The sequence below is a fragment of the Bos indicus x Bos taurus genome, chromosome 14, assembly GCF_003369695.1.
Source record: "Bos indicus x Bos taurus breed Angus x Brahman F1 hybrid chromosome 14, Bos_hybrid_MaternalHap_v2.0, whole genome shotgun sequence".
Lineage (NCBI taxonomy): Eukaryota > Metazoa > Chordata > Mammalia > Artiodactyla > Bovidae > Bos > Bos indicus x Bos taurus.
The window spans coordinates 31,228,850-31,353,279 of NC_040089.1; the positions used below are offsets into that span (position 1 = coordinate 31,228,850).

Consider the following 124,430-nt stretch of genomic DNA (forward strand, 5'->3'; position numbering starts at 1 on the left):
TTGATTCCAGCTTGTGCTTCATCCAGCCCAGTGTTTCTCATGATGTACTCTGCGTATAAGTTAAATAAACAGGCTGACAGTGTACAGCCTTGACGTACTCCTTTCCCAATTTTGAACCAGTCTGTTGCTCTGTTGAACTCCATCGGGTTCAAACTGTTTCTTCTTGACTTGCATACAGGTTTTTCACATACGTAAACTTATTCCACCCTCAGTACAACGAACCCAGTGCAGTAGATATTATGATGATCTCCATTTTACAGATAAAGAAACTGAATCCAGAGATGTGAAATAACTTACTCAGAGCTACGTGGCTGGTGATGGCAGAACTATGGTCAGAACTAGACTGTGTGGATCCAGGAGCTGTACTTTTATTTATTTATTTATTTTGGAGTTGTACTTTAAATTCTAAGCATCCTGAAAACGTTGATGGAAGATAAAGAGTTTTCCATGATTACTCCCCATCTCAGTGCAAAGTACTATATACAGTCTATTGAGAGGATCTGTTTTTACAAAATTAATCATATCAGTGACTTCCGATAGTGCACAAAACTGCAACACACTGATGGTGGATGATTGAGAGTTTCCATTCAAGTGGAAGCCCACCCTTCTCAGGATACCCTGCAGAACAGACAAATGACTGACAAAGGACTGTATGAGCATGCTAGTGGTAGTGTGTATGTTAAATAAGCGTAAGTGTATAAGTGTTAATCGCTCTGCTGTGTCCAACTCTTTGCCACCCGGTGGACTGTATCCAGGTAGGCTCCTCTCTCCATGAAACTCTTCAGGCAAGAATACTGAAGTGGGTTGACGTTCCTACCTCCAGGGGATCTTCCCTGGCCCAAGGATGGAAACCAGGTTTCCTGCATTGTAGGCAGATTCTTTACCATCTGAGCCACTGGGGAAGCTGATATGTTAAATAATAAAGCTTAATTTCTTCTGTTTAGGTAAAACAAATACAGATAGTCCCTGACTCACAATGGTTCATCTTAAGATTTTTCAACTTCGAGATGGAGTGAAAGCAAACTCAGTAGAAACCAAACTCTGACTTGTGAATTTTCATCTTTTCCTAGTTTAGGGATATGCTGTATGATCCTCTTGGTGATGGTGTACAGCAGTAGCCAGTGACAGCTTCTGAACAGTCATGCAGTCAGAAGGGTGAATAGTCCATGCCAATCTGGACCCAGATAAGTATTTGCTTTTCACTTTCAGTACAGTGTTCAATGAATTATGAGATATCCATGAGGCTTTGTGTTGGAGAATTTTACCCAACTGTAACCTAATGTGAATATTCTGAGCAGGTTTAAGTTAGGCTTGGCTATGATGTCTAATAGGTAGGGTGTACTATATGTTTTCAACTTACCAGAGGTTTACTGGGGACGTAATCCCATCATAAGCTGAGGAAGATCTGTTAGACACTGGGATATTTTCTTTCTCAACTGTGGTAGATTGTCTTGAATACTCCTAGGATGTATACCCTGTGCTTTGGATGTTTTTGGTCTTAAAGAATTTGATAAAATTAAAAAAAAAACAAAACATCGAGCCGATGACTTCCCTTGTGGTCTAGTGGTTAAAACTCTGCATGTACTTCCCCAGTGTAGGGGGCCTCGGTTAGATCCCTGACCAGGGAACTAGATCCCACATGCCACAGCTAAGACCCAGAGCAGCCAAATAAATAAATAAATAAATATTTTTAAATAATCCAGGAAAAATAGAGGTCTGGTAAAACAGGTGCAGAGGAGTGCAATAGGATAATCAAAATAACCCCTTAAATATAGTTTGAGAAGTATAAGTAGGCTAAACAAACATTTAGAGTTCTGATTTTAGTCTACATAATACTAAATGTGGTGGCTCAGATGAGAAAGAATCTGCCCACAATGCAGGGAGGCCAGGGTTCAATCCCTGGGTCGGGAAGGTTCCCTGGAGAAGGGAATAGCAACCCACTCCAGTATTCTTGCCTGGAGAATCCCATGGACAGAGAAGCCTGGCAGCCACAGTCCATAGGGTCACACAGAGTCGGACATGACTAAGTGACTAACACTTTACTTCAATTTTAAATATAAGAATAATTCCAAATTGCATTATAAGAGTGTGAATTGCAAAGCTGAGAGAAAGCTCTTATATATTACAGGCTTGCCCAATCATTTCCAAGAAGATTCCATGACTCATAATGGCATCTCATCTAAAATAGAATGTGGAGAATTTGGAAAGAAGTTGTATGAGAGTTGTAAAACATCAGAAAGAGTACAAAAAGTTAAAATGCTGTTTATTCTACAAAACCTAGGGAATTCAAGGGTCTTTTGGTATCTGAAGAGTTATAGTCCCTTAAGCTTTATTAAGCCTTTGACACAGATTCCTTGGGGAACTAGGTGAGGAAATGACAGCAATGCTCCTCCTTAAGTGAAGTTGCTCTGTCGTGTCTGACTCTTTGAGACCCCATGGACTGTAGCCCACCAGGTTCCACCATCAATCGGATTTTCCAGGCAAGAATACTGGAGTGGGTTGCCATTTCCTTCTCCAGCCAAAGGCTGTTAAGCCTTTGCCATCTGAAATGGGTTCAATCATTAATCATACATAATTGACAGTAAGTAACTGAGTCACCAAATGAATGGTGTTTAAGAAAAGCCATTATTCCATACTGATAAGTAACTAAAATAATTATTATCTTCAAAGTACACCTAGTAGGTTGGAGCTCAAAGGCCTAATACGATTCTCTGAGGAACATAGGAACTGCTGACTGACTTAACATAAATAAGTTATGGTCAACTATTAACAGACACGGTTTACTGTACATAACAGACTATCCAAACCAGAGACATAAAAAAACCAAGATAAAAAACAAGAAAGAAAAAGCAAGCAATTTACATTTTGTTCTTGATACTCACAACTAGATGGGAAGGCAATGACATTTCCTTAATAGGGGAAGATAATAGTCTTACTTCAGATAATGAATGGTCTTAGCAGGATTTAAAGCAATTTCTAGCAACTTTTTAATCAAAAAGCTGATGCTAGCAGTTTAGGGAGTTTGATCTGACACTTCCCCTTAGTTTTTCTCTTGAGTCTAATATAGAAAGTACGAAAGTTCTGTGATCTGGAAGCTTTATATTTATCCCTCATATAGTTTTAAAATAGAGTTTTCTTTTTATTACCAATACAAAACATGCCTGAACATCTGGTATTTCAGTTTTGAGTTTGAACATGGCTAATCTGGCCCAAGAAAGACTTTGAGCTTTGAGCCACTCCCACCTGCAACATACAAAATGAGCATGCTCTGAACCATTTTCCAGATCAAAATTGTCTGACTCTTTGCCACCCCATGGACTGAATTCTCCAGACCAGAATACTGGAGTGGATAACCTTTCCCTTCTTCAGGGGATCTTCCCAACCCAGGGATCAAACCCAGGTCTCCCACATTGTGGGTGGATTCTTTACCAGCTGAGCCACAAGGGCTCAAGGAAACAGGGTAATTCCGCTTTGTGCTAAGGCAGGGTAAACCAATCTGTTTCAGTTCCAGTGAGTATTGGAGTTTTTCTAAATATACTTGCATTGCTGCTGCTAAGTCGCTTCAGTTGTGTCTGACTCTGTGCGACCCCATAGATGGCAGCCCACCAGACTCCTCTGTCCCTGGGATTCTCTAGGCAAGAATACCGGAGTGGGTTGCCATTGCCTTCTCCATACTTGCATTGCTTTGTGTTTTATTAAATTACTTTACTCAGAAAATTCAGTAAGTTGGTCACTTTAATTCTCATGTCCTTACCTATTTTTACAGCAGGTTTTTCTTGTTAGTTATTTTCTGAACCAATTCATGGCTAGGACTATGCCTTAAATTACTTTCTCAAAAAAGAAATGGTTTTTCTCTTTACTTAAGTTGTGAGAGACTGTGATTGGCTTGGGGCTTCCCAGGTGGCTTTAGTGGCAAAGAACCTGCCTGCCAATATAGAAGACAAAAGAAACGTGGGTTTGATCCCTGAGTCAGGAAGATCCCCTGGAGGAGGGCATGGCAACCCACTCCAGTATTCTTGCCTGGAGAATCCTATGGACAGAGTAGTGAGCAAGCTACGGTCCATGGGGTCACACAGGGTCAAACACGATGGAAGGGACTTAGAACGCCAAGCACAGAGATGGTTGGTATATCAACGGATAAACATAGCTGGAAACTATAGCAACAACTCACAATGTCTGACCCACTTAAGTAGATGAGTATGTAGTAGAAGGAAGGAAAAAAAGTATAAAAAATTTATATAAAAACTATACAAATAACATGCATCTAGAACATCTTTCCTTTTCTAATCATGTAGTTGGTAGTAGTATTTTTACATCTCTAGTCTTGGCGAGTTTCCTGCTATAAAACAAATATTCTAATGAATACTGGCCCTCACTTCCATTTCCAGCTGACTTATGAATAGAGTCATTCAGGTCCTGTGACTGCCTATTTTATCAAATTTTTTTTCCCTAAGGGAAGTGATAGGGACAGGGAGGCCTGGCATGCTGCGATTCATGGAGTCACAAAGAGTCGGACACGACTGAGTGACTGAACTGAACTGACTGAACTGAAGGGAAGTGATAATATTATATTGTTATGCTCCTCAACTTTTCCATGGTTACAATAAAAGAATTATAAATAACACAGGATTTTATTATGATATAAAAAGTCATGATAGTTCCATATCAGACACCATATTAGAGAAAAGGCTTTCCATTTTGAAAAAAGGATGAAAACCAGGCACTCATCTTATCAGAATATATTATTTAAAAAGAAATACTGTATTCCCTGGTTGGGCTTCCCTGATAGCTCAGTTCATAAAGAATCCTCTTGCAATGTGGGAGACCTGGGTTCGATCCCTGGGTTGGAAAGATCCCCTGAGGAAGGGAAAGGCTACCCACTCCAGTATTCTGGCCTGGAAAAGTCAAAAAGAGTCAGACACAACTGAGTGACAAAGCCTTCCTTCCTATTCCCTGGTTAGGTAGGTTTTCTTTTAATGTTTGGGTCAGTAGTTTACAGTATTGCCAGTCCAATTTTCTAAAATTCTGAACGTAACTATGTCTCAATATTTCTCTTTTTCTTTAATGTGAGACCCTTAATTTATTTTTATTTATTTATTGGAGTATAATTGCTTTACAATGTTGTTAGTTTCTGCTGTACAAGGAAGTGAATTAGCTATATGCATACATATATCCCCTTCCTCTTGTGATTTTTTTTTCCTGTTACTTTTTGGACTTCTACAAAAATCTCAAAGCTCTAAAAATTAACCATTCTTTATAGTGGTGGTGGTTTAGTCATTAAGACATGTCCGACTCTTGAAACCCCATGGACTGTAGCCTGCCAGGCTCCTCTATCCATGGGATTCTCCAGACAAAAATACTGGAGTGGTTGCCATTTCTTTCTCCAGGTGATCTTCCTGACCCAGAAATCGAACCCAGGTCTCCTGCATTGCAGGCAGATTCTTTACCAACTGAGCTACATGGGAAGCATCATTCTTTATAGTAGTGCAAATGAAACACGAAAATTGGCATTTTTATATCTGTGTTAAAGCTATAATAATGTGAAGACAATCATCAGTCAGTTGATAATATGCTCCAGCCATTCTACTAGGTTCATTTGATCCTGATAGCAATTTCATGAGATAAGCGCTATTACTATGTGTTTTGGGTTTCCCAGGTGACTTAGTGATAAAGAATCTGCCCACCAACGCAGGAGTCGAAGTTCCATCCCTGGGTTGGGAGGATCCCCTGGAGAAGGAAATGGCAATCCACTCCAGTATTCTTGCCTGGAGAATCCCATGGACTGAGGAGCCTGGAGGGCTACAGTCCATGGAGTTGCAGAGTTGGACACAATTAAGCATACACACACACACTATGTGTTTTACTAAGGAGAAAAAAATACTATTATCATCCTTGAGTTTTAGATGAAATCATTGTTCAGAGAGGTGAATTTGAAGTAGAGAGTAGCAGAGCCACAGCTTAAATCTGAGTCTGATTCCAAAGCTTGGGCTCATAATTTCTACATTATAAATATAACAAATGAACAAAATATTTGCCCTATCTCATGAAATGAATCATATTTGCAAACAAAATATTAGAACCCAGAGTCTAACAAAAAAACTCTATTTTAAAAAAAGTCCTTACGTGAAATGTACACGAAACCTTTTATAAAGGCATAAACATCAGCTAGATATTGCTGAAAATTCAATAGCTTTTACAGTGTTAACTTGGAAATTGGAAATGTAAAGGAAAATGGAGATATGATCTATATCTGTAGGTGAATATGATTAACCAAAGTGATCAGCCTTAAAGTGTGTGCTTTTAATTAAGTGAAAAAGTCCTTTAATAGTTCTTGAATATATTTATGACCTCTAGTGTTCTGAGAAATCAAGGTATTAAATTGCAGCTCTCAGATTGTAAATGCAAAATATCTGAAGTCTTCCTAGCTTATCAGCTGAACATTGACCACCAACCTTCCTGTCTTGAAATGTTTGTGCAAGATGGGCATGTGTGTGTGTGTGTGTGTGTTATGTTCTTCACAGTAGGAGGGCAAATTTCTCTTGAAAAGGTAATGGTTCCCAGATGTTTGTTTTTCAAACAAAAGAAAAAAAAGTTGAAAAATAGTAATAGCCAGGTATTTGTCTATCATCTCACTTGGAGTTCATTGTCACAAAACTTCCTTTTGTCTGAGAAATTTTTCAGTCCAGTGAATATAGCTTTCATTAAGAGATCACACTGATCACTTGTTGATTTTGTTACTAGAGGAACTTCTTTAGCTTCTCTGTGCTTTATTGTATGGATTGTTTTGTGTGGACCACAGAAAATATACAAAGGACCACTGGCGATATGTTGATTTGTATGTATTGGATTTTAATATCTACTGTACTTTATGCCCATTTTCCCAATATATACATATATATAGAGAGAGAGATCCAAAAATAGCTGTGGAAAGGAAATTTCTCTGTACACAGGACCTGCCACTTTGTGAAAGCGCTCTCCCATCTTACAAAGGCCAAAATTCTGCTGATGAAAAAGTAGAAAATTGTGCAAATAATGTTAAATGAAGCACAGCTGTTCCCCTAAAATTATCTGGATTCTTCTACATTACACCACTACACATGCCCACCAGACCATTCCCGGGTGGCTCTGGGGGAGCCTCCGGGGGTCGGGCTGTCCTGCCTCTTCCGCGCACCAGGGTTAGAATCCCCGGCCGGGCCGGGCACGATGGCCCACACCGCTCCTGGGCCCCAGGGCAGCGGTCACTACAAGCGGAGCAGCGGAAAATCCTGGGGAGTCTAGGCGGTTACCGCGGGGTCCCCCGAACTTGGCGCCCCGGGCGAGGCGGGGGGCTCTCGCGAGGGTCCTCGGGGAAGCGGGCGGAGCGCGGGTCTCCGCGGCTGGGGGTATCGCCCAGCCCGCGCCTCCGGCCCGGGGCGGGTCGCCCCTCAGCCCGGAGCGGGGGCCTTCCCCGCGCGCTGCCGGTCGCCCGGCTTCGCCCTGCGGGAGGAGCCGGCCGCCGTGACGCGTCTGGGAGGAAACGCCAGCGCCCGGTGGCCTCCCCGGGAAGGAGGAAGCACGAGAGCGCTCGGCTCCGCGACCGCCACGCGGGGAGGCAGCACCGCGGAGCCGGGTAGGTGCGGGGCGGCGGGGACCTTGGGCCGCGGGGCGGGCGAGCGGCCGGGCCGCAGTCGGGCCCTCGGGCGGGTGGGACCGGGCGGGGCGAGGGTACCCGGGCCTCCTCGGCTGCCTCTTTCTGGAGCAAACGTGACTTTCCCGGGTCCCGTGGCGGCGCCCCCGTCCTTCAGCCCGGAAACCTCCGCGTTGGTCGGGTGGGAAAAGCCGTTCCCTCGCCCAGCCCTGGACTCTGAGAGTTTGTGGTCTTTGTTTCCTCGAGGTGAATTCGGTTTCTGCTTTGCGATTTCTAAACGCCCGAGGGGTGTCCCCGGGGACAGATGTTGTTAATCTGAGTGCAGCTTCGGAGCCGGGAACCAGGAGGGTGGGAGACCCCCTACCTGAGGTCGAAAGTGGGTGCAGGTTACCTGCGAGGGCACCGAAATCCTTAACCTGTTGTCAGCGAACCTGCCGTCTGAAACCTTAATGCGTGGCTGTCCTTTAAGCTCTCTGTGATTTGAAACCTTTTCTGTCCCTTTTAGCGTTCATTTGGCTTTGTTGATTCCCAGTTGAGCATTGGTATGTGCCATCTAGAAATGCTTTGGGATTTTTAGATTTTGTCATTTTTAGTGGTGGTTACTGGGAAAGACAGAAAAGAGAATTCATCTGTTGAAACTTAAACTCTTAGGTTATTTAATTTAGTAGTGACTTCTGAACCACGACTAGAGTTTCAGTTCTGCACAAGGCTGTACAGGGTACACTTGAGATGCAGAACACGACAGTTTCTAAGTCTTTATCAGGGTCAAAAATAAAAAAGTAGACCGTTGTGTATTTTGATTCTCTACTTTGTCAGTAGGTTGATCATTCACCCAGCCAATCTGGGAAGTGCTTTTTTATTTATCAAACACTTAGGTAGCTCTGACATGTGTTAGGCTCGTTCTAAGTGTTTTATAAATATTAACTCAAATTATTAACTCAAAATGTTAAATTATAGCAGGTCTAGCAGTGTCCAGGCTGTGCATACTTCAGTTCCCTGAATGTCATTGCAAGAGCTTTTAGAAACAGAGGAAGTTTCAGGCATATTTTAGGACTGGGTGTGCCTTCTAGCCCGCTTGGCTTCCAGTCCAGTAAATCAAGCCATCACCCATCTACTCCCCTGGGGGAAGGGAGTCTGTAGTGAAGGGAGTGAGAACTCTTCTTACAGATTTCTGGCCAGATCGCTAGCATCTTCAATATCATGGTCCTTCTCAGTGGACAGAGTGCCCATCCTTAACTAACTCTGAGGAGACCAGAACTTCCCCTTTCTTCAGCTGCCACTGCACTGAGCTTAATTTTATTTCCTTCCTAATATATTTGACAATTGGTATGACTGTAGCTTGGGTTTCCCTGGTGGCTCACATGGCAAAGAACCCGCCTGCAATGAAGGAGACCCAGGTTTGCTTCCTGGGTCAGGAGGATCCCCTGGAGAAGGGAATGGAAACCCACTCCAGTATTATTGTCTGGAGGATTCCATGGACAGAGGAGCCTGGCAGGCTATAGTCCATGGGGTGGCAAAGAATCAGGCACAATTGAACGACTAACATATACACACAGACGTGACTGTAGCTTAGATTTGAGGGTCAGACTGAACTTGAAATATACTATAAAATAGAACATTTTTGTTTGAACACATCCACATAACAAACAATACTTTGTAATTTTACTACCATTTGCTGTAAACTGTAAAACTCAGGTAACGCTGAGTTGATGGGTCAACCTTCTAGGTAACCATTTTGTGATTTGCAGATATATTGAGAGAATATTTTCCAGAGTTAAGCACCCTCTTCAAATGGGTGCCTTAGCCTGATGGCCAGATGGAAACACAGGATGATGACTAAAATAAGTATGGTTCTTGTCATTACGGTGATTATGAATCTAATGTCAAAATCCGCACATCATACTAGCTTTCTCTGTTTCATATATTTAAATTTCCAGGGAGATGATGAAATGACACTCTGAGCCTTATTTAATAAGATTATGAAGTGTCTCCTGGAAGCAAGAAGTCTCACTTTCTTCTGATATAATTTTATGGCACATAGACATTCATGACTTCAGTTCAGCCAAATGGCAACCAGCACTTCCATGGGTTACAGAGTGCTTCCGTGTATACTTATTTGCTCTTCAGAGAGACCTCATGAGGTGGGTAGCCAGTTTTCATTCCAACTTTTACAGATGAGGAAACTGAGGCATAGAAATGTGAAAGTGCTTTAGCCTGGATAGCACAGCTGGTAAGAGGCAGAGCTTGAATAGAGAGCAGGTGTATAGACAGTGCCTGGCACGTGCCAGCCCGTAATAAACATTTGTGGAATGAATGACTCCCAATGACTTCAGACTTCTTGCTGTATTTCAAAACATTATATGTTGAGTTGTCACACCATAGTTGAGTTGTGACTAAGGGATTGCCAGGCCTAATCTAACACCTCTCTTTTTCAAACAGTATCTGCTACCACGTAATTTCTACAAAAGGGATGAGCTGGAAAGTCCTTTGAACTTCTTGGAACTGATCATCTCTGGTGTTTGAAAAAGCAAATAAGCTGGTTATTCCCCTTTTCCAAGCATCCTACTTTTCCCCTCTCTGATTTATAGTTGCCATTGAACACATGGCTCTCATGGTTGTGTTGACTTTTCTTGTCTCTTCCTGATCATTCGAGATCATTTTTAAGGACTGCCAATCACTGTAGGTTTTCATTCTAAGTGAACTCAATTAAGCCACCTGGGTTTATGAGCAAGTTCAAACACAGAGATCATAGGTATTATAATTATTTTGAAGTGTTTGACATCACTGCTGTGTTTTTTGAAGTGTTACAATTACTGTAGTATTTCAAAAAACAAACAAAAATCCTCAACTTTTCTCCTTCAAGTGTAACTCTGTGTATCCTAAAGTATGTTTCTTCTACATGGATAACCTTCAATGAGAGAGGAAAATATGGCAATTACCTGGTGGGAGGAACTGGGAAGGGCTATGGAGGAAAATGAGAGATGAGGTGGGCTTTCCCATGAGGAATTTTAGGTGTTAAGAAACCCTTAATGAAGCCAGACTGAGTCATCTGCCTGTCAACGTTCTTTTGTATGGGGGTGGAATAAAATACTTTTGAAACCTGCCTCGTTTCAAAAACTACTTTACCTTTTCCAATCCTCAGGGATTTTTTTTTTCCTTCCCTTTTTGAAAAATTCCTGTAATTACAGGCTAAAACTGCTGATTCATGAAACTCAAATTATGTAACATGTTATTCCTGACAGAAACAGCCCCCGCATTATGTTAAAGGACTCAGTGTCTCTGTTTTCCTTTACCTATTGCATTCTTTATGGTGGAGTCTTTGTTCTCATTTCACTTTTGAAAAAATTTAATGGAGAAAGATAGTACTGATTCCACATCTGGTAGTTCATGTCAAAGAAATTTTAACTCTATACTAACTCTGAGTTATCATTGCTGAAGAAGACAACATGGAAATCCAATGTTGGAGGCTGTTTCAGAGCCTCAAGAAGTAAAATGTTATTGCCTGTCTAAAGTTGAGCCAGAGAGTTTTCAAAGAGAACTAGGCAGGGTAAAATCTTCTTGCTCTTGACCAATTTCTCAGGGCCTTTCCTGTGTCTGACAGGTCCCGAAAACCTGCTTTAGTTCACCTCCTTGTAACCACAGTTTCTTCTATTGTTCAACACTGAAATCTGTTTTCCTTGGATGGGCAATGAGGGTGAGTGAAAGAAGGGTGATTATGTAAGGCAAATTATGTAGGCTTCCCTGATAGCTCAGTTGGTAAAGATCCACCTGCCACGCAGGAGACCCCGGTTGGATTTTTGGGTCCGAGGATCTGTTGGTGAGGGGATAGGCTACCCACTCCAGTATTGTTGGGCTTCCCTTGTGGCTTAGCTGGTAAAGAATCCACCTGCAATGGGGGGAGACCTGGGTTCAATCCCTGGGTTGGTAAGATCCCCTGGAGAAGGGAAAGGCTACCCACTCCAGTATTCTGGCCTAGAGAATTCCATGGACTGTATAGTCCATGGGGTTGCAAAGAGTCAGACAAGACTGAGTGACTTTAAGAAGAAAAAAAGAGAGGAATAATATGTAAGATGGAAAGTGGGCTTCCCTGGTGGCTCAGATGGTAAAGAATCTGCCTGCAATTTGGGAGACCTGGGTTCCATCCCTGGGTCAGGAAGATCCTCTGGAGGAAATGACAACCCACTCCAGTATTCTTGCCTGAGAAATCCCATGGACAGAGGAGCCTGGTAGGCTACAGTCCATGGGGTTGACACAACAGAGCGACTAACACATCTAATATATTCAGATGCAAAATCGAACTCACTGGTGGACTAGCCAATCTACTGGCTGCTGGATGAAAAGTCCTCAGTCCAGTGGGGCTTCACTAAGGACTTGGCTGACTGCTTCCTTGAATTGAAAAATGAGAAGGAACTTTATTATTCTAGTTATTTACCTCCTTGTTTTTTTAGAATAAAAATAGGTCGAAGTTAAAATAATCTGATTTCCAACTCAGCATCCACAAATGCAGATAAATGTGCATAGGGACCAGTATATAGACTATATAATCTAATACACGTATATATTACACGTGTGTGTGTGAGTCGCTCAGTTGTGTATGGTCAGCTAAAAAGAAATCATCTTCTTAATTTCTTAGTTTCCCAAGAAAACACTGTCGTCTTTTTTCTCATTTTTATTTTAGTTTGTCTCATATTTTCTAAATATTCTTTTTAATTAAAAAGTATGCCCTTAAATTTAAACAGTTGAGAAGTGTGTGAAGTAAAAAAATAAGTCCTCTTCACTCTAATCTTAACGACAAAGGTAACCACTGCTGGGTTTTTATTTTCTTCTAGCCTTGACCCCATGCTTATATAAGTATGTATATCTGTAAATATATAGAGAGTTTTTTTTTAAATGGGACTCACTCCATACAGTTTGTCCTTTTATCTCTTATTTAACACCTTATCATGGACATCTGTAGGTCTGCATCATTGGTTTTGACAGCTGCATAATATTCCACTTTGTAATTAATTTATCCATTTTCTATTTCTCTTTTCTATATGTGCACTCTTTTGTATCTTTTAAAAAATATTAAATCACCAAAGTAATACATTTTTAATAAAAATTAAAAGAAGAAAAAGAGAAAATAAGAATCATCAGTAAACCTACCACTCAATCACTGTTAGCATTTTAGAGTATATTTTGTAAACTTTCATATGTATGTGCATATCCATATTTCCAATGCCATTAAAAATTTCCCTTACACAGGGTTGTTTTGTCGCTTAGAGAATCGTGTTTGTTTAGTCAGCCAACATCAGAGATTCCAGGCACTTTGGAGCCAGTTATTTTACTGTATTTCCTGGCCACCTGCCATTCCCCAAACCTGAATAACACTACTGGAAATTTATACTAGTGCTCATAAAGGGGATGAGGTGAGGGTGTCGGATGGACCGAAATACCCATCCAAATCAGCATAAAGCATGTATCCTGTTGATGGAGGTGAGTCAACATTTGTGTTCTGTGCACGTCTAAAATACAAGATATTTAAGAAGAGAAATGATAGGATATTCATATATCATCAATTACGATCATAAAAGGAAAAGCAGAAATAATGGACCTAAACCAAGGGAAAAGTGTTGAATTCAGTTGAAGATTAGAACAGTTGAACTTCAGATGTTTTGAAATAGTTTCCTAATGATAAGTACAGTGTATGGAGTAATTGGCTTAACAGAGCTCCCTCCTATAGTAGGAATAGGTGACCTTGAAGTTTCTTGTGATCTTCATCTTATAGGCTGTCTCAGAGTTAGTAACAGTTGATTTAGAATAATTTCATGCATACAACTGTCTAGTTACTAACTCCACCAGCTTTTCCAGACACTGTCTGTCTGGGCTAATCTCTCCACCCTCTTTTTCTCCTACACAAGCTGTGACCCATACTTTCCTCCTGCATCCTTCTGTGGCTCCCCCCACTTTCTGAGAGTTCAGTCCCTCTTTTAACCTTGTTCTCTTAATTCTCTTCTTCCTGCTTTTGCTTTAAGGATATTTCTCTCTGTCCTTTCTCCATTCCTCCCTCTTTATTTTGGTCTTGAGCAAAAAAGATACTAATCATGGCAATACTGTTAAGAGCAAGCCTTTAATAAGGAAAAGGAAAGCTTTTAGTTTGGGAGGAAAGGTAGATATTATAAAGAACTAGTGTTTGAGAATACCCGGTAATTCCTTCCAAAATTTCCACAGAAGTCTCCACCCACCTCTTCATCTCTAAATAAGCTGTTTTTTCCTTAAGCATTGGCATGTATGATAAAATTTAAAACTATTTATAATTTTTTTTGATTCATGTCATAGCAGTAGCATTATTTTGTGCTATTTTTTTTTTTTTTTTCTCATTGAAGATGTTAACCATGTTATAGATTGAGTAGAGAGTGTTTTGGTCTTAAAAGCTCACTTCTGGATAAGAGCACTGTTCCTTTTAGAAAATATTGGATTGGCCAAAAAGTTCATTCGGGTTAAGTTTCGACATCTGGTTTAAAAGTAACTTCTTTGTCTTTAAGTAGAAGATGAAGAAGGTTCACTTCAGTTCAGTCGTGTCCAATTCTGGTTTAAAAGCAACCTCTTTGTCTTTAAGCAGAAGATGAAGAAGGTTCAGTTCAGTTCAGTTCAGTTCAGTCATGTCCAACTCTTTGCGACCCCATGGACTGCAGCATGCCAGGCTTCTCTGTCCATCACCAACTCTTAGACCGAAGGTTAGCAGTCTTTGAGATGTGCTGTGTCAGGATTCCAAACCCTTTTCTTGCAGCCTTTCATCAGCAGAGAAATGCATTGGTGAGAAGCACATGTAGATCAGCCTTCCATTCTTGGGAGTTAGAGAAGTGGTGCTGGATGCAGGAATATCCCTGGAAGCTCTCTCAAAAGATGCATGTAGGTGATTTAGCCCAGGTAGCTGACTTCCAAGGCTGCCGTCCATGGGGTCATTGAGGGTCGGACATGACTGAGCGACTTCACTTTCACTTTTCACTTTCATGCATTGGAGAAGGAAATGGCAACCCACTCTAGTGTTCTTGCCTGGAGAATCCCAGGGACGGGGGAGCCTGGTGGGCTGCCGTCTATGAGGTCGCACAGAGTCGAACACGACTGAAGTGATTTAGCAGCAGCAGCAGCTGACTTCATAGCAACTTCAGCTCACCTATAATGGGACCTGAGCCAAATATTATAAGGAGCTCAGGACCAAGGCAATAGCTATTTAGGCTGCACTGAGAATTAAGGCCTATTTTTTCATAAGCAGGAATGAAAAAGGTTTTAAAAAGATATTTTTATCCAGCTTCCAGACAGCCTGGTGGTAAAATTGATGATGGCTTAAACATGAAAGTACTGTTTTATTTGCTTATTTGAACCTGGACTACTGTTAATAAACAGTCAGAAGTTAAGACTTTACTGTAAATTAAAAAAAATATGAAAAACATATTTATTCATAGTTTACATTTTAGTCCATTTCAACATCAGTACTTTTAGTTTTCTTTCTAATTCATCTGCTTTTACCCCCTACTCTCTCTTCTCATGAATTTTTGGTTTAATTTACTTCTTGTTTGTTGGGAAATGATCTTTTTAATTCATGAAAGATAAGATGCTCCAGTGTTTGGCTGTGAAGGATTTTTCAGAGATTTATGAAACTATGTCCCCTTCCTTGATTTTTGTGTCTGCCATGTGCTGTGCTGTGCTGTGCTTAGTCACTCAGTTGTGTCCGACTCTTTGCAACCCCATGGACTGTAGCCCGCCAGGCTCCTCCATCCATGGGAATTCTCCAAGAAAAGAAGTATTCAGTATCCAGTAGTATCCAGTAGAATGTGTTGTCATGCCCTCCTCCAGGGGATCTTCCCAACCCAAAGATCGAACCCAGGTCTCCTACATTGCAGGCAGATTCTTTACCTTCTGAGCCACAAGGGAACCCCCATGTCTGACATAGATTTCCTTTATTTCTAATTCCTACTAACATTAACATTTATTTCTGTTCCTCCTTTTAAAAATCCACTCAAGTGTGACCAGAAGCCCCTGTCCCATTGAATGTATTTGTTGCTTTAATCAGTCTTTAAAACAAAGAGGTAGGTGACTTATCCAGCAAAATCAAATTCACTCAGGCATAGCAGAGGAATTATAATTCAGGAGACCTGGGTTTGATCCCTGGGTTGGGAAGATCCCCTGGAAAAGAGAATGTCTACCTACTCCAGTATTCTTACCTGGGAAATCCCATGGACAGAGGAGCCTGGCCGGCTATAGTCCACGGGGTTGCAAAGAGTCAGACCCGACTGAGCTACTGACACACTTTATAGTTCAGGACGAGCAAACTATAGTGAACTGTAGGTGAGTCCAAAGAACAAAGGAAAGGAGAGGTCTTTTCTACAGAAAAGGAAGAGGAGTTGGGAGGGACTGTTTTTGAATAGAAGTCCTTTGGAGGAGAGAGAAATCAGGGTTATGGAAGCCCCTTATTGGTTTAGTTGTTGACTTCTCATTGGCTGGGCTGGTGCTGAGCAAGGAGAAAACTTCCTTCCTCCTGCAGGGGTATATGAAGTAAGCACCCTGTTGAGGTCTGCAAGCAGCCACCACCAAGCAGGGTAATGTGTGAAAGCCCCTGCTTCAGGGCTTCCTGACTGTAGTTTATCTTATTTTTAAATTTTATTATTTTTTTAAAATAATTTTTTCCCTATTAAAATTTTTAAATTGAAATATAATAGACTTAAAATTTTATATTAGATTCAGGTATATAACCTAATGATTCTGTATTTTTATACTATATAAAATGGTCACCATGGTAAGTCTAGTTACCATCTGTCACCATACAAAGTCATTATAGTATTATTGGCTGTATCCCCTATTCTGTATGTTACATTATTGTGACTTATTTTATAGCTGGAAGTCTGTCCCTTTAACTGTTCCTCACCTATGTCACTCATCCCCTCACCCTCCTCCCCTTTGGCAACCACCAGTTTGTCTCTGTCTGTTTTTGTTTTGTTATGTTTGTTCATTTGTTTTGTTTTTTTAGATTCTACTTATAAAAGTGAAATCATATGGTATTATCTTCCTGTCTGACTTCTTTCACTTAAGCCTAATACCCTCTGTGGCCATCCATGTTGTTGCAAATGGCAGTGTTTCATTTTTTGTGACTGAGTAATATTCATGGGAAATAGATGGGGAAACAGGGGAAACAGTGTCAGATTTTATTTTTTTGGGCTCCAAAATCACTGCAGATGGTGACTGCAGCCATGAAATTAAAAGACGCTTACTCCTTGGAAGAAAAGTTATGACCAACCTAGATTCCATATTCAAAAGCAGAGACATTATTTTGCCAACAAAGGTTTGTCTAGTCAAGGCTATGGTTTTTCCAGTGGTCATGTATGGATGTGAGAGTTGGACTGTGAAGAAGGCTGAGCGCCGAAGAATTGATGCTTTTGAACTGTGGTGTTGGAGAAGACTCTTGAGAGTCCCTTGGACTGCAAGGAGATCCAACCAGTCCATTCTAAAGGAGATCAACCCTGGGATTTCTTTGAAAGGAATGATGCTAAAGCTGAAACTCCAGTACTTTGGCCACCTCATGCGAAGAGTTGACTCATTGGAAAAGACTCTGATGCTGGGAGGGATTGGGGGCAGGAGGAGAAGGGGACGACAGAGGATGAGATGGCTGGATGGCATCACTGACTCGATGGACGTGAGTCTGAGTGAACTCGGGGAGTTGGTGATGGACAGGGAGGCCTGGCGTGCTGCAATTCATGGGGTCACAAAGAGTCGGACACGACTGAGCGACTGAACTGAACTGAATATTCCATTATGTATTGCCACATCTTCTTTATCCATTTATTTATCAATGGAGCCTTAGATTGCTTTCATATCTTGGCTATTGCCAATAATGCTGTGATGAACATGGGGCTGTTTCTGTTTTCTTTGGGAAAATACACAGGAGTAGAATCGTTGGATTATATGCTAGCTCTGTTAGTGTAAATTTTTGAGGAACCTCCCTACTGTTCTCCATGGTGGCTGTACCAATTTATATTCCTATCAACAGTGCATGAGGTTCCTTTTTCTTTACATTCTTAACCAACGTTTGTTATTTGTTGTTTTTTTTGATGACAGCCATTCTAATAGGCATGAGTGATATGTCATTGCCATTTTGATTTGTGTTTCCCTGATGATTAGTGAAGTTGAATATCTTTCATGTGTCTATTGGCCATCTCTATGTTGTCTTTAGAGAAAGTGTCTGTTTAGGTCCTCTGCCTATTTTAAAATTGGGTTATATGTTTTGTTTTGCTTTTTTCTGATATCGAGTTGTGTGAGTTCTTTGTATATTTTGGATATTAACCCCTTATCAGATATATCATTTATAAATATTCCCTCCTATTCAGGAGGCAGGCTTTTCATTTTGTTGATAATTTCCTGCCTTGTGCAAAAACTCTTTAGTTTGATGTTTACTTTTGCTTCTGACCATTTTAAATGAGGTTTCCGTTTTTCATTTTCACACTTTCATTGGAACATTTTAGGATTTAAAAATTTGCCTTTGAGATGCAGAATGATATGTATATAAATTGCTTTGTCTTTCTGTGTAGAAAAATAATGTATTTTTGCTTCATCTAAGTGTAAAGAAGGATACATAAGAAATTAAGTGTTTATCTATTTTGGAGATTGGGTGATGAGAACTAGGTGGGTAGGGAAAGGGGAGGGGTGGGAAGCAAACTTTCACTGAGTCTCTTTTATATTTTCTTGAGGTGTTTTAACCAGGTGAATATATAACCCACTTTAAAAAATAATTTAAAAAATTATGTCTGTGAGTTCCCTGACTTCAAATATATATATGTATATTTCTGTTGTCCCTTTTCCATACGTCTTTAGTAAAAATTTTTTAAGAATGCTTGTATAGATGAGTCTCAAAGGATTAGTAGTATTTTGCAGACATCTGGTCCTGTCTTTGTTCCCTTTCAGGAGCACTCTCAAGTTCTGTGACTAAATTCATTATGAAGCCTTCCTGTAGGAAATTCTAATACTGCAAATATGGCCAAATCTTGAGTTACTGTTGGCTTCTTCGAAGAACCATTTAACTGAAATTGTCTGCAGCATCCTACAAACTGGATATTCAGTTTTTCCTAATAAAACTGTTATATAATGCCAATATAATTAGTGCACAGTTAGTTGATTCCAGACCGCCCCTGTTTTGATATCTTGTATCTGATCATCATGGTTATATTTCCCCTACTTAAAATTATATGAATTTGGTCTTTTAGAAAATAAAGATTTATTTTTAGTATTCAGATAATTCTGCTCTTTTCAGTGTATGCTAAACCCAAGAGTTTCGTTCATCATGATTTTTGTAGTTTTTGTCATTTGTCATATGTATTTTATCCTTTGGAGAACAAAGAGAGACTAGTATTTATTTTGTACCTACCATGTGCTGGGTGCTTTAGAGATAGTATTGCATTAAATACTCAAAATAACTCTGTAGGGTAGGTGGAGGTTTCATTTTACAGATGAGCAAATTAGGATCTGGGCTTCCCTGGTGCCTCAGCAGTAAAGAATTCGCCTCCCAATGCAGGAGACCTGGGTTCGATTCCTGGGTCAGGATGATCCACTGGAGAAGGCAGTGGCAACCCACTCCAGTATTCTTGCCTGGGAAATCCCATGGACAGATGAGCCTAGTGGGCTACAGTCCATGGGATCACAAAGAGTCAGACATGACTACAACTTAGCAACTAAACAACAGCAAATTAGGGTTTAGTGAGGCCTCGAAGGTGGCCTTGTGTGGCCATCACGGGGCAGCGCTGATCTGAAGCTGGTCTGGTCTACTTAACTTTACCAGGGGGTCCCCTTTGCCTTTGAGAAGGGGGTAAAGGCTAATTCCTTTCAAAGACCCTCGTCAGAGAGAACGGGCAGAATTGATTTATAGGTCACTCTGATTACCATCTACTGATGAGGCTGTGGTTAAATGAGTTTTGAAAACTGGCCTTTCATTTTTACTGTAGGGTTCTGAGATGGTATTCATTTTTCATTTAGAAACTGCTGCCAGACCTCAGGAAAGAAGCTGACTGAAAATGTTTTAAATATATTACTTCCCTAATAGAAAGGAGCTAAAATCCTAAATTTAATTCCTGAATATGTTAAATTCTGAACCTACAGAATTTGAATGTCTTATTTGTTATCTGTAGAGCTGTCAAGTTCCTACTGTTAGCAGCCAATATCCAATGAACTTTACCAACTCTAACAAATCCTGTTGCCATATTCTAAAATCCCATATTGGCGATAGCCAGCCACATTTATATTAATCCTTAGAAAGAGAGCCATCCGCAGATACCATCTACCATTTTGCTGATTCTTGTTGGGTATTAGCTAATGCAAAAATATTGTGTCTTGCCAGAAAATATTCTTTAAAGGATGCTGCTGTTGCTGCTTTCAGTCGTGTCTGACTCTATGCGACCCCATAGACGGCAGCCCACCAGGCTCCCCCGTCCCTGGGATTCTCCAGGCAAGAATACTGGAGTGGGTTGCCATTTCCTTCTCCAATGCATGAAAGTGAAAAGTGAAAGTGAAGTTGCTCAGTCGTGTCTGACTCTTAGCGACCCCATGGACTGCAGCCCACCAGGCTCCTCCGTCCATGGGATTTTCCAGGCAGGAGTACTGGAGTGGGGTGCCATTGCCTTCTCCGTCTTTAAAGGATGAGCTCCTGTTAAACAAGTAGGAATGAAAGAACATTTTATGATTCTATTATCTAATAAAATATACTTATGTTTTGAACAAATGGTGAGAAAGACACTGAGGAAATTCACACGACTAGAAAAGTTTAAAATGTCACAGAGGTGAATGGAGAAGACAGAATAAACCCATAGCATATTCTCTTGCATTTAATATTTTTTTAAAGAGAAAAGCAGCTTTATTGAGACTTAATTGATATGCCATCGAATTAATCACTTTAAAGTGTACAATTCGGTGCTTTAGTCACAGAACTGTGCAGGCATCATCTCTATCTAATTCCGGAACGTTTTCATTATCCCCGCCAAGACCCTGGACTCATTAGCAGTCTCTCATCCTCATTCCCTGCCAAACTCCCCCCTCTCCCCGCCGCTGCCGCCGTGCCCTCCGTGCTCCGCCTCTGACAATGATCAGTTTACTTTTGGTAGGTATGTGCTTAGTGGCTAAGTCGTATCCGACTCTTTGCGACCCCATGGACGGTGGCCCTCCAGGCTCCTCTGTCCCTGGGGATTCTCCAGGCAAGAATACTGGAGTGGGTTGCCTTGCCTTCCTCCAGGGGAACTTCTCGACCCAGGGATCGAACTCCGGTCTCCCTCACTGCAGGCGGATTCTTTGCCATCTGAGCCACCAGAGAAGCCCTTTTGGTAGGTGTGTTTGCCTATTCTGGATATTTTGTAAAAAGTGAAATCTTACAGGAATTTTTAAGACTTGGTGCTTTCACTTACATGGCTTGGGTTCAGTCCCTGGTTTAGGGAACTAGGGAGTGCTTGGAAAGTTGCTTGGACCGGCCAGAAAAAAAGTGGAATCTTAGAATATGTGGTCTTTTGTGACTGGTTTGTTTTACTTAGCATAATGTTTTTGAGGTCCATCCACATTGTAGCATATAATACTTCATTTATTTTTAGTGCTGAAAAATGTTCCAGTTTTTCAGTTTATCATATTTTGCTTATTCATTTATATATTAGTGGATAGTTGGATTGTTTCCACTTTTTGATGATTATTAATAAGGCTGCTGTGCATATTCATGTGCAGGCTTTTGTATGAATATGTATTTTCATTTTTGGGTGTATACCTTGCAGCAGAATTGCTGGGTCATGTATAACTCAGTTTAACTTTTTGAGGAATTGCCAAACTGTTTTCCAGTGTCTGCACTGTTTCCCAGTCCCACCAGCAAGGTTTGAGGGTTCAAATTTCTCCACATCCTCACCAACATTAATTATCTGTCCTTTTTGGACTTTGGTCATTTTAGTAGGTTTGAAGTGGTATGTCACTGAGGTTTTGGTTTTCATTTTCTTAATGGCTAATGATATTGAGCATCATTTATGTGCTTGTTGACCATTTGTAACCTTGGGAGAAATGTCTGTTCAGTTCCTTTGTCCATTTTTTAATAGGGTTATTTGTCTTTTTTGCTGAATTGTAAGAGTTCTCTATATATTTTGGATGCAAAGATTATATGATTTACAAATATTTCTCCTATTTTTGTGGATTTTCTTTTACTTTCCTAATGGTTTTCCCTTGAAGCACTAAAGTTTTTAATTTTGATGAAGTTCAGTTAATTTTCTCTTCTGTCACTTGTGCTTTGATGCCAGGTTATTCATCTAAGAAATTATTGCCTAGCCCAAAGTCACGGAGATTTACTACTGTGTTTTCTTCTAAGAACTGTTTCAGTTCTTACTTTTAGGTTTTTGATCTGTTTCAAGTTACCTTTTGGTTATGATGTGAGGCAGGGAGTTCAACTTTATTCATTTGTATGTGGATATTCAGTTGTCCTATGTTGGCATTCATTCGAAAATCAAATGACCATAAAGATTTATTTCTGTACTTTCAATTTTATTCTACCCATCTTTTTAAAACTTATTTTTTGAGGTATAGTTGATTTACAATGTTATATTAGTTTCAGGTGTACAATTCAATACTTTTCTAGACTATACTCCATTTAAAGTTATTATAAAATATTAGCTATATTACCTGGGCTGTACGTTACATCCTATATCTTATTTGTTTTATGCCTAGTAGTTTGTACCTCTTAATTCCTTAATCCTATCTTTCCTCTTCTTCCACTGTTCTCTCACTGGTAACTGGTAGTTTGTTCTCTGCGTCTATGAGACTGTTTCTTTTTTAATTGTACCCATTAGTTTTACTTCTTATTTTTTTTTTTTGAGAGAGAATGCTTACAAGTATTTTATTTGAATAAAACCATTATAATGGCCATTAAAATGATGGGAACTATGGTGCTCATTATGAAAGGAAGTTACAGCATCACTGTATTTACAGAAGAGGAGGCAGCAAAGGTGTACATCTGTAGGTGAAATAACATTGTAAACTCAACCCATATTAAATACAATAAAAGTAAATAGAGTCAAAACACACCTTTATTTACATGTGACTGAGAAGGAAGGGAACATTACGGAGTTAAACTTTTGCATAACGTGTAATGTTTATGTTAGCAAAGCCTTTGAGTTTGTGGAAAATGACTGTGTGCCTTAATCTCACCCACCACTAGATTAAGACACTAAAACTGAGACCGATTCCTTCCTGATTTTACAGCTTTATTTTTGATATCACTTTAAAAAGACACCACTATGATTGTGAAGATGACTCATACCTATAGAATAATTACCAAGCACCACATTCACATAACAACAAAAACCAAACGAGATATACTATGATTGTTTTACCTTTCAATTACTACTGTGTACAGTACGTCATAAGTAGGCAGAGTGGTGCATTTAGGAACTGATTGTACTCCCTGTGTAAAATTTTAGGAATGAGCACATCTGAGTGTAGGGATACTTCCTTATCTTACAAATTAAAAGCAAGCATTTTCTACATAAAATTTTTATTTCTGTGTGAAATAAAGACAACTCCTGAAGGTCTAACAAGGAAAAAAAGATACAACATTCAAAGCACTATTAAGTCATGAAACAAAGATGAATCTGAGGTAGAAGTCAAGCGATATAACCCACAACCTTTTTAGGGGAGTATTTATTCCCAGCAACCATCATGTCTCTCCAGTAAGATCTAATTTTTAAAAAGTTCCAAGTTCCAAAAAATTTTTTAAAAGTCCCAAGTTCCAAAAAAAACAGTTTCTACAATCAGATGTACAGCTATGACCAACAGAAAATACAACATAAACTTTTGTCATGTTAGCAGAGTAAATAATTTTACTAAAAGTTGCTGACACTTCTATCAGTAGTAGCCATAGGGAGGCCTTTGGTTGTAACCGTATTGACAGGGGTAGTAAGGTTCTTGTCTGTGCTGTGGGCAATTGTTATTGATATCCCAAGATCGTCCATGCCGTTGGTTGGATCGATTGTCACTTGGCCATCCCTGTCTGCTGTCCCTACCTCTAAACTGTCTATTATCTTACAACCGATTGCCTCTATTTCTCAGGTTGCCACCAGCTCTGATATTTCATTCCTCAACAATCAGAGGAGACTCAGGAGGGTGTTTCCGGTATTCTTGGTATTCTTTGTCATCTTCTGTGAATCTGTTGGCAAACATCTCTTCAAAATTTGGAACAGCTTCAGAAGTGTCAGTCATTCTGAAATTCCCAGGGATTTGAGGCGGCTGTTGTGTTTAATGTTTAGATTGTGTGGATCTCTGGTCCAGGGTGCTGGCACAGGACCTCTGTGTACACTCCTTCAGCTCTCCCAGGTAGCAGTTAGTTTTACTTTTTAGCTGCCACATATACGTGGAAAGCTCTTTCTGTCTTAATGCCAGTGCCACACTGTGTTAACTAGCTTAGTGTGGCTTTGTAGTAAGTTTTACAAACAGGAAGTATGAGTCCTCCAACTTTGTTCTTCCTTTTCAAGATCACTGTCTTATTTTGGGTCAGTTGCATTTCCGTATGAATTTTAGGATCAGCTTGTCAGTTTATGAAAAAAATGGCAAGGAATTTTGACAGGGATTGGATTCACTCTGTAGATCAATTTGGAGAGTATTGCCATCTTAACAGTATTTAGTCTTCGGATCCATGAACCTGGATTGTTTTTCCGTATCTTAAAGTCTTCTGTAATTTTTTTAAAATTTATTTTTATTTTTGGCTGCGCTGGGTCTTCTTTGCTCCGTTTGGGCTTTCTCTAGGTGGTGAATGGGAGCTACTCATTGCAGTGTGTGGGCTTCTCATCGTGGTGGCTTCTCCTGTTGGGGAGCACAGGCTCTTGGGGGCACGGGCTTTAGTAACTGCAACTCGCAGGCTCAGTGGGTGTGGCTCGTGGGCTCTAGGGCACAGGCTCAGTAGTTGTGGCACATTAACTTCGTTGCTCCATGGCTTGTGAAATCTTCCTGGACCAGTGATCGAACCTGTGTCCCCTGCATTGGCAGTTGGACTCTTATTCACCAGGGAAGTCCTATAATTTCTTTTAACAATTTTCTATAGTTTTCAGTGTACAAATCTTGCACTTCATTAAAATTTATTCCTAAGTATTTTATTATTTTTGATGCTGTTGTTAATGGAATTATTTTTTTAATTCATTTAATGTTTACTTATGCTACTGTACTTGATTTTTTGAGTATAATTTATATAACAATATATTAATACAATGATTTTTGAATATTGAACTTGTATTCTAAATTCTTTAAAAAAATTTTTATCTTTAAAAACTCTTAATTGGAGGATAATTGCTTTACACTATTGTGTTAATTTTGGCTGTTAAACAATGTGGATCAGCCATATATATACATATATGGCTCCCCTCCATCTTGAGCCTCCCTCTCACTCTTCCATCCCACCTCTCTAGGTCATCACAGAACACTGAGCGAAGCTTCCCACTAGCTATCTATTTTACACATACTAGTATTCACACTTGCTGAACTTATTTATTAGTTTGAATAGTTTTTTTGGAGAATTGATTAGGATTTTTTATACAGTCAGTCCTCAATATCTGGGAGTCTTGCATCCCCAGATACAGACGGTGGACTGTATTCATGTACTGTTTTATATAAGGGCTTCTGGGTCCAATTGGGTATCTGCAGGGCCTCCTGGAACCAATCCCCTATGGGTACTAAGAGACAACTGTATATAAGATCTTATCTCTGCTCATAGAGATAGTTTTGCTTCTTCCTTGTCAATCTTTTAATCAAAAATTTATAATTTTTTTCTTTTTATAATTTTTTTTCTTGCTTGGTTGCTCTGGCTAGAACCTTCAGTGTTAAAGAGAAGCCTTGTCTCATTCCTAGTCTCAGGGGAAGAGCATTCAGTCTTTCACCATTACATGTAATGTTAGCTGTGGTTTATTTGTAGACACCTCTTATTAGCTTGAGGAAATTCTATTCTATTCGAAGTTTATTATGTTTTTATAATTAAAGAGTGTTAAATTTTGTCAAATGACTTTTCTGCATCCATTGAGATGATTGTGTGGTTTTTGTCCTTTAGTCTGTTAATACAGTATATTACATTGATTGGTTTTCAGATGATAAACCAACTTTGAATTCCTGGAATAAATCATATTTTGTCATGCTATATAATCCTTTTCATATGTTCCTGGATTTGGTTTGCTGGCATTTTGTTGAGGATTTTTGCTCTTAAATTGATCTATAACTTTTTCTTTTTTTTGTGATATCTTCATTTGGGTTTGGTATCAAAATAATACTGGCCTCGTTGATGAGTTCCTTTCTTTTCTTTTCTATGGGTGGTGGGAGATTTTGTGAAGGATTGGTATTAATTCTTCTTCAAATATTTGGTAGAAGTCACCAGTGAAGCCATCTGGACTTGGGCTTTTCTTTGTGGCACTTTTTATTTTAAATTACTAGTTCAGTTTCCTTACTTGTTATGTATATATTCAGATAAGTACTATTTCTTCTTGACTTAGCTTCATAGCTTTTTTCTTCCAATGAATATGTTCATCTGGTTATCTACCAGATAATTTGTTGTATACAACTGTTAATAATATTCTTTTAAAATTCTTATTTCTGTGAAGTTGGAAGTAATGTTCCATATTTCATTCCTTATTTCAGTTCAGTTCAGATGCTCAGCAGTGTCTGATTCTTTGTGACCGAATGAACTGTAGCATGCCAGGCCTCCCTGTCCATCGCCAACTCCTGGAATTTACTCAAACTCATGTCCATTGAGTCAGTGATGCCATCCAGCCATCTCGTCCTCTGTCATCCTCTTCTCCTCCTGCCTTCAATCTTTCCCAGCATCAGGATCTTTTCAAATGAGTTAATTCTTCACATCAGGTGGCCAAAGTATTGGAGTAGTCTTCTTTCTTTTATTCTTGATCAGTCTAGGTAAAGTTTTTCCAATTTTGTTAAAATTATTTTGAAGAACTAACTTTTCATTCCATTGATTTTCTCTGTTGTTTTTCATTGATTTCTGCTCTAGTCATTATTACTTTCTTCCTTCTGGGGTGGTGGGGAACAGCAGTTCAGGAGAAAGCATAGATCAAAGAGCAGACAACAACTACAGAAGAATCAAACAAGAATGTGACAGTGGGAAATGTATAGGAGTAGAAGGAGGAAGAGGAGGAAGTAGTACTGAAGTCTTTATCGGTCCTTGGCAGAGAGGCCAGTACCCAGAAATGCACTCCTAGGCTTTCTAAATCTATATATGCCTCTGGGATGGAAATTCCTGAGAGTTAAGTGTATTGTTGGAACACAGCCTCTTCTGAAGTGTAGTTATTGCAGTAATTGAATTACCTCTTTCCACTTAGTTCCTGTAGCACGCTCTGTTTTGGCAACACTGAATGTCCAAACAAGTAGATGTGATTCTTTTATTAAAATCTTTTTAGCTGACTTAGAGAATAGATAATAGATATGAAAATGCTTGCCATAGTTAAGGGCATAAAGTAGGCACTTGATAAATGTTGGCTGATATTAACTTGTCCATAACATTCTATAGTATTTAATAGCCTACACTAGGGAATTTGCAGTGCCTAGGTTATAGTGTTTGATCTGCCAGTAATTTAAAATGATCCTTAGCGAATGACTTTATTTTCCTTGACTTTAAATTACTCAAAGTTCTATCTACCTCTAAAATTTTACAGTTCTATTCATGTAGAAAAAAAGCTTTAACTATAGATTCTTCTTTTAATAGAGGTAGAAGTTGTTATTTTTGTTCTCAACTTTTACAATTTTGACTAGGGTACATTGCGTGAATAAGACTCTTTATAGCATTATCTAAAGCCAACCACTGATTTGTTTGAAAACAAAGGGTTTCTTTGCAGTGTCATTTAGCCTGGCGTTGCCATGAATCCAAGAATTATTCTACGCTAATCAGAGAACAGTAATGCAGTTGTATTTAAATTTAGAGTTCCACCGTCATTCACAGAGACGAATGGAGGTGAACAAGTACTTCTAACTTAATTTGCAAAAGTTATAAATGTATTGGTGGAATTCTCTGCACGAATCATAGTAAAAAGCAGATTGGAAGCTTGGCCGAGATCGTAAGAGGCTGTTGGAGAAACTGTTGTTGCCTTTTGTTGTATTTGTTTTCTGAATCTGTGTGATTTTTTTAATAAAAAAAATTCATAGTCATGTAGATTTTAGAAGCATTCTTAGCATTTTGAAATGTTGATATATGGTGTGACAGAGAATGAGACTGTGTGGTTGGTTACCTTAGCTTTTAAAGGAAGCCAATGCCTGACTTTTAAATGCTGTGCAGAATCAAAATCAAATCAAAACTCCCTTGTTGTCCTTTACACTCACTGCATGTGATACTGACACTTGTGTATTCTGGTTCCCACATGGGTGCTAGTTTTTCCCACACCAGCCAAGCCTGAGACACGAGCTGGATGTCCTACAGTTTAACTCAGTGCTGACACTGTCTTCTTGGAGCTTCCACGGGTTAAGGGTTTAGTTCTGTATACCTGCACTCCCACCCTTCAACTGCTAGTTGCAAATCCAGGTTGTTACCTGGGCTTCTGACCAGAGGCTATAAATCATTTCTCCACCACTCCTTTGGGTTCAATTAATTTGCTAAGTGGCTCTCAGTACACAGGAAAACAGCTTACTTACTAGATTACCTCCAGGTGCACCAATTTGGAAGCTCTCCCAACCTCTCCTGGGATTTTTTTGGAGGCTTCATTGAGTAGGCGTAGTTGATTAAATCATTGACCATTGGTGATCAACTCAACCACCAGCCCCTTTCCCCTCCCAGGAGGTAAGGGGAACTAAAATCTCCCATGTTTCTAATTTATCAGATTGATTGTCTTTGCAACCACTTCCCAGCCTTAAATTACCTAGGGGCTTTCTAAGAGTCATTGCATTAATATAAAGTCAGATGTGACTGAAAGAGACTTATTATATGAATAACAAAAGATACCTATTTCACCTTTATCTCTCTTATCACTTAGGAAATTCCAAGGGTTTTAGGAGCTCTGTACCAGAAACAGACAGAGAGTGTGTGTGTGTGTGTGTGTGTGTGTGTGTGTGTGTGTGTGTGTGTGTGTATACATGAAAGTGAAAGTTAATCACTACATTTGAAATTGAAGTGATGTGTTCATCACTCAGTCGTGTCCAACTCTTTGTGACCCCATGGACTGTAGCCTGACAGGCTCCTCTGTCCATGGAATTTTCCAGGCAAGAATACTGGAGTGGGTTGCCATTTCCTTCCCCAGGGGATCTTCCCGACCCAGGATTTAATGTGGGTCTCCCGCATTACAGGCAGATTCTTTACCATCTGAGCCACCAGGGAAGCCCTGTTTATCCCACAGCGTAATTAAATAAGAGCTGAAGCCCTTATTTATGTGGCTTATTAAATAAGCCCTTATTTATGGGCTTATGTGAAGCCCATTTAAATATATCAATTTTTATATTTATATTTATTTGTATATCTTATAAATATGTAAATGTATATTTATATATCTTAATAGAAATCACAATCTCATAGTACTGTGCCTTGCTTAAAAATTATTAAAGTTATGAGAACTAAAACAGTTTTTTTTCTACCTATATTAAAAAAAAATACACTTTAAATATCCATTTGAGCTTTCATGGGAAAACTGGGAGGCAATCATCCAAGTGTAACTGTGGGTTTTTCTTTTTTTTTAATTTTAAATTCTTGCTATTAAAGTTCATTTACCATAATTCTATGTACACAGAATTATGTTTAAACTTAAGTTCAGTTTTAAAAGGAGGGAAAAGTGGCAAACAAGTTGCGAAACAGTAACTTAGGTAATGGATGTTGGTAATGAGTCATTACGGTTTGTTGTGTAAGTATGTACAGAAATGAGAGGCTCTATCAGGCATGCACCATGCATGCTAAGTCACTTCAGTTGTGTCCAGGATCTTTGTGATCCTATGGACTATAGCTTGCCAGGCTTCTCTGTCATGGAATTTTCCAGGCAAGAACACTGGAGTGGGTTGCCATGCCCTTTTCCAGGGGATCTTCCTGATGCCTGGATCGAACCCATGTCTCTTTAGTCTCCTGCATTGGCAGGCAGGTTCTTTACCAGTAACTCCATCTGGGAAGCCCCTATCAGGCATACAGCTCTCCTGAAATAACAGATTCCCCAAATCCTTAATGAAAAGGACAGTGTACATGTTCCATGGAAGTCACTTCTCATGCACTTTCTAATCATTAAAACAAAGCCTGGGTCACTTGGAAAAGGTTTTGGGTAAGTGGTTGTGTTGAAAACTAGGTATTTGTAGGGTAATTCTACTCTGCTCTACCCTGGTCACCATTTGTCCTTAAACCTTTCTGGGACCCACCTGATCTAGCCCTGTCTATGTGGGTAGGATTGACTTTCAGACTCATTTTTCTTGGTTAAAAAAAAGATGCAGGAATAATAAGCAAGGAGCACTTTCTCATTTCCTCTGAGGTAGTTAGGTACAGACTTAACATTTTCAACTTAGAAAGCAATTTTATTTTATTGTCTGTCATTAAAGTTTACCACTCAGGTTTCAATTTTTATGTTTCTCGTATAATTAAAGCAGAATGAGTCTTTGGACTGTGGTATTTAATAGAACCTTTAATTGAATCTTTAAACTTTAGTGTAATTATATGTAAAAATAGAATGTTTATTTAAAATGGGTATGTTATAAAATGGAATGAGTGTCATTGACAGGCATTGTTGTGTACAGAAGTAGCAGGTTGCCTCTGGTGACTCATCTGTTTTCAACTTCTGTGACAGATTATGCTAATAGTGGCTAAGAATGGGGGTCTCCAGACCATAGTTCAGATAGTGGTTCATCGGTCACTTAGTGTAGAAACTGACTGAGCCTTTGTAGTTGACTGGTCACCTCATATCTTTAAAAACAGGCTAAAAAATGGAGGAAAAAATTTGCCCTCATTCTATCCTGCATACCAGGAAAGGCTAATCTTCTCAAAGCTCTTTTTAAAAATTGCATGCGTACATTTCCTAACCTACAATAGCTCTTTATGAGTTCAAGTCCAAACTCCTCACCCTGTCCTGCCTACCTAGACTGATTTTGGGCAGCACTTCTACAGAATGAGTCTGTGCAGTTAGATCAGTTTACTTCATGGGCAGAGGAGGCAGGAAATCTGGATTAGTTGTTCTCCTTTGGAGCAGATTTTGACTTTTCAAATCTAGGCTTTAGAATCAGTGTATAGAGTTTAAAGGTGTGTGTTGGTAAACTAAACAGAATCTTTGTATTCACTAAATATTTATTGAATCCTGGTCTGTGAAGTCAAGTGGGCCTTAAGAAGCATTACTACAAACAAAGCTAGTAGAGGTGATGGAATTCCAGCTGAGCTATTTCAAATCCAAAAAGATGATGCTATTAAAGTGCTGCACTCAATATGCCAGCTAATTTGGAAAACTTAGAAATGGACACAGGACTGGAAAAGATCAGTTTTCATTCCAATCACAAAGAAAGGCAATGCCAAAGAATGTTCAAACTATCATACAGTTGTACTCATTTCACATGCTGGTAAGGTAATGCTCAAAATCCTTCAAGCTAGGCTTCAACAGTAGTGAACCAAGAACTTCTAGATGTACAAAATGGATTTAGAAAAGGCAGAGGAACCAGAGATCAAATTGCAGACATCCGCTGGATCATAGAAAAAGCAAAGGAATTACAGAGAACTATCTACTTCTGTTTCGTTGACTATGCTAAAGCCTTTGTGTGGATCACAACAAACTGTGGAAAATTCTTAAAGACATGGGACTACCAGACCACCTTACCTGCCTCCTGTGAAACCTGTGTGCAGGTCAAGAAGCAACAGTTAGAACCAGACATGGAACAATGGACTGGATCAAAATTGGAAAAGGAGTATGTCAAGGCTGTATATTGTCACCTTGCTTATTTAACTTATATGCAAGTACATCATGTGAAATGCTGGGCTGGATGAGTCCCAAGGTGAAATCAAGATTGCAGGAAGAAATATCAGTGACCTTAGATAGGCAGATGATACCACTCTATACCCTCAAGATGGCAGAGTGGAAGGACATGTGCTCATCTTCTCTTGCAAGAACTCCAAAATCACAACTAGCTGCTGAACAACCATCGACTGGAGACTGTTTGATCCCACCAAAAAAGATACCTCACGTCCGAGGGCAAAGGAGAAGCCCCAACAAGGTGGTTCAGTTCATCACTCTGGACTGTTTGCTACCTCATGGACTGCAGCACCCCAGACTTCCCTGTCCATCACCAACTCCTGGAGTTTGCTCAAGCTCATGTCCATTGAGTCGGTGATGCCATCCAACCATCTCATCCTCTGTTGTCCCCTTCTCCTCCTGCCTTAACTCTTTCCCAGAATTAGGGTCTTTTCTAATGAGTCTGTTTTTCGAATTGGGTGGCCAAAGTATTGGAGCTTCAGCTTCAGCATCAGTCCTTCCAATGAATATTCAGGACTGATTTCCTTTAGGATGGACTGGTTGGATCTCCTTGCTGTCCAAGGGACTGTCAAGAGTATTCTCCAACACCACAATTCAAAAGCATCAATTTATGCTGGATCTTAGTTCCCTGACTAGGGATCAAGCCTTTGCCCTTTATAGTGGCAGCTTGGAGCCTCAACCACTGGACTACCAGGGAAGGTCCCTTATTATTTCCTTAAAAAAAAAAAAAAAGAATTTTATTTTTCTTTCATGCATATAATATTTTCTGTCTCTGTGAAGTTGTTTTTTTTTTTTTTTTTTGTAAATAAAAACCTTTGTCTATTCCTAGTATTCTATTTCCTATTTTTAATGTATTCTAGTTTTTTTTTTTTTAATTTTGGTCCTTTGTGTTAGAGATTTCCTTTAAGTGCTTGATAATTATTTAAGAGTAAGACATTACTTTTTCAACAAAGGTCCATCTAGTCAAGGCTGTGGTTTTTCCAGTAGTCATGTATGGATGTGAGAGTTGGACTATAAAGAAAGCTGAGCACTGAAGAATTGATGCTTTTGAACTGTTGTATTAGAGAAGACTCTCAAGAGTCCCTTGGACTGCAAGGAGATCCAACCAGTCCATCCTAAAGGAGATCAGTCCTGGGTGTTCATTGGAAGGACTGATGTTGAAGCTGAAACTCCAATACTTTGGCCACCTGATGCGAAGAGCTGATTCATTTGAAAAGACCCTGATGCTGGGAAAGATTGAGGGCAGGAGGAGAAGGGGACGACAGAGGATGAGATGGTTGGATGGCATCACTGACTCAATGGACATGGGTTTGGGTAGACTCTGGGAGTTGGTGATGGACAGGGAGGCCTGGTGTGCTGCGGTTCATGGGGTCGCAAAGAGTTGGACACGACTGAGAGACTGAACTGAACTAAACTGAATTGAAGACACTAAAATAGGGGCTTCTATGGTGGCTCAGACAGTAAAGAATCTGCCTGTCAATTCAGGAGACCTGGGTTTGATCCCTGGGTCAGGAATACATCCTGGAGAAGGAAATACCAACTCACTCCAGTATACTTGCCTGGAGAATCCCATGGATGGAGGAGCCTGGCAGGCTACAGTTCACGGGGTCACAAAGAGTCAGATACTACTGAGCAACTAACACTTTCAAGACACTAATAGAATGTATTAAAAATGGAATAAAAGTTCTGTGATCTGGATGGAACTTGTTAAAGATGGAGACCGTCACAGATTTCATCAGCAGCCTCTCTTTTCTCAGGACCATACAGTTTTCCCAGGTAAGAAGCCTCTCATCTCCTTCCTGTTGTTGCCCTAAAGCCTGAGCCTCTTCTCAGGTTCTGCGGGCTATGTCAGTGGGCTCCTGCCTGGCACCCCTCTCAGGCCCTCTCAGGTTTCCCCTTCTGCCACTCTTACCTCCTTCCTACTCCTCCATAGGTTTTCTGTCTTCAAGTAGGATGTTTTGTGTCTTCCTATTTTGAGGTGATTTCTGAGAAGACGAGGTGAAACATCTTTACACCAACATTTTAAAACCAGAAATTCCTACTTGAACTTCTTAATTCACAAGTCTCTCCATATACATCATTTAGAAAATGGAGGGAATATGCTGTTGTTTCTCCCACATGGGGATTTTGAGACCTAATCAACGTTAGTGCTTTTATGAAGATGAAATCTTCTCAAAAGTATTAACTAGCATGCTGTTTCCAGAGAGCATAGAAGGAATGCTATATATATTTTTGGATTACCTTATGTGGTTTACTATTTCAAAAAAAAATAAGAAAATTTAAATTTTGGTAGGCCAGTCTTTGTTGGTCTCTCATGGTCAATTCAGATATCCGGTGTATGACATCAGGAGATGATTCGTAATATGAAGCATGCTGAACCTTTGTGAAAGTTGTTAGTTCTCATGATTTTAAAGTGTGAAGTTTACTTTTAAAATAGACTTTTATTCCCTAACCTCATTTTAATGTTTTTATTCTTTTTGAGCATATGACCATGGTTTTTCCTCTCAGTAAGTTCAGTAAGATTTCTTACAGAGTAATGCTTACAAATAAAAGACTGTTTTTAAGTAATTTAAGCAGCCATACAGTTTTTTAATTAAAGGGCACAGAATGCCTGTTTTTGAAAGTCCAGGTCTTGACTAGTAAGAGAATGGGGGTGGGGGGTGGGAGACTCAGATCCAGTATGGTGCCATGCTATGGAATAATGGTCTTAAGTTCTTTGACATGTGTGCTCTTTTAGGATAAAGCTAAAAAGCCTCTTGTCTTTCAAACTTTTAGCTACTTAGCAGTTCAGTTTTTTAAAAAGCTGTTATCAAAAATTAATGCGGTGTGTTTTCAGTTCAGTTCAGTCGCTCAGTCATGTCCAACTCTTTGTGACCCCATGAATCGCAGCATGCCAGGCCTCCCTGTCCATCACCAGCTCCCAGAGTTCACTCAAACACATGTCCATTGAGTCGGTGATGCCATCCAGCCATCTCATCCTCTGTCATCCCCTTCTCCTCCTGCTCCCAATCCTTCCCAGCATCAGAGTCTTTTCCAGTGAGTCAACTCTTTGCATGAGGTGGCCAAAGTACTGGAGTTTCAGCTTCAGCATCAGTCCTTCCAATCAACACCCAGGACTGATCTCCTTTAGGATGGACTGGTTGGATCCCCTTGCAGTCCAAGGGACTCTCAAGAGTCTTCTCCAACACCACAGTTCAAAAGCATCAATTCTTCAGTGCTCAGCCTTCTTCACAGTCCAACTCTCATATCCATACATGACCACTGGAAAAACCATAGCCTTGACTAGATGGACCTTTGTTGGCAAAGTAATGTCTCTACTTTTCAATATGCTATCTAGGTTGGTCATAACTTTCCTTCCAAGGAGTAAGCGTCTTTTAATTTCATGGCTGCAATCACCATCTGCAGTGATTTTGGATCCCAGAAAAATAAAGTCTGACACTGTTTCCACTGTTTCCCCATCTATTTGCCATGAAGTGATGGGACCAGATCCCATGATCTTCATTTTCTGAATGTTGAGCTTTAAGCCAACTTTTTCACTCTCCTCTTTCACTTTCATCAAGAGGCTCTTTAGTTTCTCTTCACTTTCTGCCATAAGGGTGGTGTCATCTGCATATCTGAGGTTACTGATATTTCTCCAGGCAATCTTGATTCCAGCTTGTGCTTCTTCCAGCCCAGCGTTTCTCCTGATGTACTCTGCATATAAGTTAAATAAGCAGGGTGACAACATACAGCCTTGACGTACTCCTTTTCCTATTTGGAACTTGTCTGTTGTTTCATGTCCAGTTCTAACTGTTGCTTCCTGACCTGCATATAGGTTTCTCAAGAGGCAGGTCAGGAGGTCTGGTATTCCCATCTCTTTCAGAATTTTCCACAGTTTATGCGGTGTGTTTTGCTGTAGCCCGCCTGGCTCCTCTGTCTATATTATGCTGCAATGCGGTGTGTTTTACAGCATAATATAGACAGAGGAGCCAGGCGGGCTACAGTCCATGGGGCTGCAAAACAGTCAGACATGACTTTAGCAACCAAACAACAACAAAAAATGGTAGATAGAACACAAGCATAAGTGTTGAACTTGAGCCCCAGCACTGCCAATTGCTACGTGAATCTGAACAAGTCAGTATTTCATTTCCTGGATCTGTAAAATGGAGTTCATAAGGTTTCCTCATAGGGATTCCATGAGAGAATGCATGTGAAGTCCTTAGTACAATGGTAGCTGGTTCTGTTGAGGTATGTGAAGAATCTGGCAAGCACCCTTTCCTCCTACTGTCCTCCTACTTACTCAGGATGTTCTGCAGATTCAAAACTACCACTAGGAAGTTATATAATATAGATCCTTTCTTCTACTAATTCATAGAAGATTTAATTTGGAGATAGTTTTGGTAAATTAAAAAAAACACTGCCACTAAAGTAATGTTTATGCCCAGAGCTTTCTAAAGAGTCAATCCTGTCTGTGCTGAATTAGCAACCTATAAAAACAATAGTGAGTTGCTGGAGGAACTCCAAATTTTTGGAATAATTTATTTCCGAGGCTACTCAGGATTTGGGGGATTACCAAGGAGAATTTATCAATATGTCAAGCCTCGATAGATTCTTCCTTTTTCTGTTAATGTACTGTAAGTATGCTGGGCTCATCCTGCCTGTGGGGCATGCTTTGTTCAGACTGTTGTTGGAATCGCCAGCATCGCTATCCCTCTGGGCCTGACGTAATGCCTACTCAGGCTTGCGACCCATAGGACCAGTCCAGCCCTGCCCTGACTTGCATTTTCCTGTAACACCACTGATTTTAAGATCAATAAACTCTCTACTCTGACAAGTAAAAGGAGCACACTCATCAATTTTAATTGTGAAAACTGCCTACATACTATGGTCATTAATTTGTCTGGGTTACTTTTACAGAGATGATAGACTCATCAATTTGAAACCTGTCATGTCAGAGTTGGCCATTAGGGATTTCTGACTTTGCTATTAATTATTTCCAGTGAAACTCTCAGTAGATATCCCTATTGTATGAATGCTTATATGAGAGAGTGGTGAAGAAAATATGAAGTAAGGGATCTGTTTTGTATTGTTCAGAAAGTTATTCTGAATAATACACTTTATGAAATTAGTTACCTTTGGTCACCATATAACTGAATGGGCAAACTTTTATTTGTTTCATGATAGAAGAGTTACTATTTCGGTTGTTTCTTTTATTTGGAAGACTTATTCTAAATTTTGAAGGCAGATAATACACAACTTTATAGACAATTTCTTCTTATACTATCAATCTCCTTGTATGCTTTTTATTTAAAAAATAAAAGATTTAATGTTCCAGGAATATAGTGGACTTAGATTTGAATTATTTAAAATATTTTTGTAAACTGTTCCTTCCTTTAACATACTTTTAAACATATTAAGAAGAAATCTGTAGCATGTATACATAGTATAGAGAATAACAACAAAACAAATATTCATGTATCTATCACCCAGTTCAAGAAACAGAATATTAGCCATCCATTAGTTTCCCCATTGGAGAAGGCAATGGCACCCCACTCCAGCACTCCTGCCTGGAAAATGCCATGGATGGAGGAGCCTGAAAGGCTGCAGTCCATGGGGTCGCTGAGGGTCAGACACGACTGAGCGACTTCACTTTCACTTTTCACTTTCATGCATTGGAGAAGGAAATGGCAACCCACTCCAGTGTTCTTGCCTGGAGAATCCCAGGGACGGAGGAGCCTGGTGGGCTGCCGTCTATGGGGTCGCACAGAGTCGGACACGACTGAAGTGACTTAGCAGCAGCAGCAGCAGTTTCCCCATTGCCCTTCCCCAATTCAGTTTACCTCCCTCTGTCCCTCGAATAACCATGACAAAACTTTGTATTTGTATTGTCCCTTGACTTTTTGTAAAACTAATTCTTGTTTATCCCTAAACAATAAATTGTTGAACTTTTTCATTTTTGAAACTTTAACAAATGGAATAATTTCTCCTGATACTTACTTTTAATATAATCAAAGTAACACTGGTGACATTCACCCATGTTGATGTATACGGATATTCATTAATTTTCAATTCTGTATAATATTCCACAATTCAGTTACCTGGTCTTCCCTTGATGGACTTTTGAGTCATGGCTAGATTTTGGCTAGTACAAACATTAACTTTTTAAAGAATTTGTTTGATATGGATTTTTTTTTTTTAATGACTTTATTGAATTTGTTACAATATTGCTTCTGGTTGATGTTTTGGTTTTATTTATTTTTTTGGCTGTGGGATCTTCGCTTCCCAAGCAGGGATCAAATCTGCCCTCCCTGCATTGGAAGGCAAAGTCTTAACCACTGGACCACCAGGGAAGTCCTAAACATTGACTTCTTAGACGTGTCCCATGAGCCAAAGCTGAATTGCTAGGCAAATTGCTTAATCTTTGAATTTCATGAAAAATGCATTTGCTTTTCTTTGAACTTGAGAATTTGAGATTGAGATCATTTATTTCAAATCAAATAAATTTGTATAATTTATTTCAAAATTATACAAATTGATAATTTTATATCAATTTTAGCAGTTTTTCTAGGAAAATTGTTTCCTTTTGAAATTAGAGATAATTGATTTATTCAAAAAGGTCAGGCAGTGAGAAATTCTTGATTATTTAGATATGTTTATATTATAGATGTAAGGACTTCCGTCCAACATGGTGCTAGTGGTAAGGAACTGCCTGCCAATGCAGGAGATGTAAGAGACATGGGTTCAATCCCTGAGTCAGGAGAATCCCCTTGAAGGAGGGTATGGCAACCTATTCCAGTGTTCTGGCCTGGAGAATTCTATGGACAGGGGAGCCTGAAGTGACTTAGCACATACATAGTTGTAAAGATATAGATATATAAATAAAATAAGATAGATCAATTTCAGAAATCAGAATATAATAATAATAATGACTAACTTGAATATATACAAAACAGAATGACTGTCCTGGTGTGTGCCACATGAATAACTGAATATCTGCCACTGCCTGGAAGTAGTTTTTTGTGTGTGTGTGCGTAAATGTCTGAATATGGAAAGTGAAAAAATTGCCTTCAGACTTCTTGATTTGGGGATAAAAGAGGAATTTTCTGTTTATTCAGCCTGTTTTGATTCCCAGTGCATCTTCTACTGTCTGGAAGTAAGATGGGCTATATAAGAGGCTGAATTAATTTTTCACTGTGATGCTGAAAATGATACAAATTCAGGAAAAGATGAGTCAATAATAGCTATCATAATTGTCAACTTCACCATTAGTGTTTATCGCCAGTGCTTTCCTCTGTATATATTTGAGAATGTTTTACAAGTGAAATTTTATGCTTTTCTGATATAATGCCCTCTCTTCTGAAAAGTCCTTGTTTTACAACAGTGTAAAATTCACTTTCTTTCTAGATTTCTTTCCTTCCTCCCCGCCTCCTTACTTAAGACGTTGTGTTTGCCCTTGCCTGGGCCAGCCACCTGTTTGTGTAAGTAGCAGAGATGCAGGAAGGAGCAAGATCCAATCCTGCCCGCACAGAAGTAGGTAGAGCTCATTGGAAGAGAAGAATAGCAGGTAGTTCACAGACATCTTTTTTTTTTTTTAATAAGAGTTGGTTCATATTTAGTCTTAAGAAAGGATGAGGAAAAGCCTCCACTATTAAGATATTTTTAAAAACTTGTTCTTTAATTAAAAATAAATATTCAATAAATTTACTTGTTTACTTACTCTTTTTTTTAGGTCATTTTTATACCTATATTTTCAGAGCCTGAAAGAAAAAGAAAAATCATTATGTATTTCGTAAAATACCATCCTGTATTCTTGTTTGGATTGCATTAAAAAGGAGAACTGCTTTTCTTCAATAATTTTTTTTTTTTAATTCCATGAGTCATGACTTCTGGAAACTTCTTATTTAGAAGACATTTAGTGGTCATTGATCATTTTTTGTGGGTGTGATTATTTTTATGAAATCATAAGTATTACATGCCATGTGGAACTATGTGAAAAACACATAGGATGGTTTCCTGAATCCATGTTGTACTCAAACACTTAACACAAAAACGGGCTGTGCTTGGGGGGGAGAGGGCAGAACAATTCAGGCAGAGAAAGTGTGCAGCATGCAGTCTATAGAGAAACACAACTAGCTTTTTCCAGAAAGAGAGGAGGATGTTGCTGGAGGGCTGGGGGAAGAAAGCCCCGGTGCTCCCACGGGGATGCTGAGGAAGATAAAGTCTGGTGGCCACTCTGTTTTAGGTAAGACTGGGGGCAGTGCCATCTAACCATCTCATCCTCTGTCTCCCGCTTCTTCTCCTGCCCTCAATTTTTCACAGCATCAGAGTCTTTTCCAAAGAGTAAGCTGTTTGCGTCAGGTGGCTGTAGTAGTGGAGCTTCGGCTTCAGCATCAGTCCTTCCAATGAATATTCAGGGTTGATTTTCTCTAGGATTGACTGGTCTGATAGGTAGTGGATGCTGGTTGAATGTAACAGCATCCACTTAGGTAGGGCCCTAAGTCCTAACCTAAGTCCAGGTTCAAGGGCAGCTTCTCTAAGGAAGTCTGATTCAGATTCCCAAAGGGTTAGTGGGAGGAGTTAGCCAAGTTTTGTGCACTGAATTGTGCCCTCCTTTTTGCAATTCGTATGCTGAAGACCTAACTCCCAGTACCTCATGATGTTACTTTATTTGAAGAGAGGCTATTTAAAGACGTAATTAAGGCTACATGAGACCATTAGGGTGGGCCTTAAGCCACTATGGCTGGTGTCTCTAAAAGAAGAAATTAGGACACAGACACCCAGGAGGAGGACCACATGGAGACACAGGGAGAAGATATCTGTCTACAAGCCAAGGAGAGTGGCCTCGGAAGCCACTAACCCTGCAGACACCTTGATCTTGCACGTCAAGCCTCCAGAATTGTGAGAAAATAAATTCCTGTTGTTTAAGCCACCCCATCTGTGGCGCTTTGTTATTGCGACCCTAGTTGACTAATAGGCAAAAAGCAGGTTTGCGAGGCTTCAGGTGGAGTGAATGTAGGGCGACCTGGGGAGAACTGTGGTTGGTCATTTCAGTATTTAACAGGACTCACTCCATCTGCTTCCCTGATGGCTCAGATAGTAAAGCGTCTGCCTGCAATGCGGGAGACCTGGTTCAATCCCTGGATCGGGAAGATCTCCTGGAGAAGGAAATGGCAACCCACTCCAGTACTCTTGCCTGGAAAATCCCACGGACAGAGGAGCCTGGTAGGTTACAGTCCATGGGATGGCAAAGAGTCAGACATGACTGAGCAACTTCACATCGTCATGGTTACTCAATCTGTTTGGAGCCCAAGAAACAGGAGAAGAATAGCATGTCACCCACATTCACAAAACCAAACAGCTTTTCAAGTTACACAAAGATAAATGAAGAGTTCTGAAATCGAGTTTTTAAAAAGATAATACTATGGGACAAACTGAGAGAGTAGCATTGACATATACACACGACCATTTGTGAAATAGATAGCTAGTAGGAAGCTGCTGTATAGCACAGGGAGCTCAGCTTGGTGCTCTGTGCTGATGACCTACAGGGGTGGAGGGGAGGGAAGTCCCAGAGGGAGGGGATATATGTATACTTCAGCTTATTCATGTTGTTGTACAGCAGAAACCAATACAACATTGTAAAGCAATTATCCTCCTGTTTAAAAAAAAAGATAATACTAATTTTGATATGTAAAATTCCATGTTTATTGATGTCCCCCTCTCCCCTGACCTTACCGTGTGTAGACCTGCTTCTTGGTATGTTACATGCTCACAGGGTCCTTTTGCCAAAAGCATCTTTCTCAGCCTTTTCCTGCCCCTGAGAATCCAATATATAGTTCAAAATAGCCAAAATCTTACATACATGATACCTCTGACTATTCAGGCCCCTAGTTTGTCCTCTTTTCCTGATGATGTAAACCAATGGTTTTTCACAGGAAAGTCTCAGAACCACTTACACTCTTAAAAATTATTGAGGATCCCAAGGAGTATTTATGTATTATGTTACTATGTTATATACATATATAACATATATATATTATGTTAGTATTTATGTATTATATATTATATATCTATTAGGTATATCTACTATATAAGTTAAAACTGAGAAATTAAAAATACTTTAAAAATATACTCCCGTTACATATTAAATAAAACGTTTTTAATGAAAAATAAGTCCCCCCCACCTAAAAAATTAGATTAGCATAATTTTACATATTTCAGATCTTTTTAGTGTCTGACTTGATAGGAGACAGCTGGATACTTACACCTGCTTCCTCGTTCAAACCATTACAGTATATTGTTTTGATTGAAGTGTATGTAAAAATCAGGCCTCATAAAGCTGTGTAGTGAGAAAAAGCAGGGATATTTTAGCAGCCTTATCTGAAAAATACGGAGATTCTTCTTTGATGCCATACCAAGACTTGGCAAGTGGTAGTTTCTTAAAGATTAGATATAGTGTGCGTACTGAATCCATATCAATAAACTTTTGTACTCAGTTACATTAAGGTCCAATGGTCAAAAAAAAGGGGGGGTTGGCACGTTCCCTGGCGGTCCAGTGGTTAAGACTTCATCTTCTAATGCAGAGGGTGCCGGTTTGATCCCTGGTTGGGGAGCTAAGATCCCACATGCCTTAGGGCCAAAAACCCAAAACGTAAGACCAGAAGCAATATTGTAACAAATTCAACAAAAACTTTAAAATACTAAAACCACCTTTAAAAAGTCCAGTGGTCATTGTATTATTTTCCTATGGCTGCTATAACAAATTAATACGAACTAGGTGTCTTAAAACAACAGAAATTTACTCTCTTACAGTTTTCAGGCTAGAAGTCTGAAATCAAGGTATGAGCAGGGCTACACTCCCTGCAAAGGCTTGAGTGGTTCCTTACATCCAGTGGCTGTCTACCTCTGTCTTCACGGGGCCTTCTCCCCCATATGTCTCAGTGTTGTCTCTTCCATCTCTTTTAAGGACACAGGTCCTTGGATTCAGGGTCCACGTGGATGGTCCAGATGATCTATCTCATGATCCTTTTGGGGGCCACCATTCCACCCATGGCAGTCCTCTTTCATTTTGAATAGACCCTTGATGCTTGCCTGGTTTTGTAACTTCATGCATTAGTCATTTGGAAAAATACTGGCTCATTGATCTATGCGGATCTTCCAAATGTTGACACATTTTGTTTTCAGTTCAGTTCAGTCGCTCAGTCGTGTCCGACTCTTTGCAACTTCATGAATTGCAGCACACCAGGCCTCCCTGTCCATCACCATCTCCCAGAGTTCACTCAAACTCACGTCCATGAGTCAGTGATGCCATCCAGCCATCTCATCCTCTGTCATCCCCTTCTCCTCCTGACCCCAATCCCTCCCAGCATCAGAGTCTTTTCCAATGAGTCAACATTTTGTTTTAACAACATGTTAAAAAAAATCATGTTTGTTAATATCACCAACCAAATGAATCAGAAAACTCTTTCAGAGGAGAAAAGCAGTCAGGCTCATGGTAGCAGAAACAAATTTTCCAAAACTCTAAGTTTCACTTGAGGGCTTGAACTTTATCATTGCCAACAAATACATTGAGTTGTTTTCCTTGATGTGACAGGCTTACTTTGTTCATTTCCAAGAAAATGTCTGCCAAGTACCCAAGTTTGGCAAATATTGTCGTTTGTCAGTTGTCCTTATGAGTAAATATGGTGTTTTATGTAAAAGCAGCTAGTTCAGCTTTTTGAACTCCAACAACCACTTGGATCGGCTTTCCCTCCACACCATCTTTATTGAACAGCAGATTGCCTTATGCATACTTCCTATTTTTGTCAGAGAAAGGTACTCAAAAGTTGAGATTCAATAAAATTAATAATTTTTACTGCTCGGTCAGGGACATCCTTAAATGAGCTTGGCTTTTTTTCTGTCTTTAAACTGCAAGTGAGTGACAGTGGAGAATGCAATGCATACTAGTACAGCAGTGTGACTGCCTTAACTCAGGCCAGGGCACCAACCATTCTCGCCGTTATATTACTTTTACACCATCCGTGCAAATGGCAGCACAGTGAAAAAGGCACATACTAACACCTTAGTGTTAGTATGAAAATAGTTTGAGCTCACAGACCCCCTGAAAAAGTCTTAGTACCTTCCACGGGTCCACAGACTATACTTGGAAAACTGGTGTATACCATTCAGTTACAACTAAATCATCATGGACTGGCTAAAATTTTAATGTATGGGTATTTCTTATATTATTAATAGAACTGGTTCCTTAGAAATGAAATATATGCATGTACCTAAAAAAAAAAATTGTAAAAGAAGCTTATAATGAAAAAGTCTCTCACCTCAGCATTCCTCTGAAGCAAATACTGTTTTAGGGAAAACCTTTTTATTATAGAAAATTTCAAACATATACAAAACTAGTCTGAGTTGTATAGTTAGCTCCCATAAACATGTTGCCCAGTTACAACCATTGTCTGCTGCTGCTGCTGCTAAGTCGCTTCAGTCGTGTCCAACTCTGTGCGACCCCAGAGACGCCAGCCCACCAGGCTTCCCCGTCCCTGGGATTCTCCAGGCAAGAACACTGGAGTGGGTTGCCATTTCCTTCTCCAATGCATGAAAGTGAAAAGTGAAAGTGAAGTCGCTCAGTCGTATCTGACTCTTAGCGACCCCATGGATTGCAGCCTACCAGGCTCCTCCATCCATGGGATTCTCCAGGCAAGAGTACTGGAGTGGGGTGCCATTGCCTTCTCCTACTTATGACTAAATCTTATTTCGGCTAATCACTATCCCATTCCCCCCGTATATGTAATTTTGAAGCAAATCTGAGATATCAGGTCATTTCACCATAAATATTTCAGTGTTATCTCTAAAATATACACTCTTTTAAAAAACGTAACACAGTTACATCATCATACCTAAAAGGGAAAAGTACAGTGAATTCTTAATCAGATATTTGAATTTCCCCAGTTGCCTCATAATTTTTTCAGTTTGTTTAGTCCAATCCAGACAAGCATATGTTAGAATAATATGCATTCATTAGAATTGGTAGTTGTTGCACCTTTTTGTCTTTTATCTTTGTTTTTTGCCTTTCTTTTTTCTTTCACAAGTTGTATAATGAAGAAAGAAGATCCTTTGTCCTGTAGAATTTCCCGCTAAATTTTATTAATTGCATTCCTGAAATATCATTCACATCTGATCCTTTGTTGCCTATAAATTGGAAGTTAGAGCTAATAATTTGTGAGATTTGGGTTCAGGTTTTTTGGCAAGAACACTTCATAAGTGCTGGTCTGTTTTTCCATCAGAAAGCTTGAAAGGTCTGGCTGGTTTTTCTTTTATGAGGTGAGTAGCTGTCAACGCCCATTGCCTTGATGCATTAACTCGTTGCTGTGGTTGTAGCCTCCAAGTCGTGTCTGCCTCTTTTGAGACCCGATGGACTATAGCCTGCCAGGTTCCTCTGTCCGTGGGATTTTCCAGGCAAGAATGTGGAGTGGGTTCCATTTCCTTCTCCAGGGGATCCTCCCCACCCATGAATCAAACCCGCATCTTTTTTCTGCATTGGCAGGTGGATCTTTATCACTGAGCCACCTGGGAAGTCCCACGGTAACTCATTAGGGGTTGCAAAATGGTATTTTAATTCTGTTCTTCATTAGCTGAAATTCTATAAATAGAATCATCCCCTCATCAGCTCTTTGGTTAACTTAGGGTATAGTTTGTATTGGAAAGGCATAACAAAGGCTTGATTTTTATTCTTTATTTACCAGTTAAAAAAATGATTTAGTTCCTTAACATCATTCAAAAGTAATCCTTAAGGTTTATTTTGTATTTTTTAGTATCTTTGTAAACTTCCAGACTTAACATTCAGTGTGTTTCAGTTCATCATGGTCGTTATTATTGCTTAGGCTCTATTTTCCATCTTTGGTGAACTCTTTCAGTGACCTCTTGGGGCTTTGATGTAACTCTAGTAATCACTGACATCATACCAGGTAATAAGGAAGACCAGGCTGTCTGTACATAAACTGTAGCCCGCCAGGCTCCTCTGTCCTTGGAATTCTCATCTGTACACTTCCTGGTCAGCCAGTTCTGCAAGGAGCCTTAACTCATTTTATGTGTGTGTGTGTTAGTCGCTCAGTCGTGTCTGACTCCTTGTGATCCCATAGAATGTAGAATTCTCCAGGCAAGTATTCTGGAGTGGGTAGCCATTCCCTTCTCCAGGGGATCTTCCCTACCCAGGGGTTGAACCCAGGTCTCCTGAATTGCAGGTAGATTCTTTACCATCTGAACCACCAGGGAAGCCCTAACTCATTGTAATGGTAAATATTTAGAGGCCACTATCCAGATGCAGGTGGTGCTCATTTCACTGAAATGGTCATTGATTTTAGACCTTTTCTGCCAGAGTTGAGTAATGCATATATATGTGTATTTTACAGATAAAATACAAAACAGAATGTTACTTCCAACTGAAATTCAGTACTTTAGATTTGTTTTTTATTTTAAATCACCTAGACCTCTTTTCTCCCACATCAGAATTCTTAATTCTTAAAGACACAAAGGTAGTTACTTATTTTATTTACCCCACCAACAATATGATTGCTCGAATTTAAGATTTTAAGGTTTTTTTTTTTTTTCAGTTCCTTTTGTCCTTAGGGTTTACCCTCCTAGAAATATACTTTGTTTTGAAGTCACTTGAAATAATTCCTCTCATCAGCTTAGCTAGGTCTCTTGAGAAGTTCTCATCTTGAGAAGGAACCATATTTTATCTTCTCTGCTTTTAGTTGCTGTTTTATTTCCCTGAATATCTCTATATAATGAATGTATATCTTTCTTGATTTTTGTCAACTTTGTACATACAGTTACATATAATAAATAAAACTTGAACTCCTCCCCTCACTGTAGTAAGGTCACCATTTTAAAATACTCCATTTATCACTCTATAACTTTTATATTTAAAAACATTTGTTTCTTCTTCTATCAACAATAGGTGGTGGGATTGAAAGGTTTTGAAATTTTATACACTTAATGTACTATACATAGGACCCAGTGGAGAGCAATGTGCATATTAGGTAATCAATACTTACTAAATTGAGTATTTATTATACTCTTTGCCAAATAAAATGTTAGTCTTCAATTAATGCAGATATTAGCTAAATTAGTTTTATAACTCATGATGTCAGATTAACGTATTAGAATCAGGAATAGTCATCTTTGTCTCCTTTCCTTTTCCCTCATTCTCTGTAAATGACTTGGATGTAGCATCACTTTTTTAATATTTGGGTTATTCTGTTTTTAAAATATACGTTATTGTGATGCAAATTTGGTATGAATAGAGAAAAATTACAAAGGAAGAGAACTTGAAAGTGTTTTAATTAGGTAAAAGGTTAATCTACAATAAAATCTTAGAAAGTAAATTCATATGAATGAAGTTGTTAATGCTGAACTCTGGGACCCAAACTGGAAAAAAACAAAAAACTTTTCCTTATTTATAACATAATCTATTGAATCATGAAAATAAGGTAGAAAATGATTTCCCCCCCCTTAGCATACAAAAGAATGCATAAAAATGACCTTGTGATCTCTGTGTCCATTAATGGAATTTGAATTAGGCAGCATTTTAAAGGAAACATGGGTAATTAATCATGGATTAAAACTTACTGACCATATCATATAAATCATTTCAGACAAATTTAAACCCAAAGGCCTACTCCAAATTCCAGTGTCAAATAAAATTATAGAGTACATTATTAATAAGATGACTTTCTGCATGCAAGATTAATAGAAAAGACTTTTGAGAGTTGAGAAAATGATTTAATTGGATGTCGAATTCAAAGATTTTATTTCCTAAGATGAACAACTTCTAATTGTTATTTTGGTCCACTGGTATATGAGATGAATGTAATTACATCATAGATTACTAAATCTCTTTTATAGAGTTAGATTCCTTCACTATAACATTAATGTTTATGTAAACCAACATGCATTTAAGCAAAAAGATACATAAGCACTGTTTTACACAAGAATTTTATTGGAATTTGAGATACAGAAAATCACACTTTAAAATTATATTGTCAGAAGTCTTTATCAAATTATCAGGCTCCTTTATATTTCAGTGTCTACAGTCCCATTGTGTACTTATACTTTTATTGTGTTCCTTTATTATATACAGTTCATCCAGTTACATTTTTAATCGTGTGTTACATTGTGTTCTTGCCTCATATTTGTTTCTCAGTCAAAATGCTTTCAGTCTTCCCTGATTGCTCAGATGGTAAAGAATCCACCTGCAATGCAGGAGACCCAGGTTCGATCCCTGGGTTGGGAAGATCCCCTGGAGAACAGTATGGCTACCTGCTCCACTCTAGTACTCTTGCCTGGAGGATTCAATGGATAGAGGAGCCTGGCAGGCTACAGTCCGTGGAGTCACAAAGAGTTGGACACAAATGAGCAGCTAACACTTTCACTTTCAAGAGACTTTCAGTAGAGTGAAATCAAGTGTAGTTCTATAAGTTATCAACCATCTCAAAATTTTAAATACAAAGTGTGAAAAAAAGTGAAAGTTTCATATTAACCTGCTCTGAAATATTAGGAAATGCTTTACTGGACACTCATTGACCTTTCCAAGCCATTTTATTATGCACAGTAAAACTCCTATTGTAGAGAGGTGACAGGGCATAGTAGTTAAGTGTATGGACTCTGGGGGAGTCCAGTGGTTAAGACTCCATGCTCCCAATACAAGGGACACGGGTTGGATCTGTTAGGGAACTAAGATCCCACATGCAGTGTGGTGTGACCCAATAAATAAGTAAATAAAAGCATGGACTCTGGAACCAAAGTACCTGGGCTCTGGGACTTCCCTAGTGCACTCCCAATGCAGTGGGTGTGGGTTCGATCCCTGGTCAGGGAACTAGATCCCACATGCCACATTTAAGAGTTCATATGCTGCAACTAAAGATCTCATGTGCTGCAAGTAAAAAAAGAAAAAAAGATCCTGCATACCACAACTAAGATCCAGTACAGCCAAATAAATAAACATTTTTAAAAAACAAAGTACCTGGGTTCTAATCCCAAGCATACTAGTTACTGGGTAAGTGACATTTGGCCATGTTGCTTGACTTTGTGTTTTTTTCACCTGTAAAATGGGGTGATAATTTTATACAGCTGCTCAGTATATATAAAGTGCTTAGAGAGTGCAGCACATATGTGCTATAGAACTGGTATTAATGGAAATTATTATTATGACTTGTACTGTTAGCATTAGAAATTATTAAGGATACAAATAATTCTAGTTATTTTATATTAGTGTTCAGAAATACTTTTATAACCATTTCATCAGGAAATTGTAATATTACCCCGTGTAATTTTCAAAGTGTTTTAGACATTCTGGAGCCAAATATATTCCCAGGAAAACACATCTCTAGTCTTGTAATGAAAGCTGAGAGGATTCATATGCAGAAATTCATTTTCTATTCATCTTTTTCCTTTTATAACCTTGAGGTGTCTTTTCTGTGTAAGAGTGTCCTAAGGATCCTGGGAATAACAGGGTGAATTACTTATGGATCTTGTTGAGAACTCCTGGATAATAGAGGATATATAGATATAAAGACATACTCTGAGGTAGAAAACAAGAGGTGCAGATAAAATGCTCATAGGAGCTTACAGAAAAGAGAGCATTCCCACTAAAAGATTAAAAAAAAATCTTGAAGGAGCTTGTATTTGAATAATGCCTTGAAAAATCAGTTGGACTTACATATAGAGAGAAATGAAGTCTGTGTTGCATATAAAGGAAAAGGCTTGTTTTGCTTAGAGCACGGAGTGCATGAAGGGGAAGTAAAGGTCATATGATAGTCAAAATATAGAGGATCTAGGAGGCTAAACTGATAAGATCTCATTCAGTCATCATTAAGGTTTTTTTTTAAATTAAAGTGAAATCCATATAACATAAAGGTAACCATTCTAAAGTGTACAATTCAGAGATACTTTATTTACAATGTTTTGCAACCACTACTTCTGTCTAGTTGCAAACATTATCACCACCCTGGAATTAAATCCCATATGCATTAATGAGTTATTGACCAGTCCCTCAGCCCCTAGCAATTACCAGCCTGCTCTCTTTTCCTTTGGACCTGTCTATTCTGAATATTGTATATAAGTGGATTCATTCAGGCTGTAAGTTCTTGTGTCTAACTTCTTTCCCTTAGCATGATGTTTTTGCATTCACCCACCTTATAGCATGCATTGGTGCTTCATTCCTTTTTATGACTGACTAGTACTCCAGTGTTCTTGCCTGGAGAATCCCATGGACGGAGAAGCCTGGTAGGCTGCAGTCCATGGGGTCGCACAGAGTCGGACACGACTGAAGCGACTTAGCAGCGGCAGCAGCAGTATTCCATTGAGTATATGTACCACAGTTTGTCTATGTGGATGGACATTTGGTTGTTTCCATCTTTTGGTTGTTGTGAATAATGCTATTAACATACATGTATAAATATTTGGGTAACTGTTTTCAGTTCTTTGGGATATATATCTAGGTGTGAAACTGCTGGGTCACATGGTAATTCTATATTTAACTTTCTTAAGAACTGCCAAATTGTTTTCCCCAGCAGCTGTACCATTTTACTTTCCTACCAACAATGTATGAGGGCTCCAGTTTATCCACATCCTCACTAACAGTTTCTACTAAGTTGATTATTGGTTATTGTTTTTTATTTTTACCCTAAAGTAAGTAGTGAAGTAGTATCTCTTTGTAGTTCTGATTTGAATTTTTCTAATGAATAGTGATTGGGCTCCAAAATCACTGCAGATGGTGATTTGCAGCCATGAAATTAAAAGATACTTACTCCTTGGAAGGAAAGTTATGACCAACCTAGATAGCATATTCAAAAGCAGAGACATTACTTTGCCAACAAAGGTCCGTCTCGTCAAGACTATGGTTTTTCCTGTGGTCATGTATGGATGTGAGAGTTGGACTGTGAAGAAGGCTGAGCGCCTAAGAATTGATGCTTTTGAACTGTGGTGTTGGAGAAGACTCTTGAGAGTCCCTTGGACTGCAATGAGATCCAACCAGTCCATCCTAAAGGAGATCAGTCCTGGGTGTTGATTGGAAGGACTGATGTTGAAGCTGAAACTCCAATGCTTTGGCCACCTCATGCGAAGAGTTGACTCATTGGAAAAGACCCTGGTGCAGGGAGGGATTGGGGGCCGGAGGAGAAGGGGATGACAGAGGATGAGATGGCTGGATGGCATCACCGACTCGATGGACATGAGTTTGGGTAAACTCTGGGAGATGGTGATGGACAGGGAGGCCTAGTGTGCTGCGATTCATGGAGTCGCAAAGAGTCGGACACGACTGAGCAACTGAACTGAACTGTGATGTTGAATATCTTTTTATGTCCTTTTTGGCCATTTATATATCTTCTTAGGAGAAATGTCTATTCAGGCTGTTTGCTGACTTTTTAATTGTGTTATTTATCTTTTTGTTGAGCTGTACAACTTATTTATCCTGGATACTAGACTCTTATCAGATATATGATTTGCAGTTGTATTTTCTCACTCTATAGATTGTCATTTTAATTTCCTGATAATGACCTTTGATTCACAAAAAGTTTTAACTCTTTTTGGCATCATATCTAAGAATTGAAGTCTAATTTACCTATTTTTTCTTTTATTGGTCATGTTTATGGTGTCATATCTAAGAATCCATTGTCAAATCCATTGTCAAATCCAGTGTTGTGAAAATTCACCCCTGTGTTTCCATCTAAGAGTTTTAATAGTTTTTAGTCTTTTAAGTCACTGATCCATCTTCAGTTAATTTTTGCATGTCATGTGAGGGAGGAGTCCAGTTTGATTCTTTTACATGTGAATAGCCAGTTGGCCAAGCATCATATGAAGAGACTATCCTTTTCCCATTGAATCATCTTGGCACTCTTGATGAAAATTAGTGGGCCATGGATGTACAGGTTTATTTATTAACTCCATTCTATTCCAGTGGTCTGTAGCGCTGTCTTTATGCTGAGATCATGCTGTTTTGATCATTATAGCTTTGTGACAAAATTTGAAACCAGTAAGTGTGAGACCTTGTTCAGTATTGCTTTGGCTATATGGCCCCTCTGCAATTCTACGTGAATTTGAGGATCAGTTTTTTCATTTTTGCAAAACAACAAAATTATCAAAGACTCTGAGAACTTAAATGGGAAAGGGAGGGAAGATTTAGGGAGAAGTCCAAGAAGAATCCAAGGTTTTGAATTAGTGTGACTGGGTATGAGGAGGTACTATGAATAAAACATGATTGAAGGGAAAACCATTAATTGATTCATTTATGAGGGGAGATATTTAGCAGGTAGTTAGAAATTTGGAACTGCAGTTGAGAAAGAGGTAATGATTCAGATAGGCTTCCCAGGTGGCACAGTGGTAAAGAACCTACCTGCCAGTGCAAGAGATGGGGGTTCAATCCCTGGATTGGGAAGATCCCCAAGAGGAGGAAATGGCAACCGGTACCACTGTTCTTGCCTGGAGGATTCCATGGACAGAGGAGCCAGGCAGGCTACAATCCATGGGTCTCAAAGAGTTGGACATGACTGAGTGCACACACACACACACACAGAGTTACTCTCCAGTACCAAAGCAAGACCTTTCTGAATACTCTCCTAATTGAATTGAATTGGGAGGTTTTCTAGTTGGCCTGGTGTGAACAGCCACTATTCCTGGCCCTCTGTGAGTGCTTAGTATTGTTCCTTCTGATGCCTCAGTGGCTTGTTCTTTCCTCAACCCTGAGTAAGTTTCCTTCCGTGCATGCACTGACCAGCTCTGCTGAATTCTCAAGGAGGACCCTTTGCAGACCTCTGGGATTCTCTGTTGTTTGTCAATCTCCCGACTTTGTCCTGTGAATTCCAGCCATCTTGTTCTCCCTGAACTCACAGCTCCATCTCCTCAGCTCAGGGAATCTGCTGGACTCACCTGTGATTCCTCTTTCCTTTCCATCACCTGTAATTTCTCTGAAGGTTATAAACTGAGGTAAACTCTGTTCACTTCCCATCCCTGAGGGATCACTCTCCTTCACTGCCTAACATGCAATATCTTAAGAACTGCTGTTTTATATATGTTGTCTGTTTCCTTGTTGTTGGTTTACATGGGAGGGCAAATATGGCCCTTGTTACTCCATCTTATTCTCTGGATTCAATGGTTTCCCCAAGGCTCTGCTTTTTTTTTTTTTGGCTGCACTTGGGTCTTTGTTGCTTTGCACGGTTTTCTCTAGTTGCGGTTAACGGGGGGCTACACTGTTGTGCTGTGCTGGCTCCTCATTGCTGTGGCTTCTCTTGTTGTGGAGCACAGGCTCTAGATGTGCGGGCTCAGTAGTTGCAGTTCCCTGAGCTCCAGAGCACGGGCTCAATAGTTGTGGCACATGGACTTTGCCTCTCGGCAGCATGTGGGATCTTCCTGGATCAGGGATCGAACCGTGTGCCCTGCCTTGGCAGGCGGGATCACGAGGTAAGTCCCAAGGCTCTGCTCTTAAGAGTCACACTCTGAGGAGAGGAAAAGTTCCAAGAGTCTATAATAAATAGCCTCTGGTACAACCACTCTGTAAAATGAAGTGTGACTGTTGTTTAGTCTGCCTGTTTAATACTTCTTAAATCTCTAGAATATTAGAAAGGTTTGCTGTAACTGGTGATTTATAGATTGTTTAGGCCAGACTTTAGAGCTCTGCGGCCTCCCTTAAACATGCCAGTGACATTTTCAAAACACAAGGAGCCATTGATAGATTGCAAATCAGTTTTCACTCTTTTACTTGGTATGGTTCTGCAAACCTGGTTCTGCTTCTACTTGTTTCGTTTGGGTAAGGTTGCAGTGAAGGAAATTTTACTTTCTAAAGATCTTAATAGTACCTAGGGCCCCCTAACACAGGCAGTTTACTGTGAATCGAGGGTTTATTTCTGGAATACTAAAACCTTTTCTAGTCCAACACCAAGAGGTGCTGTGTGATTCTTGTTTATCTTATTCTTGAAAGTTTATTTGAAATTAGAAAGGGAAACTCCTACAGCTTTATTTGCATGAAAAAGAAAAGGCCAGTATTTTAATTATAGCAAGGGAGAGAGAGAACTTACAAAAAACTGAAAATAATCATAATCTGATGAATATATTTTTAAGGACTCACTATAGGGGCTTCCCGGGTAGCTCAGACTGTAAAGCGTCTGCCTATAATGCAGGAGACCTGGGTTCTATCCCTGGGTTGGGAAGATCCCCTGGAGAAGGAAATGGCAACCCACTCCAGTATTCTTGCCTGGAAAATCCCATGGACTGAGGAGCCTGGTAGGCTGCAGTCCATGGGGTCACAAAGAGTTGGACACAACTGAAGCAACTTAGCACACACACATAGGTACATCACTTGTTTGGCCATGGGGTGACAAACAATGGGTAGGCTACTTTTTATTTTTATGTAGCTCCATGAATCTCAAAGATTTGGTCTTCAAAACAAACAAATCTTATTTAATGATAATTTATTTTCCTGTGTCTTTGATCAGTCACATATAACTGCCCATCAAAGCTTTGGTTGTTGTTGTTTAGTTGCTAAGTTGTGTTCAATTCTTAGACTGTGGACTGTAGACCACTAGGCTCCTCTGTCCATGGTTTAACTTGAAGTAATTGTGTAACTTCAGCATTGTATAATTTCAGACAAATACAGAGAATCTTTATGTGATAGGTAACCTGAATAGCCTAATTGTAGATGAATATATAGTTTCTTTTAGGCTTTTTGAGGTATTGAAAATAGCTTTTTCTTTCTGGATTGGCTGGAGCTTGGGGATATTCAGTAAATAGCTTATGGTTTAGTTTTGAAGATAAATATGATAAATAACAGAGAAAACAAAACAAGTAGTTGTTGCTGAGTGCCAAGTGGAGCAGTACAGATTCTAAGCATTGCAGCCATTTTATTACATAGAGAGGTTCCTGAGCTGAGCTATTGTAGTCCTGACAGGTAACTAGGACTGAGGAGAGGTATTCTAAGCAGGGAATAGTGGCTATAAGTGTGCCATGGCAGAAGTGTTGGCTGTTCATTGTGGGTACCATACAGTGAGAAGACAGTCTATCAGACAAATGTGTAGATACACAGAGAGCAGTTGGAGATTGTAGGTGGAAAAAGTAAGTGAGGGTCAGATACAAGATTCTGAGTTCTTTGCATTTGTACTCTGTACAGAGATGACATTGAAAATGAGAGGGGTCATTGAAGAGACCTTGAAATGGAGAAAATCAAGGACCTAGTGACTAGTTGTGCGGATTGAGAAGGAAGAAGCGTCTAAACTTTTGAGCTAGGACCAGAGTGTTACTATTATAACAAATAGAAAAGTCAGAGAGGAGCGCTTCAGTGAAATGATGCCAGAGATCTCTGAGGCTTTTCCTAAAAATTCCCAATTTCTCTGTGTGTCTCCTAACTGGACAGCACCTTTCCCATGGCCCTTCTCCCTTATCATTGAACCTGGCAGGATAAAGTGGAGTGAGGAAGCGTATTTAAGAGATCATGAGGTTTCCAGGCCTAATCACTTCACTTTACAGATAAGGAAATTGAGGACTTCAGATATTGTGACTTCCCTTGAGGCCACACAGCTAGGCTGGCCTCTTGGCACCATTTTCAGAAAATCTTCTAGCAAAGGTTTGTGTATATCATTCCTGTTTGTGACAAAGTGAGTTGTGTGTTTCCCCACCATAATTCAATTAGTTACTGACTTGATTCCCTAAATCGTTTTTTCACCTTCCTAAATCAATTAATAATTAAAATAATTCCTTTCCAGAGATCTGATTTTTTTTTTTTTCCTCTTTATCCATACACACCACGGCAAACTTCGAAGTAGTACACAATGGGCATTAATGCCAAACTCGGGTCTGCTCTGTTTAAAGGTTGTTTGAGGGGAGCTGTTTGAAGGGAAAGGGAATGATTAACATTAATTTAAATCTGGAATGATGGTTGGATGGCATCACCGACTCAATGGACGTGAGTTTGAGCAAACTCAGGGAGATGATGAAGGACAGGGAAGCCTGGCGTGCTGCAGTCCATTGGTCGCAAAGAGTTGGAGACGAGTGACTCAGCAACAAATCTGGAGTGAGGATACTTTCTGGGAGTCTTTTCCACAATTTTTAAAACAAGGAGGCTGTGTGATGAAGATAGGTAAAGGAATTGCTTCCTTTCTTTGCCCCTCGAAACCGTTCCCTATGACTTTTCACTCTTGGAACCCAGAATTCGTGTGACTGTCCGAAGAGAATGAGATTAGCCAATGCCCTGAATAAGTGAACTCTTGTTACGTTACGTTGTCTCACCCAGTCCAACACCTTAGCTGGAACCTGGGCAGAGTGCCCTCTCTTCCCTTTCCCAAGCCTCTTTCCTCATCCTACCCCTCAAGGCTGTCTCTCTCCTTTCACCCTTTCCCTCTGCTAGCGTCCCGCCCTTCCTTCCTCGGGGTCGGACAACCCCAGGCCCTCCGGGGCTGCTACCCGCCTACAGCTCCTCTCGGAAGCTCCGCCCCAGGAGGCTGAGAGGGTGGAGCTGAGTGAGCAAAAGCCCGGCCCCGCTGCGGGTTGGGCGGGGCTGGCGACCGAGACGGCGCCGTTGATAGGTGGGGGCGTGGCTTGCCACGGTGGGGCGGGGAACGCGGAGGGAGCCGGTGGGGGCGGGAGGCGCGGTGTGGAAGCCTGTGGAGTGTGGCGCAGCTGTGGCCGCGCTTCCCGCTCGCCACGCGCTGGGCGTCTGTCTCCGAAGGTAAGCGTGGGCAGGTGGCCCGGCGCCGCGCCGACCCTGTGGAGGCATCCTTGGCGGGCGCGCCAGAGGCAGGTGTGGTTTGGCCGGACGGGTCCCGGTACCACTTCCGCGCGGAGCAGGAGTGCAGGGCGCGGGCAGGCGGCCGGGTGGCGTGAGCCCCGGAAGGGAGGAAGGGAGGGAGACAGGGTCGGGTTCTAGCTTCGGAGCGCGGGTTAACCGCACTAGCTCCGAGCCACGAAACTCTTCCCTCCACCCACCACACAAATCTCGAGAGACCTCAGGTACTGCAGAGACTTTATACTTTGTAATGTACATGTCTAGCTCGTGGTTCAGAAACTGTAGGAGAAACTCGGCAGTGAGCTTACCGGGAGCCTTTATTTTGACTTCGTGTTACAAAGTTTGCAGGAAGAGTGCGGCTGGTAATGGGACTGTTATTTCAGCAAGGACACGGAGGCTTGCACAGGCAGTGGATTGTGGAGATTAAGCGGGCAGGCTTTTGAAGCTGGAATGTTGGGGTTTGAATCTACTTATTAATTATGAAAACCCCGGCAGTTTGCTTAACTTTTCTATGACTTTGTTTTTGCATGCGTATAGTGAGAATAATAATAGATCCAGCATTATAGGATTTTTTTCTGAGGATTAAGTGAGTTACTACTTAGTAGTGTCTGGCTCATGTTAGTCGCTCAGTCGTGTCTGACTCTTTTGAGGCCCCATGGTCTGTCCATGGAATTCTCCAGGCAAGAATTCTGGAATAGATTGCCATTCTCTTCTCCAGGGTATCTTCCCGACCTAGGGATTGAACGTGGGTCTCCTGCATTGCAGGCATAGTCCACAGTAACTTGAGCCGTTTTATTATGCAATCAGATGGGCATTCATCTTCAAAGAAAAACCTTCCTGCAGAACCATTGCTTGGAGGTTGCTTTGGAACAGTTTTCAAAGACTGAATCCCACTGGAAAAGTTCTCATTACTATTCTGTCGTGCTAGAGATGTGATCCTCTCCCTTCTTCCAAATCAAAACCACTTTCAAATGATACCAAAACCTCAGCATCTTGAGGGTTGTTCTCAAAGAGGCATGAAGAAAGGCAGCACTTTTTCAGTGAGTGTAGCCTTATTTTAAGGAGAAGGCAATGGCACCCCACTCCAGTACTCTTGCCTGGAAAATCCCGTGGATGGAGGAGCCTGGTAGGCTGCAGTCCATGGGGTCGCTAACAGTCGGACACAACTGAGCGACTTCACTTTCACTTTTCACTTTCATGCCTTGGAGAAGGAAATGGCAACCCACTCCAGTGTTCTTGCCTGGAGAATCCCAGGGACGGGGGAGCCTGGTGGGCTGCCATCTATGGGGTCACACAGAGTCGGACACAACTGAAGCGACTTAGCAGCAACTTAGCTTAGCCTCATTTTAAGCACTAAACTCTGGTGCTCAAAAAGAAGTTCATCTCACTTTATACAGAACTTATAAGTCCTACTCCTTTGGGTGGGTACTTATTTATAATATAATTGCAAAATGAAGTAAACCAGAGTACATAAACTAACCATCATCATAAGAATCCTAACTTGCCAGGTTGAAACTCAGTATTGAAAGGAATCTGAAAAATCAGATGGGCTGCCCATCATAGATGAGAATCATACCCAAAGATCCAAAACCAGCAAGTGACAGGGCTTAGACTAGAATTCAGCTCTGCTGAGAAGCAGATTATAAAATCAAAGGATGATATTACTTCTGGTGTTGATGATAGTACTATTTTTATTTTTGACAGTTTTATGGTGCTGTGAATGATTTTTCTCAGCATCATCCTGCTTCATAGCTTAATTGCATGATTCATAATCATTCTTTAGCACCTTTGATTTAAATCACAAGTCTCAGAGTTGCCACATCAATGATTGCTTTGAGAACAAGATGATTGTCTTCAGCTTTGTACAAACATGTTCTAACAGCGCTTTAGTTTTGTTATTTTATACAGCCCTTTTCTCTCATGTAAGGAATGTAAACAGCTAGTGTAAACACATTGACCTTCTAGGCAGTTTATTATCATTGTGTTATTGGTGAAGTTTCCTTGGTTGGGTAAGATAGTTACCAAATGCTAGCGCAAGGAAATCAGACTTGAGTACCAGTCATGAAAGAGATACGTTGCAATTGCTACTAACTTCAAAAGCGTCCTGAAGTGAAATTATTTGGAGATACTGGTCTGTTGCTTGCTGACTGTCCCCTGGCTCCTTGTCGAGTCCACTCCCTCACCTGTAGGTATTTGTTCAGATGTTGCTGTATCAGTCAGACCCTCCTGTTTAAAATCCCATTCAGCCCTACTCTTCCTGTAATATGTATTTGCCTGTCTACTTGTCTGTTATCTGTTGTCTGCCACGAGACGGTAAGTTCCATGAGGACAGGGGTGCTTGCCAGTTGTGTCCACTGCTATTCCCGAAGTGCCTGGCACCAGGGAGGGTCACATGCCGGCATTTCCAGCTAGGACCTGTAATTACTTAAGCCAGTTCACCATTCATTTTGCCATGATCCACCCTCCCCCATTTCTAGTTATTTGTCCTGTTGTGTTAGCCGCTCAGTCGTGTCCAGCTCTTTGTGACCTCTTGGACTGTAGTCCACCAGGCTCCTCTGTCCATGGAATTCTCCAGGCAAGAATACTGGAGTGGGTTGCCATTTCCTTCTTCAGGGGATCTTCCTGACCCAGGGGTCAAACCTGGGTCTCCACATTGCAGGCAGATTCTTTACCGCCTGAGCCACCAGGGAAGCGAAACCTGGAGGCAGTGTTGATTCCTCCTTCTCCCTGGCACTCCATGTGCAGATAATAGCTACTGACTGAGTTCTCTTGTCAGTTTTTCGCAGTCCTGCCATTCCTATTGCTGCCATGTTCCCATGTCTTCATGTCCTCCTGGATTCCATTTCGCCCTCTACACTCAGCTCTACTAGCTCCCTTCTCGTTTGCCTTCACATCCTCACTTGCAGGATGAAATCCAGAGTGAGAAGGCTGGCGCTGAGTTCTCTGTAATGAGATCTCAAATCCACTTTTCAAGCCTGTGTCTCCCACATAGAAGAAAAGTGATTTCCAGCCTATACTTGTAAATGTGAAAGTAAAATAAGGCTTTGATGGTGATTCCCTATAAAATTCCAGGGGTTGCCTCACAACAGTTTCTCTTTCTTTTTTTATTAATAAGTAGGTCTTTTCCTCCGGGTGGGCAGGAATTCTGACAAATAGGACTATATGACTGTTACCTGTTTGTCCCGAGGACTTGTGCTGCTGTTTCTAAGTGCCCAGCCTTAAAAACCTCTCACATGTTACTGCTACTGCAGATACCTATATAGGTTTAGTTGGAAAATGTGTTTCCTGTCTCTGAAGTCTAGAGACTTTTATGACTTTTAAAGAACTTGCCACACTCTGATTGTAGTTCTCTGGGCATTTGTCTTTTCTTTTTTGGTACATACAAGGTCCTGGAGGACGGGAGGCATGTACACACAAATTCTAGTTACTTTTTTGAGGAAAGCAAGCTATGTACCCACTTAGCTCTTTTTAAAATAAAATAAAGTTCACCTTAATAGGTCTTTAAATCATGAAATATTGAGCCTCAGCGATCATTTCTACAAGGTGGACACTCCAGGAAGAAGGCAAAGGAAGCTCAGTTCTAGAAAAATTTTTAATGCAAGTTACTGAGGTCTGGATTTTTGGAAGGGAGAGCAATAGACCCAACACCCATGTAGGCTGCCAGGCCCAAGTTTAAAAACAAATACACAGACTCACTCAGAAAACCATTAGAACAAGATAGAGTCATGGAGCCATCTGCAGCTTTGGATTTTCTTGTGAAGAGTTATTCCTAAGCTGTATTTTGTATTTGCATCTCTTGACATGAATAATACTGTCTCCCTTTGTTTTCTGAGCTGGAAGACTGAACATTCTTTCTGACCTGCAGAGAGCAGTTTACCTTCTTTTCCTTCATTGTTTCATAAAATGTTTGTGCTTCTTTTGTTGTTTATTTTCTGGATATATACAGAGGATAAATGCCAGAAGCTTTTAAATTCTTCAGAGAAAGGTGATAGATACAAGATTCTTGAATTTGTCTATTGTTGAAGCTTCCGGTTTTATTAAGTCTTCTGTCAGCATTTGGTTTCATATATTTTGCTTCATTTCATTATAAACATGCCCTTGCACATATTCTAGCTGAGTGATTGCTTTTATTTTACTTGTGATTTTTTTATTTCCTAATAGATTAAATCTTATTTACGGAAGTTGTGTAGACATTTCTGCAGTTTAATTTTCTTTCCTTCTCTTTTGCCTCCCAAACCTCAACTGGAGTTTTTCCATTCTAGGGCACTCATGAGCCTAATTTATTTTCTTACAAATATCTTCTAAATTTATTTTACCATTGCTGGGATGAATCTGTAGTTTCTATTGACAGGAAAGAGTTGGTAGGGAAAAAAAATACACATACGTTAAGTCCTAATTTTTGTGGATTTTTAAAATAATTATTTTTGGACTATAGTTGATTTACAGTGTTTTGTTAGTTTCAGGTGTACAGCAAAGTGAGTCAGTTTCACATATACATATATCTACTCTTTTTTAGATTCTTTTCTCGTATTGGTCCTTACAGAATAATGAGTAGAGTTCCTGTGCTATACAGTAGGTCCTTACTAGTTATCTATTTTATATATAGTAGTGTGTATATGTCATTCCCAATCCCAGTTTATCCCCCTTCCCTTCTATAGGTTTGATTTCTACATCTGTGACTCTTTCTGTTTTGTAAAGAAATTCATTTCTACCATTCTTACAGATTTACATACAGGTGATATCATATGATATTTGTCTTTCTGTGTCTCACTACACTCAGTATGGCAGTCTCTAGGTCTATCCATATTGCTGCAAATGGCATTACTTCAGTCTTCCTTATGGCTGAGTAATACTCCATTGTGTATTTGTACCACATCTTTATTCACTCCTCTCTTGGAATTTAGGTTGCTTTCATGTCTTAGCTATTGTAAATAATGTTGCAGTGAACATTGGAGTGCATTTATCTTTTTGAATTATGGTTTTCTCCGGATATATGCCCAGGAGTGGGATTGCTGGATCATATAGTCCTATATTTAGTTTTTTAAGAAACGTCCATACTGTTCTCCATAATGTACCAATTTACATTCCCACTAACAATGTAGAAGGGTTCCCTTTTCTTCACACCTTCTCCAGCGTTTATTTTTTGTCGATTTTTTGATGATGGCCATTCTGACGAGTGTGAGGTGATACCTCACTGTAGCTTTGATTTGCATTTCTCTAATAATTATTGATATTGAGGATCTTTTCATGTGTTTATTAGTCATCTGTGTGTCTTCTTTGGAGAGATGTCTGTTTAGATCTGCTGCCCATTTTTTTGATTAGGTTAAGACCTAATTTTTGAAATGTTAAAACTTTAAGGTAAAAATCTGCATCTTTACTAACAACAGCTAATGTGAGGTCAGGATTTAAAGCAAACATACTACAATTTAAATTTAAAGTGTACTATAATTTAAATTTGTAATTGACTGTAAATTTTGTCTTTGGGAAATTTCTTCTAATGTGCTAACCAGTGAAATTTTACTGTCAGAAAAGAACCTTGAAAGCAAATATTTGCTTTGGAGTAAAGTATCCTTTATCACACCGTATAATCATCTGTGTTTACACTGAGTCTTCTTTGTTTATAAAACGCCTTAGTTAAAGGTGTTATCAGATAGAATCATTCATGCAAATATTTGAAAGTTGTAGCATAGACTAATTATATATCTGTGGCACTTGGTAAGCACTGTGTAACTATTTGTTAAATTAAGTAAGTCTATATGTTTTAAGGAAAATTTTATTAAGATACTGTAGTATATTAGTATGTATGGTAATAGAATTGATCTAATGAAAGGGGAGAAATGGGTGATTCTGGAGACTGATGAAGGAATAATGAGGCAGTGGCTGCTTTGAAGATCTTACTTACCTTCTTTAGCAAATTAGAATTCCCAAGTGTTTCTTTCCACCCATTTGTTGAAAGAATAAACAAGCTAATGTATATTGGGGTTTACTGAGTGCATGGTGGTAAAGAAGTCTCAAAATTTGCACTATAGTTGGGTCTCAATAAACAAGTCACATGCTATCTTAGATGTAAATGCTAAAATGGAAAGCCCAGGATGATGACAGAAGATTCATTTGGGGAAGGAGCACTTTAGTTAGGGTGATCGTGAAGGCTTGTAGGAGAAAGTGACCTTTGAACAAAGGCCTCAATGTGAAGGGCTGAAGAGAAAGCCTTCCATCTAGGCAGAGGGGACCCAGCCAGGGACCAGAGACCGGAGTTGGGAACATGCTCAGTGAGTGTGAGCCTTGGAGAGAGGCTGTTCTGATTGGAGTCTAGTGATTGCAGGGTTAAGAGCCCTGGTGCAAGGCAGCTGGAGAGGTAGGAAGTGGTTAGGTCACATGGGTGCTTGTAGGCTGTTGACAGTAATTCAGAGTTTGGATTTTATTCTAAGGGCAGGGGGAAGCAATAGAAAGAGTTTAAGGAAAGGAGTGAAATTATCAGATTTACAGTGACTTTAAAAAATCGCTCTGGCTACTGTGGGAAGAATGGATTGAAATGAGATTAGAAGAGATACAAAGCTGAAGGTGCTCCCAGGACACACTGCGATGTGATGGTTATCGTTGTCTTTGTGGGGGTTTTTTTGGTTGGTTTTTGTTTTTCTGTGTGGTTTTTTTTTTTTTTTGGAGTTTTGATGCTTCCTTAATCTGAATTCTGCCAACCTCCGCAGTCAGAAGCAGCTTTATCCTAGCCTTCCTAGGGCCTGCGGTGTTTTATTACCACTGCTGGTTCCGTGCCACTTGCCCCTGCACTTTTCTCTTGCCTCATATAGGCACCCATCTACCTATTTCCCTGCCAATGATCATACTCCCCCAGAGAATCATCTCTGGAAGTGTTCTGGGTGGGAATGTGCTCCCCTCAACAGTGCAAAAGCGTGGGAAGCTGAGAATAGGGCAGGTGTTCTGGTGATGGGGACCCCAAGATAGTGGCTTTGGGAGGCTGATGAGGGTAGAGCAGAGCATTGCTGCTGCAGTTCACATCCTTGCCCTGTCAGTTCTGGAACCAGTGAAGGGACATGTTAGTTGGCATGAGGTTAAGGCCTTCCTCTTTCTCCTAGCAGTTTTGATTTTAATAGTGGAGAACAAAGGATTGTCAGCAGTCACTTCTGCTTCCTCACTCAGTCCCTTCCTTAAGTATCTAATAAAATGCAACCAGTTTTCAGAAAACCAACAAATTCATGTAACTTTTGTCCAGATTCTGGAACACTCCTATCAAATTGCTGGGTGCAGACTATTCTATATTGTGTCGCCACATTGGATATTGTGCACAAACTTTATTTCTGATTCTTGTATCACTGTTCTTTATCCAGAATCAGGATAAAAGGTGTCTCAAATAAGAGTTGCAGTAAGGAAAACTAGGACTGTTTTGTGATTACAGAATGAGAGCGAAATCAAAGAGGAGGGTGGGGTGAGAATTAGAATAAAGTAGGAAAACAGGAAAAGTTGTAACTGATTCATCATGTGTTAGGCTGGGGAGGTTACTATGTATCTTTCATTGGCAGATCCTGTTAGATTTTTCAGTTCTTCTGCAATGAACTTAGTTTATAGATGTGACAAAGAGGTGCTTTGTTTCTGTTGAAACATTTCCAATATATTTGGAGCTGGTAGTCTGTGAGGGGGAAGTAAACAGATTTAGATTATATACTCTTATGTAAACTTTCAATGAAGTAACCAGTTGGCTTGGGGTAAGAATGTCCTAGGAAGCTGCTTTTAATATAGTTTAAAAGCAGACCTACCCACTTGACTTATAGCCTTCTCAGGAGTAATTCCTGCCCTCATCCCCCAATTATTTTTCTTGAATTCTCTAGGTAAATCCCCCTTCCCCAGAGCAATTCTCATACCAGTCCCCAAGCCATGCCCAGGGTCTGCATGAATTTTCTCTTTTCTCTTCCTTCACCGTCTCTGTCAGTTCCCTCCTTTGGATCCTTGTTTCCAAACACACAGTGTCCACTCATGTTCCTGCTGATGAAGAAAACCTGTAGGTCCTCCAGGCCTGCTCCTTCTGCTCGGAACAGGATCATTATTAAATTCCCGTTGTGCTTTGGTATGAATCACTGACCCCTCTCTGTCGTGTTGAGTTGAGTGGATGCTGATAGTTACGAATGCACCTACCTTGTAATTTTGGGTAGGCCCCATTAGTCAATACTGAACAGTCTCTGTGATTGTGGAAGAAATGAGTTAAGAAGGGCTCTGCTTTTATTGTAGAGGGAAAAGCAGAAGAATCTTCTGACTTTCTTATGAACTGTGTTTTTTTTTTTTTCCTGCTGTCTGAAACAAAGATGGACACAATCCAGGCCAATAATTGCATACAGTGGACAAAAAGGTGAACATGGTGATGAAGGGGGAGAATAAGTCTTAATTAGTATCTGCCTATTTTAATCAATATTTATCCAACATTTTTAATATAACTTGAATTTGGAGATTTCTATCATGAAATTTCATCTTTTTTCATATTTCTGCTTTTCGTAGGCCCACATTTTTTTAAAGTTTTTATTTATTTTTTTAACACCAAAAACATTTGGTATTGGGAGTATAGCCGATTAACGATGTTGTGATAGTTTCAGGTGGACAGGGAAGGGACTAAGCCATACATATACAGGTATCCATTCTCCCCCAAACTCCCCTCCCATCCAGGCTGGCACATAACATTGAGCAGAGTTCCATGTGCTATACAGTAGATCTTTGTTGGTTGTGCATTTTAACTGTAGCAGTGTGTATATGACCATCCCAAACTCCCTAACTATCCCTTCCCCCTGCAACCGTAAGTTCATTTTCTAAGTCTCACAGGCCCAATATTTTAAAAAATTGAATTTATTAATGCTCAAAAAAAAATCCTATGATAAGATCTATTTTGGTATTTTCTTTATTTCATAATTTAGCTCTTGATTGTCCTAGTGATGGGACCACCACCACTCACAGCCGGCTCTGTTCCAGGCTTTTGATTAGATGTTGAGGGTGATGGTCTCAGCAGCACTCCCTGTCGCTTCCTGGTGGCAGAGTTGAAAGCTGCTTTTCCTGTGTGCGGCTCTCTTTCTGTAACTCCATGGTTAATGGGCACTTGGTGCTCCATTGCTTTGCCTCCAAAGGTGATTTAGAAGGGATGTGTGCAGCAGAAGTGTAGGAAATTGAGAGGCGGCGTGTGCACACTGGGCTCTTGGTGAGAGCCGTGTTCACATCCCAGTGCTGCCACCCAGAGGTCTGTGAGGATGTGGACCTGGTAGCCTCAGTTTCTTCATCTGTAAAATAGGAATAATGACCCTTGACTTCTTGGGTTGCTGTGAGAAGTAAGCTATGTGTTGGATGTGAACACTTGAAACAGTGCCTGGTGTTAGCACTCAATAAATGTTACTTTCTCAACCTTAACAGTATTGACATTATGGACCAGGTAATTTTTTTTTTTCCTGGCCATGCTGCCCAGCATGTGAGATCTTAGTTCCCTGACTAGGGATTGAACCTGCATCCCCTGCTTTGGAAGTGCAGAGTCTTAACCACTGGATTGCCAGGGACGTCCCTTTTATTTATTATTGTTACTTATTTGTTAATTTTGTTGGGGAGGGGTACCAGGTAACTTTCTGTTGTAGGAGCAATGCAGGATGCATGGCATCATCCTTGACCTGTAGCCACTAGCAGCCCCCCAAACTATGACAACCAAACATGTCTCCATTCGTTGACAGATATCCCCTGTTGAGAACAACCATACATACAACATTTACTAGCTGTGACAGTATCTTGGCAAAGCATTCTCACCCCTAAGGTCCTCTGAAAGTTCTTTTCTTATCTGACCCACTTTGTTTTGTTATATTGAACATGTCTGAGTTCATTCATGGTGTCAGGGCTTCCCAGGTGGCTCCGTGGTACAAGAATCCGCCTGCCAATGCAGGACACATAGGAGATGTGGGTTTGATCTCTGGGTTGGGAAGTTCCCCTGGAGAAGGGAATGGCTACCCACTCCAGTATTCTTGCCTGGAAAATCCCATGGACAGAGGAGCCTGGCAGACTGCAGTCCATAGGATCCCAGAGTGGAAATGGACTGAGCGACTTCACACACACATCTGAACTCAGTCTCCTTAGAACCATGTGACCTCCCTTAGGCAAGCCAGCTGCCCCTGGGAACCAGTCTGCAGGATGATCTTGTGACTCTCCAGCAGAACGAAGGCAGACTGTTTTTCTGTTCCTCTTTGAGAGGCCCTCCATACCTCTGAACCTGCCCCAGAGTTCCAACTTTGATTCTCATGTGAACACATGGCTCTTTGTTCTTTTCTTTCTTAGTGTGGGATTCCTTTTTTTAATTAAACTTTTAATAGTAGAATAGTTTTTTTTTTAACTTACAAAATTGTAACAAAGATAGTAGTACAGAAGTACCCATGTACCCAACATCCATTTTTCCCTATTAATGTTATTATTATCTGGCAGCACCATGCAGAGGATCTTAGCTCCCAGATCAGGGATGGAACCCACGCCTCTGGCAGTGGAAGCACAGAGTTTTAACCCCTGGACTGCCAGGGACGTGCCTAGAGTGAGATTCTTATATCAGTCCTCTTCTCACTCCATTTTATTGAGCTGCCTGGCCATTAGATTTTTAATTGCTTCAGAATTTTAATTGCTTCAGTTTTACAGAATAAATACACCTTAAGTATACAGTCATAGCAAAATTGCTTTTTCAAAATTTTGCTTCTGACCATTTAAAAACGCGTCCATGAACCTTCTTCATTGCTTCCCAGAGGGCTCTTTAGAGCATACATGTGTTGTTGAGGTAGAGTGATCTAAAGGATAATGGTCCTAAAGTCAGACCACTACTGGCTCTAATCCTGACTCCACCGCCTCAGGAGGTTACTTCATCTTTTTATGCTTCGGTTTCTCCTTGGTTTCCTCTCAGTGGAGCTGCTGTGAGGAGCAATCAGGTTAACACATGTAAAGCACAGTCTGGGTTATCATCTTGCTTAGACACTAAATATTAAATATTGTTAGGTTGCAGGTTCGACTCAGCTTAAGGAGAGCCAGTGTGGTATAGCAAATGAATACATATGGATTTGGGGAGTCACAGATTTGAGTTGGAATCACCTGTTTGCTGGATACTAGTGTGGACAAATGATTTGATCTTTGTACGATTTCTTCACAGCAATAATTTCATTATTCTAACTCCCTTTTTCAGAGAAAATTGAGGCAGACAAGTGTGATATCTTTCAAACATCTGTTCCCATACCTGCCTGGCTTTATAATTTGCAAAATAAATTTGCAGTCTTTAGTTGCAGCATGGGAACTCTTAGTTGCGACACATGGGACCTGGTTCCCTTACCAGGAATCAAACCTGGGCCCCTCTATTGGGAGCTCAGAGTCTTAGCCACTGGACCACCAGGGAAATCCCTGCCTGGCTTTATCTTTAACAAGCCTGAGGATCCATGACGATCTGCGTGCATGTCCCTTTTGTGTGTTCTCAGAGTGTACCATGCATACATCTAAAATCATACTTAACCAACTATCATAAATTCTGTATAACCAACTATCATAAGTTCTGTATTGCTTATCATTCTACCCCATTTGTCAAGTTCCTTGCAGATAGAGTTTTCTCTTTGTCTTTGTGTTGCTTAGTGCGCAATGAAAGCTTAATAAGTATTTGTTGAATGAGGAAATATAAATTCATTTGAAGCAAATTGTAATGTATTTGATCCAGTTTACTGACTGACTGACTGAACAGTGCTAGGTTTCATCATCGCAAATCCTTAAAACAACCTTGTGAAGTAGGCATTGCTAGCTTCATCTGCTAGATTAGAAAATTGGAACTCCTATCATTTAAACTTATGTAAGGACTCAAGGTAGAAAATTGTGTATTTCATCCCCATAAGAGCTGTGGTCATAGAAGAAAGGGCCTCCCAACAGGAGCTTCGGCCTTAAGAGAGAGAGGAACATAGCAGCGGCCATGCCACAGCCTGCCCAGGAGGGAGCAGGGCGAGGAGACGCATGTCCTGATGCCCTTCTTTCCACCCCATGTCCTGCCAGTGCCTCTCTGGATTAAATCAGCCGGCAGCCAGAGGGCCAGGGAACCTGTGTGGTGCGGGCTGTGGTGGTCACTGTCCTAGGTTATGGAGTGTGGGGTGGAGCAGGGTGGAGTCTGAAAAGGAAAACAGAGAACGTCAGTGCAGTCTTCCTCTTTCTGTCCCTTAGCATTCGCTCACACTTGGTGCATAAAGCTTCTGTTCTTGACTCAGGAAACTCAAGGTCCTGTAGTCACTTCAGCCAGTTCATTCATGCTCCCACGTGGAGTCATTGCTAGTGTTCTTCACGTAAGGTGATAGAAAAAAACGAAAATAAAATGCAGCCGCTGTCTGCAGTCTACAGATGCGGTCTCAGCATCTGTAGCTAGTCCTCTGGCTCAAATGGCTCATCATTCCTTTTTTTCTTCTAATACTTACTTTCTGTTCCCCTTACCCTCTGCCTGGTCAGTCATTGTTTACCGGATGTCAAGGGTTGTGCTAGTTTTCTCCAGCAAAAACATCCCATTGGCATCACCATCTGATTAAATTTAGAATCATCCGTAGTCGTGCCCTAAGATCTTTGAGCCAGGTAAACAGACCCGTAAATGTGAGTGTAGTAGGAATCAACACCCCTGTATCCTTCAGGTTTTTGACAGTGGCACTGGTTTCTGAGCTTCTCCAGGGATGTGATGAAGTTTTCGATTTGCTTTCTTAGTGGGGAGACGGGGGAGAGGTTCAAGGATTCCTTCACCTTTTTTCCATGATGGATTTTATGACACAGAACAGGGAGCCAATTTAGGGATCTGGCCAGTGACTAAGTGTATCTATTTCCACTAAAATTCTAGGACTAGGAAAATAACCACAGGACAGGCCAGTGCTCCCATTGGACCCACCATGCGATAGATACCAGGGTTGACTTTATCTCTCACCTGCTCTCTGGAGTGAGATGGGTGCTCTGACTGGAGGGCTATGTTTTAGGTTTCCTGGGACTATAGTCACTTCAGAGCTAGTGTCTGGTAACCTTTGGAAAATCCTCGCTCTTCTCTTTCCCAGTGGCCAGTCACCCTTGTGAATGCCTGCAGGTACTTCTTAAGTAAGGTCTGGAGAAAGCGTGATGGGGTGCACGTGTGGGTATGTCTAGGGCCACAGTAATCTTATGTTTAGATTACCGTGAATGTACTCCCTTATGTGTACCTCAGACTCCTGGTAAAATTGTTGAGATTCTTCACATTTTTTGGTGTAAAGTTGATCTCCTCTCAGAGTGGGCTTTGAACTTCTTTCTGGGCTCTTTTGGCATGTAATTCCCGTTAGGAGGCAGTGAGGGATGGTGGGGCAAAGAGAAGTCGTGAAACAATTTGAAAGGGCTTATGGGAGGGGACTTAGGAGGCCGTGTCTCCTCAGAGGACAGGTCGCTACTTTCAGCTGAGATGTTTGGCCAAATGTGGAGTTAAACACCCTTGTTGTTCAGTTGCTTGGTCGTGTCCGACTCTTTGCGACCCCATGGACTGCAGCATGCCAGACTTCCCTGTCCTTTACCGTCTCCCGGAGCTTGCTCAAGCTCATGTCCGTTGAGTTGGTGATGCCATCAACCATCTCATCCTTTGTTGTCCCTTCACCTCCTGCCTTCAGTCATTCCCAGCATTAGGGTCTTTTCCAATGAATCAGCTCTTCGCATCAGGTGGCCAAAGTATTGGAGCTTCAGCATCAGTCCTTCCAATGAATATTCAGGGTTTATTTCCTTTAGGATTGGCTTGTTTGATCGTCTTACTGTCCAAGGGACTCTCAACAGTCTTCTCCAACACCACAGTTCAAAAGCATTAATTCTTCGGTGCTCAGCTTTCTTTATGGTCCAACTCTCACATCCATACATGACTACTGGAAAAACCATAGCTTTGATTATATGGACCTTTTTTGGCAAAGTAATGTCTGTGCTTTTTAATATGCTGTCTAGGTTTGTCATTGCTTTTCTTCCAAGGAGCAAGCCTCATCTTTATCTGCCCAAGTGCCTGCATCTGTGATTTAGGGTCATTCACTTTTCCAGCTCTTGCCCTCATGTTAGCATAAGAGATTTTACAGCGTTGCATATTTAATTGGTTCTGCAACCCTTGTCATCAAACCATGCCTTGATTTTTACTTGTATCAGATTAGCAGCTGTTAGGGGAAAAGGGCTCATTTAGAACAGCCATAGGTTTTCCGCTCATCTATTTGGGAATTCACAGCTTTCAGTTGGTCATTTGTTTTGTGTATATTCTCAGGGACAGTCAGAAGCAGCTACAGTTCAGGTCACTATTTTTGAAATCAACATTTTCATCATATACTTGACCTTATGGCACCTTGCTCACCACTTGTACTTCATCGTGGGACAGGAAGTTTGAATGGTCTTGGTATCACTATGTGCCAGATTGTCAGTTTCCCCTCCCCTCCCTCCATAGTAATGTTATCAGGATATTGATCAAACATGCATTTCATTTTTGAGGGTCAGTTTTCTGGGGTCATTCTTGGTGCATTTACTGGAGTAGAAGGGACTCGAACAAAGGGACTATTGACTAAGCTGATGGGGGCAGAGGTGAGAGAAGCAACAGGACATGGGGAAGCACCCTTCTCACAGTGTTTGGAAGCCGTTACTGCTCCCAGGCTTTCAGCTGTAGCTTGAGAGAGGTCACCTGGTGGGAGCCAGACAGGCCTTGTTTTAAGTCACTTAACCTCTCTGTGTCTCAGTTGCCTCATTTGTAAAATGGGAGTAAATAATTGGTTACTAGACAGGTTCCCAATTGGAAGCAGACTTCACCAGTTCCTCTTGATGCTAGGAACTTAAAAACCACCCTTTGAAAACCCTACTCTCAGTCCATCACAATAGAGTCCTTTCAGGTGAGAGTTAACCCTTGGTCCATAGGAAACGTGGTTGTAAATGCTCCCGGAAATTCTTAGTAGAGAAGAAAGTGGACGATTTAGCTATTGAAAGGGACATAACAGAAACTATGTCTCTAACCTGGGCTGAGACTTAAGATCAAAAGTTAAATTCCTGCAAGAAGAGGGATAAAATGGGTTCTGTGAGCCAGGAATGACAAATCAAGGTATTTTAAAATCATTTTGCTAATCAGTTCTTTTTTTTTTTTTTTTCTGTTGGTTAAGGTTGCATGATGGAGTTTGAACATTACCTCAAGAGGTTTTATGTTTTGGATTAGCTAATTGTGTTTGTCCTCTGCTGACTGTTTCTTTGGACTCGCTTCTTCGTGTCCTTCTGAGGCAATAAACTCAAAGGGATTATACCATGGACTACAAGGAGAGCTGTCCAAGTGTAAGCATCCCCAGCTCTGATGAACACAGAGAGAAAAAGAAGAGGTTTACTGTAAGTATGTAATGTGAAGTTCATGGGACAAAATTGAATGTAGAGAATATTTCCATTTCTGCTTTTCTTCCTGAACCTAGAATGGCTTCCCCTAGACTTGGCAGCTTATCTTTCAAATGATGTGTCCTCCACAGTCTTCTCTGTGTACTGTGATGGAATACAGTTTCCTTTTCAGTGTAGATTTTTGCCTGTTTCCCTATCTCTTCAGAGATGCTTGTGAACTATCCCTTCAGAGATGCTTGTGAACTGTCCGATAGACCCTCTCAATCGAAAATGTGCATACGAGTGGTTCTGTGGCACATACACTTCTCAGGATCTGTGGACTCTGAAAGTCATTGATTCCATGTGAAGAACCACTGTCTTAATTTCCACATATCTTTCTTAAGACATTTGTCATTGTAAGATTTTTTTTTAATGTGGATCATTTAAAAAATATTTATTGAATTTGTTACAATTTTGTTTCTGTTTTATTTTATTTTATTTTTTGGCCCCAAGGCATGTCAGATCTTAGCTCCCTGGCTAGGAATCAAACCCGGATTTCCTGCATTGGAAGGTGCAGTCCTAATCACTGGACTGCCAGGGAGGCCCTGACATTTGTCATTTTCTACCTCATTGAAAAAATATTTAATCTCTTTTTTCACCAGAGAGGCAAAGTCCATTTCTAATTTTACCTTTTATTATCATGGTGGTAACTCAGTGGTAAAGAATACGCCTGCTAATGTAGGAGACACAGGAGATGTGGGTTCAATCCCTGGGTGGGAAAGATCCCCTGGAGGAGGAAGTGGCAACCCACTCCAGTATTCTTGCCTGGAGAATCCCATGGACAGAGGAGCCTGGCGGGCTACAGTCCAGGGGGTCACAAAGAGTCAGAAACGACTGCGCAATGTATCACCTTCTCCTCATCAGCTACTATAGGACTTTATAAAGAGCAAGCAATGGGTATTTGGCTGAGTCAGTATATCAGTGACTGCTGTTGGGAAACACTCACTTTTTTATTTAGTGTAATGCCACATTATTAGTATTTAGTCTGGCAGTCTTGTTAGTATATAGAGATCTGCTGTCTTCCTTTTCCTCAAAAACTGTCATTTATCTTGTCTGTAACAGATCTGTTCTTCCTTGTAAGGCCCCACCCACTGAGCACTATGAAGAAACTCATTTAACCCCATCCTGTTTAACAGTTTGACTGAAAATGTAAGCAGTTCTTTTAAGTAAAAACGCCTAGGCTGTCTTTTTCATTGTGGTCTCTTTCTCTTATGTGAACACATGCTCCTTCTCCAGCTTGGCATCGTGGTTTGTGGCCAGAGAGGTGTCCCCTTTCACAGTGTTTGTTCAGTGGATGACTGACCTCATGGTAGCCTGGCAAATGCCGGCTTTCTTGTCATCCTCTAGATCTTTGCCATTCCAGGTGTAGAGTGACGGGTCTGGTGAATCTCTGGCTGTGGTTGACCTGATCCAACCCTGGGCCTCATGCCTGCATCCACCACTGGCATCCGCCGTTGACGGACTGATCTGTAATCTGTTCTTTGTTGGCTTGGCGAGTGGGGGTGACTGACTGCTGACTTAGCTTCCCCTTGGCCCCGTGGTGGCTGTGGAGCCCACTGAGGCTCTGTGTGCCCTCCACTGCTCCTCACTCAAGTGGTCTGTCCTGGGCTCTGACCACTGGGCAACCTGGCCCCTGCCAGAGGCCACATCACAGGAGGGGTTGAGGAGTTAAACTAAACCCTCTGACCACTCCAGTCTGCCTTCTTAACGAGGTAGGGGCCCCCTAATGGTGGTTTTCTCCCAGAGCCTCAGACAGAGAGCTGGGAACAGCCCTTCCATTTTCTGTTCTCCCTTCCTTAATGAACATGCTTCCACAGCCTGCATGCAAGCCCAGAGCAGAGAGATTGCAGCATGGGTCTGGCCATTTGACTCTCCTCAGACATTGTAGCATTATCTTCAGCGTTTATTCCACATTCATATAAGCCAGTTTTAGAGACATCACGTTGGATTTCTCTGGCGGTCCAGTGGTTAAGAATCCGCTTGCTAATGCAGGGGACAAGATTTTGATGTGTGGTCTGGGAAGATCTCACATGCCTCAACAGCTCAGCCCTCTCTCTGGAGCCCACATGCCACAACTACTGAAGCCCGTGTGCACTAGAGCCTCTGCTCTGCAACAAGAGTAGCCACCGCAGTGAGAACCCCACGCACCACAACTAGAGAGGAGCCCCCGCTCGCCGTAACTAGAGAGAGCCTGCGCACAGCAATGGAGACCCAGCACAGCCAAAAGTAAATAAATATTAGAGGAAAAAACCATCATATTGATGTTAAACCAGAGATCAGTATACTTTAGGTAGCAGAGTAGAATGTGCAGTTTTCATTCCTTCCATCTCCTTATTTTTAACTTTGGTAAGTTCTCTCCTTCAAGGACAGAACCTCCTGCCGAGTTTGTTGGAAGCTCATCCATAGCAGATACATGCAGTGGGTTATCTCAAGGGTCCTGTTTTTCATGGTAGGAGTATTTCCTTGTCTTCTGTGAAAGGGTGAGGGAGGCCTCTAGCGTCACTCTTACCAGCTATTCCCAGAGCTGTCCCTGGAGTTCTCTGAGGCTCCCTCTAGATCACCTTGTTCACCTCCTCCTATCGGATGCTCAGATGGTACCTTGTCAAAGAAGGACTTTACTGACCACCTGCTATACAATAGCACCTTCACACGTCACCCTGCCCCTTCACACGTCACCCTGCCTCTTTACACTCTGTCCCACTTACCCTGTTTAGCTTTTTAATAGCAATTATCACCACCTGACATACCTTTAGGTTTATTTATGTGCACTTCTCCTGAACTTGTTCTTTGAAGCAACAACTTCCCTCACTATCATTTCACCAGTATCTAGATCAGACATGGACATTTAGTAAGTGTTTGTGGCATTGAAGTTGAATGAGAAAGGAGGGTTCTTGTGTTTGTTGCTGACCACTGTAGTACAGTCCTCGGTCCTCGACAAGCTTGGTTCTAGTCAGTGCAGATAGACCCCACCCAACCCAGCACAGACTCTGTCCAGCTTCAGCATGTCTGTGTAATACTGGGAACAAAAATAGACACTGCGTTAACTCTTCAGTAATATTTTTATGAATAGTTCTCATGTGCCTTTTAAATGACTTTATTCAGTTCAGCTTCGCTCAGAAAAATGCACTGCATTCTAGAAAGTCTTGACTTAAACCAAGTCTAAATTATACTTTGATTTATCCACTCAGAGAACTGTCCTTGAGCTTTTTTCTTATGCCAGCTGCTGTTCTAGGCATTGGAGATAAGTGGGTAGCAAGCATGATGGCAGTCCTTGCTCTCAAGGAACTTAAATTCTGGTGCAAGACAAGCAACAAGGAAATCTTTTTTAAAAAAAACTTCATAAGATTTATTGTACTTGGTTTTGTTAAATTCTGTGTATTTTTGCAAATGAGAGTGTCTTTTCAAATTTGAAAGGTTTTTTTATTCACTTGTATTTTATTAGAACTTACTTAGTAAGCTCTTGTTCATAAATCATCCTGCTAATGAGTAACCTCACAGGGCTTTATCTCAGCTCCTATAAATAGAGAGCAGAGCTGCCTCAGCCTGGAACCTAGGTTTGGTTCCAGTCTTGGCTGTACTCGAGTATCCATGGGAAGCCACCTTATCCTGTCAGGAAGTCAGCACAGACAATGTTGTTTGTTCAAGATGCTCATAATCATATAAAGCTAAGTCTCTGATCCTTTGGAAGGAGTCCTGCTTCCAGGCCCATCTGATGCTGACTACCATGGGAGATAAAATCTGTAGTCTGCTTTTAGAAACGTGGCTCTGTTTTGCCGGCACTCTGATTAGGTTCTTCTTCCTCTACTTCTGCACTCTCTCCAAAGGGAGCCATGTCATCTTATAAACAATTCTGACATCTTACCCAACAGCTTCCTGTAAGACAACCGAATGTCCTCTGGGTTAACACCAGAGGTAACACCAAGAAGCTCTCTTACCCTTGGAGCTCATGTAAAGGTGCCTGGATGGTCTTGTTCTCTCTGCCTCACTTATCCAGGTGACTAATGCAGTGGGTTGGCTTCACCTTCCAGGTGAGACTTTGTCCCCTTTCTCATGGGAGGGTATGGCTTTACGTTATGGGGCCCTTCTTACTGTGGGTCTGTTAATGTGACCTTATCTTTAACAGTACTTCAGAGTTCATACTTCATAAACATACACAGTGTCAGAGAGATCTTTGCTCACAGTATTATCTAACTATGAAGTGGTGAGTGGAGCTTTCCAGTCTCTCATGGGAAAGGATAGTTTGTGTAAATGCTTGTCTGGCCATCTTCTGAAGTAAATTTTCTGGCCATCTTCTGAAGTAAATGTACTGTGTTATCTACAGACTGTGGACAATTGTATTATAAACATCTCTTTCCCCTAATCTTCACTGTAAAATAGTGAGGTTGATAACCCAAGACATACATCAGTGAGTTTTTCTTCATACACCTAGATACTTGCTGTTTTTAGAAATGATAAAAAGATCTTTGGGGTCCAATTGTTTTCTCTGTGTTATGTTGAATTATATTCTGAGCCTCTCTGTGGGATGGACTATGAAAGATAATTCTGTATTATAACTGTTGATTCGACTCTTGTTCTAGTGCATAGGAGGTTAGAATATTTAGATTTTAGTCTCACAAGTCTGTGAACTTGGGCAAGTTATTTAACTTCATGGGGCCATCATTTCTTCCTATCTGCAATAGGGGTTGTAATATTTTTTCTGTTTACTTCATAGGGTTGTTGACTCTGGTTATATGAAATTATGTGTGCGTGAAAATGTTAAAACATAGGCAAGAAAGTCATAGGAAATATGAGAATAAAGTCTTGGTTTGAAAAATATTGTGTAAAAGATGCCCTGAAAGGAGGAGAACTAATAACTGAGTATTTACTATGTACCAGGCATCACTTTTGAAAATACTTTATCATTTCAGAGTAGTGGTTACCTTTGGGAAAGAAGAGAGCAATGTCATCTGTTGAAACTGTGTTTTATTCTTGGGGCTGCTGCTGCTGCTAAGTCACTTCAGTCATGTCCGACTCTGTGTGACCCCATAGACGGCAGCCACCAGGCTCCCCCATCCCTGGAATTCTCCAGGCAAGAACACTGGAGTGGGTTGCCATTTCCTTCTCCAATGCATGAAAGTGAAAAGTGAAAGTGAAGTTGCTCAGTCGTGTCCGACTGTTAGTGACCCCATGGACTGCAGCCTACCAGGCTCCTCCGTCCATGGGATTTTCGAGGCAAGAGTACTGGAGTGGGGTGCCATTGCCTTCTCCAGGAAATCTGAAACAAGAATTGAAAAATGCCAGAATTCAGAAGATGTAAATAATGAGTACACGGGTGTTCATTATGTTACTCTGAAAACTACAGAAAATTTTTCCTACCATTTAAAAAATAAAACACCTTTCAACAAGATAAAAGAAATGTTTGAGTTGGTATACTTGTGTATCTTGGAGGATTGTATATAAATATTAATGTTTAATTATCTATTTCATAGGTATGAAAACATTTTATTTGCATATGTAAATAGCTAGTGGGGAGTTTCCCTCAAATTTTATTTTATTATTTTTAATTTCTACAGGTTTATAAAGTTCTGGTCTCAGTGGGCAGGAGTGAGTGGTTTGTCTTCAGGAGATATGCAGAGTTTGATAAACTTTACAATACTGTAAGTAACAGTCTACAAGATTTTTACTTAAAACATCTGAGAAAACTGGAAGCTGAAGGAATTATTTGATGATTAAACAATACTTATGTATATATCAGACAAGCAGAAAAGAGATTCTTCAAAATCATCCTAATTTTGGAATGCTTACTAAAAAGGGTGAGAGAGGACTTCAGATAAACTACTGAAGATATAGATGTGTAGTCTAAAATACATTTCAGTGTCATAGAATATTAGAAATAAATCCTTTCTATCTGTTTTTCTAATAATTGTAAATCATCATGCTGCTGCTAAGTCACTTCAGTCGTGTCTGACTCTGCGACCCCAGAGACAGCAGCCCACCGGGCTCCCCCGTCCCTGGGATTCTCCAGGCAAGAACACTGGAGTGGGTTGCCATTTCCTTCTCCAATGCATCAGAGTGAAAAGTGAAAGTGAAGTCGCTCAGTCGTATCCGACTCTTTTCGACCCCATGGACTGCAGCCCACCAGTCTCCTTTGTCCATGGGATTTTCCAGGCAAAAGTACTGGAGTGGGGTGCCATTGCCTTCTTCGAATGATCATGCTATTTATTTCTAGTTAAATTGCCCAACTGTTAGCTTTAAGTGTTAGAGCAGAGAGATCACGATATGGGTCTGGCCATTTTTGCTGCAGTGTCTTCAGCATTTATTCCACGTTCAGGTAAGCCAGTTTTAGAAACATCATGTGTATGCATGCTGAGTCACATCAGTCGTGTCCAACTCCTTGCAACCCCATGGACTGTAGCCCACCAGTCTCCTCTGTTTATGGAATTCTCCAGGCAAAAGTACTGGAGTGGGGAGCCAGTCCCTACTCCAAGGCATCTTCCCAGCCCAGGGGTCGAACCCATGTGTCCTCCGTTTCAGGCAGATTCTTGTCTGATTCACCAGGGAAGCCCATTTAGAATAAAAGGGAAGAGAAAAAAATAACATTTTCAATCTGTAAACATGTGTTTTTTATGACTGTAGTTTGCATTTGGAAGCTTTTTATTATAGAACTTGTTGAACATGTATGGAACTAGACTAGTATAAATAGAGAACATCAGATAATGTACCATCCATCTTCAAGAATTATTGTACATGGTCATTCTTGTTCCATCTGTATCCCTAGCCAGCCCACTATAATTATGAAGCAGATCTCAAACATCGTATCTTTCTGTTTGTAAATATTTCTGTGTATATCTCTAAAAGATAGATTCTTTAAAAATATACAATGTCATTATCACAATAATTAATGAAAATGCTTTAATATCAAATACTCAGTGTTCATATGACTGGTTGAAAATCCTATTGTCTTTTTTTTCCAAACAAATCATTATAAATTTTATTTTTTTGTTTTAACTTTTTCAAAAATTTTTATTGAAATATAGTTGATTTTATGAGTTGTCTTATAATCACTAAGTTTCCCCCTCCACCTCTCTTTTGTGTACAGTTTTTTTGTTGGAAAAAACAGGGTCGTTTCTCTACAGATTTTTTATCTGAATTTTGTTGACAGCTTGCCCATAGTTTAGACTGATTAATTCACTCTCCTCTTCTTTGTATTTCCTGTCATTGGAGATATATCTGTATTCTCTCACACAAACGCACACTGTATGTGTGTGTATGCGTGTGTGTGTGTGTGTGTATGTAGTATATGTTTGGGTTTTTTTGTTTGTTTCTAAAACATTTAAAGTTACTAGAGAAATGCAAGGATTGGTAAGGCTGTGTAAAGACAGTATATGCGTGGTTCTTTGATGTCAAGTGATGTCAGGCTTATAGTAAAAATAAGCATTTACCCATTTTTATGGCTTTACTGCCCTAAATTGAATTTCTTCAGGACCAAGTTGTTTTTCTCTGGGGATAGGCAAATCTAAGAGACAAATGTGTTAGAATATTAACAGGAGGAAGGATTGAGCAGAGGAAATTGAAAATTCATCAGCTTTCTCAGAAAACAATTGCCAGTCTGTCAGAACACAGAAGTTACATTTCCTGACATCATAAACAGGGAGTAAGTAACAGGTATTCAAAATCTATACCCCAGGTTCTTGTCCAAGTACTTAACTTAAACAATTTTAAGCCTCACAGCAAATCTATAAGTGCTCAGATTATCCCCATTTTCCACAAGAAAACTGAAGCACAGAGATGTTAAGTAGCTTATCCAAGGTCACAAAGATATTAATTGTTTTATTGGGACAAAAGAGAATTAGCCAGATTAATGGTATTTTACTGGCATAATTTAATATTGTACACTTAATCATGATATACTTAAAAGTATGATGGGTTTTTATGATGGATTTTTTTTTTTGAAAATTAGACTGTATTTTATTTTGGCATGTGTATAACTAGAAGACCTATATAGTAAGTTTATGTAATATTATTTTTTTCAATTCTAGTTAAGGAAACAATTTCCTGCTATGGCCCTGAAGATTCCTGCCAAGAGAATATTTGGTGATAATTTTGATCCAGGTAGGCAGTAAATTCTTAGACCAGCCATGAGTAATGTTAAATTTTGAAGAAGCAGTTAACATATTCATTGCCCTGGATAGTAGTGTAAATCTGCAAAGCTGATGGTTCTCAGGCTGTATGCCTGATTACCAGGCATTGTTTTAAATACTTTATATGTTTTAATTCATTCACTCCTCACAGCAGCTTTTGGAGGCTGGTTTTACTATCATCACTATTTTATAGATGAGGAAGCTGAGGCACATGTTAGATAATTTGCCCAGGCTCACATACAGCTAATAAATAGCAGATCTGAAAGTTAAATTCAAGTGGTCTGGCTTCAGATAAATCTGTTGATCACTAAGGATAATGTGGATTACTTTCCTAATCATGAGAGGCATTCCTTGTTATATCCAGAAACATTTTACTAAATGTGTGGTCTGTACATGGCACCTTTCAGGCCTTTGAATGGGATACAAGTATCCTATTGTTCACCTTTGGGAAGCCTAATGTCACATAGGATCTCAGAAATCTGGAGGCTGTATGTATGTCTGAAGCCTCAACTGCAAAAAAAATTTTTTTACTAGACTTTAAGAAATCAACCTAGTACACAAATATCTACTTATTAGACAGAAATCTCTATCCACTAGAAATTCCATACGTAAAGTCATCTGTCTATGCCACAGGTGGATCCTGACAAGCTATTGAGTTTCCTCTCTCCCCACCATCTTGCCTCCTCAGCTAACTTGCTTGTAACCATCAGACCTGTGATTCCTGAGTGTCTGCTTTCTTGGTTGTTACTCAGGATATGAGCTCTCAAACCACTTATCCTGCTTCCTCTCTACAGCCTGACCCTACACTGTTCCTTTGTCTCCCAGACCTTTTCACCATACCCAGTGCAGTTCTGTCCACGATGAACAAACTCCTTTACCCTCCATCTTTTTCATATTTCTTTCACATTCTTGCTTTAATTAAAACTGACTCCCCCCCACCCCCACAGCCGCAGGCTGCTGGAATCCCCTGTAATCCTCTCAACTGAAGACGCTTTATTCTCCTATACTTTCTGAACCTTTGGATTGGAAAGGATTCTCATTTCCCCAATTTTTTTTCACTTCTCCTATTTTATGTAGATTGTTTTCCTCTTGGGAGAACTTAGCACACTTTATTGTCCTACCAGTCTGTTTTATCTGGGTGTAGATTTTACGAAGGTGGATACTTTATCTTTTTTATTTATGATGCCTAGTAAATATTTGGTTCTCAATAAATATTACATGAATTCATTAATAGAAGATTGAGTTGGCACAACACTGTCAGATTACACATTCCGTGGGTTGACTCTGTAGACCAGTGACTTTTGAGCTCTTATTCTCTTGTATTCTCTTTAGCTGCAGAATAGTGAAATCTTATGCAGAAAATGTCATGTGTAGAACAAATAAAAATGGAACTGCTTTGTTGGTGCAGCAGTGAAGTATGTCTGTAGAGCATGGGTTGAAAAACATTGTGGAGGGCAGCCTGGGGGCTTTAGAGTTACTTGAGCAAAATGGCAATATAATGTGAAACCCACCGTGTATATGTAAGTATGCACAGCAGAGGGAAGACAAGATAGAGACTGGGAGGCTGGTGAAGGGAATATTCCAGGAGTCCTCCAGTTAGAGAATGAGAGCTGCAAGTAGGGTGGAAATGGGGCTAAAAATTGAGTCAGTTTTTCTTTCTGGCTTACTTCACTCTGTATAATAGGCTCCAGTTTCATCCACCTCATTAGAACTGATTCAAATGTACTCTGTGGGAGAGGGAGAGGGTGGGATGATTTGGGAGAATGGCATTGAAACATGTATAATATCATATATGAAACGAGTCGCCAGTCCAGGTTCGATGCACGATACTGGATGCTTGGGGCTGGTGCACTGGGACGACCCAGAGGGATGGTACGGGGAGGGAGGAGGGAGGAGGGTTCAGGATGAGGAACATGTGTATGCCTGTGGCGGATTCATGTTGATATATGGCAAAACCAATACAATATTGTAAAGTTAAATAATAAAAAATAAATAAAAATAAAAATTGAGTCAGATGTAAGAATTCTTTTAATGAAAAACCTATAAAAAATCTTGGTGGTTGCTTGGGTAAAGGAGACATAGAGTAGAATCAGAGACAACTGATGTGTCCGACCTGGGGGAATGAGAGAATTAATTAATTTGAAGTGGCGGAAAGACACTTACGGTGACTCAAACCACATATTAGTAATTAATATGAGACTGGAAGTACGTTTAGAGTTTTGTGGAGCCCTCAATTAAACCCTGAAGTCAGAATCATTTTATCCAGGGAAGAAGGCAAAGGGATAAAGACTTGCAACATTGCTATTCCATTGTGAAAGGCAAAATAACAGACAAGTTCTTGTGGTATTGATGTTTTTGTGGATTAATTATTTGACACTAAAAATTGATTTTTATTGAACATTTGGAAATTAGTCATGAGCATATTTTATATGACTTGGCAACAGTTAAATAGACTACATGCCATAGATTTTTGGAAAACCCAAGTTACACTCAACAAATCAAAGATTGATAGAATGCTCATTTAATTAGGCTTTAGGGAAACAGACATTCTCATGTTTTGCTGGTGGGAATACAAAGTGGTACAAACCATATGAAATTTGGTAATATTTAGCAAAACTATCATGCGTTTCACTTTGACCAAGAAATCACATTTCTAGGGATCTGTTCTAAACTGCATAGGAAATGATGTATGTATAAGACTGTGGATTGTGGCACTGTTTTTAATAGTAAAAACTGGAAACAACTGAAATAGCCTTCCATTTTTGGAATATGATGCATCTGGGAAAAGGAACAAAAAAACTCTTTGTACATTACTGTGAAGTGATCTCCAGAATACCTGGTTAAGTGGAAAAAACAAGGTGCAGATCTGGACATTGTATGTTTTTTGTGTAGGAAAGGATGTGAATATTCGAAAGGAAATAATGGAAGAATAAATCAAAAACTGAAAACTGATGACTTCAAGGAGAGGTCAACTGAAGATACCTCTGGATGAATCTTGTTCATAGCTTTGCATATTTTAAGCAATTTAAAAACAAAAATAAATGCAATAATATTGCATAATATGCATAATATGGAGGTCTCTAACAATTGAAAATAAGCAAGGAAAAAATCTATAACCTAATTGGTGGTGAAACGCATGGAGAATAATTATTTTAAATGACTTTAAAACATGGACATTAACCTGTATATTCCTCATGGGACGTATGCTAAGGGCAAAAAAAGCACACAAAGCAATGTTACTCTGCATTCAGTGATCTTATTGTTAATTTTATAGAGTTCTTTTGTGATTGTGTTAGTGTTATGAGAACCAAAATTTTAAGCAGAAGATGAAAGAGATACAAATATAAAACTGGAGATTTTAAGTTAAAAAAGTCCTGTGATTTTTAAACTTGATTGGGGAATATAGTATGAAGTCACAATTTATTTTTCCCTTTCTAAAACAGTACACATTTCCTAGCTCTCTCCCCTGGAAATGCCTAAAAACAGTAACAAATAAGGAGCAGCAAACACCCTTAGCATCCATCTAAATACCATTTCCCCTTTAAAGGAACCAGAGTTCCATGGAAAAGTGCCATTTCCAGGTGCTGGGCAGGAAGTGTGCAAGATATCCTAGGACAGCTTGCCTGAAAGCAAAGAAGCTGTATAAGAATACTGACTGAAGTTTTATCAAAAGGACACAGGAGCACAATTGATGGGGGCTTTTACCAGCCAAGGAAGTGAAGTAGCTCAGTCATGTCTGACTCTGCGACCTCGTGGACTGTAGCCTACCAGGTTCCTCCCTCCGTGGGATTCTCCAGGCAAGAATACTAGAGTGGGTTGCCATTTCCTTCTCCAGGGGATCTTCCTGACCTAGGTAGGGATTGAACCTGGGTTTCCCGCATTGCAGGCAGATGCTTTAACCTCTGAGCCACCAGGGAAGCCCTTACCAGCCAAAGATGGGACAATAAGACCATGAAAAAAGAAGTTGCTCTTTTAACCTCGTGTTTGGCAGCTACCATGTAGAATTTTCCCACATATCTTTCTGAGTTCTTATGCTGCAACTTTTAAGTCCATATGTGTCATTTCCTTTTTCTTTTCACTTTATTTTGGTGGTTACCAATCTCTGTAAGATAAGTTTTACATACTTGAGGCAGAATTTAGGGTTGTTTCTGCCAATACTTCATGGCAAATAGATGGGGAAACAATAGAAACAGTGAGAGACTTTAATTTGGGGGGCTCCAAAATCACTGCAGATGGTGACTGCAGCCATGAAATTAAAACATGCTTGCTCCTTGGAAGAAAGGCTATAACCAACCTAGACAGCATATTAAAAAGCAGAGACATTACTTTGCCAACATAGTGAAAGCTGTGATTTTTCCAGTAGTTATATGTGGATGTGAAAGTTGGCCTATAAAGAAAACTGAGCACTGAAGAATTGATGTTTTTGAACTGTTGTGTTGGAGAAGACTCTTGAGAATCTCTTGGACCGCAAGGAGATCCAGCCAGTCCGTCCTAAAGGAAATAAGTCCTGAATATTCATTGGAAGGACTCATGCTGAAACTGAAACTCCAATACTTTGGCTACCTGATGAGAAGAACTGACTCATTTGAAAAGACCCTGATGCTGGGAAAGATAAGGCAGGAGGAGAAGGGGACAACAGAGGATGAGATGGTTGGATGGCATCACTGACTCGATGGACATGAGTTTGAGCAAGCTCCAGGAGTTGGTGATGGACAGGGAAGCCTGGCATGCTGCAGTCTACGGGGTCGCAAAGAGTTGGACAGGACTGAGTGAACTGAACTGCCTATACTTTTCTTTTTTTTTTTTGCCTATACTTTTCAAAGTTAAAATTTCACTTTGAATTGAAGGATCTTTCTGTAGAGTACACACAGAGTTAGATATACTTTTTTATATTCTGAATAGTTTAATATCAAACCTTTTTGCTGATTGGATCTTGGAGTCAATATATAAATTACTTTTGGGGTACTTTTATAAAAAAGGATATCTTTACCACTGAAAAATAAAATTACAAAAGAACAAAAACAATGTAAGTTAGATAAGGATTGGCATATGAAATTTAGAGATGATAAATGCTAAAATGTGTAATCATTTGTTTGGTATTTTATTTATTCATTTGCAAACATCAGTTAAGTATGTTCCAAGACACTGTGTTAAGGGCTAATGTTAAAAATACATTTAAAGGCATGACCCTTGTCTTCAGTGACTTACATAGAAAACACTTTTATTTCTCAGTTTTAACCTCTGAAGAGAAATAGGTTTATACAAGATAAAAACCTATTTTTAGCAGCAGAGTTTTCATAATAATTAACCAGTTAATCATCATTCCCACTTGCAAGGATTTCAGTATTAACTGATTACGCTTGTTTTTGCTTTTTGTTTGTGTGTATTTCAGTTAGTATGACTTTTCAGCCATCAGTGTCATAGTGTTAATTCTTATCCATTACCTGAAAGTATACAAGGAGCTGGACAAAGCAAACTGGTGACTCCAGGTTTTGTAGTGAGTCTGTTTAGAACCTAAAATAGGCATTTTTGTGGGGGAGAATTTTCTTCAGCAAAATATGTTACCTGCTTTATTTTAATGTTATAATCATATTTATAGATTAAAATATATTTGTTAAATATTCCTTATTTTATATCAAGAAGTATGAATTAATAAATAACTTCTAAATCAAAATTCATTCTCTTGTGTTGGTCTATTCTTATATAACTGTATTGATGATAATTACAGTCTGATGTAAATAATCCTAATAGTATTATCTCTCTTAACAGATTTTATTAAACAGAGAAGAGCAGGACTGAATGAATTCATTCAGAACTTAGTTAGGCATCCAGAGCTTTACAACCAGTAAGTAATTGTCATTGTGTTCTGAGGATACACTGAAACCCAGCCTCAGATCTGTGGAATGTTACTTTGTGCTGTATATTTTTGTGGAATCTTCCTCAAGCATTTTTCCCCTGGTGTTTTTAATCCTCTTAAGAATTTTCCACCTTTTTCCTCCATCAACTCAAGGTCCTAGTTTCTTTCTTTCTTCCTACTGTACTTGTACTTGTTTTATAGATTTAACTTGAAAAGACTTTGCACAGTTAAAACATTTTGCTGATTATTTGATGCTATATTTATTCGTGCACTGAGAAAGCATTTCCTCATGTACCTCTGTGTGGGAATAAAAGGAGAAATGAGTGTTACCCTTACCTTCCAGAGGCATTGGCTCCCATGCTTTTAACAGACTTTTCAGAGTCACAACACGCGAGGACTGTATTTTTTCATTGTTCCCCTTGTAACAGTGATTACTATTTTATAGTTCTTTACAGTTTATAGAGGATTTCTATCTTCTGAGCAGATGCTCTGACCTCCTTTTTAACCTAATTTACTAAATTAGTAAAATACTTGAGCTGGACCTCCTCTCACCAAGGTCTTCAGCCCAGTGCTCTGGGTTTCCTTTCCCCTGATGCTCACAGATAAGATGAGGGTCTGGGGAAGGTCAGCCCCTGCTGTAGCTCTGAGATTGGCCTCTGCAGGCAGGAGCAGGTGGCGGAGGGGCACAAAACTCGGTAGGATCCTTAAATTCAAGGTTCTTATGTGTCTTGTGTGTTCCTCAGCAAAGAACCTTTTATCCCTTGGCTCTTTGTATAATTATTTTTTGAACATTATGCCTTTTCCCTCAGACAAATTCTGTGTTATCGTCAGCTTAGATCATCTACCCTTCTAAATAAAAACAAAATAAAAGTTAATTTTTATTTTTTAACTTGTATTTATTTATTTATGGCTCTGCTGGGTCTTCGTTGCTGTAGGGGCTTTTCTCTAGTCGTGGAGAGTGAGGGCTCTAGTTGTGGTGTGCGGGCTTCTCGTGGCAGTGGCTTTTCTTGTTGCGGATCACGGGCTCTGGGGCACACAGACTTTGGTGGCTAGGCTCCCAGGTCTAAGAGCACAGGCTCAGTAGTGTGGTGAGCGGGCTTAGTTGCTCCGTGTTATTGTGGGATGTTCCTGGATCAGGGATCGAACCCATGTCTCCTACATTGGCAGGCAGATTCTTCACCACTGAACCACCTGGGAAGCCCTACCTTTCTAATGTTTAATTATTATTATATACACTTGAGATTACTTCAAATTGACATATTTCTGACTTGTTTGAAATTCATATGCTAAGAGCTTAAATTTGTCTCCTTTGACAGAACTTCACATGGAGTCAGTATAGAATAGATGGTGGTGATGTTTATTATTTCTGCTGGTATTTTGAATGCTGTTACTCAGAACTTCTGACAGTGTATGTTAAATTTGAAGTATTCATTTTGGATCTTGAACTATGGTATCATAAAGATGTTACATTTGGTATTGAAATTTAACTGAAACCAATTTGGTTATTTCAGTTTAGCATTATACTATAAAATACACAATTCTTAATTATACAGCCCAATAGACTTTTTCATATATATGCACCTCTTCCATTTAAAGTAGAGGACTTTTCCAGCACCCCCAGATTAAATAGCCAAGAGATTTTCTTTTAATTTTCAATTTAAGGTTTAACGGATGTTTTCTTTTTAATAAAATGTGACATTTCACGTTTTCTGGATCTCCTCTGTTAATGGAACTTTGTTAGTTTCCACACTCTCCATTTGAACATCAAACTGTTTATAAAAATAGGTTTAAGAAAACAGAAAGAGAAGCCAATCAGCGAATGTATCTTGAACACCTACTACATGCCTATTCTTATTATGTGTGGAAAAAGCACTTCAAAAGTAGCTTTCCGTTAGTAGAGAAAAGGTTATTTTTAAGATAACGCCTATTAAAATGGAATTTTAAAACTCAAATAAAATATTATTATTTCTCTGACGTGTGGATAGGAAAGGGTTTTCTGAGCATATTGGGAGTGAGTGATATGTTACAAAGGAAAACATTGATAAATTTGATTACTAAAACCTTTTGACCTCCAAAAATTACAAGTGAAATTTAAAACCAAAAATATAAAAAGTTTCCTGTGAATAAAGGACATTAGATAAATATACTTACTAAAAGAGCTCATGCAGATAATACACACTTAAGAACCACCCCCCAAATAGACAGAGCACATTAACAGATGCAAATGGCTGATTAATTACTAGAGAAACGGAATGTTTCCTTATCTATTTAAAAAATGCAAATGAACAAAATATTTTAGCTTTATTGCAGTATAACACAAATAGAAAAGAGCACAAATTGTGACTGTACAGCGTAATGAATTATGAGAAAGTGAATATATCTGAGTATCACCCCCTCCAGGCCAAGGAATAGAACATTATTAGCACCCCAATATTGAATATGGTTCCTTGTACTATGCAATAGGTTCTTGTTTTTTATCTTTTTTATATATAGCAGTGTGTATATTGGAGAAAGAAATGGCAACCCACTCCAGTGTTTTTGCCTGGAGAAGCCCAGGGATGGGGGAGCCTGGTGGGCTGCCGTCTATGGGGTCGCACAGAGTCAGACACTAGTAAAGCGACTTAGCAGCAGCAGTAGTGTGTGTATATTAATCCTAAACAGTATGGAGGTTTTCTTAACAAACGAAAAGGAGTTACTTCATGATCTGAAGTCCCACTCCTGGGCATATATCTGGAGACTACTCTAATTCAAAAAGATATATGCACCCCAGTGTTCACAGCAGTACTATATACGGTAGCCAAGACATGGAGCAGCCTGAATGTCCGTGAACAGCCAAATGGATAAAGAAGATGTGATATATATGTGTGTGTGTATGTATATATATAATAGAATATTACTCATCCATAAAAAGCGAAATAACGCTACATGGATGGACCTAAAGATTATCATATTAAGTGAAATAAGTCAGACAAAGAAATACAAATACAGTATGATAGAATTTATATGTGAAATCTGAAATAATGATACAAATGAAATGATGGCAAAATAGAAATAGACAAAGAAAACAAACTGATGGTTACCAGAGAGGATAGCAACAGGGTGGGGAGCAGGGGGAAGATAAATTAGCATTTGGGGATTAATATATCTCAACTTTTTAAAAGAAAAAAAAAAAGAACAATTTAAGAGGAGGTACCCAGATGTAGAGATTTAACCGTTCCTCAGGATTGTCATCGGAGAAGGCAGTGGCACCCCACTCCAGTACTCTTGCCTGGAAAATCTCATGGATGGAGGAGCCTGGTGGGCTGCAGTCCATGGGGTTGCTAAGAGTCGGACACGACTGAGCGACTTCACTTTCACTTTTCACTTTCATGCATTGGAGAAGGAAATGGCAACCCACTCCAGTATTCTTGCCTGGAGAATCCCAGGGACGGGGAAGCCTCGTGGGCTGCTGTCTATGGGGTCGCACAGAGTCAGACATGACTGAAGCGACTTAGCAGCAGCAGCAGGATCATCATTAATCTGTGCAGTCTTATTTCCTCTTTATGGGCTTCCCTGGTAGCTCAGTTGGAAAAGAATCTGCCTACAGTGCAGGAGACCCCAGTTCTATTCCTGGGTCAGGGAAATCCGCTGGAAAAGGGATAGGCTACCCACTCCAGTATTTCTGGATTTCCCTGGTGGCTCATCTGGTAAAGAATCCACCTGCAGTGTGGGAGACCTGGGTTCCATCCCTGGGTTGGGAAGATCCCCTGGAGACGGAAAAGGCTACCCACTCCAGTATTCTGGCCTGGAGAATTCCATGGACTGATAGTCCATGGGGTTGCAAAGAGTCGGACACAACTGAGTGACTTTCACTTTCTTTCCTCTTTCTATCCATTTGTTCATACCCACTGTTGATGCCCACTTCAGCAGGTTTGTTATAAGTCTTTGGGTATATGTTGATTGACTGTTGCTTTGTGTCTGAGTGTTTAATGTGTACACGTAATGGTGCTTTGCTGTGGTTCCTTGTTTCTGACTGCTGGCTGGTCAGTCTTCTTTGCAGCCAGTTACTGTAGCCTGCTTACTCATTTCCCTAGTGGTGGATGGCTGTTCTGCTTCTGATGCACAGCTATAGAGAGTATAACAATGAGTCTCCTAGTTACATGTCTTTCACTGAACTTGTACATAATTTTTTTCTGTAGTTTATCCTTAAAACTGAAATTTCTGGCCTCAAGGAAAATGTATACTCAGTTTAACCAAATATTGCCAAAATGCTTTTCAGAAAAGTTGCCTCATTTTACATTCTTGTGAGCAGTACGTGAGAGTGTTCCTTTCCCTTCATCCCTGCCAACTTGGGGTTTTATGTATCTTTCTAGATTTTTCTGGTTAGTGGACATAAAATGACTTCTCACTGTTGTTTTGTTTTTTCCTGATAATTAGTGAAGTTGGCCATCTTCCTAAATTTCATTACCATTTGGATTTTTCTCTTCTGTGAACCTTTGCCCATTTGTTTATTGGACTCCCTGTTTTTTAAAATTAATTTGCTGGATCATAAGGCAGTTCTATTTCCAGTTTTTTAAGGAATCTCCACACTGTTCTCCATAGTGGCTGTACTAGTTTGCATTCCCACCAACAGTGTAAGAGGGTTCCCTTTTCTCTACACCCTCTCCAGCATTTATTACTTGTAGACTTTTGGATCGCAGCCATTCTGACTGGTGTGAAATGGTACCTCATAGTGGTTTTGACTGAGGAAACCAGAAGGGAAAGAGACACGTGTACCCCAATGTTCATCGCAGCACTGTTTATAATAGCCAGGACATGGAAGCAACCTAGATGTCCATCAGCAGATGAATGGATAAGAAAGCTATGGTACATATACACAATGGAGTATTACTCAGCCATTAAAAAGAATACATTTGAATCAGTCCTAATGAGGTGGATGAAACTGGAGCCTATTATACAGAGTGAAGTAAGCCAGAAGGAAAAACACCAATACAGTATACTAACACATATATATGGAATTTAGAAAGATGCTAACAATAATCCTGTGTACGAGACAGCAAAAGAGACACTGATGTATAGAACAGTCTTATGGACTCTGTGGGAGAGGGAGAGGGTGGGAAGATTTGGGAGAATGGCATTGAAACATGTAAAATATCATGTATGAAACGAGATGCCAGTCCAGGTTCGATGCATGATACTGGATGCTTGGGGCTAGTGCACTGGGACGACCCAGAGGGATGGTATGGGGAGGGAGGAGGGAGGAGGGTTCAGGATGGGGAACACATGTATACCTGTGGTGGATTCATTTTGATATTTGGCAAAACTGATACAATTATGTAAAGTTTAAAAATAAAATAAAATTCAAAATTCAAAAAAAATAAAAAAATTAATTTGCTTATTATAATACAGTAATGATTATTATTGGATTTTGTTTGCCTTTCTTACTATAAATGCTACAATGCTGACTTTTGTTTTCATGTTAAAAGAGAGAAAAGGTGTAGAAATGCAGTCATAATAAAGTTAATTTTTGTTTTTAGTCCAGATGTCAGAGCATTCCTTCAAATGGACAGTCCAAAACATCAGTCAGATCCATCTGAGGATGAGGATGAAAGAAGTACTCAGAAGGTAGTAAGAGGAATTGTATTTTTTAACAGAAAAAAAAATACCATTACCCAAAGATGAAATTATTGGCAACCTTAGGAGCCACATTTACTTAAAATAATTTCCTCCATTGTAGATTTTTTGCTGTGTAGAAAACATAAAAACAAATGTGTATACTTCTAACTGATCACTATTTTTTGTAAAATTGATAAAATGAGTACTTTTTATAACAAAAAGTAATGTAAATTAAAGATTTGAAAATAGTAAGTTAGAAATATCCCTATTATCAACAACCCAACCTATTTTTATTATTTCAGTGATTTTCTTTCTAATATATGAAAGATTTCTTAATATATGAATTTTTTAATTACCTGATTTTAATTATACAACATATACAGTTTTGTGTTCTGCTCTGTTAACTTTACATCATACTTTTTGATCATCATGTATCTTCATCAAGATCACTGTAACTTGAAATGGTGAATTTTGACCAGCAGAAGAGGGCTTTTCAACCAGAACACTACGTACCTCTTTCTCTGCTTTGTCAGGTTTTGATATGTAGAGCAGTCAATATACATGTGCTGGTTGGCATTGACTAAGTTTTATTGCTGTAGGTATATGTACATAATTAATATGTATTCTGAATAAAGAATAGATATTCTTATTTTTTTAATGAATTGTGATATAGTAAGTTTGTGCTTTCTTATGAAGACATTTTCAACATATACTTTAAAAGGTTATATTAGAAAGGTAAATTACCATAATTTAACTCAGGATTATTATGTAGCAGTTAAAAGGACATTATTAAAAAAGTATAATTGCAAGTGTTTATAAATATGATAATACCTTTATAATTGATTCATACTATTGGTAAATACATACATGAAAATGAGAGATGTACAGTTTTGTCTTTATAATATTTTAATTTTGTCATGGTGCTGTTTTTCTAATTTAAAAGGTAATGTCATTACCCACAGATAAAATCTTCATTTGAAAAATAGACATGACTACTAGAAAGTAGTTCTGATTCTCTAAGAGGGCCCTCAGTTAAGAGAAAAGGTTTAACTCTTTCCATTTGTGACAGGGTTGCTCCTAGGACAATGTAAAAGGATATTTTAATTTCATATATGCGCAGTTGGTCAAAAGAGAAATAACCAGCTGGGAAAACATAGTAAATAAACATAAGAAGGAAAAATATCTGTGTTAAAAAAAAGCTCATACAAATGAATTTTCGAAAAGAATGATATTTAAGACTGTAGTAGATTAAAGGAACAGGACCATGAAGAAATAACTCTTGGTAAACAAATATATGGGAAAATGTTCAACCTTGATGCCAGTAGCAAATAAAAGTTTTAAATGACAGGTTTTTTCCCTCTACCAAATTAACAAAAATGTCAAGAAACTGAAATGCACCAGGACTAATAAGGGTAAGGTAAGATGGGCATCCTTGGGCCTTACTGGTGTTATCATTTTATGCAGCGCTTGGAAAGCAATTTGGCAAAGTGTATCAAACATGAAAATAATTCATGTCACTTAGGAGTTGATGTAAATGAAACAACCCTTCTCACAGAAAAAAGCAAAGATGTTCACTTTAGTATGATTTATAATGAAAAGTTAGAATCAGTTTGAACATTCATCAAATAGTGATTGTCCCTATATATTGTACGTTTAAAAAATATTTCTAAGGATGATATTATTTTGACATACCATTAAATGAAATCAGGTATAAAACTTTTTATGCAAATTTACACAGTGTGAGCACGGTCAGTTTTTAGAAGTTAATGCAAAAACTATATGGAGGTGCTAGAAGTATTTGTAATCAAATTACTTGTTAGTATGGATTTTTAAAGATTTTTAATAGTTTACTACTATTCAAAAAATATTTTAAGGAGTGAAATTTATGTAACCATGATTTTTTTTGTTAATCATGTTGAGCGTGTGTAGGTGTAGGTCATGTGAAGAATATCTTGCACTGCTGTAGGAAAATGCTTTTTGAAGAAAGAACCAGACTAAGAGAAATTGCCGGGTTCTGGCTCCTGTTCTGGCTCTGTTGACTTTAGATCCAGATTTTGTTTCTTGTTTCATCCATAAAATCTGGAACTTGGACTAGGATCTTTTGCTGTTTTAAAATACCAATAGAAAGAACCTCTCCAAAAAAAAAAAAAAATCCTTGCTTCATCTTCTACTTGTAAATATTTATTTTTTATTTTTTAATTAAAATTCATAGGAAATGTATCAGTTTGGTGCCAGCATTGTTACTTTATAAGAAGCATATACTTTAGACCCTTTGCCCTTAATTTAAAAAAATAACTTGTTTTCTAGAAATTGTAAGTTGCAAATGAATTTAAGTGGGAATATATATGACATATGTCTCTAATAAGAAATTTGCTTAAAATTGTTGATTCTGATTAAAGAGAATGTTTTTAAAAACTTATTTTATATAATCTTATATGATGTATAATTGTACAAGGCTCTGGTAAATGTGCATATTTGAGACATCTCTGATTTAATTCTTTGAATATATTAAGAATTTCATAGTTTTTTGAAGCAGAATTCACTTCCATTTGGCTTTTGTGAAAAGTGCTCACTGTAAAAGGATCACTAGTTTAATCTTTTGAGATTTTGAGTTAAATTTCTAGCTAATTATTAGTGAGCTAGAATTTTATTAGTTAAATTGCTTTATGGTATGCTATATTAATAGGTGAGTAAAGATTTGCTTCTAAGTTAATAGGAGAGATTAAATGTACTTTGCTACTGTTATAATAAGAGAAGCCTATCTAAAAATTAGGTACTATCATAATACTGGAATTAGGGAGAAAAGCATTCTTGGTTTTATGTGCTTGCTTTAGAAGTAAATTTACCTCCTCCCAAATTAAAACTTTAATCCAGCATTTGCAGTTATAATCATCACATTATCATTTCTTATCTTTAATAATAGCTTATTAAAATATTTGAAAATTTAAAAACAAAAGCTATTTTAACCAGTCTTTTAATGTAAAAAAAAGATACCTCTTAAATTGTTATTTCAGTGCCCGCCTCTTCTAAGGAGCTTTCTGCAGTTTACTTCATTCATTTGCCATCTTTGAGCTTGATTTCTGCCTTACCTTTTCCCTTACAACTTCTCTTGAAATTTATCATTAAAATGATTGTTTATGTTGATTGTGTATCTTTCCAAGACTCTATGCATTTATTGAGAATTAAAGCTTTAGGTTTAACATGGCAAATATCTGTGATATAGTTATGTGTATTTTACTTCAGAAATATCCATTGACTGATAACCTTTGAAACTTCAGTAAGAATGTTAAATTCTTTTTTTTTTTTTTTTTTCCGTCCCAACAGCTACTCTCTACCTCACAGAACATCAACCTGGGACCATCTGGAAATCCTCAGTAGGTTTAATTTGTTTCAACAGTCTAAATGGATTTGAGGAAGATCCTTTTTTGTAAATGTGCAGATGTACATAATTATATCAGTTTAACTGGAAGCCTGTGAAACAGAACTGTGGTTACAGTGACTGTTGTACTGTCATACACTTTTCTGATTCACTGCTCTAGCTTCTCTTTGTTATAGTAGAGCTCTGAGGAGTTTTTAATCCACAGATTGTTGATTGGGTTCTGCTGTTTTGCCATCGTCACTTTCCTGGTGTGTGGGTGTGTATGTGTGTGTGTAAGATGAGTAGACCATATTTCCCCGAGGAACAGAAGTCCTGGGAGGCACTTGGGAAGTACTCTGGCAAAAACATCTGTGCAGGCCTAATTGATATTCTCCTGCTACCCAATGTCATCAGTACAGCCCTGGTTGTTAGCCAGCTTGGTCCAGAGGAGACTTGATGGAAATCAGCATATGAAAAGCTATTAAACTTTTTTTTTTCCAATTTCTCCCATAGTCCCATATTTATTTGAACCCAGGGGAAACATTTTGGAGAACACCAGGAGTGGCAAATGTAGGCTTCACTTTAAGGTTCCACTCCAACAGTTCATTGGGATATGGAGGAGTCCAAGGCCACTTCTGGCTCTGAGGAGGAGGGCCCTGACAGATGAGTGATGACTGCTGTGGGTTACAAGAAGAGTGTAGTGTGGCTCTCCTCATAATTATCCTTCCAGGCTTACCAGATTAATTCTAAAGAATACTGTCTTAGCCCAGCATACTGTGCTGCTTCTGTCACCCTTTTGGTTCACTTAGAGAATGAGTATGAAGTGAAGTGAAAGTCGCTCAGTCGTATCCGACTCTGTGACCCCACAGACTGTACAGTCCATGGAATTCTTCAGGCCAGGATACTGGAGTAGCCGTTCCCTCCTCCAGGGGATCTTTCCAACCCAGGGATCGAACCCAGGTCTTCTGCATGCAGGTGGATTCTTTACCAGCTGAGCCACCACGGAAGCCCAGTGAGTATAGACAGAAGAAATGATAAAGGAGACTAAAGAAAGAATAATTAGTAAGGTAGGAAACCAGCAATGTGGTATTATAAAAGCAGATGAAGACAGGGAATAAATAACTGTTGACGTTGCTGATAGGGTGGGTTAGATGACGATTGAGAATGGATCGTTGAATTTAATGTCACGGGTGACTTCTGTGAGCAGTTTCAGTCGTATGGTGGATACAAGAGAGTTTGTCAGGCAGCACAAAATGGAAATATGCTTCCAGTTAGGGTTTGTCACCAACAATTAACAATAGGACTTTGGCTGTGGCCTCGGTGTGTTTACTGTGTTTGAAGGATTTGCATGTTTTTTCACTATTACATTTGTTCAAAAAATTATTTCAGTATTTCAGCATATCATTAGAGAACAAAATAGTTCAAAGAGCAAGTTCTAGAAGAAGAAAAACACCTAAGCTTAGTTAAGTATTTATCTCCGTAATCCTGACCGGTTATTATTTAACCCAGACCTGGTATTACTGTCATGTTTGTATTGACTTTGTTTTGGTAATTAATTGAAGGACATTTAAAATGTGAATGGAGTCATTTCACTCTCCCTAGTCCAATTTAGGAATTCATCCTCCGTTAAAGAAAACAGCTCTTCTGGCTACTTAAGTTCAACTTTGTGCAGCCATCTGTTTTTGCCTACATACAGCCAATGCTGCTTTTAACCTGAGGTTAAGATAAAAATCAAAAGGCTGTCACAGTATTCTTCCTGCCTTCTCGATTCCTGGCTTTTCTGCATTACCATCTATTAGAATAAGTAGAGCGTCCTTTTATTTTTAACATGTAGGTAGTGTGTATGCAGAACACTGGTGAGTTTTCCTCCATCAGAAAATTTTCTTAGTGACTTCACCAGGTATTCCTACTAGTAACTTTGTTTTCATAATAATTTCCAGACTACTTAGTCCTTGAAATATATCACTGATTTATCTAGTCATTCAGTTTCCTTATTAACAATGTTGTGAGGTTTATGGTTAATAAAAGTGATTTGCTACATTGAGTTCAAAATGACAGATCATGTATAGACAGACAGACCTTTTTCTCCCAAAAAGTCTATTACTGAAGCCCTTCTTAAGCCAAACTTTACAAAGCTTAAAGAAAATGACAAAATCTCTTATCTAACCAGAAAGTAGGTATTATTACTATTCATTATTACCCATTCCAGTATTCTTGCCTGGAAAGTTCCATGGACAGAGGCGCCTGGAAGGCTACACTCCATGGGGTCACAAAGAGACGGACATGCCTGAGTGACTATCACGCATTCACTCATTACCTTTTTTATAGTAAAAATGAGATCCTACCAGTGTAAAGGCTGGAGTTCTCATGCTGAAGTGTACCCAGATTTACTTATTAAGGAGTGAAGTATTAAAAACTATTGAAAAGTTAACATCCTATCAGTTTTCTTGGAGACTAATTCTTGTCATTTTTCATTTATTTCAGTGCTAAACCAACAGACTTTGATTTCTTAAAAGTTATTGGAAAAGGCAGCTTTGGCAAGGTAAGAGTCTTTTTATTTTTTCTTCAGTAAATTAATACTTTAAAAATGCATGCTTTTTAAAAATTAATTGTAGAGTCCACCTGCCAATGCAGAAGACACAGGTTCAATCTATGGGTCAGGAAGATCCTCTGGAGTAGGAAATGACAACCCACAACCCACTCCAGTACCTTTGCCTGGAAAATTCCATGGACAGAGTAGCCTGCTGGGCTGTCGTCCATGGGATCACACAGAGTCAGATGTGACTAAGCACACACACACACAGTGATTTACAATGTTGTATTAGTTTCTGCTGTACAGCAAAGTGAATCTAGATAGATGGAGATTCTGTTTCCATATAGGTCATTACAGAATACTGAATAGAGTTCCCTGTGCTATACAGTAGGTTCTTACTATCTATTTTTTATACAGTAGTGTATTTATGTCAATCACAATCTCCCAATTTATCTTCTCCCGCCCTTTCCACACTGATAACCATAAATTTGTTTTCTGTATCTGTGACTGTTTCTCTTTTGTAGATAAGTTCATTTGTACCAGTTTTTTAGATTCCACATAAAAGTGATACCATACAATATTTGTTTTTCTCTCTTTGACTTACTTCACTCAGTATAACAATCTCTAGGTCTCTCCATGTTGCTGCAAATGGGATTATTCCATTCTTTTTTATGGCTAAGTATTATTTCATTGTGTATTTGTACCACATCTTCTTTATTCATTCCTCCGTCAATGGGATGGACATTTAATTTGCTCCTGTGTCCTGGCTATTGCAGATAGGGCTGTAATGAACATTAGGTGCATGCATTCTCTTGAATTCTAGTTTTCTTTGGGATATATGCTCAGGAATGGGATTGCTGGGTTATATGGTAGCTCTATTTTTAGTTTTTAAGCAGTTTCCATACTGATCTCCATAGTGGCTGTACCAGTTTATAGGGGAATGCATGATTTATATATGGGATACCATGGCGCTTTTTGGTATGCAGGATATAGAATTAAGATGCTTTCTCTACCTTCAAAGAACTGACAGAATAATTCAAGATACAAGGCATCTACTCAGATTCTAACCTAAAATTTATTTGTTCGATGAGTATTTTGTTGAGCACCTCGGTGCTAAGCACTGTTCTGCTCCGTGTTAGATAGTGTTGAACAAAAATGACATACTTTGTACCTTTGTGATGCCTACATCCTATTGAGGGAAATAGTCAATTAAAAATATGCGGTCAAGTAAATAATTACATGTAGTAATGGAGCTGTGCAGGGGATGAAGATTAGAGTGAAGAGACAGGAGAGTAGGCAGTCGGGGGGAAGCCCCTACTTAGGTGAGTTAGTCAAGGATAGCTTTATGCATATATATACACACACACACATATTTTGGCTACACTGACACATGGGGGCTTCTTTAGTTGCAGGCATGGGCTTAGTTGCTCCACGGCACATGGGATCTTAGTTCCCCAAACTGGGGATTGAACCCGCATCCTCTGCATTGGAAGGTGGATTCTTAACCATTGGGCCACCAGGGAAGTCCCTAAGGATGACTTCTTTGAAGAGGTATTATTTAAGTTGAGGCCATAAAGACATCAGTGAGCAGCTGTGTTAACAGCAGTTGGAGAAGGAAAGGGAAGTTTGAGACCCCTGTCCCTCTTCGTGCAGTGAATATTGAGTGAATCACGAAAGTTGACAGTGTGCCACAGCAAGAAGAATCCCTAAAGCCAGAAGCATCATAGATGGAAGTTGTCAGAATCATCAAATGTATTTAAGTTCCTTTTTTGCATTATACTTCAATCTGTAGTAAAAATAAATATGTATGTGTTTAATTATAGTGTACTATATTCATAGCTTCCAGTATCTAGATCTGGTTTGTTTTCTGAGTTCCCTAGAGACCAGAAACTGTGACCATAAAATTAAACCCGTGTGTGTTCATTAATTCAGCAAGTATATGTTTGCCACCTGCTACACGCTGGGCATTGTGCTAAAATAAGCTATAGAAAAGTAGAAGTGCATCTTGCTGTCAAAATGCTCACAGTCTGTTGGAACGTTAGAGATAGTCTACTGTTAAAGACAGAGAGCATTATCTTTCAGAAAGCTCACGTTTGGACCTAGAGTCAAGTACATCTATCTAGTGTATATAATGTGAGGCGTAGGGTCACACTTCACTTTTTTCCTCATGAATGTCAGCTGGTCCTACACAGTTCATTGAAAAGATTTTTCTTTCCCTTCCACTCTGCAGGGTAACCTCCATCATATATCCAGTGTCCATATATGTGTTGGATCTGTTTCTAGATTTTGTTTTATACTTGTTTCTAGATTTTATATTTTGTTTCATTAACTGATTTGTCTATCCTTGGACCAGTACCACATTGTCTTAAAAATGAAGGCTGATATTCAACAGAACATCTCGCCTTGCTCCTCTTCAAGAGACTCTTCTTAGCCCTTTGTGTATCAGTCTTAGGTTTTAGAATTAGCATGTTAAGTTCCACAAGATTCTTTTGGATTTTGATCAATTGCTTTGAATCTGTAGATCAATTTGGAAAGAATTGTCATCTTACCAGTATTGAGTCTTCCAGTCCATGATCATGGCATATCCCTTTGTTAATTTAATTCATCTTAAGCTTTTGTTGGTAGTGTTTTGTGGCATTATGTATTTGATTTTTATGTATCTTTAATTGAGTGTATTCCTTTGTGTTTCATTTTTTATGCGGTGAGAACTGGTGTTAAACCTGGAAGCTGAATATACGCATTACCTGTGACACACTGGTTCTCCTCCAAGCTGTGTAGCCACCAGTAATGTTGCACATACTCACTAGGAAAGGCGTGTCCCAGAATATTCATAAGCTTCATTGTTCATCATCTAAATGTCACTGAAAGAGTGGATAAATTGTGGTATGTCTATGGAATGCAGTACTCTGCACAGTAATGAAATATGAAAGCAGTGCTATTGGTTTGGCCAAAAAGTTCATTTGGGTTTCCTGTAATATTGTATGGAAAAACCCGAATGCACTTCTTGGCCAGTCCAATACATATCACAATGTGAACATGTTATATAGAGTGAAAGAAGTCAGGCAGGCATAACATTATCTATGTGATTCCAATATATAAAATTCATAGACAAAACTCACCTGTTTTACTGCAAGTGAAAATAGTAGTCATCTTTGAGGAAGAAAGGATGAATCATTTCTGGAATAGGGCAAATGGGAGGCCTCAGGCTGCTCACAGTGTTTGGGTTTTTTGACCTGAAAGTGATTACACAGTGTGTCTGTTTTGTAATAATTTATTGAGCTGTAATGTTTGTGAGTTTTTCTACATGCATATTATGTTTAATAAAAGCTTTAAATCTAGCAAAATGCTTAGACACCAGCAAAGTACAATAAAACAAAAGCAGAGTACACAAAAGAAAAAAAAGCAAGCAGAAATGTAGATTCACAATGAAGGTGAAAAATAGAAAAATATGTATGACAAACTAAAATAAATAATGGGAATCTCATATTCTAAGCTTTTCTGCAAATGGTGGTCTTGGTTCCACTTTCCATTTGCCCATCTGTTTCTTAACTGTCTGTCTATTCTCCACATCTACTAATCTGCTGAAAAAAATGCCTGCCATCAAGGTACTTCCTTAGTTGCCACATTCTTTGAATTACTTTCTCAGAACAAACTTGAAGATGAACCAATCAGAGTAGAGAAGGGAAGGTCAGGTGAGTGGGAGCTGTCAAGAAAAGAGAAAACAATGTAAGAAAGAAGGAACATTCAATGGAGTCAAGTATTGTAGAGAGCAAAAGCCTGAGAAATGAGAGAGATGCCAGCAGTTGAACTGAGGAAATGTATACCCTGAAGGTATTCTTGACTTTGTTTTTATGAGTAAGAAACATCTTAATCAATAGATTTTATTTTTCAGAACCATTTTAGATTTACCAAAAAAAAAAAACCCAAAACTGAGTAGAGAGAAAATTCAGGGGGACTTCTCTGATGGTTGAGTACCTAAGACTCCAAGCTCCTAATGCATGGGGCCTGGTTTTGATCCTTGATCAGGAAACTAGATCCCATATGCTGGAACTAAAAATCCTACATGCCATGAGAAAGACCCAGCACAGTCAAATAAAATAAATATTTTTTAAATTTTTTAAAAAAGAAAGTTCAGAGAATTTCCAAACCACCAGTTTGCTCTATTTAGTAACATTTTACATCAGTATGGTACATTTGTTCCAAGCAATGGACCAATATTGATCCATAATTATGGACTCAAGCCCATCATTTATTCAGATTTCCTTAGTTTTTACCCAGTGTCCTGTTTTTTTGTCCCATCCAGGACATTAAGTTATCATGTGTCCTTAGGACTTTTCTTGTGTTTGAGGGCCTTGATGGTTTTGAGAAGCACCGGTTAAGTGTATTGTAAGACATCTGTCTGTTGTTGGAGTTTGGTGTTTTTCTCAAGACCAGACTGATTACAGATATAAGCGAGGAAGACCACAGATGTACTGAAAAGTAAGGCCCAGCATTGTCACCAGTGGCAGATCATCTCAAGACGTTTTGAAATGGATCAGCTGATAGTTACCCAACTTGTAGGGTGTCTTGAATCCCTTAAAATTTATTTCTAAAACTTTGGAGTATGTCTGCCTTTTTTCTGGGGCAAGATCTTCTAAGTTTTTTCACATCCATGATGTCTGTGTGCACTGCAGCCCATTATAGAATCTCAGCTACATACGGTGTTTGTTTCTCTGAGTGCTTCTAAATTTGAAACCTATAAGAGAAACCCAAATGTTAAAATGAAAATGCATTTTGATCACTGAGAAACCATTTTCTTCTCTCTTTTTTTAATGTAGCCATGAAATTTGTAGCCTCAGTGTTTTCCAAAGACACCTTGGGACTCAGGGCTAGCATACACACACACACAAACACACACATTTCTCAAGCAGTATAGATTTTGACACTTAAACAGTAAAAACCTTAACCATTAGCATGTTAAGTGACAAACGATGCCTGGCTCTTTAAATCATCTACATTTCTTTGGTTTTAGTAAAATATCTAAGGAAAAGTGGAGTTGTAGAAACAAATTAGGAATTTTCAGCTTTCAAAACAAAAACATTACATTATCTAGGTCTGTTGTGGACTTTATTTTTATAAAATATTGACTTAGTGATAAGTGAATTGTCTCTGTCAAAACATTGATATTTCTAACAGCACAATCTTTAAATATAACAGGTTCTTCTTGCAAAACGGAAACTGGATGGAAAATTTTATGCTGTCAAAGTGTTACAGAAAAAGATAGTTCTCAATAGAAAAGAGGTAAAATAAAATAGCTTTGTTTTTCCTATATCCATCTTCTCAGTTAACAGAATTGTTTTCTGGTGTATAATGCAAGTTGATTTTTTTTACCTTTTTTTTTTTTAAACAGCAAAAACACATTATGGCTGAACGAAATGTGCTCTTGAAAAATGTGAAACATCCGTTTTTGGTTGGATTACATTATTCTTTCCAAACAACTGAAAAGCTTTATTTTGTTCTGGATTTTGTTAATGGAGGAGAGGTGAGTAATTAGTGTTTCAGTATTGATGATGTTTAGGGAAAAAAAATAGAATTGAGTTAGAGTTTTTCTTACCAGTTTTGGAAGCAAAGCCCAGAATAGACAGCTATTTGTTGAGTAGCAATAATATATAAGATGCTGGCTAATCAGCACAGTGCAGGATGTGGAGAAGTGAGACATAAAGTTCTTTTCCTAAGCAGCTTATGGTGCAGGTGGGAACCTTGTTATGAAGCTACAGACTTCTCTGATAGTTTTGTCACTGAGCTATGTAGCAAGAACATATATTGAAACATTGGAATGAAAGTTGATTTGTAATTTTTGATAATTAAGGTTTCAGCAGTTGCATATAAACGTTAGTCTGTCATTTTCCAAAATGTGCAAAATCAAATGAGATGATCCTGTAATAAAGGGTTCTGTGGTGAAGCTAGTTTGGAAAACGTTTCGTGTTATAACCTCTTGGTGGTTTACAGTACATTTCAGCATATTTGAGACTTTGAGAAATTAATGCCTTAAAGACAGCCAGGATTTATTTTTTTAAAACTTTTTAAATCACACAGTCAACTTTTGTTTGTTTGAACCAAATCTAATAATAATATTCCCCAAAACTCTGAGTCAGAGGGACATTGAAATATATTTTTGAGAAATGCTGCTGGTAAGATAGTAATTCCAGTAATAGCTAACTTGTATTGAGCATTCTTATGACTCTTTATACATATTGTTTTATCCTCACAACAATTGTGTTGTATAAGACAAAGGAACTTGGTGAGGTACGGAGAAGCTAATAACTTGATTAAGTCATATGGGTTAGTCCATGTGAAAGACATCCACATAGAGCTGCTGGTTAAAGTCATTGGACTGAGTTGGCTGGGAAGGTATCCAGAGAAAGAATAATAGTAGAGAAACTGAGGACAGACACCTTATCAATCCTTGAATCATTGGGGGTAGTAAGGAGCAGTAACTCTCCAAGGTAGAAGAAAGCCCAATGAGAGAGATCATTGTTTTAGAACCTAAAGATTTAGAGTAAGAACCTAGGGCAAATTTAGCTTAGGCAGGTAACCTGATGACTAGAGGGTAGGTTGTAAGAAATGAACTGAAGGGACATCCCTGGTGATCCAGTGGTTAAGAGTCTGCCTTCTAATGGGGGACACAGATTCAATCCCTTGTCAGGGAACTAAGATCCCACATGCTGTGGGGCAGCTAAGCCCATGTGCCACAACAAGAGAAGCCTGTGTGTACCACAGTGAAGACCCAGCACAGCCAAAAAGTAAAAAAAGACAACTGGAGAATCCCTCTGCCACTGAGCTTCAGCCAGTTGCTACCACGCTGAATTTAGGCTTAATGGTTCAGAGACCCGCACCCCCCATTTCCTTTCGCCCCCTGCCCGAACTAAAACTATGAATTTTTACCCAAAAAAATGTTCCCAGTTTTTAAATGTTACCAGTTATTTTAGATTTTTCTGAAAATGGTATTTGGTTCAAACAAATTATATCTGTGGGTTCCGTTTGGTCTGCCAGCCACTAGTTACCAATTTCTGAATAGTATTTGGTTTAATTCAAATAATAGTCCAAAAAGACCAAGTTAAGATAATTAACATGGAAAAATCAAGATCATTGGTCTTCATTAATAATCTTTTCTAGAGGGGTTGCCTGGTGTGGTGGGGATACTGCCACACTTGAGAACTGAGTGGTAAATAGATGAGTAAGTTAGCAAGAGCAGGGAAAGAGTTACGGTTGAAGAGAGAATGATTGCTGGGCGGATGGGGGACAAAGGCGAGGGAGCGTCAGAATTCTGTACTTTGGTGCTTTTTATCTCATGTTCAAAGTAACGAAAATAAATCCTGTTTTTATATTTACAGAGTATATTTGTCTCACTTTATGTGTGAATTATCTTAGTATTCATTTTTTACTTCAATTTTATAGCTGTTTTTTCACTTACAAAGAGAGCGGTCCTTTCCTGAACACAGAGCTCGGTTTTATGCTGCTGAGATTGCCAGTGCATTGGGTTACTTGCACTCCATCAAAATCGTGTACAGGTAAACTTTTTAAATTGCACTTCTGAAATGTCTTTTTATTATTTTGTTTCAGTTCAAATTGAGTTTTGCTTTTCTTTCCTTTTAATTTGATAGAGACTTGAAACCAGAAAATATTCTCTTGGATTCAATAGTAAGTATTGGCTTTTAAAAATCTGCTGGTTCACGATTCTTGTTGATGTTATGCTTAGTGAAAAAGAGTCAGCCTCAGAGGTTCCCACTGTGTGATTCCATATAATGGAACACATGTTCCATTCATACATCAGTGTTTTATATAACATTCTCGAAAAGTCCAAACCAGAGAGATGGAGAACAGATTAGTAGTTGTAAGGGGACCAGGGACTAAGGGATAGGGGAGTTAACAAATAAAGCGGTAACATAAGAGAGTTCTTTTGTTCCTTTGGGTTGATGAAAGTTCTCTGATTGTAGAGGTCGTTACACAAATCTATATATCTATTGCCTAGAGCTACACACAGGGCTTCCCTGGTGGCTCAGTGGTAAAGAATCCACCTGCAATGCAAGAGATGTGAGTTCAACTATTGGGTCAGGAAGATCCCCTGGAGAAGGAAACGGCAGCCCACTCTAGTATTCTTGCCTGGGAGATCCCACGGACAGAGGAGCCTGGCAGGCTATTTTCCATGGGGTCATGAAAGAGTCGGACACGACTCAGCAGCTAAAACAACACATGCATACATGCAAAAAAAGAGTGAAAACTGAATAAGGGTGGCAGTCTAGCTAACGGAATTGTACCAGTATCAGTTTCCTGATTCTGACACTGTCCTACATTATATAGGCTGTCAGCACGGGGTGGGTGGGAGGAGGGAGAAGCTGGGGGAAGGGGACATGGAGCTTTGTGTACTCTTTTTTGCGGTTTCCTTTTGGTCTATGATTATTTCAAAATCAAATGTTCTTTAAAAGTGTCAATTTATATCCATGCATTGTTTTATTTTACTGCCCCTGTATTTGTCAGGGACATGTCGTCTTAACAGATTTTGGGCTTTGTAAAGAAGGAATTGCTATTTCTGACACCACAACAACATTTTGTGGGACACCAGAGGTAAGAAATTTATCTCATTTGTCATTCATGGAATTATACCTGAAATGCAAAACTGAATCACATATTGTGTATATAAAATTTGAAATCAAAAAAGTAAAGAGACTTCTCTGGTGGTCCAGTGGTTAGGACTCTATGCTTCCACTGCAGGCATCATGGGTTCAATCCCTGCTTGGGGAGCTAAGATCCTGCATGCCTCATGATGCTGCTGCTGCTGCTGCTGCTAAGTCGCTTCAGTCGTGTCCAACTCTGTGCGACCCCATAGACGGCAGCCCGTCAGGCTCCCCCGTCCCTGGGATTCTCCAGGCAAAAACACTGAAGTGGGTTGCCATTTTCTTCTCCAATGCATGAAAGTGAAAATTGAAAGTGAAGTCGCTCAGTCATATCTGACTCTTAGCAACCCCATGCCCTGCAGCCTACCAGGCTCCTCCATCCATGGGATCTTCCAGGCAAGAGTACTGGAGTGGGTTGCCATTGCCTTCTCCGACATGCCTCATGGCACTGCCACAAAAAAAAAAAAAAGGAAAGAAAAGTAGAATAAAATGTTTTCAGCTTCCAACCAGCTGGGAATATCTGATAATCATCTCTTCTTTTAATAAACAAACATTTAAATAATAAATAAACGTTTAAAACTTTATTGATAGTTTTTTTTTAACTCTGATTTTGTGATATCACCAGTAACCAACAAAGATAAATTACACTTTTTTGTGCTTATTCGTTTTTAATGTTAAAAGTTTATCTTCGATTTCTTCAAGCATTTGATTACATTTCTAATCCTTAAGAAAAAAATCATTAATCAGTGATGAAAATGTTCAAAAATTAATTGTGATAATGTTGGAACAACTCTGTAAATATATTAGCAGCCATTGAATTGTACACTTTAAATGGGTGAATTGCTTGGTATTTGAATATCTTAATAAAGCTGCTTTTTTTTAAAGGAAATAAACTAAAGCAAATATGGCAAAATGTTAGCATTGCTTATGTCTGGATGGCAGCTCTGTTGGTTTTTATTACATATTTATAGTTTTTATATGGTTAAAATATTTCATAATGAAGCTATTTAATGCAAGAAAATCTGGTGCACTGGGACGACCCAGAGGGAGGGTATGGGGAGGGAGGAGGGAGGAGGGTTCAGGATGGGGAACACAGGTTTACCAGTGGCAGATTCATTTCGATATTTGGCAAAACTAATACAATATTGTAAAGTTTAAAAATAAAATAAAAAATAAAGCAATGTATATGGGGGTTGGGAATTACAAATCAGAATTTATTAACCAGAACACCTATTCTCTAATCATGTTAACTAGCAGAAAATCTATCTTTCCATTTGAGACAGTAATAATAATCCTTAAGATTTATGTTAAAGCCTTGTTATTCGAATTTCACACATACACACATTTAAAATATCCTATTTATTGCGATCTTAAGTGCCAGGTAGCTTTTTTCTGTCGTCTAAATTTTAATGTGATCGCAAACTATTAAACCCTTTTTATTTATTTTCCCATTTCTTTGTATCACATAAAAAAGCTGAAAATGTATTTCCTTGTATATATTTCATGTGGGAAGAGGAAATATATATTTTGGAATCTAAAATTCAAATTCACTGTTATATATGTGTGAAATCATGATGCTTAAATGTTTTACAAGTTGAAGTGTAAATAGCCATCTAATAACTTATACAACTTTTAAAAATAATACATTAAAGAATTGCTGTCATAATTCTTAAATAAGAATGCAGTTTATTATTTTTTCTTTCACTGAAGAGAAAAAAAATGAATTATAATTGTCATATTAAGAAATCTTCAATCACGACTTGTTTCTTCAAGAAAAACAAGAATAAAGAGAAATAAGATTTAATTAATTAATCTAAAATTAATTTTGTGAAAGACAACCCCCTGCAAAATACCTACTTTATTATGGTTTCTATACTTGTCATCCTTTTCTGTCTTAACTGCATCATCATTTCTGGGGAAAATACTTGAATATGTGGTTTTTGAAAATTATCCCAGTGGATTCTCAAGTACCACTGACCAAGAACCACTGATATACAGTGAGAATACCGAACCAACTGAAAATCTAGATAACATGTTTCATTTAGTGTGATATAACACCTAAGATTTATTAAATTTCTCAATTATTCCTAGGTTTTGTCTTGATTTGTTTCTGAGTTGTTCTAATAGTTAATCTTTTCTGTAGTATCTAGCACCTGAAGTAATCAGAAAACAGCCCTATGACAACACTGTGGATTGGTGGTGCCTTGGTGCTGTTCTGTATGAGATGCTCTATGGATTGGTATGTGTTTCTACTCTATTGTTATGATTCCAGTACATTGTAATTGATTTGAGTTTTCTCTTTTGCCTTTCAGTAATCTTGTGGACCCTTGTTAACTAGATAACACTAACAGAACAGTAGTAACATGGTTAAATGAATCCAGAACCACATTAGGGGTATGCACAAAAAGAAACCCTGTCATTTGGTTACTGATTTTTTAGAATTATTTCTCTGCCACACTAATCACTACTTCAAATATTCTCACCCCACTAGCATTTTTTAGAAATAGATACCTAGTTATAACATTAAAATTACCCACTTTCATGCAGTTTACTCTGGCCATTCTGCCTAATTTCTAATTTTCTTAATTTCAAAAAGATGGAAAGAAAAAGATTTTATTTACCAAAAGATAATAATACCTTTAGGTTTTTGCCTTGTATTTTGTTTTCATAGGATTTAATTAGGATACTGGTGCTCTGCTTTTTTTCTTTTTTTTTAATCACCGGGAGTCCTTTATTCCCTTTACCATAAACACCATGTCTTGAAGATTTCATTGGAAAAAAAGTGATGTTTACTATGTAATCAGTTTCCCCAGTTTTTATTAATTAAAGACATTATCAGCCAAAGTTTCTGATTAACAAGTCAAGTTGTTTTACTACATTGAGTTAATATCATTTCAGCCAGAACAAACATTTTTAGGTTCCCTTGGTGGTCCTGTGAGTGGTCAGCAGCCTCATGCTGGGAGCCATGCACTCCATGCGGCCCTCACGAGGCCACGCCCACCGTCACTGAGACCTGAGGTGGGCGTGGCTTTTCTGTTTGCTCTGTGTGTGTGTGTGTGTGTGTGTGTGTGTGTGTGTGTGTCCCCTGAAAACAGGGGTGATGAAATTTAACCGCTGAGGTATGTTTTAGAGAATTTGTCTCATGTTGTTAACTCTGAATGACAGATGCCTATGACAGCCAACACTCTCTTCTCTGCCCTTGACCACAATCCACTTGTTAAAAAGACCCAGTTTTGCTGTGTTAACACAGGGAGCTCACCTTGGAGCTCTGTGACAGCCTAGAGGGGTGGGAAGGGGGAATGCTCAAGAGGGAGGGGATATATGTATACTTACAGCTCATTCACATTGTTACTAATACAACATTATAAAGCAATTATACTGCAATTGAAAAAAAAAAAAAGACCTAGTTTTCTGGTTATGCTGGTAACTTAGAAGACCTGCTAACCATATTATGTCTTACATTCTTTAAGTGTTGAGTATTTCTCATCCTGATATTTTCATATCCTTTTAACTTCTTTAGAAGTCTTTGAGAGTATAAAATATCTTGCATGTAAAATGCAGCTGACTCAATAGGGAATATTTGAATCACATACTTCATTAATCGGGCTTGTATTAATGATTTAGAAATAAAGTTACATTATAAAAACTGAAAAATGAGGTTTTTCTTTCCTGTACAAAAGGGGAAAAAAATGACAAGCCTGTAACTTCTTTAACTTTAAAAATAATTTTTCCTTTAAAACTTTTAACTCAGTAATGAACTGGCCAATCCTCACGTTGAAGCTGTACCTCAGGTCTTTAAGCAGTTACAGCAGCAGGACACTGCCATGGCCACAAGTTCTTAGGAAGAACACTTTCTAGAAATCCGTTTTAATTAGTATATTACTGTGTCTCAAGAAATCATTTAATGTTCGCCCTGTGTCAAATCTCTGTTTCCAGTAATTCTATCATTATGTCTTATGGTGAAGTTGGAGGTTGTTTTTTTAAAAACAGTTATTATTACAACTTTTATGCAATTCACACCTGTCTGCCCAGTGTTATTGAATAAACCGGCCCCTATTCATTCGGTGACCATGTATTAAGCTCTACAGTTTGCTGACTTCTAAAATCTCTTCCCATGGGACGCCTTACTGCAGGGGTACACAGGCCCAGAGATGCCAGTGCTTTTCTGCAGCTGCTGGACACAGACTGCTGTCTTTAGGTCAGGGCCAAATCTAACAATTTTAAACCCCATTTGTGCATAGTTCAATTAATACTAACTTTCTTTCTCTATGTTGTGTTTTCTTTTTTTTAAGCCTCCTTTTTATTGCCGAGACGTGGCTGAAATGTACGACAATATTCTTCACAAGCCTCTAAATTTGAGGCCAGGAGTGAGCCTCACTGCCTGGTCCATTCTGGAAGAACTCCTAGAAAAAGACAGGCAAAATCGACTCGGTGCCAAAGAAGACTTTGTATGTACATCTTTCTCAGTAGCTTCTTTATTTATTTATCATTTGAAGAAAAATCCTTATTTTATGTAGTATTTAATGGGATGAATACAGCTCCTAAAGAATAGTACCATGAAAAGGAAGCATGCTTGTCCCAAAAATTTTCACCAGGGTTTATATAAAACTGTACAGTGTATAAAACTTCTGCACATGCATTTTTTCATTTGACCTTCAGAATAATTTGATCCTTTTTCATCCTCCATATCCAGCTTTCATATCCTATTATTTATTTGATTTCATTTATTAGCATTTTTGCTCCCCCCTTCTTCCTAAAAAAATAATGTGTGGCTTGCATTTTTTGATTGCCTAAACTTTTAGCTCATTTTGTTTAGGAAGAATTTAAGTGCCTCCTGACTGCATGAGGTAGTAACTTTTGCTTGAACTATTGTTCAGGGACTTTTTTTCCCTGAGAATGTAAATATGACACCTCCTTGAAAAAATTATGGGATCTGCAGGGGTTTTTTCTTTTTTGTTTTTCACTTCAAATCAGAATAATTTAATTGCTAACAAAATTACTGGTGTTACATTAGTGAATTCATGAATTACTGAGGAACATGAATTTTAAATTCATTAAAAGTTCTCAGAAATTCTTGAGGGCTGTTTGTCAGTCTTGAACTTGAGCTGTGAATAGTGAACTCCCTGGTGGAGTACAGGACTTGGGCTCCAGAGTCCACTGTTTTAGGGAGCCTTGCTAATGCTCCCTCCCTCCTTGTACCTCAGTCCTTTTGTTGAATTCACTGGCAGAAATTGGAACCCTGGATCAATCAATCCATCTGCCATCCCTTGGTTGGTGGACGGTGCTGATGGAAGTTACACAACTGAGACTATTAGAAGAACTGTGAAGTCTAGTCATTAGTCTCTTGGATGCTTCTCCACCTAATGCTCCTGCTCTCTGTAGTGACTATTTCAGACCTTCTCTCCAAATTTCTGGGCTTCACCGGTGGCTTAGATGGTAAAGAATTTGCTTGCAATGCAGGAGACCCAGGTTCGATCCCTTGAGTCAGGAAGATCCCCTGGAGAAGGGAATGGCTACCCACTCCAGCATTCTTGCCAAGTTTTTACGTTCCTTTCCTTCTTCACTTTTAGCAGATGCTGTTGCCTTCTGTTTTATAACGAAAATAGAATCAGCAGAGACGACTCCTCACGTAGACCCAGTGTTGTACAGCCCATTTACCTCTTGGGCTCCTCTGTGTGTGACAGTCCCCATCTTTTCCTATACTGCAGCCATACTGGGCTCTTGTTTTCTTGACCAAACTAAGCTATCTGCCATCTCAGGCCCTTTGTATGCCACCTAGAATAGTCTCCCCTCATTCTTTTTTGTCTGGCTCCTTCTTACTGATCTTCCAGAACTCTGGTCAGATATCACTTCCCCTGAGAAGCAGGATAGGGATCCTACTTTTTATACACTTTGTGGCTCCTTGTAGGAGAAAAAATGGAATGGGTATGAGTACTTTGCCAGCTTTCAACTGTAGTAACCCAGAATGGAATTGTTTTTGATAGTAGAGCTTGTCACCTGAGCTTTACCTCAGCCTCACCATGTAAAAGTCTCGTTCGACATCTTTATCTCCACATTCAGCAGTAATAATAATTCTTTGTATCTAGGTAGTACTTTATTCCTTTCAAACCACTTTTATTTCCATATTTGCCAGTGATTCTTACAACAACCTATGAAATATAAAGGGCAGAAATGTTAACCTCACTTTACCTGTGAGGAAACAATGACTTGAAGAGGACATAAGTTGGTCATTCTGAGTTAACTCTCCCACGCCTCCTCTGGGCATCTGTAGTGGACAGACTACACTGTCTGTCCACTACACTGTTGTGCCACATTGAATGACATGAACATATGCCTAGAAAGAACTTTGGAAGGTGCGGGACCAAGTGGGAATGGTTTGGCTTCCTAAAATTCTTCAGTGAGTACTCAGTATATTTTTTAGCATTCAGTTCAGTTCAGTCACTCAGTCGTGTCCAACTCTGCGACCCCATGAATCGCAGCATGCCAGGCCTCCCTGTCCATCACCAACTCCCGGAGTTCACTTAGACTCATGTCCATCGAGTCGGTGATGCCATCCAGCCATCTCATCCTCTGTCGTCCCCTTCTCCTCCTGCCCCCAACCCCTCCCAGCATCAAAGTCTTTTCCAATGAGGCAACTTTTCGCATGAGGTGGCCAAAGTATTGGAGTTTCAGCTTTAGCATCAGTCCTTCCAATGAACACCCAGGACTGATCTCCTTTAGGATGGACTGGTTGGATCTCCTTGCAGTCCAAGGGACTCTCAAGAGTCTTCTCCAACACCACAGTTCAGAAGCATCAATTCTTCGGTGCTCAGCCTTCTTCACAGTCCAACTCTCACATCCATACATGGCCACTGGAAAAACCATAGCCTTGACTAAACGGACCTTTGTTGGCAAAGTAATGTCTCTGCTTTTGAATATGCTATCTAGGTTGGTCATAACTTTCCTTCCAAGGAGTAAGCGTCTTTTAATTTCATGGCTGCAGTCACCATCTGCAGTGATTTTGGAGCCCCCAAAAATAAAGTCTGACACTGTTTCCACTGTTTCCCCATCTATCTGCCATGAAGTGATGGGACCAGATGCCATGATCTTAGTTTTCTGAATGTTGAGCTTTAAGCCAACTTTTTCACTCTCCTCTTTCACTTTCATCAAGGGGCTTTTGAGTTCCTCTTCACTTCCTACCATAAGGGTGGTGTCATCTGCATATCGGAGGTTACTGATATTTCTCCAGGCAATCTTGATTCCAGCTTGTGCTTCTTCCAGCCCAGCGTTTCTCCTGATGTACTCTGCATATAAGTTAAATAAGCAGGGTGACAGTATACAGCCTTGACATACTCCTTTTCCTATTTGGAACCAGTCTGTTGTTCCATGTCCAGTTCTAACTGTTGCTTCCTGACCTGCATAGAGGTTTCTCAAGAGGCAGGTCAGGTGGTCTGGTATTCCCATCTCTTTCAGAATTTTCCACAGTTTATTGTGATCCACACAGTCAAAGGCTTTGCCATAGTCATTAAAGCAGAAATAGATGTTTTTCTGGAACTCTTTTGCTTTTTCCATGATCCAGCAGATGTTGGCAATTAGTAAATAATAAATCTGTTTCTTTACCATTCTAGCTTGAGATTCAGAATCATCCCTTTTTTGAGTCACTTAGCTGGACTGATCTTGTGCAGAAGAAGATTCCACCACCATTTAATCCTAACGTGGTAAGGTTACATCCAAGTCTTTCTTTCTAAATAGTAAAGTGTGGGACTATAGCTCCTCGTAATTTTAGGACTAGATCTCAAAATCTAACCTGAATAAAACTGAATCAGTGCTGAAATATTTATGAAACAGGTCAGGCACAACTGGTAACTTCGGGATGATTCCTAAGATTTTAGTTACTTTAGATTGATACAGATATCTTCCAGCCCAGTATCTGTAAAGTGTTTTCTTTAGAGCATGTATGAAAAAGGAATAAGCACAATAGGTTAAAAAAATGCAAATTAAAGTGACCATGAGGTATCAAATTCATATCTGTTAAAAAAAAAAACCTTATAAGTAACACTAATGCACTTTTTCCTAGATTGATGTAAAACCAGCTACAGTCAAACATTATTAATGATAATGTAAATTGTTACATCCTATTTGGAAAACAGTAAGACAGTATTATAAAAATGCTTATGTTAGCTTGACTTGTTAAATCTGCTGATGGAAACATTTTACTTAAAGGATTAACAGTGTTGAAATGTTTGGAAATAAATATATAATGATAGGGAGATTATTAATAAATCATGAGAAGGCTAATAGTGATGTTACTAATGATAGCTTCCTATATGTAGGCATATTATACTTCTTATGCATTACAGCATGTAATTTATGTGTCAAATAAGCTGCCAAGTTACTGCTATTACTGTTCTTACTATACATGTTTGATAAATGAAGAAATGGAAACTCAGAGATGTCATGTAGCTGGTTAAAAGTAGTAGAGCTGCAATTCAAAGCTGTGCCTGATTCAAGGTCATTATTCCTTCTATGCTTTCGTACATGGACAAAAGACACAAAATAAGCAATTACAGAAAACTAAATACAGATGGTTTTCAAATGTATGAGATGTTCAACCTCACTGACATTTAAGGAAAGCAAAATAAAACCCTAACATGTTGCTGTTTTTCACCTAACAGATAAGCAAAGATTAAAAAATTAGCTCCTATACTGTCCTCAATACTAGTGTCTTTTACTGAAGCCAGACAACAATCCTATGGAATAGTACTGGTGTTTTCCACATAATACAGATGAATTAACTTAGGCTCAAAAAGGTTAAATCACTTGCGAAAGTTTAAAATTAAAATTGTAGAAGTAGAACTTGAGCTTGGGTGCTTTGAAAAGAGTCCTTTCTTACTCTTAACATGAGTCATGCAGTATTATCCCTCACAATACGAGCCATGAACCATCAGGGTACTCATAAAATATTTATAAAGTCAAATGAAGAAACATTTGTCATCATTTATTGAGCACCTTCTATGTGTCAGATTTGGGAAATTTTATGTATCAACGCATCTAGTCCTCACAATAACCTTAACAGGTTTATGGTAGTATTTTTATTTTACAGAGAAGAAACAAACTCACAGAGATAGGTTAGTTTATATAAGGAATTATAGCTAGCAGCCTTCATAGCCAGTATTCAAACCTTAGTCTTGTTCCAGAGTCCATGCTTCTAGGGTTATAAATGAGAATTTGATGACTTTTATATACATACATGAATATAATTTTTAGCATTCTTTCTCTTCTGTTGGAGAATCTCATGTGGAAGGATCTAGCATCCTGGATTTCCCTGGTCTCTGCTCTGCTTGTTTGTAGACCTGCTGGGCTAACTCTGTCCTTGACTTCCATATCTTCTGTGAATCCATTTTAACTCTAACTTGGTTAGAGTTGGTGACTTTGACATTTTAAGGATTCCCTTCCCCTGAGTGGAAAATATCCAGAGTTTCAGGGATGGGCTTGAAGAGTGAACCACCTGAGTTTGTATCCCAGTTTTGATCTGTAAATACATTGGAAGGAAAGAGTCCATTAGCTTGTATCAGCTTCCTGAAGGAAGGTTAACCACTGCCTTTGAGCCTAAGTAGCCACGATACTTCACTTCTCAGGTTCCAGTCCCCTTAGGTCGCCAAAGCTAAGGGTGTCACAGCCAGATATTGAATGAATGACCTCTGTAGAATCACCTTTCACAATTTTACTTAATATTCATTTCTTTATCAAAAGGCCTCCCCAGAATTGAGAAGCTGGATGGGCAGGCATTTTATGGAAGAGCAGATGCAAAATGCTGTCTTGAAAACGTCCCTGAGCTCCTTTTCTAAACTTAGAGGTGATGATGGGTGGGTAGAGAGTAAGCAGATCAGTTACAGGACCTGAGAGTCACGTTAACAGAGGCAAGGACTCTGTCATACTGGCCTTCCTCACCCTTCTCTCTCCTCCCTCTACCCAACAACGAGAACCTTAACTGTGAGAAGGGCATGAATAATGAAAGTCAAAAAGGAAAAAGCAGGAAATGTGTCAGAGACATGATGGAGTAGGAAGACATCTAAACTTGCCAGGAATAAATGGACAGATTCCAAAGAGGGCTTTAATGGGTGACTGCATCAATGGGAAAAAAAAGATATGGTGAATAATGGTATGCTTTTCGATGTTTTAGGTGGGACCGGATGATATCAGGAACTTTGATGCAGTGTTTACAGAAGAAACAGTTCCGTATTCTGTCTGTGTGTCTTCTGACTATTCCATAGTGAACGCCAGCGTACTCGAGGCAGATGATGCCTTTGTTGGTTTCTCTTACGCGCCTCCTTCAGAAGACTTATTTTTGTGAACAGTCTGCCCTCCAGAAACCGTTAAGCAAATATAAGCCTACAGATGAGACGGAAACTTCTGTTTGTGTGAATATATTCAAATATGTTTAACTAGTGCCTCATTTTTACATGTAATGTTTAAAACTATGAAAAATGTATTTTCTGCTGTATGCAAGAAAATAGGGCATTTCAAAGAGCTAAGTTTTGGATTAAAATTTGTATTCTTGTTTATTAAGCTTATTTTTAAACAAATTTTGAAAGCTGTTGTTCTTAGCACTAACCTATTTTTTGGGGGGGAAAAAAAAAACCTTTTTGCTAATGACTGTTTTTTTCCCCTCTAGGTTTACACTAACATCTACCCAAGATCAGCTGTTTTTCAGCAGTCTATTGCAGTTCAGTTAATGTATATTAATGCCTTTGTAGCTCTCTACTTTGACCTTTGTTCTCTGATCACAACTATGCAATTGGTACATGGTTGTTTAAAAAAAAAACCATCTTTCCATAATGAATCACTGTTTGACATAATCATTCCTTGGTAGGATTAAAATATAAAAGCATAGTTAATTCACTGGCTGCTAGCTGATGCTTTGGATAACTGTTCATTCTACAGATCCAAATAAGAAGTAACAAGAGGAAATTCTGTGTTTCTGAAATACCAGTTCAAATTTGTGAATTATTTTTCCTCTGGAGGAAAAGTGAAAGTTCAATAGTTAGAAAATTTAAATATTCCCAAAGATCTGAAGGGAAATAAAGTAACTGCTGGATTTTTTTTTTTAGGTGGTGCCAAAAATGAATGTCTCTGTTTCATGTATTTATATTACCAATACATTCTATTTATGTTCTTTTTGGTCTTTTGAATATTTAATATATTGTTAAGTAGGTCTTAATCTTGGTATTTGCTTTTGCAAATAGCTGTTCGAAGCTATCTTCCTAATTGGTTGATAAGTAACAAGACTATTGCACTGTCTGTTTACCTAATTGGGAATTAAAAGAATAGCAAATTATGGGTCAGTATAAATCTATACAGTTTTACTACAGTGTAACAAAAGTTAAAAATAATTTAGGCAGATACATAGTATCGTATTTATCTTAGAAAAAGTACAGGAAATTGATCTTTAAAATCATACTAAAAACCAACTTGTGTACTTGTTAAAAAGGAGTATCTTCAGAAAACTAAAAATTATGCTTACCTTGGGGTTCTGATTCTTAGTTTAGAGATTTTTCAAGTCTTGTAGGAAACTGTGAAAGAGTTCAGTGACACAGTTTTGATGCCTCAAGAACAAGCGTTCTTTCATGTAATTTTCTCTTGAGAAAGAAATTATAGAATTCCCTTTAGTTTACAGTTATTCAGCAGAAGCGGGGACGGGAGAGTGTACTTTTGTTAGATTAGTAATATTTGCATCCAATACACTGAATCTTCCTTTAGAGGTAAGACTTTAACAGCAACACTGTAAATATTTGGTTTATTTGGCACTACTGTAAGTTCTGCTTTTATACAGAGCTCTTTGCTTATTGTAAAGCAAAATAAAAACTGTAGTTTCTTGTATGATTTTTTTACTCAGCCGTTCCTTAAACTGCCAAAAATTAAAGTGCAATATTGTATGTTTTTAACAACAGATTTTAAATAGAATATTGATGTTTCTCGGGTCATAAGAAATACAGATCTTGTAAGTATAATAAAAACTAGCAAAAAGATTAATGATAATCTAATGCCTGCCATTATTTTAAAATTGGTGATGGTTACAATAGTCATTGCAGACAGTAATTATTCATATATGTAAGGGAGAGAAGTATAACATTTTAAATATTTGGGCCTACACAGAAATTACTAGATTATCATAGGCTGACATGTTTAATATTCAGTGAGCAAAATCTCTTCCAAGTTTCAAGATTATCTTTTTTCTCAGAGCATGCTGTCTTTTAGAAAATGTATGCCATTTGAATAGTTGAACTATTTCATGGTTATTGCCAAAATAAACTCAAGGTTGAAATGAAGAAGCCCCAACATTCTTCATGTTATACATATCTCTTATTTTATTGCATATGGTAGAGTGTAGAGCCTCTGAACCTTTGTCATGTTACAGCACAGGCTGAAAATTACAGAATTTGGCACACCCACAGGGAGGTGTTAACTGACATAGATACTGGCAACAAGTAGTCTGCTCAAAAGTTTTCTATGCCAAAATAATTTTTGAACTTAGGAGCCAGCAAACACTGTTGCGATATAATTTCAGTAATGATAAACATTTGAAAAGTGATTTAAATATTTGTAATATTTATTACTATAAAATTTTATCACTATAAAAATTTACCATTACCAATCTCTTAGCATACCTGTAACTTTTGAGGTGATTTATCCATAGACATACAGACCTTTACACAGATATTTTATGACTCATTCTTTTGTATATCACATGCTGTATGAAAAGTGGGAGTAGGTATATAGGAACATTTTTGGTAGTGCCAGAATGATTTTTAATGAAGTGTGTTAAAATTAATAACTTATTTTCTCATGTATGTAGTTTGGAAGTTAGCTGTTTTTGAAATTGGGGTTTTCTGCCACTTACCTGTAATAGCAGTTTTTATTTATGGAAATAAAAGTTAAGTCATTATTCTACCATCTTTAGTATTTCAGCCATTGTACCACATTACTGATAAGTGAATCAGGAATTTGGACCAAAGGGAAAGTGGAAAAGAGATAGAAACAGCATCACCTAAGCAATGCAAGTGCACAGGAATGTGCTGTGGTGACTTCCGTTTTCCCAGTTCCACGTGTATGGAGCTTAGAAGTTGCCTAATAAAAAGCTGAGCAGACTGAAACATCAACAGTTTTTGTCGGATACACATGACAGTGGAGGACACAGGGCAAACTGCTGCCCCTAAGACTGGAGAGACAGATGGCCAAGTGTAAAGAGCTGTGGTTTACTGGAGCAGACAACCCCTGCAGGAGGCACTGCAGCGGTGGCAAAACCTATATAACAAATGCTAGAGATCATGTGCACAGCTTTTTGAGAGTTCAGAAGTCCAGGGGAACCTGGTCACAGGGCTGAACCAACTTCTCACAAATACTAAGAAAAACATTTCCTTGTACTTCCAGTATGAGGAGGGAAAATGAACCATTTTCAAATATGCCAGAGCACTGTGTTCTTAACAAGGCTTGCTCCCAGAAGAAACTAGTTAATCTGAACCTGACTCACAGCAGTTTTATCAGAGCCTAACTGACGGAAGGGAAGGGAAGTACCCAAGTCCAGTCCATTCTAGCAATTCTGTCCCACCGAAGGGGTGGAGGTGGGAGGAGAGGAAACAGAAACATACTCAGTCTGTTGGACAGCTACGAAAGATGTGACTAACGTGTAATGAGAATACCAGAAGGAGAGAAAAAGGAATAGAAGTATTTCTCCAAATTAATTTCAGATACAGGAAGCTCAGAGAACACCAGAATAAATGCAAAACCCACAAAACAAAACTATACCTAGGCATAAATTAGGGACAAAAATTCCTGAAAGAAGCCAGGGGAAACAAAGATATGAATTACATGTGACTTCTCCTCAGGAATTATGATAGCAAGAAGAGAGTGAAGTGAAGAGAGGGAAAAGCCCACCAGCTTGGTAAAGGAGAAATACTTTCTCAAGACAAACAAAAACTGAGGTAATTTGTTGCCAATAGACTTGCCTTCCAAGAAAGGTTAAAAGAAGTTCTTTAAAGAGAAGAAAGGCTTCCCTCCTGGCTCAGATGGTAAATAATCTGCCTGAGTTGCAGGAGACCCAGGTTTCATCCCTGGGTCAGGAAGATCCCTTGGAGAAGGAAATGGCAACCCACTCCAGTATTCTTGCCTGGAGAATTCCAAGGTCAAAGGAGCCTGATGGACTACAGTTCATGGGGTTGCAAAGAGCTGGACACAACTGAGTGACTAACATTTTCACTTTCAGAGAGAAGGAAAATTATATAATTCAGAAACTCAGATCTACGTAAAGAAAGAGCATCCAAGAAGGAATAAGTGAAGGTAAAATAAAAACTTACTTTTCTTACTGATTGATCTGAGAGATAATTGTTTGTTTGAAATAATAATGTTATTTGAGTATGTATATAATGTATAAATATGCTTACTCATACTTTTACATAAGTAATATGACATCATCATACAAGGGATGAGAGGGAGAGAGTAAGATTAGTTTGTTGTCATATAAAGTATTTGCACTAAGGTACTTCACTATCCTGTGAAGCCATTAATGTTCTTTGAAAGTGGGCTTTGATTCATTGTAGATATATATTGCAAACTCTAGGACAATCAGTTTAAAAAAGGAAAAAATATGCTAAAAAGAAATTAGAATAAGTTAAAACCACGAAAGGCAAAAGAGAATAGAAGACAAAAGCAGGAGCCAGGAAATGGAAAACAGTGACAAATGTGATATTAATCCAACTATATCAATAATCACTTTGAACATAAATGGTCTTAAGTGCACCAATTAAAAGATTTTCTTCAGAGTGGATCAAAAATCAAGACCCAGCTCTATGTTGTTTGTAAGAAATCCACTTTAAATATAAAGACATACAGATTAAAAGTAAATAGATGGAAAAAATATATAGCATGCTAATACTAATCAGAGGAAAGGAGGCATAGCTATATTAATTTCAGACAGAGGAGACTTCAGAGAAAGGCAAGTTACCAGGCATAAAGGACATTACATAATGAATGATAAAGGAGTCAATTCTTTGAGACATAGCAATCCTTAATATGTAGGCACCTAACGGAATATAAAACTACGTTCGACAAAAATTGATAAAACTAAGGAGAGAGAAATGAATTCACCGTCATAGTTAGAGACTTCAACAGTCCTCTCAGAAATGGACAGGTCCAGCAGACAGCAGTCTGTGAGGACTTAGCTGAACTCAACACCATCCATCAACTGGATATAATTGACATCTATAGACTGCTTCATCCAAAAATAGCAGATACACTTTCTTCTCAAGTTCACATGGAACATTCACCAAGATAGGTCAAATCATGGACCATAAAAAACAGTTAACCAGATTGAAAAGTATAGAAATTATATCATGTCTGCTCTAAAACCATAACAGAACAAAGCAAGAAATCAATAACAAATATAACTGAAAAGTCCCAAAATACATGAAATAACATATAGTAACACATAGGTCAAAGAAGAAATAGCAAGAGAAATTTTAAAATACTTTGAACTAAATGAAAATGAAAACAATAATCAAAATTTGTAGATAAAACAGTGCTTGGAGATAATTGGCTTGAATTGATATAATTCAACTTATATCATTGAATGCATATATTAGGAAGAAAGATCTAAAAATAAGTTTCTACCTAAAACTTGTTAACTTTTGCTCAATTTTGCTGTGAAAAAAAAACTGCTCTAAAATTTTTAAATCTTTAAAAGGCATGACAGCAGGTCCTGTGTAGTTAGTTGCTGAAAGAGGAAAAAATGGAAGAGGGGATGAGAATGGAAAGGACTTTGATTTGCATAAAACAGTCCTCTTTCACACCACCACATTCAAGTTAAAAAATTAAAATGAACCAATCACTTACAATGTATTTATCTTTATAAATCTTCCTAACAGATGCCCTATATGTGTATCTAAAATTAAATTGTTGCTTCTTGCAAAGCATACTAGTTTTACACACTGGGTATCTACTTTAAATTTTCAAGCCTCCTATTGGGAGGCTTCTAATTCTTAATCTGCCACTGAGATTTTGTTTGTGATGTTCAGTGATCTAAAACAATAAAATGCTATAAGTATTTACAACAATGTAGCAATCAGAAGCAATGAAATTTTGACTAGATATTTTCATTTTCAGAGAATTTGCAACAGGCAGTAATGCACTGAATACTTAAAATTTTAAGTGTTTTTTTCTATGTCTAACATACTTTAAAGGATGTACTAAATACATAAAAACCTATTGGAAGATTTTGTTGGACTTGGTTGATTTAAAACTCCATTATTACTTTGCATGGAAATGAATCATTACAGTTAACTGATTAACCAAAACTTTTGTATATATATTAATAAATACCTTTCAGAAGAATTGATTCTACCTTAAAACAAGATCCATCAGCAGCCCATAGTCTAGTTCTTCTCATATAAAATAGTATTCATAACCACAGGATTTTAGTACAAGACGGTTTTAACAGACCTTTGCTGTTGCAGATTGATTTCTAGTTCAGCAAAACATTTTCTTTACCTCATCGCTCACATAGATGGTATTCTCCCATAGGAACAAACAAAGTCTGTGGTGTTTTGTCAACCCTATTAAGTATTGAAAGGAGTGGCTTCTATTATTTCCCAAGGAAAGTGGTCCAGGCTTCCAACTCCTGGATCCCCCCAACCCAATGAAATACAGCAAGACTGATAACTGTTCAAACTAATACTAACAGGGAAGGACTCAGCACAAGCTTTGGTTTTTTGGTAACAGCTTTATTGAGATTTAATTCACATACCATAGAATTCACCTATTTAAAGTGTAAAATTCACTGGCTTTTAATTTATTCAGAGATGTGCAACTATCACCACAATCAATTTTAGAACATTTTCATCACCTCAAAAAGAAACCTTATATGGGTCAGTTCAGTTCACTCAGTCATGTCTGACTCTTTGCAACCCCATGGACTGCAGCACGCCAGGCTTCCCTGTCTATTGCCAACTCCTGGAGCTTGCTCAAACTCATGTCCATCGAGTTGGTGATGCCACAATCCAACCATCTCATCCTCTATCATCCCCCTTTCCCTCTCCACCTATAGGGGTGGATAAACAAAATGTGGTATATACATACAATAGAATATTATTCAGCCTTTAAAAGGAAGTTCTGATATGCTATAATGTAGATGAACCTTGAATACATTTTGTTAAGTGAAATAAGGCAGTTACAAAGGACAAACACTGATTCCACTTACATGAGGTACCCAGAGTAGTCAAATTCATGGAGACAGAACCCAGCTTGCTCTCAGGGGCAGATAGGAAAGTAGAGAGCCAGGGAAATGGGGAATTACTGTTTAAGGGGGACAGAGTTTCAATTTGGGAAGGTGAAAAAGTTCTGGAGGTGGATGGTGGTGAGGTTTCACAATGTGAATGTACTCAACACCAGTGATCGGTACACTTAAAAACTTAAAATGGTAAGTTTTATGTGAATTACCACAGTTTAAAAAAGTTATACCCATTAGCAGTCACTCTCCATTTCCCCTTAAATCCCCCGGAAAACCACTAATCTATTATCTCACTCTCAGATTTGTTATTTCTGAACATTTTACATAAATGGAATCTTATAATATTTGGCCTTTCCTATGTAGCTTCTTTTGCTTTACATAGTGTTTCCAAGGTTTATCAATGTTGTGGCACATTTTAATACTGATTCTTTTGAGTATTAAAAGTCAGTTCAGTTGAACAGACATTCTTTTGAACTGACAACATCATGTTATATGGATATACCACATCTTATTTACCCATTTATCAGTTTCCACTTTTTGGCTATTGTAATACTACAAACATTCACATGTAAGTTCTTGTGTGAACATACGTTTTGCATTCTTTCTCATACTATCTATACATAATATGTATAATATGTAATATGTGGCACGAAATTGTTGGGTCATATAATAACTCTGTGGTCCTTTATCAGGGAATGTTTTCTGAACTGTTACACCATTTTGCATTCCCACCAGGAGATTTTTATGTAAGCTTTTTAACAAACATGACACAACCAACGTTTTTTTTTATCTTTCTCTCTGTTCTTTGCCTCGCAAGGAGCGAGCAAGAGCCGTTATATTAAAGAAGATGGAGTGCAGGTCAGACTAGGTGCTCTGGTGACTGGAAGGGGCAACCCCAGCAAGCTCTGCGCGACCAACGGCCCAGAGATGCGCGCATGCGCGCGAGGACATCGCTGGCTCCTGGGCTCCAGGTGGCGCGTGACAGGAGAGGTTCGGTGGGTGGAAGGGTGTCACACCCCGCTGGGCTGGGGGCAACAGGCACAGTCCACAGTGCCTCTGTGGGTGGAAGAGGTCCTGGAGCTCAGGATGTGAGGCCGGACTTGCTTCCATCCACTTTGATTGTGAGGTGTTTTCGTGCTGACTCGGTCAGGAGAGGAGACCCGACCTGCGCCTGTTTCTGGTGAACCAGCACTTAGGTTCTTTAGGCTGTGGGGAGACCTGTCACATTTTGTCCCTGTTGGCTTATTTAATGCTTTCCCAAAGGGTTCCTGTCTTTTCCTCCACTGTCCGCTTCCTTGATAATGCCAGTACTCCAGGACCTCCGCTTTACACCAGTGATACCCAGAGCGTTATCTCTG

At 39.1% G+C, this 124,430-nt stretch overlaps 1 protein-coding gene and 1 pseudogene across 4 annotated transcripts; one reads left to right on the plus strand and one right to left on the minus strand.

Annotated features, from left to right (window-relative positions):
• Window positions 1-7,525: 7,525 nt before the first annotated feature.
• On the plus strand, window positions 7,526-117,830 carry LOC113904228 (serine/threonine-protein kinase Sgk3). Of its 4 annotated transcripts, XM_027561103.1 has the most exons (18): window positions 7,549-7,609; window positions 9,565-9,768; window positions 71,437-71,653; window positions 77,248-77,331; window positions 79,714-79,786; window positions 85,585-85,660; window positions 91,189-91,276; window positions 94,592-94,641; window positions 97,110-97,167; window positions 102,355-102,438; window positions 102,548-102,679; window positions 104,596-104,708; window positions 104,802-104,838; window positions 105,676-105,762; window positions 107,956-108,051; window positions 110,105-110,260; window positions 113,420-113,509; window positions 115,975-117,830. In XM_027561103.1, exons 3-18 carry the CDS (start codon window positions 71,576-71,578, stop codon window positions 116,143-116,145), a joined length of 1,473 nt encoding a protein of 490 aa, XP_027416904.1. In that variant the 5' UTR covers window positions 7,549-7,609; window positions 9,565-9,768; window positions 71,437-71,575; the 3' UTR covers window positions 116,146-117,830. The 4 variants fall into 4 exon arrangements, with proteins under 4 accessions (XP_027416903.1, XP_027416904.1, XP_027416902.1 ...); XM_027561102.1 differs by lacking the exon at window positions 9,565-9,768 and having other exon boundaries at window positions 7,526-7,609; XM_027561101.1 differs by lacking the exons at window positions 7,549-7,609; window positions 9,565-9,768 and adding an exon at window positions 56,138-56,242.
• Window positions 23,148-24,294, minus strand: LOC113904229 (annotated as a pseudogene).
• Window positions 117,831-124,430: the final 6,600 nt, after the last annotated feature.

What these genes read in the sequence shown, in the direction of transcription:
- LOC113904228 (XM_027561102.1), top strand. Translation starts at nt 71,576, where the DNA reads ATGGACTACAAGGAGAGCTGTCCAAGTGTAAGCATCCCCAGCTCTGAT. An exon ending in TGGTGATAATTTTGATCCAG is followed by an intron (nt 79,787 to 85,584) that starts GTAGGCAGTAAA and finishes CTCTCTTAACAG; the next exon opens with ATTTTATTAAACAGAGAAGA. An exon ending in ATATTCTCTTGGATTCAATA is followed by an intron (nt 104,839 to 105,675) that starts GTAAGTATTGGC and finishes TGTATTTGTCAG; the next exon opens with GGACATGTCGTCTTAACAGA.